At 34.6% G+C, this 144179-nt stretch overlaps 9 protein-coding genes, 2 long non-coding RNA genes and 4 pseudogenes across 20 annotated transcripts; 6 read left to right on the forward strand and 9 right to left on the reverse strand.

Moving 5' to 3' along the window:
* Positions 1 to 2134: 2134 nt before the first annotated feature.
* On the reverse strand, positions 2135 to 5592 carry LOC120128172 (annotated as a pseudogene).
* A 7127-nt stretch (positions 5593 to 12719) lies between these two features.
* LOC120128099 lies at positions 12720 to 24604 on the reverse strand (annotated as a pseudogene).
* On the reverse strand, positions 13970 to 14592 carry LOC120128101. The gene is made up of 4 exons (XR_005516605.1): positions 14506 to 14592; positions 14350 to 14427; positions 14153 to 14224; positions 13970 to 14070 (listed from the first exon to the last, which is right to left on the reverse strand). It is a non-coding gene; the product is annotated as an uncharacterized LOC120128101 (long non-coding RNA).
* Positions 24605 to 26638: 2034 nt separating the features above from the next.
* LOC120128100 lies at positions 26639 to 33415 on the reverse strand (annotated as a pseudogene).
* Positions 33416 to 38789: 5374 nt separating this feature from the next.
* On the reverse strand, positions 38790 to 45417 carry LOC120128043 (cyclin-T1-3-like). Of its 7 annotated transcripts, none has more exons than XM_039145817.1 (7): positions 45290 to 45417; positions 43894 to 44469; positions 43710 to 43791; positions 43084 to 43218; positions 42479 to 42654; positions 39430 to 39575; positions 38790 to 39141 (listed from the first exon to the last, which is right to left on the reverse strand). In XM_039145817.1, the coding sequence occupies exons 2-7, from the start codon at positions 44442 to 44444 to the stop codon at positions 39110 to 39112; spliced, it is 1122 nt and encodes a 373-aa protein (XP_039001748.1). In that variant the 5' UTR covers positions 44445 to 44469; positions 45290 to 45417; the 3' UTR covers positions 38790 to 39109. The 7 variants fall into 7 exon arrangements, 4 of the variants coding, with proteins under 4 accessions (XP_039001748.1, XP_039001752.1, XP_039001750.1 ...); XR_005516598.1 differs by lacking the exons at positions 38790 to 39141; positions 39430 to 39575 and adding exons at positions 41484 to 41896; positions 42285 to 42418 and having other exon boundaries at positions 42490 to 42654; XR_005516597.1 differs by lacking the exons at positions 38790 to 39141; positions 39430 to 39575 and adding exons at positions 41484 to 42177; positions 42285 to 42418 and having other exon boundaries at positions 42490 to 42654.
* On the forward strand, positions 41302 to 41610 carry LOC120128044. Its single transcript, XR_005516599.1, has 2 exons — positions 41302 to 41342; positions 41418 to 41610. It is a non-coding gene; the product is annotated as an uncharacterized LOC120128044 (long non-coding RNA).
* Positions 45418 to 48256: 2839 nt separating the features above from the next.
* Positions 48257 to 50022, reverse strand: LOC120128108 (annotated as a pseudogene).
* Positions 50023 to 50042: 20 nt separating this feature from the next.
* LOC120128165 (ABC transporter D family member 2, chloroplastic-like) lies at positions 50043 to 81740 on the forward strand. The gene is made up of 9 exons (XM_039145919.1): positions 50043 to 50529; positions 50629 to 50696; positions 51209 to 51535; positions 51634 to 51798; positions 51987 to 52215; positions 52701 to 52942; positions 53047 to 53368; positions 81120 to 81397; positions 81493 to 81740. Exons 1-7 carry the CDS (start codon positions 50106 to 50108, stop codon positions 53140 to 53142), a joined length of 1551 nt encoding a protein of 516 aa, XP_039001850.1. The 5' UTR covers positions 50043 to 50105; the 3' UTR covers positions 53143 to 53368; positions 81120 to 81397; positions 81493 to 81740.
* A 2719-nt stretch (positions 81741 to 84459) lies between these two features.
* LOC120128045 (ATP-dependent zinc metalloprotease FTSH 2, chloroplastic-like) lies at positions 84460 to 88266 on the forward strand. Of its 2 annotated transcripts, none has more exons than XM_039145823.1 (5): positions 84460 to 84636; positions 85453 to 86645; positions 86722 to 87035; positions 87207 to 87447; positions 87770 to 88266. In XM_039145823.1, exons 2-5 carry the CDS (start codon positions 85458 to 85460, stop codon positions 88109 to 88111), a joined length of 2085 nt encoding a protein of 694 aa, XP_039001754.1. In that variant the 5' UTR covers positions 84460 to 84636; positions 85453 to 85457; the 3' UTR covers positions 88112 to 88266. The 2 variants fall into 2 exon arrangements, with proteins under 2 accessions (XP_039001754.1, XP_039001753.1); XM_039145822.1 differs by having other exon boundaries at positions 85458 to 86645.
* Positions 88267 to 106111: 17845 nt separating this feature from the next.
* Positions 106112 to 110645, forward strand: LOC120128046. Its single transcript, XM_039145824.1, has 4 exons — positions 106112 to 107467; positions 107995 to 108566; positions 108662 to 108881; positions 109290 to 110645. The coding sequence occupies exons 1-4, from the start codon at positions 106187 to 106189 to the stop codon at positions 110637 to 110639; spliced, it is 3423 nt and encodes a 1140-aa protein (XP_039001755.1). The 5' UTR covers positions 106112 to 106186; the 3' UTR covers positions 110640 to 110645.
* An 893-nt stretch (positions 110646 to 111538) lies between these two features.
* On the forward strand, positions 111539 to 113510 carry LOC120128052. Of its 2 annotated transcripts, none has more exons than XM_039145830.1 (4): positions 111539 to 111854; positions 111988 to 112066; positions 112213 to 112296; positions 112993 to 113510. In XM_039145830.1, exons 1-4 carry the CDS (start codon positions 111729 to 111731, stop codon positions 113034 to 113036), a joined length of 333 nt encoding a protein of 110 aa, XP_039001761.1. In that variant the 5' UTR covers positions 111539 to 111728; the 3' UTR covers positions 113037 to 113510. The 2 variants fall into 2 exon arrangements, with proteins under 2 accessions (XP_039001761.1, XP_039001762.1); XM_039145831.1 differs by having other exon boundaries at positions 111541 to 111854; positions 112988 to 113510.
* Positions 113511 to 114715: 1205 nt separating this feature from the next.
* On the forward strand, positions 114716 to 116573 carry LOC120128050 (phosphatidylinositol transfer protein 3-like). The gene is made up of 6 exons (XM_039145828.1): positions 114716 to 114910; positions 115008 to 115266; positions 115406 to 115442; positions 115838 to 115943; positions 116083 to 116193; positions 116421 to 116573. The coding sequence occupies exons 1-6, from the start codon at positions 114731 to 114733 to the stop codon at positions 116535 to 116537; spliced, it is 810 nt and encodes a 269-aa protein (XP_039001759.1). The 5' UTR covers positions 114716 to 114730; the 3' UTR covers positions 116538 to 116573.
* Positions 116574 to 117449: 876 nt separating this feature from the next.
* LOC120128051 (cytochrome b-c1 complex subunit Rieske-3, mitochondrial-like) lies at positions 117450 to 119550 on the reverse strand. Its single transcript, XM_039145829.1, has 2 exons — positions 119308 to 119550; positions 117450 to 118259 (listed from the first exon to the last, which is right to left on the reverse strand). Exons 1-2 carry the CDS (start codon positions 119480 to 119482, stop codon positions 117667 to 117669), a joined length of 768 nt encoding a protein of 255 aa, XP_039001760.1. The 5' UTR covers positions 119483 to 119550; the 3' UTR covers positions 117450 to 117666.
* A 547-nt stretch (positions 119551 to 120097) lies between these two features.
* LOC120128049 lies at positions 120098 to 122946 on the reverse strand. 2 transcript variants are annotated; one of them, XM_039145827.1, is made up of 6 exons: positions 122660 to 122946; positions 121472 to 121835; positions 120937 to 121007; positions 120552 to 120650; positions 120324 to 120446; positions 120098 to 120293 (listed from the first exon to the last, which is right to left on the reverse strand). In XM_039145827.1, the coding sequence occupies exons 1-5, from the start codon at positions 122915 to 122917 to the stop codon at positions 120339 to 120341; spliced, it is 900 nt and encodes a 299-aa protein (XP_039001758.1). In that variant the 5' UTR covers positions 122918 to 122946; the 3' UTR covers positions 120098 to 120293; positions 120324 to 120338. The 2 variants fall into 2 exon arrangements, with proteins under 2 accessions (XP_039001758.1, XP_039001757.1); XM_039145826.1 differs by having other exon boundaries at positions 120098 to 120446.
* A 909-nt stretch (positions 122947 to 123855) lies between these two features.
* On the reverse strand, positions 123856 to 130471 carry LOC120128047 (protein MEI2-like 4). Its single transcript, XM_039145825.1, has 17 exons — positions 129939 to 130471; positions 129641 to 129689; positions 128726 to 128906; positions 128575 to 128620; positions 127787 to 128086; positions 127251 to 127648; positions 126963 to 127121; positions 126669 to 126767; positions 126444 to 126589; positions 126217 to 126305; positions 125746 to 126129; positions 125193 to 125510; positions 124867 to 125086; positions 124562 to 124646; positions 124392 to 124460; positions 124131 to 124310; positions 123856 to 124000 (listed from the first exon to the last, which is right to left on the reverse strand). The coding sequence occupies exons 3-17, from the start codon at positions 128801 to 128803 to the stop codon at positions 123887 to 123889; spliced, it is 2685 nt and encodes an 894-aa protein (XP_039001756.1). The 5' UTR covers positions 128804 to 128906; positions 129641 to 129689; positions 129939 to 130471; the 3' UTR covers positions 123856 to 123886.
* Positions 130472 to 144179: the final 13708 nt, after the last annotated feature.

Consider the following 144179-nt stretch of genomic DNA (forward strand, 5'->3'; position numbering starts at 1 on the left):
AGATATATGGAATGATGGATATGCCCATTGTAAATGCATTGAGAGTCATAGGTATAATTGGCATGCCATAGAGTTTGAGCATTATATGATACTTGCACGTTACCTGACGTCATGCATGTGACTGTGGTGCCACTAGTAGCTGCATTATATTTCTAACACGCTACTTGACGTCGCGCATGTGACGGTGGTGCGCTAGTACTTAGCACGTAACCTGACGTCTTTGTGATGGTGGTGCGCTGTTACTTAGCACGTAATCTGATGTCTGTGTGACGGTGGTGCTAAAGTATCGAGAATACATTTTATGGCATGAGTTTGACGTCTAAGTGACGTTGGTACCTGCACATATGTGATGATAGTGTGATGTATTCCTTATAAGTGGCACATTGATACTGTGTTCTACAATACTTGTGCATTATAAGTGTATGCTCGATTGACTCGCATACCTTGCATTCTCATTGATTTGCTTTGGGCTATGAAGTGAATAAAATGAAATGCTTATTGAAATGTTAAGGAAATGAAATAGTGTGATTGATTTGAATTGGAAGCAAAGTTTTAATTAAGATACCTGATTTGACTTGAAACGTTTCATGAATAATCATAGAATCATAAATAATCTTTTATATGATGTTCTTATATTTTATACTTATGTGACATTTGATAAATATGTATTATTTTTTGTTTTATTTTTATTTATAGTACTTAATGTCTCACTAAGTGTATACTTAGCGCGTGATGATTTTCATATGTAGGTAAAAGTAAACACATAGAGTAAGAAGCTAGACCAGCATCAACTTTTTGAAGAATCAGGTTTGCTCCATATTCAACATGACATTTTTTTAATATTGATAATGTTAGTTGTCATGTATATTATATGGATTGATACTTAGAACTCGAAATGTTTTATCTGACTTTAAATGGATGATACTGCTTAACACTATTTATGAATGATAGTTTATTATATGGTATTTTAGTGAAAGTGAAATATTTTATGGTTCTTTGATATAATTTAATGATTTTAGAAAGAAAAAAAAATTTACTGATTTTTAAAAAAAGATTAATTTGTAAACATTATATAATATCTTAGATTGGTATATAGAAATGTATACGGAAACTGTATGTTACACGAACAATCCAAAAATGGCTTCTAGCAGACTGATAAATGAAACACGATACAGACAATTATGACAAAGAAAATTTAAACCAAAGCACGGGCCGCAGAGGCAAAGAGCTGACCCCAAAATTTCTGCAGAAACATTTGATCAAGTGGAATACAAGAAGAGTTAATTTTAGGATTATGTTCGTGTGGACTGAAAATTCGACTAAAAACATGATCATCTTTGATGATTTATTAACAAATCAACAATACAACTATTAATTGTCGTCTCTAATTTTTTTTTATAAATTATTAATTGTTAAATCAATAGATTTAATTAATATAACTGATCTGATTTTAATAATAATAATTTATTAAAAATTGAAAATATATAATTTTACTTAGACAAGCAATTATCTGAAATCAGGGATGAACTTATGATTTTACATTAGGACTCAACCTCCACAATTTTAAGAGGAGTGATCTTATAATATTCTAGGGATGAAAATAATTATCAATAGAAAATACAAAGAAAAAATCTAAAATATATGATAATATTAAATTTTCAAAGGACAACTGCCTTAGCCCCTCTATCCATCTCTGATTAAAATAGGATTGGAGAACTCCCTATTTAAGGGATGCAAACTACAATTTTTTTTTAAAAAAAAATGGTAGGTAATTTTTTATTCTATTATTTAATTTAATTTAAAAAATGGTAGTTAAATTTTTTATGCTATTATTTAATTTAGTATATTGAAATGATTCTCAAATTTTTTATGCTAATTAAGACATAGTTTTGTCCAATTTGTGTATAGATGTTGACATTTTGCAGTAGCAAATCAGATTCTAACAATACGTACACGTATATATTATAAAATTATACACTGAAAAGAAGAGTGAAAATTTATTAATAAAATTAAAAATCAAATCGCGAATATAGCTAATTATTATAAGTTCTCATCCCATTATTATAAGATTCCAAATAGTTGGGATTGGACTAAGCAAAGTTCTCTTCCCATAATTTTTATTATAGAGGGAGGAGATTACATCAAAGCAAGCAGAGACAAAGACTCGCTTGTGGCACAAGCAACCTACATTTTCTCGTAATGCAACAAAGAACCTAGATTGAGATACTGTTAGGGATACCAATCCCAGTGAGTCCCTCTCCACTTTTACCCAAGGTATTAGGATCTAGAAACGTGTATGGCATCTTCACTGGTCCAGTTCGGTTCTTCAAGTTCCTGTCATTGTTTCTGATCTCAATGTTCTTTTCGATTTCGAGTAGCTTCTTCCTAAATTCTTGAAATGCAGCTAATGCTTTTTCATCCGAAGTCCACTCATCCGATTCCCTTTGCCCAAGGTATATCTCATCGGCTGAATGCCGAGACAATATCTCAATGAGCGACACACCGATCATCGTTTGGTCCTGTGGGGTGATCGTTTTAAGTAAGGCCAGGTCAGGGTTTTTCTCAAGCTCGGCGTATTCTTTGCTGCCCGCTTCTGGCATGAAGCAACGACTGACTGTCGGTCTGTTAGGGAGGAAACCAGCATAAGGGTATTGACCGAAATTGACTGCTGCATGGAAAGCTAAAGCTATCCATATATGGGTCGTGCATGTTTGAACCAGATCGTGTATTGTGCTATCTGGGGCCACCACGGTTGGTCTTTCAAGTCACCGTGGCCTTTCTTTCGAATCTCCTCCCACCATGATTGGAGTTCGATGTCCTTTTGCACTGCTTGATCTGATGCGTAGTAGCAACAGCAGTAATCCGTGACCCATGTTTCAATGGCTGACCAGATTTATAACCCATCAACTGCAAAAGGGTAATCCTTTAACAAGAGGCTAATGCCATTGGGAGACCCTGAGTCCTTAACAGCCATTCCTCTGCAATGGATGATTAAAAAATGACACGATCAAATAAATTTTCATTTCGGTAAAAGTAAAAGGGTTAATTACACCAAATAAATCAAAATTCGGGTCATGCATGGCTTACCTCTTAAGCAAACAGCAGGGAGAGCCTGCTCGGTAAAATTCCAACCCCTGTAAATGGCAGACGACATTTCGAGTGCGAAATTTCTTGGATACACAGTTAACTCAACTATCCCATTAGCATTGATGAGGAGCATACGAGCCAGGGCATTAATGTTCATCGTGTCACGGAAGTGAGGATGCAAAAGCTTATATATCGGGTGAATCACACTCAATTGTCGATTAGTAGCGATCACAAATGTTCAACAACTGCATGTGTGTTTAACCTGCAAAAGAACATGTTCAATCATTGTAAATGATAGTCAATGTTTTCAGTCAGTTTGCTATTTATGGAGACATCGGCATTTCAGCAGTCATACCAATGAGAAATGAGCTGATGGTATCCCGAATCGTTCACCCCAACATAAGCTTTGGCCAACTGCCAGATGGAACCTTCAACACCGCGCTCTGCCGGAGTGAAGACCTTGCTGACTGCACCATGTTTGTCTCCTTGCGGATGCGGCAAGCTCATCTCGATTGCCAACGGCTTCAGCGTGCCATCGTCTTGCAAAAAGAAAAGGGTTCGAGTGGCGTAAATCCTTGAGCTAGTCGAATTGACCCTCCGCAGGTATGTCATCAATGCGTCATGATGATCCAATATGAACAATCTGTTCTTATCTAGAACCTGAATCAAATAAGAACAAAGAAAACAACAAAAAAGAAAACGATTAGTAATCTGATATTTGCTACAATGTGATAACACCAGCATAAGCAAATGGTGTTGAAATACTACCTCTTTCACACTTAATCCATTCAAATTATGCTTAATGTCATCCTCTCTAATGCTACTATGCTGGTTCCCATATATTTCAGGATCAAGCTTGCTGGTTGGGGGAAATTCCTACAAACATGATGAATTATTGTGAATTATCCAACCAAGTGACCAAAAGAACATTAATGTGAGAGCTATATCTACCCGAAGCCGACTGATGATAATCGGGTTGAGACCGGCAAGAGTTTCTCGAGCAAACTCTTCATCCGTCCTCCAAGCATTCTTATCCTCTGAAACCAATAAAATAACAACATTAACATCGTGTGACACCGTCTCCTGCGGATGAAGATGGAAAAGTTTTATCATATACCTTTGATCACAGCAGGCACTGGGAACTTCATTAATTTTTCACCATCATTACGAAGAAGTTCCTTGACAAGCGTCCAGGGGATTGCATCCCTTATTCCCTTTAAAGTGTCATTGCTAGGTAGTTTTATATGACCTTCATACATATCAAATACGTCTTGAATGGAGTCGAAATGAAATATGTTGCGGTCGTCTATTACTGTGCCCATCGTCGGAGACACAGAAAATAAGCAAGGAAATCCCAGAATTTTACAGTGCTGAACCGTTCATCTCGTTGAACGTAAATGTTTAGGAGGATCAGGTCTAATCCACCCAATCTGCTCTCCGTGTTAGGATCTGTTAGTCACACATTTTCCATATTTATTAGTTTTCATTAAGTTGAGAGATTTGTTTGAAGTTAGGTAAAGTAATGAAATTCATAAGTGAGAGTTCTAACCTTTTCTGTTTGGTGCACGACCAGTTTTCCCTCTTCTCGGATACGGATACTCAGCCGATCCACCGAGCACTGGACGTGCGAATTTCTTCCCCAGTTCCGGCATTCCCAAGTCATTGTAGTAAGCATAATCATATACTCTATCCCATTCTTTGAGCTCTCCTGTTCGTCCAATTCCTCTAAGATTTTCAAGTTCTTCCTTTCTGTAGTCGCGTAAGGCTTCAGGTGTTTCAGATGGAAGGTAATTCTAAAACCAAAATATAACCATAACATCGGTTAGTGAATCCACTTGTCCCATTTCTTAGTATTAATTCGATTTGAACTCGGAACTTCAAAGTTACCTTGTTGGCGAAGAAGATACGATTATAGTTGTACCGAGTCGTAGGATACACCCATGAATTGCAATCAAAATGTACCCAGGCATGACCGGGATAATCATACAAGGTGACGTTCTTGAGATAGAACTGACTTTGATGATTGTTTCTTACGATGAAAGCACCTGGAACACCCATGATCTCAACATCCCAATCGAATGTGACCGAAAACGTCGCATCTTTTGCAGTTATTGGTGTCAATGTACCCACCCAATCCTCCAAATACGCCGGCATTCCAAGCTTCCCTCTTTTCCAATTAGCTGAGAACAAATTATAGTTTGAAATTTAAATCCTAATCCGACGACATCTAATACAATTAACCCGCGAAAACCTAAAAGGAAAAAAAAAACAAGAAAAGAAAGATACGAACCAAAGTCAACAACAGTAGCGCTGATGAGCTGCAGTGAAACACGGTGGTGAAGGAGCTCGCCGACTCGGTCAAGCAAAGAAGCTCCCGGATCATTCAAGTCCGTCAGATTCTTCTTCATCAAAACCACTTTTCCTGTGACCGTCCTCTTCATGTTTCCTTTCAGTTCCACCATGGCTCCACCGTTTGAGTTTGCCATCGCGAATCCTCTGTTATTTTCTTCACAAAGCTACACTCCCACCGCCACTGAGGAAAACAAGATCTTAAGCAATGAATGTAAAAGGGGAAAAGGCCAAGCTATTTGTAGGCAAAGAATAAAGTCAGCATTCATAGGATTTAGTTAAAATATTCTAAGCACCTGACGTAATTTATTGGGTTTAGTTGATGAACTTTATAGGACGTATGCGCCTAACTTATTTACAACCTTACAAAGAGTTGAAGGAAATTACAAATCACGTATTACACGAGTGGGATTAATAAATTGTTAGGTATTTTTAACTAATATTTTAAGATTTTAAAATAAGATATACGTCAGATTCTTAATATGTTTGAAAAGTTAAAAGTATTAAATAATAGGGTAAAATAAATAAATGGTACTAGATTATAGAGTATTATTTTGTTAAGTTCTTCGACTATTAAAAGGAAGAACTATTAAAAGTTACAAAATGATTCTTCGACTATAAAACATTGCTTTGTTAAGTTCATTGACTATTAAAAGTTACAAAATGGTCACTCGACTATTCATATGCTCCAAATTTATCATTTTTTGTTAAAAATTTAACCATCATATGAATTAGATGCTAATTTACTGATCAAAATATGATAAAATTATATTTTAATAATGTCTACCTGTACCGCCGTTGCTTTCAAGCACTGGCTCGACAACATAATATTTCAATCACTGGCTCAATGGCATAAGGTAAACAAATGCTCGATCCATAAAATACAGCTAAGACGATTATGAGATCAAATTTTATCATATCCTAATGATCATTTTGTAATTTTTAATAATTGAGGTACTCAACAAAATTGTGTCTTATGGTTAGAGAATCATTTTGTAACTTTTAATAGTTTGGGGACTCAACAAAACAACATCTTATAATTATAATATTAAAATTATTCTATACACTATCACTGGAGTTGAGTAGGGTTTAATGAAAAAATTAGTGTTTAAATTATATCTAAAATTAATTTTAGATGTATAAAGAAATTTTCATTTAAAATAGGTGTCTTAACATTTCCGACGTTGCTCTTTTAAATACATACGTAGTGACAACTGTAAAAAGAAAATTGGTATATGATATATATAATTAATTTTTAAAAAATAAAAATAATAATAATAGTAATTTAGAATTTAAGATTCACAATATTTAAACATTGTGGAATTAAAATATTTTACTTGCTAATTTATCATATTATTATGGGTAAACTACACTAGTAGTGTCTAAAATCTTAAGATACGTTCATTTTGATCATTAAATTTTTAATACTTGCATTACAATTGTCAAACTTTAAATTCATTTTTATTACCACCATTATCGTAAAGAAAAATTGACACGGCACGTCAAGGTATCTTTTCAGGAAAAAAAAACCTAAGATTTCAAATTTGTAGTTGTCGGAAACTATCAAATTTACGATGAATGAAGCGGTCATTAGTCAATCTCAAAGGTAAGAAGGATTCATTTGGTCAAAAGATTGACATAGTTCAATTTCAAGATGATTCGTCAATTAACAATGGCATATTAGAAAATTATAGTTGTTAGTTTCAATCGGGATTTGATGAGATTGAAAGATTTTTCAAACGTGTTTGAGCTGGATGAAAGAAAGAGAATAAGAAGAAGATGAGTAGTTTTGGTGATTTTTTTTTATCAAAGAAACAACTAAATGACAACAGAAATAAGGCGATTATACAATAAAATCTAAAACCTAAAACTTTTTTATTTGTCACAGTTAACCATCAAATCAACTTGAAATTAAAGTGTGTTAATTTTTTGGTCAAATGGAGCCTTCTCGTTATTAGAATTGACGGATGAACATTTAATGCATCAAGAAATTGACCTTTATAATGGATGTTAATTTGAAAATCAGGGTGTCTTTTGAGGGAAAGTCTTTAGTGTGGCAACCAGTTTTTCTTAATGACATTGACTGTAATAAAAATAAATTAAAGTTTAATAACTGTAATGTAAATGCTAAAACTGTGGTGACCGAAGTGAAAATTATCTAAGAGTTGAGAGACAAAACGAATAGTTTACCCATTTGTTGCAAAGACGCGTTCGGGTTTGTTTGGAAATTTTCACACGTGAATGCCATCCTTTTCCTAATAAATAATGTGTTTACACGAAGCAGCCTATTATAATTACTGTCTAGTAACTGCTGCCGTCTTCATGGGCACCCTTTGGGTCAAAACAAGAGTTCGGTCTGCATAGAGGTGTGTTACCCATGGAAGATTTTAAAAAATCTTGAGGTTTATTTAATTTTTTTAGATTGAATTAATTTTTTTATAAATTTAATTTAAATGAAAATTTAATTGATTTTTTTAAGAAAAAAATATTAAATTCCTAGAATTTTAAGAGTTAAATCCCGATTTTATTACGACCCGCCCTTATATCCTGAAATACTAAACTTCATAAAAATAAAATTTGGATTAAAAGTTTATCATGCAATGAGAAATTGTTTAATGAGAAATTCGGTCTGCAATGAGAATAGATTAAAAGTTTAATGATGTTTAAAAGTTTAATAACCAAAATCAAAATGCCATAAAAATCCAGTGACCATCAATATAGTTTATCCTGAAATACTAAAATTCATAAAAAAAATTTGGTTGTTTTACTTGATTCAATTGTCTTTTTAATTTTTTTCTGTTATCATTTGTTGCATTATAACAATTCTGTCTATGCTCACAATATAAGAAATTTTATGTATTTAAATTTAAAAAATAAAAGATAAGCTTTTATTTGTTTAATATTTATATTTACATAAATTTTAATATTCATTTAACTTAAATGTTAGACCACATGTAATTTATTAAGTGATTTCAATAATTTAAGAGAGTGTTGTTTTATGTTAAGGTCTTAAGTTTGAGTAGTGTGTTATCAAATGATTAAGAAATATTATGAACAAATACTTATAATCATCACAGATTATTAAAAAGAGTGTAAAGTACATAAATGATCCCCCGACTACATAATGTTGTTTTATTGAGTCCCTTAACTATTAAGAGTTACAAAAATGACCCATCGACTATAGGGTGTTGGTTTGTTAAGTCTGATGACTATTAAAAGTTATAAAATTGTCAGTCAACTATTCACATGTTCCAAACTCGTCATTTTTTTTTTCCGTGAAAAAATGACGGTCATCTGAGCTAGATGTTAACCTCTTGACTGAGATATGATAAATTATAATCTCATAACCGTTTGAGTTGTATTTTATAGATCGACTCTTCGTTTATATTATGTCGTCAAGACAGTGCTTGAAAGCAACAACGATGCCAGTAGACATCATTAAAATGTGATTTTATCATATCTTGGTCAACATATTAATGTTCAGCTTATACGATCGTCAATTTTTAACAGAAAATGATAAGTTTAGAACATTTGAATAATCGTATGACTGTTTTATAACTTTTAACAGTCAATGAACTCAACAAAAATAATGTCATATAATTAATAAATTATTTTATAAATTTTAATAGTAAGATGATTCAATAAAATAGTGTTTTATAATTTAAACCGTCAGTGTACTTTAAAAAAAATAGAGGGCATGACCCCTCGAGACTTTTGTCGTTGATAGTTGATTTAATGTCATTAATTGAGATGACCCAATTATTGATTAGAAATTTAATATATTCAACTAACTGATCCCATCCAATTTTAACAACAATAATTTATAAAAAAAATATTTTTATTGAGGGAAATGTCATCGAAGTCCTCCCTGTTTATGGGATGCAGCCTAGAAAATTCAAAACGGTAGGTGAATTATTTAAGCTAATATTTTATTTTATATTCTGAAAATGATATTTAAAACGAATTAAGACATAGTTTTGTCCAGTTTGTGTAAAAGGTTTGGCATTTTGCAGCTACAAATCAGATTCTAACAACACATCACATATACACATAAATTCCAACATTATATATGGCTATCGACAGAGAATCACGTGTTATAAGAATGATAAACAAATGTTTTTATGTATTTAAAATGTCTTATATTAATTAATTATTTTGAAATTAAAATTTTAAATTCGAGTCTTGTTTTGTATCAATTATTGCGGATTTCCATCTTGTTTGGGAATCCAAATTTATTAATATTTTGAAAAAGTCTTTGACTATCAGTGATATAATTTCCCCTATTCTTTAACTCTAAAAACTCGTTTCGAAATCTTAAAAAATAGTTTTGTAAAATCGATTCAGCTTAGGATATATTATTTGAATATTTTAATGCTCCATAAATATAATTCTCATTACTTGTACATATTATATTGTGTTGATTCTCATTGCACATGATCTGGATGTGCTTTAATTTTTTTCTTTATATTTTTGGTTCAATAGGGACGTGCCTCGGCATGCAATTTTGTTATTATATGCATATTTATTATATTACTTCGAATATTTTGATACAATATATTAACACGTGATTTATGTGCTTTGTTTCTTTCTAATTTTATTTTTGGTTCAACAATGACGTGCACCGGCGTGTGAAATTAATAGTAATAATAATAACACTATATACCATTGTACTTTTGACGATATGTCGTTTGCACCATTGAACTTTCAATTGTTCCAGTTATAGCACTAAACTTTGGTTTTAACTTCAATTATATCATTGGTGATGATATGGACAAAACAATATCCTCTTGGTGTGTTATTGATGCTCAAAACGAGGTCATTTTTGGCAATGAACTTTAGGTTATATCGTTTTTTTCACAAAACTTTAAAAAGATTCAATTTCCGACATTTTTCAATTGTCATTAGCAACCAATCGTTACTTGTCATCGGTTGTCATTTACGACAATATCAATATAAAAGTATTCACATTTCACTCCTCTGTCTTCTCATTGGATTGATTTTTCACAAACCCACTCATAATCGATGAAAATTCTTCCAGAGATTTAGTGTGCTAATACTATGATATCCTTTGATAAAGTTAATTTTGATATATGTTGTTCATCTTCTCAATACAACGCTTCTCACCATTCGAATTTTTTAACAAACACCATAAATCCCTCAAATTTGTGAAAACCCCCCAAACCCTTAAAAATGATAGATTTTTTGTTTAATTCCGATGATTTTGAATGAGTTTCATGAAAAATAAATCTTAGGAGAAGAAAAATGAATGAAATATGAACATTTTAATATCGATAATGTCGCTAATGACAACCACTTCTGGGTGGTGATTGGTTGCTAGCAACGATCGAAAAAGTTCAGTGCTCAAAACGATATCATTTTGAATATCAAGAGTCACACCAAAATAATATCATTTGACCATGTCATTACGCCGTGAAAATTTAACAATCCAATGATATAGAAGCCAAAACTAAATTCCAACATTTTAATTAAAACAATTGAAAGTTTAGTGATATAAATGTATACCCTTAAAATTTATCAGTACCTAGTGTAGTTTATCATTATTATTATTATTATTATTATGTATATTTGTTATATTAAATTTGAATTTTGGAATATATATATATATATAACCTATATCTATTAACGGTAGAGGATTAACATTTTGAAAATAAAAATAGAAAATTAAATTTAAAACTTTGAAGAATATTTTGGGGTTTTCCATTTTTAAATATTCCTCCCATTTTTATGATTTTAAAATTTTTATATTCTATGACTAACCCATGATTTCTTTTAATACACATGGATGACTAGCCCATGATGTTTTGAATACAAATTGATGAGTGGTCTTTTTGAATCTTATGCTATTATTGTAAAATATTAAAGAAAAATACAAGTTGCACATATAAATAATAGTAGAAGATTTTATCCATATTCGAATCAAAGATTTGTCCCATTCATTATTATTGTGTTTCCATTACTTCTACTATCGGCAGCGTTGACTTGCTTCTCAAGACGGTTATTATATAATTTTATTATTTATATTTTGATGCACTAAAGTTTTTAAAATTATATATTTTCAAGAAATTGGATTATGACACATTTTTAAAAAAAACTTAATGAAAAAATAGATTTTAAAGTCTACGTTTTCTTATTATACATGTTCATAGTTTTTTTTAATTAAAAAATTTGTCAAAAACAAAAAATTATAAATCCAAAAAACACCTTTATTTCAAGAACTCATTTATTCTCAATACATCAATTTTGATTTATGTCTCTTTATAAAAAAAAATTATAAATCTAAAAAGTTTATCCAATAATACTTCGATTATAAAATATATATGGGAAACTAAAATTGAATATACATTTTTGAAATATGAACTTTCAGCAAATCAAAATGAACGAGTATACTTTTTTATACTATTATTGCGAAATATTAAAGAAAATTACAAATTGCACATACTGTACATGGTTTTTATATATTATATCTCTTGATCCTCACTACACATGAGCTGGATGTGCTTTGAGTCGGTCCTCGGAATGTAATTTTTTATTATTATATATATTTATTATACTAACTTTAAATATTTAAAAATTACTTTTTTAAAGGCAAGTTGTGTGAAATTTACACAAACATGATTATTTGTATCATAAAATTTTAATTTACAGATTCATTGATCTCTGTACTAGAGATTATTGGGATTTGAACTTTTAGCAAATTAAAATTCAACCACTATTTTTTATAATAATATTTTCCAAATAGTATTAAAGAGAATTACAGGTTGCACGTATTGTACCTGGTTTTTATATATATTATACTCTCTTGATTCTCACTACACATGACCTGGATGTACTTTGATATATTTATCTATTTAATTTTATACTTTTTACATATTTAGGTTTTATATTATTTTATTTTAATCGGTCTTCTATTTTCTAATAAAATTGATATATATTTTTAGAATTTTTTAAAAGTTGAATTAATATCACCTCATCAATTAACGTTTATTTGTTTTTTTTACTGATTTGCTCCTATTTTAGTATCTCAGACTAGTTCTCTTATATTAATACACGCTCGTAAAATTAGATTCAAATTCATAAAAATAGTTTTTAATTTTAAAGTTTGGAAGTATAGGAGTTATTGAATTGAATAAATAATTTTTGTTAAATAACTTTTCTCATTTAAATTGTACAAATCAAATCAACATTTAAATAACTCGAATAATTTAAATAATAAAAAGTATATACATAATATCGGTTGAACATTCCTATATATAAGTTTTTCATTAACAAATGTGATACAAAATATTAGTTAATGAGATTCATAGATAAATTCATGTAGAAAAATTAAGAATTTGATCAAAAGGGAAACAGAATCACAGATGGTAGAACCAAAATAGAACAGAAGAATGAAGCAGGAATATGACCTTCACCTTTGATGTTGAACCAAAAGACCATTCAGAAGTGGCCGATCTAAATCCGCACCATTCTCTGCCGCCGATCTCTCATGCCTCTGACCACTGCCATACCCAAATATATATATACACATAAATACACATGTATGTACTTACCTACGTTGGTCAGTCATTGAGGTATTATGTATATGAAATTCGATACATTAGTTATTCATCTTATATAAATTACTAACGCATTCATGTATTCGTACTATATTCATGTTATTTTTTCGCTCGACTCCTATGAGACAACCACTTGAAAGAACAATCTCTTTTCTTAGAATCCGTTGTTGCTGAAATTGTATCATTATGGCATAAATTATATCAATAAACAGAAGTAAAGAAGCATAGAGACCTTACACTTGTAGACTGGAGCTCCGTAGTAGTTGAATACTCGGCTCCCTGCAATGGGAAAGATCAAAGTTCAATTATTGCGGTCCAAGTTTAGATCATAAGAAAAATGTGATGCAGCTTGATATACCTCCTCAATCAGCAGATCCTTTCTAGTGATCACACCGATCACTCGAGATGCACGAGGAACAACAAATATGTGTCTCAATCCCAGTTGTCGGAAAAGATTGTAGACCTATATCACCACAAACATTGAAACTTTATAAGATACAAGAAGCATAGACCGTAGGAAACAAACACGATTACCTGAGATAAAAAAAAAAAAAAAAACTCACCTTTGTTAATGACATATCTTCAGGTACAACATACGGTGAAGGATTCAGAAATGGTGCAAGATCTATGTACATTTCTAAATCTTCTGAACTAAGATAGATATCATTTATTGATATTCCTTTACTCGAAACAGGTTTAGCAAATTCACTGTAATTAGGCCTGTCAATAACGGGATATTTTGTCATAAGCTTAAATGAACGAAAAGAAAGAATGTCACAATAAAATCTTAAATACAGTAAATTTCAACTCACCTAATTGCTCTGGATCCACCTGTGGAATGACAGGGTAAAGGACTATGCTGGAAATCAATCCTGGATTGAAGAAGTACCAGTAGAATAACATGCCACATGAGGAACAATCTAGCAACTAAAATCGGGTATGTTACACGGGCGGTAAAGTTATAGCTGAAATCCTCACCTTTGGTATTCCATGATATATTAGGCCAGAACCTATGGCTGCCCGAGCTGTTCCAGCTTCTCCATATGTCATCCACTTGTAACTTGAATGAAAAATATCAAAGTTAAACTAATGAACTTTGACAACCATCACTGTGAAACTCATTTTGGCAATAGAAAACTTACCCTCCAACGTTACCATCGTCTCCGATTCTTGTACCGAGATATTTGTAATCTCGGAAGGTATCAACCGCACGTCTAAAGTGAAGAAACCATCCAAAGTACTTTAATATGAAATCAACAATAAAGAATAGATGCATGGCAACAAAACTACAGACTATCGAATTTGAACCTGGTTCAGCCTGGAAAATGATGATGCTTACACAAAATTATCATGCAATGTACCGATATCGGGATGATTGGGATATCTTGTCACGAGCTTGAACGGAAAGCGAGCAGATCTGTGATAAGGCACAAAAGTATTAAAAGAAAAAATCTTGACAACAGCTGAATAGAGAAGGGGCAATGAAGAGTCTTACCTTTATACATTCCATTTTCCAGACTGCAGTTTCTCTGGCAGCACAACACTATAACCCTGCTCTGCTCAAGAATCAATACCAATAGATAAATCAGATAAAAGAACTAAATGCACATCATTTATTAAAATGGATAAATTGTGTGTGTGTCTATATATATATATATATATATATATATATATATATATATATATATATATATATATATATATATATATATATATATTATGACATTTCTTCCTGTGTCCCAAAATAGATGGCCACACTCAATCGACCATCATCTACACAAAATAAATTGGAGTTGGGCGATTTTCCCGATATATCACCGTTGAACAGTATATTTCTCGATCACGTACCGTTCAGACTATATTTCTCGATCTAACACCCTTTGCAGAAAGATGTGGCCCCTGTAACGTGCTTTATGCTGACATGGTATACACGTGTGTAAAGCGCAGCCCCGGGGGGGCGCATTAGGCCACCTAGGAGTATAGCAGGACAGGGGTCGCGCCTTACCTTTAACACAATTATTAGGCGCGGAACAGGGGCCGCGCCTTATGTAACACCCCAACCCGTACCCGATTCGAATACGAGTCCGAGATGTCACATTGACATTTTAAATCCTTTATTCTTGTAAAATATCAGAACATTTAAACTTATATTAAGAAAATACGACCATATATAGTTCACTTGTGCTTGTTATAAAATTTTGAGTTCAAAAATACGTATTTGTGAACAGTAAAATACGGTATGAACAGTGAACAGTGAACAGTGATGAACAGTGGGGGTATCGATTCCCTGTAGCAGGGAATCGGTTCCCTTTTAAGATACTGGAAAATTTGCTTAAAACGCAGTTACTGTTCACTGCTACAGTAACTTTTGTAAAAATACATAAAAACTCGTAAAAATTTCACCGTTCATTATTATATATTTATATTTACATAAATACGTTAAAAACATTAGAAAACTTGATCAGAGCACCCATAATTTAAAGACTTTATTTACATGTCAAACTATTTATCACATAATAATACATACTTTTTTAAAGTTCTTCTGATCTGATAGTTGTAGAAGTATTGTTGTCCTGAATGTCTAACCTTGCTTGTCTATCTTCTCTGATCCTACGTGTGAAACACTCACACGCTAAGTCATCGACTTAGTGAGGCATAATAATAATGACAATAAAATATAATGAACATGTCATAATGAAATGCAATATCATGAAATCATATATTCAAACCATTTATCTTACCCGTGATCTTATCAAATTATCCATCATGAATTCATATCAATAAATTCAATAAATTCAATAGATTCATTAGCCCATGATATAATACTGAGAACGCGAGGTATGTGAGTACTGTGAGGTTGTGCACAAATGCTGTCACCACAGCTCGTATAAATTTGCACCGAAGTGACACGTAGAATTTGTCCCAAAGGACCGCGTAGAATTTTGCACCGTAGTGCCATATAATATTGTCCATAAGGACCACATAGAAATTCCTTAAGAATCATATACATATACGAAGGATCAAGTAGATGTCTCAAAAGACCTCATACATGTTCCAAAGAATACATATATGTCCCGAAGGACCACGTAGAATTTGTCCCGAAGGACCGCGTAGACCCTCTACTCTTGGCATACCAACTATACCTATAGTTCTCATCTACATAACATGGGCTTATACATTTCCCGTAGTTCATATCGTGTAGACATATTATTTCCATACCTTTATCACATAGGCATATCATTTACATACCTTTATCACATAGCTCATATAACTTTTTCTGCATATATTCATGTCATGTAATACATATAATATGAATTCATGTCATGTATCATAATATGGAATGTGATCATATGTCAAAATATGGAATCTAGACTTATCACAAGTCTAGAACTGAATATACTACTATATTCATGCTATGCATATGCACTCACCTAAATTTCTTTGCCTTTCCCTCGATCAATCTTACTTGTCCCTTGTTCCGGAACTCGTTTAGGCTCGATATCTACACGAACATAATTTATGAGATAATTATCAAAAGCCTAAACCTTATAATTTGATACTAATAGCTTAAATGACTTAATGAACCAAACTTTAAATTTTTATTTTAGGGGGAATCGATCCCCCCCCAAGGGGTATCGATTCCCTCTGTAGAATCTGTAAATTTTCATCCAGAAATTTACTGTTCAAATCCGAAAATCATCTATTCTTAACTAAATTTTCTCATACAAAACTCCTTTCATACCACTAATTCAACTACAACCATTTTAACTAACTTCTATAATTCACACACCTTATTATCTCCAATACTTCATTCAAATTCTTAAAGGTAAGAATCATACACAAATTTCAACATGTTCTAAATCCAATTCTAATACTCCATATTCCTTAATTAACTTCTTGACAAGTCAAAAATCTTATTCAAACTTCAAAAACTCATCCTTATCAAAATTTCATCTAAAAACCCATTTTTAAAATCTATCTCTAAAACATTTATCTTGTTGTTTTAGAACAAATTAAGCTTTCCTTAAGCTTAATTAACACCCAAAGAATCAAAACCCTCTTTAAAATTCCAGAAAATAACCATAAAAATCAAACTTACCTTATGCTTGGGGTGTCTCTCGTTGAAGGAGGAAGAAGATGAAGAAGATAAGTTTCTCAAAACTTATCTCTTCAATTCATCTATTATAATACCCACAATTTATTATTTTATTCTTTTATTTGCTCAATGACCCTTTTACCCTCTTACTTTTCCTTCACTTATTAATTCATCCTACACCAACATCTTTTAATTAATTCCTTCACTTTTTGATTTATTTAATTTGATCACTGAAATTTTAAAATCTTATACTTAAATTACTAACCCGGTATTGAGGATGTTACACCTTAGCTTTATCTGATATAATTATGTAAGGCGCGGTGCAGGTACCGCATCTTGTAGTTTTTTCCTGGCTATAAATACCCTTTCCTCGGGTAACTCCTCACATCTCCTCTTGATTAGAAAAAAATTAATACAACAATCCAACAATCTTCTCATATTTAATTCAGAAGTTCGTGCGAGTTTTCGTTATAAGGTAATTTTGTGATAAATTTTTTTATTATACTTATTGTTTATTATGATTATTTGAAAAAAATATTATACTAATTGTTGTCAATTAATTTCTGTGTTTGTAAAATTAGAAAGCGGGAATATACGTCGAAATATTTTTGTGGTACAGGTAATAATATAAAATTATATTATTTAAATTATTTACGTTTATGTATAAAAATTTTATTGTGTTATATTTTTCGTTCATATATTATTTATTTAATCAACATTGTTTTAGTTTTTTTTTGCAGATGTAATATTACAGCACTTTTAAACTCAAAGAATGGTTCGACTTTCAACTATTATTTATTATGATGGAGAAATTCGAGAAGATGAAACCGACGTTGTTTTCGTATTAAATGAGCGTGTTAAAATATCATTGAAGAGAAACATAACTCTTGAGGAGCTGATAACGAAGATTTCGAGGAAGATTCATGTTGGAAGTAGTAGAAGAATGTCGTCGTTGTAGTATAGATTTCCAACATCATTGTTGCACCCATTCAAACTCAGGTGGGATCACCGTCTCACATCATCATTAAAATATAGTACCCATTCAAACTAAAACAAATATATATAATTTTTATCAAAATAATAATCTAATTATATAACTATAATCTAAAATCGATTCTTAAACATTTAAATTCATACTTGTGTGTCAGCCTTCCGATCGATGAGCACCCTAATTTTTTTTCTAAATCATCAGGTAGCTCCTGATGATTTCTCCTATCAGTAGACCACCTATTCAAAAAAAAAAATTTATACGCTATATAAAATGATTAATACACGAAATAAGTTTTATAATTACCTCAAGAGTAGCAGAAATACGAATGGGTTCTTCACAACGGGACATAAAAATGGCAATTGATACCATGCCCAAGACTGCGATAGCATTTCTCCTGTAGTCAGTGGCTCGACACATCTCCCTGTACAATAAAGCCAAAACTGTCGAGCCCCAACTGAGTAATCCGGCCAAACGAAAGTCGACAAGATGTCACAATCACATACAGTGAACTAAGATAAAAAAACTCACCTTTGTTAATGACATATCTTCAGGTACAACATACGGTGAAGGATTCAGAAATGGTGCAAGATCTATGTACATTTCTAAATCTTCTGAACTAAGATAGATATCATTTATTGATATTCCTTTACTCGAAACAGGAACAGGTTTAGCAAATTCACTGTAATTAGGCCTGTCAATAACGGGATATTTTGTCATAAGCTTAAATGAACGAAAAGAAAGAATGTCACAATAAAATCTTAAATACAGTAAATTTCAACTCACCTAATTGCTCTGGATCCACCTGTGGAATGACAGGGTAAAGGACTATGCTGGAAATCAATCCTGGATTGAAGAAGTACCAGTAGGTGACTGCATTATAAACAAATGCAGCAGTTAGTTCTTTCGAGTGTGCATAGGCTCTACAAAATAAAGATTAAAACTTCAAGGGGCAAAAATAATTTACATTGTTGTACCTTCGAAGCATAATTCCGATGACAAGTGGTTCTCCATTTCTCGTGTGATCAACCACCTAGGTAGGGTGAAATTAAACAAGTTTCAAAATTGCTGATATTTAACTAAAAAACAAGTAATATGGAAGTTTAGCTTACGGGAAAGCCGTTATGTTTATTGCTTTGCAAAATGGAAACCACATCTGAAACCTTTACAATGCGAGGAAGTGAAAGAACTTGTGAAGGCATAAATATAGGCTGTTTAGGACTTGGGGGTCAAACCATAGGAGCCAGGTCTAAGTTGTACTGTTTTAAGAACATAATTGTTCACATATTTCTGAAATTTAGTGATTATGTTGGCTGACTTTAGGCTAACAGTAAGATTATTTCCCTAGATAGTTTTTTTCCAATTCTTCAAAGCTAATACACACAAATGAGAAGAATTCTCTTTTTAATTTTCGTCTTTCTCTCAAATTAACACAATCAACAAACCTTCTGGTTCCCACAGACTTCCTGGGCAGTCATTTTCCGCATCTCGTACTTGGGTCTTGATTCAAGCAAGGAATGCCCCTCAATCGTGCTTGTTCATCATATAAACCTTCATTGAAAACATCACCCACGGCCTGGTAGGGAAAAAGAGAGAAGTTGTTAAATTACATCAAGTGAGAATAAAAAAAAAAGCTACCGATATTCAAATAAATACCTTAGATATGAGAAGAACAAGCATAATAAGAGGTAAGAATTTCAAGTTATTTGTGATTTCAACCATAATGACACACAGAGATACTGTCATACGCATAGAACCCCCAAGAAATGAAGCAGCTCCTAGAAGTGCGTATCTGCAGATCAACCAAATTATAAAGCACTTTAGCATTGAAATAGTGAGATATGTATCAAGAAAGGTGAGAAACTTGGGAATTACTAAACAAAAGGTAGACAGGTAATTACGAAACGCCATATAATTAACATTGAAATTTGAAAATAGATCATATCATGGGCAGAGAATATTGTATAACTTAATCTCTTTTGTACACACATGCACACATAACAAGTATATTTCGGATTTATTTTTCTGCTGTTTATTAACTCAAAATATTAATTTTTTCCACTATGTTCATGAATCATTATTTGCTCTCCTTAGAAGAAAATTGAGTAAAATCGTAATAGCTAGGAAGATAGAAATGATTATTCAAATTCCAGACAAGTAAATCAAACAATTTACTTACGTTCCCTCTTCAACATTGAGCTTCTTGTAATGGTTAACAGTAAAAATACCAACAAGACGGCCATATGTTGATCCTATCATTATTCCAGGAACAAATTGACCAGCTGGAACAGCAGTACCAAATGTCACTACGGCTAAGGTATAGAACATAACCTGAAATAAATCATTCGAAAATGGGGAAAAAATCAGACCATGAATGATTTCAGGGATAAAAAGTGTTGGCTACTGAGTTTGCTGTATACTTATAAGGAATAGGGTTTTAAAATACATTATAAGTATACTTGTAAGAAAGTAAACAAGTTTACAGAGCACAACCAAAAATGTCAACAAGCTTTGGGCACTGAACTCGTGTATTGTTTTTGCACTAAACAAATTCCTGATGGCATTATCCTGTGACAGATGTAAAATCTGTTAAAATAGAAACTACAAGGGCAGTAGATTTTCAATGGCAAGGATGTATCTCAAAAGATTTCAGACCTGAGTATTGAAGAAGATAGTTGCAAGATCATTGTATTCCTTGTCCTTACTGCAGTAGAACTGTGGATAACATTAAATCAAATTAGCAGAACTGCAGATAACATTAAATCAAATTAAGGAAAAACAACCGAAATGTAAATTAGCAATCAAAACTTCAACCAAAAAAACAAAACAAAACAAAAGATTTTTTCCGCTCTTCAAAATAACTGCTCATCTGAAAAATAATATATTTATTGCATTACAAAGATAGCTCTTGAGATAAATGATCCCAGAAGAGAAAAAGTAAGAACATAGAAAATCAGCACCTAACTTGGAAAATAGAAAGTTGAGAAAATCTCATCCAAAACCGACCGCAAAGTTACTTGAAGTTGTGGTTCCTATATTCTAGCATTCAGAAAACACAATCAAATTTGAATTATTCTCCATATAGATTTAAACTGCACAGAAAAAGCATTTATCGAAGGGAAGCAACATCATGACTGGAAAGGAAAAGTTTGGCATAGCATGCACATCAAGCTGATACATACAGTAACTATATGAGCATATCTTACATTCACATAATTCCCATCCACTCCGGGAGCCCTTGGACACTCAATTTCAGAGCCAGGATCAGATTATGGGCATGGAATGCAGGTTCTTAGTAGTGGTAGTCCAAAAGATATAACTGACATTAAAACAGAGATGAGGCACGCTTCATATATCTGCAATGATTTTTTCCAGACAACCAGTAGGAGTTAGCAGTAGTTATAGACATTAGATATGCTCAATTGCTCATTAAGAACCCAAGCAGTTTCTACAGTTACAGAAATTCCTCACCTTAACTCGATTCCCTTTCTTGTGCAAATAATTACGTCTCCAGCGAGTCACATATAGAGTAAGTTGGTTAAACAAAGCTCCTGGGCTCAATAGAGGAATAAACAAATATTAATGAAAAGTTGCTTAAAAAAAATAAGAAACTAAGATTAAGATAATAACGGATGTGAAACTCAATGCAAAAGCTCTACCTAGAAAACCTCCAATAACCCCAATAAGTTCCATTGGCAATAATTCCTCAAAAGAATAGTCCTCTCGACCGCTACACAGTATGAAAGAAAAAAGAAAAATGAAATGTTTTGAAGCAGTAAGCTTAAAGCTGAGAAAAAAGTTGGGGGGGGGGGATTAATATACAAGAGCATAAGGAAGATCCTACTCTGATATATCCCATATGAAAGCCACCATCACCAAAATGTCCACAGTTTCCACTTTTACACCATCCCATAGCATCTTGTACAACAACAGCCACAATCGCAGAAGTGAAAAAGACACGCCACATTAGTTGACTCCCTCCACCTTCAAAAGCAAAGCTCAGATACTATGAAGGTTAGAGTTGAATACATATGGAAATAAAAGACAATTAATTAGAACAGTTTAGTCCTAACGTAAACATGCTTGTGCATATATATAAATAGTAGTTAAAGAACAGAACTTCTTTACCAAGATGTAGCCTCCTCCAATGCAAATAATACACCCCCAACAGGAGCTCTAAAAGCAGCAGCAACTCCAGCTGCACAGCCACAGGTCACCTTTTCTAAACATTTCGTAAATAAATAAAAAAATAGAAAATTTAGAGATATATAATCTTCATTGTTAGGAAAACTGAGAGACCATAATAAAATATATAACTTCCAATTAAAGCAAAAACCATTAGGAATCACAACAAAAGAGAGAGTGAAACATATACAGAAATATAATGATTTGGAAGTCGGGGAGTAAAACTGCATCCTACGAGGATTCATTTTGAACAGCTATACATGCACAATGAGAAAATCCTTTCCAGAAGTATCAATCAATTAGTTATTCTTATAATCACAAGATCACGGCAATCCCGGTCACTCTTGAAACCTTGAAGCCACCTGGAACTCAGATGGTATTTTGTGGATCCACCCTGAGTCAATATAAATGTTGGAAAGAAAATTTAGCATGCATTGCTAGTTCTTGAAGAGATGCCAAGCATACAACATTAAGAATATTAAAGTTTGCAGTTTGGAGGCAGAATAACATAGATACAGTTGTTAAAATACACTAATATTGCATTCTAAGACTGAAACCAACAAATGGTTGTAAGATAAACCATAAAAACAACTTGTAAGTCCAGTAATAAAGTCACTTGATTGTTATAAAATCATGAAATATTCAGACAAAATTGAATTGAGTTATACCCTAGCATTACCATACTTCTATCACTAAATGCTTACTTGTCCAAGTAAAGAAGCAATACAAGCACCAGTATGGACAAGAGGACCTTCTTTGCCCAGAGCTAGACCACCTCCAACAGAACCAATACTTCCAAATATCTGCAAGTTACAATGAGAAGAACGCAACTGAAATAGTTGTAGTGGAATATTAAAAGGCATGGTTGTGAGTTGATAAACCTTGAAAACCAAGCTGATTTCATAGGGTTTCAAAAATCTAGTCTTAAGTGTTTTTATTAGAAGCACAATGTCATGTGATCTATAAAGTGACAACTGATTTATGATTAATCTCAAGTTGCAACATCATACTGGCAAGATTATCATACCTTTCCAAACAAGGTTCTGAAAAGAAGGATACCGTGAATATCAACTCCTGATAGGTAAGATAAGAATTGGATTGTCAGCTTATACAACACTTAGGAATAGCTCATCAATGAGTATAGGAACAAAAGAGATTAAAAACTTAAAACTTACCATTCAAGTAGCCCTTGATTTCAGGAATACCAGATCCTGCTGCTGCAGGTGCAAATTGGGTGATGATATATACAGAAGAAAAGACCAAGGCTAAGTTGATTAAGATGTAAATTGGACAACCAGACAGATACGATTTCTGTATTATGTTAAAAATCAAGGCAAACTTCCATCCAGTAAAGTTCTCAACTGAAATATTGATAAACACAGCAGCTAATCCAGTACCTGAAATCAATCAAGAGAAAATATGTCATCCACACTACCAAATAACATATTGTAAAAATGGTACAAAAATGATATAAGAATTGTCGCTTAAAGCAGTACAACATACAAGTTCTTAATTTTGCAGGTCAAGTAGTATTCACCGCTCAGAGTAAAATAGTCTATTTCTCATACAATCTGAAGCAACCGATACGATTCTAAAGTTTTTACCCTTTCTAAGCAAGTAGTAGTTAAAATCAATAAAATGAAACTCAAATAACTATTACTCGTCCCCACCTCAAATCCATCACCAGGAAATACATCTTAAAAACGTTAAAATCAGCATTCAGCAAAACAACTAAAATTTTCTTTTTCCCCAATGAAGAAAGAAACAACTTACCAATTCCGATGAGCAAAGCGAAGAACCACTTAACGCCCGCTTTTTATATAACAAAAAGCTGTCCTCTTTGAGCCTAAATTGAATTTCAGATCAAACATATTAAAAACAAAGATTTTCAATAACTTAAAAAAGAAAATTGGACTGTAATTTTTATAATTTGTATGAATTGATAAAAGTACATGTTCTTCTCTATAAGCGTAATTTTCAATAACTTCATAATCAAGGCTTTCGACGCCGTTCCTATTGCTTGTAGTGATACTCAAGAGTCCGACTCCGTCGAGTTCACCGTCGTCTGAATGCGGAAGCCGAGACCAAGCAAACCTCGCCGTTTCCGTTCTGTTTTCGCAATGATTCGATAACATGATCGATCGATATCGCAAATCGATCGATCTATTGAACTTTAAAAATTCCTAAGCTAAGCTTCCGCGAGATTACTCCACAATCAAAGCTCTCAAAAACAAATTATTACGAATTGAAAAGAGAAAATTGGAAAGGAGGATCTTACTAATGAAAATATTGGAATTTGAACTACAGAGATTACAATTGAGCGTGACTGTTTTTTCCCCCCCACTTTCCTTTAGTTTTAGTTCCACAGAACGCCCTCTATCTACAATCCGAATTCTAAATTAGTCCTCACACTTCAAAAATATTCTAATTAACTACTTAAAATATCAATTAAATCATTTTATTGACCTAACTGTTAATTGAAATTTTAAATACAAGTTCAATTTTCATATGGAACATTTTTAAATCACACGCATCAAATTATAACATTCATACTTATTATATAAACAATTTAGATTTAGTAGATTAAAAATAATATTTTTAAATTTTATTAACATTATCGATTTTTTATTAAATTCATTTTTTGTGTTTAATTTACATATTTTTTAATAAATGAAGCCAAAAACATGGAATTACATATTAATCGCTCTAAGTAATAACGAGATTGAGGAAGTGATTTGATTGATATAAGATAATGATACTTTAAGAACTTAATTAAAATATTTTAAAATATAGTAATAAATTTAGACCATGAATGATAATTTGGAGAAATATGGGGAAACTATCCTTTATTCTTAAGTTTATTATACAAATTGATATATGAACTTGCATTTTTTTCAAATCGGTACATAAATTTTGTCTTATCTCAAAATTGCACCTAAACTTGAAAAACATCTTAAATTGATATTTATATTTGTTTGACATCTCAATAACCAATTAGGCTGCTAAAGCGACATAATTCGATCAGAATGATTATATTATCAAATGTAACGTGTCACAATTTAATTAGTTATTAAGATATCATATTAGTACCAAATATCAATTTGATTATTTTTTCTTCAAATTTAGATACCAATTTTAGTATGCTTTTCAGTTAAAGATATCAATTTGAGATAGTAAAAGAATAAAATATTAATTTAAGAAAATTCATAATTCAGGCGTCAATTTCTATAATAAAGCCTTATTTTCATGACATACCAGATAGGTCCTGTCGGTTTCCTGATTTCCTCTTTTACGTGTAAATGCTTCCTTCCACCAATTTTGCAGCCATTTCCTCCACTAAATTTTGAACAAAAAATATATATCATGTATTAATTTAAAATAAAGTACTCATTTAGTTTTATTTTATTTTTTTAATAATACTCATTCAATTTTAAAATATAAATGATATTTTAATTTAAAATAAAATTCATATATTAATTTTAATTAGATTATAATGAATTTTCGGATAAGTAGCAAAATTATCATTGATATGAAAATCATCCATTAATTGAAATAAGCGTAAAGTAAATAAATGATACATCGATTATATTGTATTGTTTTGTTGAGTTCATCAACTATTAAAAGTTATAAAATAGTCTATTGATTATAGAACGTTGTTTTGTTGAGTCTCTCAACTATTAAAAATATACATATGTTTCAAACTCTTATTTTTCAATTAATAAATTGGTCGTCGTCTGAGCTAGATGTTAATCTACCAAATGAGATATGATACAATCTGATCCCATAATCATTTGAATTGTATTTTATGAATCAATTTTCCATTTACATTATGTCGTCGAACCAATACTTGAAACATTATATCGTAGAGTTAGAGTTTGAAAGCAACAACGGTACAAATAGACATCATTAAAATATGATTTTATTATATAGATCATTTTAGTACTTCTCCATCCATATAATTACTTTTTTTTGAATTAATCACTAGTATCCGATCTATTAACCGACTAATTTAGATAGGGTACTTTAGAGGCAAGGACAACCCTCCCAACCTAGTTTGCTCCATTTGCAAACGCTAGGATTCAAACCCCTGACATTGCTTAAGAGACCTAGTGCCTCATCCACTAGACCAACTGATTGTTGGTTTATATAATTACTTTATTGTTTATAAAAGTACCAATTACTAAAATATTTAACATTGTTAAAAAGGTTTAACATTTAATAGCCGAAAAAATACTAAAGTCTATATACATTGCGTTTGAACATCAGTGTAATACAAATAACAGACACAGTAGCTGTGTAGATGTTCAGTATGAAAGGGAAAAATAACTGGAACAGAAATCAACCATTTTTATTTTTCAGGTATGGGATTGAAACATACTTGACACTTATGTTGGGAACCTATTGCAAATGTGCACATCCTTTAGGAGATTACTTCCGAGGAGACGGATCCGACGTAGCAAGCTCGGCGTACATGTTCAATATCGCTTTCGCGAAATATTCCCTTGATTGAGGTCTCTTAATCTATCCGCAAATAAGAAAACCGATAAGAGTATATTGTGCCGGTTTCAGTTTGTTCATTACAATGAGGTTGATAGAAAATGTAGTCACTTGCCTTAAAGGTCGGAGTAAGTAGACCATTCTCCATCGTGAATGGTTCGAGTACTAATGTCACTGCTTTTGCGAATTCGAAGCCTCTCAGCTGTTCCGAAGTCGATTAATCAAAAACAAAGTATTAAGGCCGGTGAAGAAGGAAACGAAAAGATAAATAACGAAAACAAGGAAAACACGGTGAGTTCATCGAGAAGTATTGCCTGAGCTTGTGTTCCGACAGCATCCATATTGGCCAGGACGGCAGCCCTTGCTCTCGGGTCATTGCACAGTTGTACTAAATCGTTGTACTGCACGCATCATTGCCAGATAACATTAGCAAGCGATTTCTGGTAACGTAAAACAGCAGTTGATGGATTACCTTAATGCCTTCAGACTCAGCCCATGCTTTCAGAGCATCGTGGTCCACTGAGACAATGGCAACCAATGTAGAATTCAGGCTGTCACCTACCAAGCAAAACGATCGAAGTCAACAGAGGAGAGCAATAAGAGAAGGCAATGATCGAGCATCGTCTTACTCTTACCGTAGATAAAACACTGGGCAATAAATCTGCATTTAGCATACACATTTTCGATTTTTTCTGGAGCTATCTCCCTGAGCCAGCTTAAAAATATTCTTCTTCCTGTACCAATATACAATTTCAAGTAAAGGTCTATATATAAGCATGTCCGGGGAACAGACACACATTGACTGATATTCGACCTTACCTATCAATGATCTTTAGACGGCCGCCGGGTAACCATAGCCCAGAAGGGTCATGTCTGAGGAGCATACGTTTGCACTTCGTCTTTGAAATATCCTTGGAAAACAATTGGACCCCTAACACAGATTTCTCCACGAGGATACGGCTTGTCATCGGATGTGTATTTCATTTCCGGGACATCCACGAGCTTTATTTCTGAAATCGTTGCAAAAAGAATAAGAAGAGAACATGGCCAGATTAGGAGAGCCAACATGGCCAGAAAGGTTGTCACCCTCATCCATACTGGTTATAACACACGAAGTCTCGGTCATTCCATAACCTTCCACAACTCGACCACCGAAGCAGCTGCAGATTCATAACAGAAACATTGACAAGAACGATAGGTGAGACTTACGACGTCTTGATTCAACATGTTTACAGTAAATTAACTTACATCTTCAAGAAGTATAGGACGTCAGGAGACAAGGGTGAAGCGCCTGAACTCAATAAGCAAACTCGTCCTCCGAGTCTGGCTTTTATTTTGTCGAACACTAATTTGTCCCACAGGGGCGAAGGACTCTTTCCTTTAAGAAAAAAACTATACACAATCAATACATTATCAATGTAGTAACGAGGCGAAAACATCGATCTACAGATGTAAACCCTTACCATTCATTATAGCATGCTTCTTGGAGTTATAGGAAGCATTAAAAAGCCTCTCCTTTAGAGGACCGGATGACTTTACAGCATTAATAATACTGCAAAAAGGAAGAGTTGATAAAATGATTCAATCAATATACCAGGCACAATCAACTGAACATCGGCATAGTACCCTGCATAAATTCTGTTATACAGTCTAGGGCCGCTGCAAAATATCGTCGGTCGTAGCGCAATCAGGTCACCCATTAATTTCATGTTGTCCTGCACAAAAAGATCAAGATCATCAGAGATTTTTCACATATATAGCATATGCAGCACCAAAAGGTAAGGATTTCTCATACCCCCCTGGTAGAATCCAACTGCAACCCCGTAATACAGTAATGTAACCTGATAAGCTCGTTCGTAAATGTGTGCCAGTGAAAGATATGATATGTATCTGAACATAGGACAGATATTTCAGCAGGGAAGCTAAGGAAAACAGTAAATTCATTCATAAATCCTAACAAAAATGTATCATCATTTTATATTCATTTAAAACCTATAGATCTTACACGTCTGAGGGGTAAAATTTTATACCGGCAGAGTTCGCAATCAAGTTTTCGTGTGTCAACACGACTCCCTAGCCAAAATTTATGAAGAATAAGTAGGTGAAAGAAAGAACCTATGTTTACTTAATATGATTATTCAAACCTGTTAATATTCACAAGATTAACATATACCTTTGGTGTTCCAGTTGTACCACTAGTGTAGCAGATGGTTGCGATATCGTCCGGTTTTGGCGGGATAAAAGGCTGAAGGTTACTGCAGCCCTGAAGTACCGATTAAACGAGAAACAATTATACAACACAGCAGTTGAGCAAAATTGTGAATCGGTCCTAGCAATACTGAGATCGTGTCGCTGAAAACGACTATGATGTAGACAAGAAAGGGTTTCATATTACCAGACTTAATAGTTTTGCATATGTCATGATCTGAATGCCAGTTGATTTTGGCAATGAAGGCACTTCACTCTCCGTTCCTCCAACCACCTACAGCGAGAGAAGAAATAATTATTTTCCTGAGAAAATGGCAGATCAGTATATGTACACTTCTCGGATTTGGCAAGAAAGAATACCACAACCAATCGTATGGATGGAATCTCGGATAAAAAGCTTAGCAACTGCAATTCGAAGCGGAAAGATGAATAAATCTTGTGAAACAAATCCAATTTCTAATCCAGGTTGCACCATTTACAAATTAAACTTACAGAATTCAATGTTTGCGGCACGCAGAATACAGCTTTCACATCTGCATGATTAGAAATGTACTTGACAGCATATGGACCTGCAAAGAAACAAAACTTTCTACTCAGCATCTTAATAATAGGTGAAGACGGACAAATAGAAAATAGAGCATTTGGCCAGTTGCAAACCTAGAGTGTCGTATAAAGGAACTGATACAAGAGAATACGCAGAGCAAGCATGATCAACAATGAGCCACTCTGGTCTGTTGATGAAATATATTCCGGCACAAGCGCCCTGTCAATATAAAAGCAGTAGAATCACATGCCACATGAGGAACAATCTAGCAACTAAAATCGGGTTTATAGCTGAAATCCTCACCTTTGGTATTCCATGATATATTAGGCCAGAACCTATGGCTGCCCGAGCTGTTCCAGCTTCTCCATATGTCATCCACTTGTAACTTGAATGACAAATATCAAAGTTAAACTAATGAACTTTGACAACCATCACTGTGAAACTCATTTTGGCAATAGAAAACTTACCCTCCAACGTTACCATCGTCTCCGATTCTTGTACCGAGATATTTGTAATCTCGGAAGGTATCAACCGCACGTCTAAAGTGAAGAAACCATCCAAAGTACTTTAATATGAAATCAACAATAAAGCATAGATGCATGGCAACAAAACTACAGACTATCGAATTTGAACCTGGTTCAGCCTGGAAAATGATGATGCTTACACAAAATTATCATGCAATGTACCGATATCGGGATGATCGGGATATCTTGTCACGAGCTTGAACGGAGAGCGAGCAGATCTGTGATAAGGCACAAAAGTATTAAAAGAAAAAATCTTGACAACAGCTGAATAGAGAAGGGGCAATGCAGAGTCTTACCTGTATACATTCCATTTTCCAGACTGCAGTTTCTCTGGCAGCACAACACTATAACCCTGCTCTGCTCAAGAATCAATACCAATAGATAAATCAGATAAAAGAACTAAATGCACATCATTTATTAAAATGGATAAATTGTGTGATAAATTGTGTGTGTGTCTATATATATATATATGCTGCTGACATTTCTTCCTGTGTCCCAAAATAGATGGCCACACTCAATCGACCGTCATTTACACAAAATAAATTGGAGTCGGGCGATTTTCCCAATATATCACCGTTGAATAGTATATTTCTCGATCAGACACCGTTCAGACTATATTTCTCGATCTAACACCCTTTGCAGAAAGGTGCAGCCACTGTAACGTGTTTTATGCTGACATGGTATACACGTGTGTAAAGCGCGGCCCCGGGGGCGCGCCTTAGGCCACCTAGGAGTATAGCAGGACAGGGGTCGCGCCTTACCTTTAACTCAAAGAATGGCGTGACTTTCAACTATTATTTATTATGATGGAGAAATTCGAGAATATGAAATCGGTGTTGTTTTCGTATCAAATGAGCGTGTTAAAATATCATTGAAGAGAAACATAACTCTTGAGGAGCTGATAACGAAGATTTCGAGGAAGATTCATGTTGGAAGTAATAGAAGAATGTCGTCGTTGCAGTATAGATTTCCAACATCATTGTTGCACCCATTCAAACTCAGGTGGGATCACCGTCTCACATCATCATTAAAATATGGCACTCACTCAAACTAAAACAAATATATATAATTTTTATCAAAATAATAATATAATTATATAACAATAATCTAAAATCGATTCTTAAACATTTAAATTCATACTTGTGTGTTAGCCTTCCGAACGATGAACGCCCTAATTTTTTTCTAAATCATCAGGTAGCTCCTGATGATTTTTCCTATCAGTAAACCACCTATTCAAGAAAAAAAAAATTATTATACGCTATATAAAATGATTAATATACGAAATCAGTTTTATAATTACCTCAAGAGTAGCGAAATACGAATGAGCTCTTCACAACGGGACATAAAAAGGGCAATTAATACCATGCCCAAGACTGCCAATAGCATTTCTCCTGTAGTCAGTGGCTCGACACATCTCCCTGTACAATAAAGCCAAAACTGCCGAGCCCCAACTGAGTGATCCGGCCAAACGAAAGTCGACAAGATGTCACAATTACATACAGTGAACTTGGTAGCACAATTTGTCCGGCATCAACAACCCTCCTATCAGCTGCAGTATGCATGCTCGTGCATACATTTTAAATTCATCATCTGACGCGTCCTCGCTCAACTCCCGAAATTTGACATCTAACCAATTTAACGGTATTCAACCACCGTTAAAACTTTCCGGGACACGTCCTAGATTATCCCGACACAAAGCAGTCCAGAAACCCTGCGCGATCCCCGATATCGCATCTCCATCCACCGGAATCCCCAGATGCATAGCAACATCCTCAAGTGTAATCGTACACTCTCCGCACGGAAGATGGAATGTGTGGGTCTCTGGCCTCCACCGCTCTACTAAGGCAGAAATAAGATCTTGTTATATCTTACAGTGACCCTGATATCTACCTATGCAACCGAATCCAGCCTCTACTAAATACGGCAAAACACGGCTAGGTATCACTAACTTAAGATTCCTAATAAATGGATCTAATACAAGGTCATTCTCCTAAAATTAAATAATTACAAAAATTAATTCTTAATTTAATAATCATGCATTAAATAAATCAACAAATAATTACTAATAATTTAAATTAAATTAAAACATTAAAATGTTACCGTATCAGCAAAGTGTCGAGATATATAATTTCCATCCAAGCGAAGTAGACCGTCTTTCATTTTATATATGCAAAAAAATAAATTAAATAAAATATTAAATAAATTAAATACTTAAATAAATTAAATACAAAATATTAAAAATATAATAAATATACCTTAGACAGAGATTATAAGAGTATTTGAGATAAATTGAGAAAAGTTGAGAGAATTTGGTATGATGAAAGTGATTGAGAATGAGGGTATTTATAGGGAGGAATTGGGGTGTGAAACGTCGGGGTAGGTGGATAATTATACCAAAGGCGCGCTGCAAGGGACGCGTCTTACTTTTGCGTGGCAAATCTTGGGGTAAGGCGATGTCCCTGTACTGCGCTATACCCCAGTACACAAATGTATACCATGTCAACATAAGACGCGCTTCAGGGGACGCCTTACTCCACGTGGCACCAAATCAACGTAAATCGCGTTATAAGGGTCGTGTTTTTCTGCCAAATGTGTTAAATCAAAAAATAATCTGAACGGTGCTTGATCAAAAAATATAATATTCAACGGTGATATATCGAGAAAATCGTCTTGGAGTTGCCCATCATTTTTTTTTTTGTGATAATGAGTTGACCATCACTTCAAATATCATCAAACTGACCCATTGACCATTAACCATGTTGATGGAAAACGACATTAGAAACCCCTCAAACTACAAATCTCAAAATGTCTCCCTAAAAGCAGCTCCTCGTTTTCAACAATCACACGATCAATAAATCTTAGTTAACAATAAACTTTATGCTTCCCACGAATAATTCCCAGATCAAAGAAAAGTAGGAATCTTTTTTCCCCTTTATCACATGAAAATTTAAGAACAAGCCATCAACCCAAAAGCATATACTATTTTTTTTCGGTCAATGACCATTTACACCGACTAAAAGAATCATAACTTTTTAAAAAAAATATAAATCTGGTCAACGGAGCTTATATTTATTGTTCTTCTCTCAGCCGTACACATTCATGATACACGTACCGTAGAGGAATTCACCGGCGGTTGGAATGGCACGGAGGTCGGAATGAGAACCTGCGGCGGCGGAGACAAGGTGGCCGTGAATGGCGCTAAGCCGACGTTCAGCTATGCTTGAATCCATTACAAAGCTTGACGTGGATCCTTTCCTTTTTCTCTCCAAAAAAGCTGGTTAAGATAAAGATGCAAGGATTCTTAGACTTTTTCAGACATGGCTTAGTTGTTGATGGCGACTTGCTTTAAAGATCTTTCTGCCTTGATTATATTTTTTCAATTAAAAAAATGTGAACGTGATTGGTTTACTAATTATAATATGACAATAACTAATTGTTGTCTGTATTTTACTTTGATGTTTTTGGTAACTTAAGCTTCAGTGCCTCCACTTTTATTGTCGCCGGTCCGAATTTACAGTCAGAGTCCACTATCGTTGGTATTATAATATATAATTAAATACAAAATCAAACATGTTTAGATGTATAAATTTAACTACATTAGATAAAAATTTGTAAAAAGAAAAACTATATCGGATAAATTTATAATTTTATCGTTCAATTACTTAAGTTATAATACTAATATTTTTTAAAACTGATAATAATAATTAATTTTATTGGATAATAAAGAAATACAAAAGAAATACAATAACATTACAATTTTATAAGGAAGTACTATAAAAAATCAAAATCAAATTAGACTAATCAAATTAACTAATTATTTTTTAAAACTATCAAACTATATAAACTAACTACTAAAAATAAAATATAATATATAAGAAAAGAGTTAAAATCTCAATTAAACAACCAAAAAAATGATAGATACAAATAAATACAATTGTCGACATTAAATGATAAACACCATCAATATTAATATGAAAATACATATAATAATGATAATACGTCGATAAACTGACTTTATCACAACTTAATCGTGGCATATACTTAGTGATTGCAAGCGACTTTTAATATAAAAGAATTAACCTACTGGTCTAAAATAAGGATAGATTAACATGATAAGTAAATAAACATTAATTAGAAAGATCATGTGAAATCTTACCCTGAACAAAGATTAAAAAAGTTATGCTACAAGAGCATTGAGAAAATCCACTATTTTTGTTAGTAGAGGGAAAGTTTTATTAAAGTAAAAATAACGAAAATTTTATATATAAAAAATTAAAAAAATCATAATGAAAATTTTTAAAATATAAAAAGATAATTAAAAATAGAAAATGAAAAACTTAATTTTATATTTATTAGTGCAATTAAATATATACATCTATAAATTTAATTATCACTTTATAATTTTTAAATGTTTAATAATTAAAAAGATTATTTAAGTATAATTTAATCATTTTTTATTATTTTTTTAATTTTCTAAATCACTTATTTAGTTCATATTAAGGGATTCAAGTTATTTTAAATAACTCATTTTATTGTTTTAAAATTAGAAAATATAAAAATATATAATTTTTAAAAAAAATTATAATTAAATTTTGATAAACATTTGACTAGTCTTTCTCAACATAAATATTCTCTTTTAAGTTCGACTTTTCAAAGGTTTGGTTGCATGAAATAGGAAGTATATATTCAGATTCGATGTCTTTGTCAACGTTTTCAATTTTTCTTTTCTTTTTTTTCTTAAAAAACACCATAGTTGAGCTGATCAAAGATGAAGAAGCCACCTTTCTTCATCCTTCGTCATTAATAATTGTAGGGTTTTTCTACATTTTAGTTATCTAATTCCGTGAACTTTGAGTACTATATATCATCACTCAAAAAGTACTTTCTTTTATCAAATGATGATATAATCTTAGAGTTCCACGTTATCAGAAGTCAAATTCGTTGATCATATTAAAAAAAAAAACTTGTTGAATTCAAATAACAACTAAATCAAAAGGTACTGATTAGGTACAACTTGCTAAGTTCAGGGGCTGAAGTACACATTAACCCACACTCGAAAGATTAAAGCAAAGTGGAGATTTCGAAAGAGTTAGTAGGACCGTTTTTAACAAATGTAGTACTTGTGTTTATAGATGAACATTTGTCGGATTTCAAACCGATCCGGATCGGTTTTTATCCGATCCGGTTTATTCTCATAGAAAAAAAAACGGTTTATAAAATAACCGGTTCAGTTTTTAACCGGTTTGGAGGGTCGGATATCCTAACCGGTGTAACCGGTTTCGGTTTTAAAAAAACCGGTTTTTTTAAAAAACCGGTTATAAAAAAACCGATTTTAATATTCCAGATTACTCATAGGGAACCGATTCCCCCCCAAGGGGGTACCGATTCCTCACTGAATGGTTTGGCTCCGAGATTTCCAGAATGCTCGGAGGGAACCGATTCCCCCATAGGGGTATCGATTCCCCCCTATTCAACGGTCGAAATATTTGAATTTTACACTTAGGGAACCGATTCCCTATGAGGGTACCGATTCCCCCACGCTCCAAGCATTTTTATTAAATGTTTTCACACTTAAACGACTATATTATCTTCATTAATTATCACTAAAGTTCAGAAGTGATTCAAAGTGTATTTAAGCAAGCTTAGAAGCCATTGATCAAAGACAAGAAACATCAAGCAACTAGAATCAAGAGAGAATCAAAGAGAAAGCATCAAACCTCAAGTTCGATAAATTTAAATACTTAATTGAAATACTTAATTAACTCAACATAATTGAAATACTTAAATACTTCCAAGTTTGATAAATTCAAATACTTAAAAACTTCCAAGTTCGATAAATTCAAATACTTAAAAACTTCCAAGTTCGATAAATTCAAATACTTAAAAACTTCAAGTTCGATAATTGAAACAAAGTTTACGATAATTGAAATAAAGTTATAAAATAAACTACATTGCCATCTCTTCTTCATCATCTTCGCCTTCTTCGTTTGGAGGGGATATTCCAAGTTCGACTTCTTCAATGTGTAAGTTTGCTTCCAAATCGGCATCAATTGCATCTTCTAGGGTGGTGATATGTTGCTTACGAGCCGCTCCATCCAAATAATCCTTTAAACAAATGCATACTTCCACCGACTCGGGACTTAGTCTTGATCTCCGTTGCGATATAACCCTGCCACTAACAGAAAAAGCGGATTCCGAAGCTACCGTAGAAGCTTGGACGGTTAGTAAATCACGGGCCATGGCGGCTAGAATCGGAAATTGTGCTTCCTTTTCTTTCCACCAAGCCAAAATATCCAAACTTTCAAACTCTTCAAATGTCATTTTTGATAGAAAATCGCATGACATATAATTTCCCAACTCGCTACTTGGGGTGGTAGTACGTGATCGTTTGGATTGGGAATTTACAAGAGTGTTAAAAAGATTCAAATTTATGTTACTTGGACGTCTACTAGATGATTCCGCATTCATTCTCATTTGATCGTGTATTACACTACTTGATCCGTATTTATTTAAATAAATTGAAAACATGTCTCGAAAACATTTGTTAAAATAATTTATTTGGTTTTGGACAAAGTTGGGTTCATCATCGGTTAGATTAAAAGCAAACGCAATTTGTTCAATTAGTGTTTCAACCCCACCAACATTTAACGTTGGGTTTAAAGCGGCGGCACAAGTAAAAATGGGGGGAATCTCCTTAAAATATTTTAAAAGTTTTTCCTTCATTGCAAAGCCAATTTTTTGAAAAACTTCGGTTTCAAATTCAAAGTCATTTAGTCGGGTAGCCAACAAAAATATTTGATTAAGAACCAACGGGCTAGTAGGGTAATAAACACTGGATAAAAAAGTTGTTGCATTTTTAAAAACCTCAAGCAAATCGGTTATTTTGGCTATAGTTTCCCAACTCGAATCCGGATAAATGTTTGGGACATGACCCCTCTCGAAAAGCCGATCGTGAAATGTTTGCAATGTTTCCCTTTGCCTTAAGGCAGTATGCATCATCATCCAAGTTGAGTTCCAACGAGTTGGACAATCCAAATTAGGACCCAAAGCTTTTTTATTAACGGACTTACAAAATCGTTTATAATCATTTAGTCTTTTGTTGTTGTTACAAAGAACCGATTTTATCATTGTTTTGAATTCTAATCTAATCGGCTCAATAACCTCCAAACCGGCTTGCACGGATAAATTAATTATGTGTGCAACGCAACGGGTATGAAAAAACGCACCGTCTAAAATCGGTGAAAGTAATATTTTCAATCTTGGAACCGCGTTTGTATTATTCGATGCATTATCAAATGATATAGAAAAAACTTTATTTTCTAATTTATAAAGACAAATTACCCTTTTTAAAAGTGTAAATAAATTAACACCGGTATGCGGCTCACCGAATAATTCAAACGCGATTGTCCTTTTCATCATTTGCCAATTATCTTGATCTAACCAATGTGACGTAACGGCTAAAAAAGAATTTTCGGTATTATGAGGGGAACTCCAAACGTCACATGTAAGCGACACACCATAACGGTGTTCTTGGAATCCTAAAATCATTTTTTCCCTCGCCGTACGCCACATTTTTATAGCATCTCTTCTAAGGGTAGTACGACTTACTTGAGTATAACGTGGTTGCATTAGTTGTTGAATTGTTGTCGTGAAATCTTCATCATCAAAGTGGTCGAACGGCAATGCTTTTGTAATCACGAACTTTGTAAACGCTTCTCGTAATTTTTCGTTGTCGTAAACAAAAACACCACCTTGCGGTGTAAGATTCGATTGACTAGGATCCGATCTTGAGCGAAGTGCCTTGCATGATTTTGTCAAATGGTTCTTCAACGTTGTGTTTCCTTCCGATGCAAGAAACTTTAGACAAAGTTTACAACGCGCCCTCCTCGAGCCATTTGACATCTCACATAAATCGTAGTGATCCCAAATGTCTTTGTTTCGAGTGTGTTCGATCACTCTCACGACTTCAAGGTTTCCCCCGACGGAAGATTCAGCCGTGTTACTCATGATGAACAAAAAATTACAAAAGTAAGATTTGAGAGATGTTTAAGTGTTGTGTAATAAGATTTGAGGAATTTGTAATCAACCAAATACATCCCCAACCTATTTATACATGTTTAGGGTGGTAAAATGGTAATTTTTTAAAGGAAAAAACTGTCAAAAACTGTCACAAAACCCCCTCCAACGGCTATATTAACGGCTAGTTTTTTAAACCCGGACCGGTTTTTTTTTCCGGATAAAAACCGGTTTTTTAACCGGTTTTTTTCAAACCGGTTTTTTATCCGGTAAAAAAACCGGTCTAGGTTTTTTTCTCCAAACCGGTTAAAATAACCGGTTTAAAAAAATCCGATCTGGTTAAAAAAAAACCGGTTTTTTCCAAAACCGGTTTCGAATATTTTTTTCGGATATTCATATTTTTTGTACACCCCTACTTGTGTTCTTATAACCAAATTGGTACTCATATTACTCATTTGAAACCCATATTTATTGTTCTTACAATAATAGTATCTGAATTTTCTTTCAAACTAATTCGACACCTATATTTATTAAATCAATGTGACACATCATAGTTATAATTTTTTTTCAAAAAAAAAGAAACTCCGCTTATGAAACGCTTGTGTAATATTGAACAAATACAAGTGTCAAATGTGCAATTTTCGACAAAATTAGACACGTGGATCCTTTGACCAAAAGAATAAAAATCATAACCCAAATTCGTCGACACTACTCTTAAAAGTTGAAGCTCACACTAAACATTGAAATTTCAACGAGTAGTTGGATAGATCATCACATAGATACAACTACAAGAGTCAAGTGGCCATAGATATATCTATCTTTTAAGCTTTACCTCTCATTCTAATAACAATTCTCGTAATTCTCCATCTTACATAAACTTTCTTCATCACTACATTCTCTGCACATACCTTGACCAAAGATTAAAACAAGGAATCATATATATATATATATATATATTATAGTATATGAACGATAAATCTGAACCCTGAAAAACCTAAGTGGAGATAAATCTGAAACATAGATGTACACACAATTCTCCTTTCAGAACAGCTCCATCAACTGCTGCGAAACATCTGCAAGCATCAATCAGAGACTAGTTAAGTTGGTTTAGTTTCAAGTAATTTTAACTTTCATGCATGACAGCCTCAAGTTATCTCTGATTCAGCTCTTTGAATTTTTTCGGTCAATTCGGGTCTGAATGGGGTTTTGGACGGATGGATTTTAGTTCGGGATTTCTCGAGTGGGTTTCTCTGTTGACATTGGTTTTTGCCACCTTCCATGTAGGTGACTTCGTGTATTACCACATAAAAAACATTACAGATTAGATTCTTACATATTTGCAAATATAATGTAAGGATTACCTTGGAGAATAGCCGGAGTTGTTTGGAATTCTCGCCAGATATTTTGGTAAGAAGTGAGGTCGAGATTTAGAAACTTGGCCGCAAGATAAGCAGCTCCGGCGGCAATATGATGGGGCTTAAATTGAAGCCACAGCGAGCTCCTGAGCCTACAAAAAGGAAATCACACATCAAATATATAATTAAAAATAAACAGCTGAGCGATGATCATTTTATTAGTAACAGAAACAATTACAAACCAACCACGGAGCAAGAAACGAACAGGCAACATCTTCAAGAACTTATAGAACGTATCACCATAACCACAACACGTCAATAGCAAATAACTACTACAAGAGTTTATCAAAACAGCGATTTGAAGTGAAAAAAGGGCAAGTCATTTTTCCTTACCAACTAATGGCACCAACACCAGGAAGAATATATTCCAAGAATCTCTGCACCATGGCTCACAGAGTATGAAAACTATAGCAAATATGTTACATCCATCTAGAGAACAAATCAGTTCCATTCCAATCCGCAGTGCTTCTAAGTCCAGTAGTATACACAAATCAAATACGGGACAAGTAGAGCGCAATGTAGACATCAAAAGCAAGGCTCTTTAGCCCATCAGTCATCAAGCATGCATCACTGCTCATGGTTAACGAGCATGCATACCACAACACCAATTACACAAACTAAGGCAGGCAAGAGATGATACTATGAGCAATATATCTGTATTATTATCTACACCATTGTAAAATAGAACATACAGATGTCCTTGGTTAGTAAACCACGACTCAAGGGAACCCCCCCAAAAGAAGAGACTGAAAAACGAAAAAATGTTAAAATCTGAACCGAGGAAAGGCAAGACTTGACGCTATAGGCTATAATTGTCACCTACTCTGGTTCTGGTCAAATATAATAAATCTGTATTATTATATAAAATCAGTGTAAAGTAGTATATAAAGATACCCCTTAATCAACCACAACTTAAAACAGAAATAAGGATAACAATGAAAATTGGGTTTAGAAGAATAAACGTCTTGAAAATACTTAAAATATGGAGATTGGGGCACCACCTATAGACATACTAATAAATAGTTGGTGATTGGATAAAAATATAAAGCTACATGTATCCACGTGCACACACATATCATATATGTATATATATAAATTCATAATTTTATTTTTCTTCAAATTTAACCTGTTAGAAAGTGGAAGAACCAACAGGGACTACAATTAATAACTTTAGAGAACATCTGACGCACTCCTTGATTATGGGGAAAGTATTTCTCCATAAAATTAACACGCAGTAAAATACGGGGCCATGTGAACCAAAATGCTTATATGATCACAGGAACAGGGCCCAACAAGGACCATACTCTAACAATATTCCCGCAGTCCAATCGTCTATTTAATTGACTAATTCCCAAGTGTGTTTATGGCTGAGCTTATTCTAGTTCAGCCTACTACACGGTAACATTTATTGTAACTGACTGGTTCACAAATGTCAATTACTTAAGTTCAAATGTTGTCATACACACATGCTAATGACATGCTTCTTAAAATAAAACTAAGGGGTTGTTTGTTTGGCTCTGAATGGAACCATTCAACGCTGAATGCTGAACGTGTTTGTTTCTCACCTCTGAATGATTCAGTGCTGACTGATTCAGCAAAACAGTGTTGAATGATTCAACATCAAAGTACATTCTGAATGATTCAAAGCCATTATCAAACAGCATGCCACATTCAAAGCTAATTCATACAGAGCCTCTGAATCATTCAACATTTGAATCATTCAGCGCTTAATCATTCTGAAATAAACAAACAACCCCTAAGATACTAAAGGTTCAAAGCTCATTAATTAATTGCAGATAAGATTTTTATTGCATATAAAAGAATGATCTTTTACCGACACAATCCAGTTTTTTTTTCTTGTCTTTTTTTTGAAAGAAACAGAGCCTTGTTAAAACCCCCCTCATAATCAACATGAAATAAAAACCCGAGGAAAGAACACACTTCCTATATACCTGCCAAAGTGGTCCAGATTTTTATTTGATGCCAAAAACTCCATTTTAAAGGGGGAGAAGGTAGGGTGATTATAACAAACCATGATTTCACAACTAGGAAATCATCAGCGGATAAGCATTTTAAAAGGAGGAAAGAACCCACTACTGACTCATCCAAGTCAATTTTTCTGCAGGTGATAATGGACACGGGGAGGCAGCCAGATTTCACAACATCAAAGTTTGTATAGACTCCAGACGAGTGGTTTCTAATCAACTGAAACTATAAAAACAAAGTTGGGTTAAAAAGTAAAATAATAAGACTTGTTTCCGTAGGTCATGTGGCTTTCACAGCCATGACCATGTTGACAGGGTGAAAATCAGCAATTCAACTTCAGATGTAAAAACAAAACTTTCCAAGAACAGCACATCAACCCGCCAGCTAACAATATCATACAGTTGTGCATGCTAATCTTGTAATGACCCTGCAATTATATGACATGCCAAAAGAATCAATATGCCATACTGGAATAACTTTGTAGAGTAGCTGAGGGAAAGAAGAGAATTATGGACAGAACACATTTTTGGACAATATGGAAGAAGATAACCTGCATAACCTTCTTTACACCCCAACTCAATTTTTTGGAACCAGTTCATATGGACTCCATTGGACACACCCCACCCAAAATCCCTTTAAATCCAAAACCCCATAAAACCAGCTGATTGAAGGGATTGGAACACCCATTACTTCAAGTGCATAAATCAGCTACTCAATCATAGCCACAAGAACACATCCCATAATATGAGCATTATTATTAGATTACTCTGGAATAGTTCAAACATCACAACAAAATAACTAAACCAAATTGGTACCTGAAAAGGCAGAAGGATCATAATCATTGCACATGTAACAAAACCATTGTGTATCACATCAAGGTGAAGTTCAAATGCAGCAGTCAGTTTTACTTCTAAAACAAACTGAACTTATCATTACAAACATATTGCACCTGTAAAATTAACTTCAAATAAAAACATCAGTAACATTGAAGCATTAAAGATAATCTTACCCTTCACTGACCAAGTTCAATGCCAGGTTCACCAAGACAGTTTGTGAAAGGCCTAGTTTGTTAAGAATCGATGTAAGAGGATCATACGGATGATGCACGCTAAGTTCAAAATTTAAGGTAGTCAGAATCATTTGCTCTGCCTCAATCACCCGTTCCCGATACTGCTCAAACCAATCCTATTCAACAAACAACTCATTTAATGTCAGCATATGAAAAATAACATGGATATCTTTTCCCTTTTCAACACAAGGGACAACGGTACTCTCTTTATGTAAGCCAAATATTTGACATATTTATGAAGCATGCTAATACAGGATTAATTACATGCTGTCCCTCAATTGTTTTGAACTGCAAGTGCAAAAATTAATGCTTAAACCCAAGAAGCAGACGAGTTTAAACTAACATTTAGTTGCTACACATGAATTCCATCCAAATTTGCTCCACTCGGTAAGATGCAGCCTAATCATGGTTGGAATATGCTTTTCAAGGAAGATCATTATAAAAAGGAAAATATATTTTAAAGCATTTCACTTTTACCCTGCTAAAGAGCTTAATCCCTTTTAAATTTTTGAGCAAGGAAAAATCAGAACTTCCAATGTACTTACAACTGGGAGCAGGTAGGATAAGAATGTAATATCCTGTTTATGGAATATTTCACAAGAAGTTCTCAACACATTGTTCAAAGGGCGAGGCGTCTCCTCAGACTTTGCAGCAAGGAAAAGAGCAGCAGTAGCAATCAACTGCAACAAACTCAATATGTTAGTCAACAAGCATATAGCCTGCTTATCCTCGGGGACATTTTCATTTTCTAGCACATATAAATCACTTATGATTTCTTTTTTAAAATTTTAAAAATAAAAACTTCCCTTGAGGTTTTAAAAATGGTGAAAGACAACTTGACCTAAACCTAAATATCTTCATAAATTAATATTTAAGAATATATAAGAAACACCAATCGGATTGAAAATATAACAAGGTTAAGCAAGCAAGAGAATACCAAACTTACAAAAGGTTAAAGAATACATTCAGGAACAAAAGGGTATCTAAAGATCAGAACATAACTTAAGTTACAAAAGCAACAAATTTTTTTTCTTATGCTTAACAAAATTTTAAAGCATTGTTAACCTTTATCGCCTGCTGCTTTTGAAGTAACTAAACTTGTCGTGTAAAGGGTATTTTTTCATAAATAAGGGAGCAATAAATTCCTTAAGCATAAGTATTTGAAACTCACATATCTATCATGGCAAGCATGTGATCTTCGAACAAAAAACCGATGGCACAGTACCATGGCAGTGCCAATGGTAGTTTGTGGCCTGCAAAATAAAGTGTAAGATTTGATTATGACACAAGAAAAATTGCATAAATGATTTTAAGAACAAGGTGAAGGAAAGAGCATCCAAGATTGATAAGCTCACAACTCTAGCTGCAAACCAAGGTTCTGAAGGAAGGCACAATAAGAATAGCGCAGATGTGTTTCACTATGTGCATCAATACCATCTCTTCTTGAAGGTGAACATCTCTCTATCTCATCCTTAGACATGAAGACAGATTCATCATCCTCCAACTGTGACCTATCACGTTTATTGTTGACAGATGTAGAGGCTTCAGCATTTGATCTTAGAGGAGGAGGAGGAATGAAATTGCTGGATTCCAATGGAGCAGCAGGCCAATGCATGCTATATGACAGGTGGTTTCTACCACTATCTCCCCAAGTAGCACCAGAAAACTTTCTTCTTTTCAAAGAAGAAGCATAATGTGGTTGTGCATGCTGATAACCTTTATTATGTTCCCCAAACTGCCCAAATAACTCTTGGGTATGGTTAAAAATCCTGTCGCTACTCCATTTCCCATTTCTGTTTCTGTAGTTATCGGAACTGTAACTACTGTAATTATTTCTATTGAATGCATTCCGGTAATCATCCTGAAAAACGCCCCCTTGCATGCGACAATTCCATGTGAAAGACATTCCTTATTTCTTTTTTGAAGTAAACCTGATAAAGGTCAGAAATTCAGCATGAATAATAATGAAATTGCTACATAAATAATAGCTGACATACGAAACAATTAAAACTCACTCTTCAAACAAAATTCTAGGGGGAAAAGAAGTTAACATTTATTACTCTTATTCACATTTTCCCCCTTAATTTTAAGCCAGAATAATAGAAGTTTGAAGCTTTAGGATCAAAACAATATTTAAAAACCAACAGGTTAGATTTTCATCAATCAATTTGCCTTATCCAAGCTAATCCATTCCTCAGATGCTTGATGTTACTAGCTTTCCCTTCAAATGATAGATATTTATAAAGTACATCAGCTCTAACCATACCTACCACTACTAAAAAGAGCGTCCTAAAATGGAAACAATTCAAAGGGCGAAAAAGATCAAAGTTAACGAACACTTCGAATCTATTAATCTCCTCATACAAAATCCGAATCGAACACAAGCAAAAACAAAACAAAAAAAATCTAATACGATCAGGAAAACTATTAAAATTTTGACATAAATATTGGATAACGTTTAAAATTCAAAAAATTAAAACAAATCAAAATAAACCTTCTTCAAACCGAATCCAAAGAAACGGCCGATTAATCGTCAAAGGAATACAAGATTTAAGATAAAATCAAAACGCATGCAAAAAAAAATCAAATACGATCAGGGAAAAATAATATTTTGACATATATATTGGATCAATATTCAAAATTCGGAAAATCAAAGCAAAGTAAAATCAAACTTCTTCGCACCAATTCCAAAAAGGCCTATTAATCGTAAAACGAAAGCAATATTTTAGATAAAATTAAAACAAATTTTACCTGAATTTAAATAGAAGAGATGTATTATCCGTGATTGAGATCCCAAAATCAGATGGGATAGGGTTTTGAAGAGGAGGAAGGGAATTGATGAGAAAGGAGGTGGTCATATATTCAAAAAGAAGGGGAAAAGGAGATAATTTCAAGCAAGCATATATTTTTACCATTTTATCCCTTTATCCCGGAAGCGTATAAATCTTTTTGGTATAATTTAAGTTTAGTCCTTTAGTATTCTGAAATTTCAAATTTTAATTTTAGTTTAATAAAGTTATAGTCACTCCTAGGGATGTAAATGAGACGAGACAGATCGCAAGCTATTTGAGATTGACTTAGTCAAAGCTTTATATATATTCAACTCGAATGGAATTGACCGAGTTATTAATGAGCCAAAACGAGCTATTTGATACACGAATCGAAAAGATCGCAAGCAACTAAAAAATAATATATTAAATTTTATTTTTAAAATAGTAAACTATTAATAATATTAACATCTATGTGTTAATTTTTTAAAACAATTGTAATATAAGATTTTCATGTATTTAAAGTTCATGTTCGAATTTGAGTTTGAACTTTAATTAAGTTAAGTTTAAGATTTTTTTTCCGAACTTCAATTCATAAATTTGAGTTCCAGTCAAACTTAAAATATTTAGACTCGACAATTTTTAAGGCGAATCAAATTTATTTTAAAATTTTCAAGTGAAGTGAAGCTCAAAAATACTTACTAGTTTACAGCCGTAGCTCAATTTCGAAACCATCTAGAGACGAAGACAGTGGCTTTTGGGCCCGTATTAACATGGATAAATTATCCTTCAGTCCCTTTCAAATATTAATAATATAATTTAAACTCTTTTATTAAATGGAAAAAATTATTCCAGTCCCCTCTTAAATGTTAATTATCTGTACCTGTTCAAAATAAAATCTTTAACTTTAACCCCTCTAAAATTTTATCTCGACCCCTATATAAAGTTTAGGGTTTAATTTAACATCATATTTATTGTTATTAAAGTAGTGATGTAAATTTTTCTATTGTTATTTGGTCACAAACCTATGAAAATCATATCAATTATTCACTAAAAAAAGTATATCGATCGAATATTTAAGGTTGATTTTTGAAAGAAAAAAAAATCTAAGTCATCACTTTAATGATACTAATTAATTAACTTTATTTTTACAGGTTCAAATAGATGCATCTACATCAAGATGTTAGTGTATTGTAGTAATTAATAAAGATTTTGAATATACGTTATTCTATAATCACCCAGACTATCAAATATATATATATATATATCTTATGTGTGGAAAAGAGAACAATAAAGGAGAAATGAAAAACTTTGCCCCTATTTAGGGGTCCAACCTGATTCAATTTCGAATATAATAAAAAAACTGTGTAATTATCAGACATGAAGAGTTCCTAGATCCGAAAAATAACGACATTATCAATTCATACATTGATAATATTATAAACATGGATAGATCAAATATACCAAATTATTATAGGATTAAATCCTAAATTTTATATAGTAGAGGAACTAAAGCCATAATTAAACATAAATTTCTAATGTTTTTTAATCGGAATAGTATTAAGGTATATTCAATAATTAATTAAAAATGAATTAGAAATATAATTTATTCTAAGATAAATAACCTAAAAATAAAACTAATAAAGATAGAAGTAGGTCAGGTGGCGGGTAAGGTGCACCAACTAAATTCTGGTAGACTAATTTTAATTTGAGTTGGAAACTACGCATTTGCCAAATCAGAATGGGTAAAGTGTAACTAAAGTCATTTGTATTTTTAGTTTATCCTATTTTGGTCAAATAAATTTAAAAAAATATATATCATTTATGTTATCGATTTGTTATAATTTGATCAATAAATCGTTAATTCAGTACAACTATGACATGACACATAAATAAAAATGATTAATTTTCATATTTCAATCATATATAATTAAAGACGAGTTGATAATTTTTCTAACAATTGTGGACATGCTTTGATAGAAAGCCGAGGAGGGTCGATGAACTTTGAAATTTGCTCATAACCTTCTTGAGTGTCGCATTCCTCCTAATTTGACAGACTCTCAATGACGTAGTCATTTTGTAATGAGCGTGCATTTGAAACATCAATTAGAAGGCAATCTTTCTATCGGGACAGTGATTTGTAGTTTCTACCATTGTGTTACTCTAAATACGACAAATTCTCGAATAAAAATAATATGTTATTCAAGTCATAATATTAAATTATGGCTGTAAGATAACATAATGACTTTACTATAACAAATTTTAGTAAAGTCATTGATAGACATGTTCAAGAAACATAGTTAATTATTTAATTTTTAATAGATCTTATTAAAGTTTAAAATATTTATCATAATGTATTATATTTTAGTGAATATTATTAGTGGGCATGTTCAAATAATACATATTCGAAGATTATAAATTTAGACAATTTTTATTTAAACTTTAAGTTGTCTCAATTTGATTTAAATTAATATATTTGTGTTATAATACAAAAAACTCTCTCTAAATTTTAAGTAAAAAACTCCATTCATAACATAATTTTAGAACTCATAAAATGTCGCACATTTAAGTAAATAGTTTCAAATTTTATGTATTCTAATAAATTTAAATAAGGGTAAACTACGCCAATGGTCATTGATGTTTGGGTAAGTTTTTGTTTTCATCACTAATGTTTCAAAAGTTACAAATAGGTCACTAGCGTTATCGTTTGTGACAAAATGGTCACTGGCCTTTAATGACCGTTAAGAGGCGTGACGAAAAATACAGCTGGACCGTTATCTGCTGAGGTGGATCGTTGACTGCCATTTTAACCGGCTCTTCTTCTTCTTCAACCCATTCCCCATCTTTTTCTTCACTTTTCTTCTTCTTTCGTTCTCTTCACTTTTCTTCATTGTTCATTTAATACCAAAATTTTCGTTCAACATGTTAAAGGTTACTCATGTGATCAGAACTAGCTAAAATATATTATGGATTCACCAATGAATGAAATGAGCATTTGGGATACTTTCCCTATAATTGTATTCTCTGGCCTCCTTGATTGAAAACTCCAAGATTCGAAGTAAAGCATATATATTTGCTTTTGGACGAGATTTATCAGCAACAAGAAACTCGTGTACATGTCCATTTAGTTGTATCCAACTACAACCGAGGACTTTCTTTAGTCCTTTCTCTTTAAGAAGTCTCCTCATTTTAGCAAATTTGTCCCACTTCCTTACGGCTGCATACATGTTCGATAGTAAAACATAATTTCCAGCATTTTCAGGTTCCATTGCTAATAGTTTCTCGGCTGCAGATTCTGCTAACTTGGTTTCTGAGTGCAGTTTACATGCACTCAAAAAGGGCCCACACACTCGAGTATCAGGTTTGAATGGCATTTCGTCGATAAATTCTCTCGCTACATCAATACGTCCGGCGCGCCCTAGTAAATCCACCATACAGGCATAGTGTTCTTGGTTGGGTTAACAACCATAGATTTCCCTCATCTCCTTAAAAGAATAATCGACCTTCTTTAACAAGCCCTGAATTGACACAAGCAGTCAGTAGGCCAAGAAAAGTAACTTGATCCAGTTTCAGATTCAACTGTTTCATCTGGTTATACAACTTGAAACATTGTAACCAGTCTCCATGCTTAGCATTAGCACCGATTATCGAATTCCATGTTATGATATCATTGACATCAATTCCCTCTTCACCAAAAAGTTTTATGGTCAAAACTATGCATCCACATTTCGCATAACCGATAAGAATTGCATAATTAACCGATGACAGCAAATTCAGACTGAGCTTCAATGAGCATCCATGAAGGGCTTTAACTTGTTCTAGGGCCCCTATATTCACACATGCAGGCAAGAAGTTGATAACTAAAATGAAATCGGCTTTAACTACATATGTTTTCATCCTGGAGAAAAGGGAAAGAGCATCATGATTCTGGTCATGGTTTACCCATCCTTTGACCATTAAGCTCCATGAAGCCACAGTTTTCTCTGTTAAATTTTCAAAAACCTTTCGAGCATAGGTTAAACAATCGCATTCATAATACATATCAATAAAAGAATTATGAACAAACACTTGATAGCCTAAATCATTTCTCATCACATAAGCACGCATTTGCTTGCCCCGCCTAATAGATTTCAACTGCCTGATATAGAAAATAGCATGAATAACAGTAAACATATCAGCACTAATCCCAAAATTTAACATGCACCTCAAATTATGAACATAGCTCCATTGTTCATTTAATAGCAAAATTAAAGTCGTTTCAATTTTCAGCTTTTTGATTCGATGAGAAAGAAGAAAAGTGAAGAGAAAGAAAGTGAAGAAAAGTGAAGAGAAAGAAGAAGAAAAATGAAGAAAAAGATAGGGAATGGGTTGAAGAAGAAGAAGAGCCGGTCAAAATGGCGATCAACGATCCATCTCAGCAGATAACGGTCCAGCTGTATTTTTCGTCACGCCTCTTAACGGTTGTTAACGGTCAGTGACCATTTTGTCACAAACGATAATATTAGTGACCTATTTGTAACTTTTGAAATATTAGTGGTGAAAATAAAAACTTATCCAAACATTAGTGACCATTGGCGTAGTTTACCCTTTAAATAATTACGATAATTCATATGAAAGAAACATAATATTTTAATAAAAAATCATGGCACATATTTTGACCTATAACCGGTGCTACCAGTTAGAAGCTTACCTAAACCATTCTAAAGCGAAGCGCATGCCACAACTTCTCTGATGATAACATTTATATTACCAACAAACCCACAAGAAAATTTGATTCCAAATCAAGGAAAAAATAAGCAATGATTGTAGCGAAAATGGCTCTGTGCTCGTTCCCGTACTTACGGTTACACAGCATAAATTCCCGTTTCGACCCCTCCAATGGCCACAATCACCACCAAAATCATCCCTTCTCATCCACGATGCGCAGGCGCCTCAAAACGAGAAATTCAAATTTATTGGATATCAAGTGCTGCGCATCGACTTCCCAGTCCAAGTCCCAACCGCCGCCTCCGCCTTTTGACGATGAAGGAGATCAGAGGAAGTTCTCCGACTTGAACATTCTGTATCGTAGGTTCTGGAAGGTGGCAGCTCCCTATTGGAACTCTGACGATAAGGTTCAAGCTAGGCTCCAGCTGGCCGGTGTTTTCGCTCTCACTCTCGCCACCACCGGCATCAGCGTCGGCTTCAATTTCCTTGGCCGCGACTTCTTCAATGCGCTTGCGAGTATGTTTTCTTTTCCTTTGTTCAGTTTTCGTTAATTAGACGTTTAATTTCAATTGTCTGATATCGGTTTGGATTTTCAATTTGTTATGTATGATAAAGACAAAGACCAGGAACAGTTCACCACGCAACTTGTGTACTATCTTTGTGGCTTTGCTGTCGGAATTCCGGTGAGCACTAATGTTCTGCTATGCTAGCCATTACTTTAATTGTTGTTTTCCTCTGGAACTTGTAATGTCAGAATTGTGGGTTCGGATATTTGCATATATAGGCCCTTGTTTTTTTGGTTTCGAATGGTATTGGATGCAAATAATTTTCTCTTGAATATTCATTATCTGAATCGGTTCAAATTTGGATGTCGGAATCTACTATCCACTTTGCTTTTTAAATTTTTCATTTTAATTTTTAAGAGTTGCTAAATGCTGACTTTTAGAGAATTTAAATGTTTGGTAGATAATTTAATTAATTCGGATTTGAGGATTATGGATTCAGATTTTAAAGCAGATTTACGCTTTTGAATTTTACAAAATATGCAGATATCTTTTTTATCAAAATATGCAGATATCTGACCAGTTGCCATCCATTTCATTATTCTTTTGCTTCTTCTTGGTCTGCCGTCAGTAGTATTATATTTGTTGGTTCTTCTTCTTAAGTTAGTTCATGATTTTTTGCTAGATTTCAGTTTTTTGTTTTGAGAGATTATGCAAGGGAAACTCTTTCTTTACGATGGAGATGTTGGATGACAAGCTATTTCATGCAACGGTATCTCACTGATCGGACCTTTTACAAAATTCAATCTCAGTCCATTATTGATAACCCTGACCAGCGCATAGTGGATGATCTTAGTTCCTTCACCTCTACTGCTCTTTCTTTCTCTTTGACACTCTTCAATGCCGCTGCCGATTTGATATCCTTCAGCAATATCTTGTACACTATATATCCACCCTTATTTGTTGTACTTATTCTCTATTCCATTGGTGGAACAGCTATTAGCATCTTTCTTGGCAAGGTATTGTATCCCCCTATCCCACTTGCACTACCTCTTGTTTTGTTTCGACACTTTGACCTTAATTTTTCTTTCTGCTTTTGTGTCATTTTTCGTTTCAGGGATTGGTTACTCTTAATTTCCTTCAAGAGAAGAAAGAAGCTGACTTTCGTTATGGGCTTGTTCGTGTCCGAGAAAATGCTGAATCCATTGCTTTCTATGGTGGTGAAGATAATGAACTGCAACTTCTGTTGCAACGCTTCACAAGTGCTTTTGAAAATTTAACTGTATGCATATTCTCAATATTCTCTTACTTAGCCTAAACTTCTTCCATTGCCTTAAGTTTATTTATTTGACAAAATGGTTGTCTTCTTTGTGCTTTGCTGTGATCTCTTGCAATCTTGTTCCTGTCTCAGGTTGTAATATTATGTAACCATCTTATGGCATTAGCCCTTCTGGTCCTTTCCTTGTGCAGCAATTGTTGATAGCTTCCAGAAATCTTGAGTTTTTCACCAATGGCTACCGTTACCTCATTCAAATTGTTCCTGCTGCTGTTGTTGCTCCAATGTATTTCTCTGGAAAAATTGAGTTTGGTGTCATTAATCAGTCTGTATCAGCTTTTAGTCATATCCTTGGGGACGTCTCCTTGGTTGTATATCAATTTCAAGCAATTAGTGCCTTTTCAGCTGTCATTGATAGACTCGGTATGGTGTTTTCACCCTATTCAGTCCTCTATATCTTTTCATAATTTTATTAGGCTCCATAGCTTTTCTTCCAAGAATACAATTGTTGAAGAAATGATTGATTCTGCACTTTATTGTGATAAATCATTTCATTTGTTTGTCTGAAACTTAAATATCTTTTTAACATTTACGACACAAATAAAAATACCTCATTGGAGTATAATTCAATTCTGGATGGCAGGATTTTGTTTTGTAAGTACCTTCTCTTTGAGTAGAGATTCTGGAAAGGCATTTCAAAGACCAACTAACCGTCATCTAGATCATTCAATCTGTTCCTTAGTGACACTAAGTGTTGATTGGCTACCTCATCCTTCATATGTGAAAATTTTCAGATTGCTGGTGTTTTTCGTTGTTCGCCTGTTATGCTTTACATTATCTGTTTTCTTGTTTAACTAAGTTAATTATCTACCCAATGCTAACAATTTTGACTCCAAACACATTTTCAGGTGAATTCGATGATATTCTAGATACCAGCGGATCGAAATCTCGCTCTGAACCCGGGGAATATATTAATCTTACATATTGTCATGTCCAAGGCTCACAAGTTTTGGATTCTAATGGATCCTTACCACCAACCACGCCGCCAAGATTGCTGGATGTAGAAAATTTGACTCTAAAAACACCAAAAACTAACTCTACACTTGTTATAGACTTATCATTCGGGATCAATGAGAAAGATAATTTGTTGGTTAGTATCATAGTTTGTATAATCATTTTTTTTAACTTATATATACGTATATATATACTGAATTGACAAGTACGGGGTTAAAGTTGTTTTTAATGTCTTAATAGGTTGTAGGACCTAGTGGTAGTGGCAAAACTTCTCTGCTTAGAGCACTGGCTGGTCTTTGGAGTACTGGAAAAGGGAAAATCACATTCTATGTGTAGAATGGGGGTGATGCTCAACCACTCACCTCTTCAGATGCTGCTCCTGTTGAAGAAAATTCTGAGAAAAATGTGAATTTGGAGTTTGGAAGACCCATAAATAGTAACTCTAGAAGTGTGTTCTTCCTTCCTCAGAGGCCATATATGGTTTTGGGATCTCTTCGTCAGCAATTGCTTTATCCAACATGGGCTGAGGAGGCAAGTGTGTTAGATACCACCAAACCTGGAGGTATGACCAGCTTAAATAACAAATACACATACCATAGCCAATTTAAAAAGCATTTGCAAGTTTTAGGATCAGCAAAACAATTTTTTCCAGTTTGTAGTTAGTGATGTGTATTTTTTTTTTGATAGGAAAAGTAGGTCTCATAAAAACCTCCTTCTTAGTAGTCCTTACCATGAGGTCAGAACCTACTAGGGGAAGGAGGAATAGAGAACCTTAATATATTGATAATGTAAAAATTACATAAAACTAAAACCACTCCTTTAAGATACATAAAACTTAAGCACACTCTTATAACGCCTTGATGAAAAACCTCCGAACCCAGTACTAAAAAAGTGACCCACTACCCAATCCCCTCATTTGCAAGCAAATCTGCCTCGTAATTACAGCTTCTCGGAATCCACGTCACAATGACCTCATACTCAGAAACCGCATCCGCAATATCCTTGACAAAATTTAAAAGAAAAGGTGGAACTGACTCCTGATATTTCAACCACTCCACAGCTAACTTGCAATCAGATTCAATAATAAGCCTTCCCTTCAATACCCATTCTGATGACACAAAGATGTCTATTCCTCTTTTGATAGCTTTTAACTCTGCTAAAATGATAGGAGTAGGCCCTATTTTTTCTGAAAACGACATCAATTTAATCCGATTCCAATCTCTAAGAATGCCCCCAATTCTTGCTAACAACCCAACCCTACTAACTGCTCCATCCACGTTAAACTTAAAAAAATTGACTGGAGGAGGACTCCAGTAAACCACAGGCCTGTTCGAATCAAGAGAAGCTGAAATATTATCAGCCAATGAAGGATCACCAATTAGAGAGTCCACTTGAATAGAGGATAAAGGTTACTTAGCTAGGAACCATTTCGCAAGCCTTAACCTGACTGTGAAAAAAAATGAGGATGTGTCCAGCTTGCCTCTTTAAAAAACAATTTCGTTTCTCATCTTCCAAATCGACCATAAAACAGCCCCCGGAATAAACTTCCACATATTAGAAAATGGCCTAAGAACAGACCATGAAATTAGAATTGAAGAAGGATCAGTAGGTAAGGCTAACTTGATACCCCAGTAGGCTATGATTCTGTTCCATAGTACCCAGGAAAACTGGCAGGAAATAAACAGATGCTGAACTAATTCCTCTGCTTGATTGCAAAAGGGGCATTGAGAGTCCTCCCCTAAGGGAACCCCCCTTTTCTTCAATTCCCCTCTAACCGCTACTTTATTAAGTGATACTTGCCAAAGGAAAACCTCTACTCTAGGAGGAACCAGACCTTGCCAAACACATTTGTTCCACCTAAAGTTATCCTCATCCACTGAGTAGAAAGATTTCGTGCAAGCTTTAACGGACCGCACCAACCCAAAGCATACAATCCTCCAAAGATTCATTTAATTTGATAACATTGAGCTTGTCCAATAGATCAACCAGCTGAGCCACTTCCCAATCGCATAGATTCCTCCTAGTCTTAATATTCCACTCCCAACCATTCAAATCAAAACTACCAAATTCAGCAACCTTACCCCCTTGATTTGTTGACAGAGCAAAAATCTTAGGGAAAAGAACTTTCAATGGAAAATCCCCCAACCATGTATCATTCCAAAAGAAAATCGAATTGCCATTCCCAACTTGTAACCTCGCATGAGATCTAATGCATCCTCCAAAGAAATCATCCTTCATGTAGCTATTCACAATACCTCTCCAAATCCAAGAGTCCTTGTGGGAGGAGACTTTATTGACATCCATAGAAAGACAACTAACACTATGTTTAGAACATAAGAACTTTTTCCACAAAGATTCTTTTTCGTTGGCAAACTTCCACACCCACTTTCCCAATAGTGCTCTATTAATAAGCTTCAAATCAACAACTCCTAGACCACCTCCATACTTCGGTTTACAAATCTTAATCCAACTCACCCAATGCATTTTCTTCTTTTCTTCTCCTCCACCCCATAAAAAATTCGCCATCAAAGAGTTTAATTTTTGACAGATTTTAGCTGGAATCTTGAAAATAGAGAGATAAAAGATAGGTAAAGAGGATAAAACCGACTTAATAAGCACCAATCTACCAGCCATAGACAAAGAATAAGCTTTCCATCCCGCCAATTTCTTATCAAAGTTAGCTAGGACTGGCTCCCACAGTTTCTCACAGTTTCTTTTAGCCCCTAACGGAAGGCCTAAATAAACTGTCGGAAAGGAACCAATAGAGCAGCCAATGTCCATAGCCCAATTTCTCAGTGTGTCCTCCTCCACATTAATACCATACAATTTACTCTTAACTAAATTAAGATGAAGCCCCGTCATAAAACTAAAAATCATCAACACTCGTCTAATGTCTTTAATTTGAGTGATGGAGGCTCGACAAAAAATAATTAAGTCATCCGCAAACTGAAGATGGGTCAAATTGAAACTGTTTTGCATATTTCCAAAAGAAAACCCTTGAAATAATCCTAATTCCACAGCTTTATTTAACATCATATGAAGGAGTTCACCAACCACATTAAACAAAAGAGGAGAAAGACTACATCCTTGTCGTAAACCTTTAGCAATATGAAACTCTTTTGTAGGAGACCCATTCAGTAGAATAGATATAGAAGCTGTAGAAATACACTGATTTATCCAAGAACACCACCTTTCTCTGAAGCCCATCTCCTTCATAAGCCTTAACAGAATCTGCCAATCCACGGTGTCATAAGCTCTGCTAAAATCCACTTTGAAAACAACCCCCTGCAGCCCTTGTTTCCTCCAATAATCGATGCCTTCATTTGCTAAACAGGTACAATCCAACAATTGCCTCCCCGGAATAAACGCGAACTGTGTAGGGCTAACAATATCTTTAACACAAGATGAAAGTCTTTTCGAAAGAACCTTAGAGAGAATCTTATACAACCTGCCCACTAGACTAATAGGTCTATAATCTTTAATACTCTCAGGATTACCTTTCTTTGGAATCAAGGTAATAAAAGCATGATTCACCCCATGAACCCACTGCTTTCCATTGTAAAAATCTGAAAAAAACTCCATAATCTTCACCTTTAACAAATTCCAATACTTCTTGTAAAAACCCATTGTGAAACCATCCGGCCCTGGAGCTTTTGCACTATCAGAAGATGAAATTGCTTGCCACACTTCTTGCTCTGTAAACACCTCTTCTAGAGAATCACTTTGAACTTGAGACAACTGTTTAAAATCAAAATTCAAGCCCTCAACTTCCAGTGTAGTTTTTTCATTATATGCATTCTTGAAAAACTTAAACACACTATTTTTTATCTTTTCTGGATCCGAAATAACTTTGCCTTTAAAATTGATAGAATGAATAGTGTTGAATCTATTCCTTTTCAATGCACTAAGATGAAAAAACCTTGTATTCCTGTCGCCATCTTTAATCCATCTGTTTCTAGATTTTTGAAACCAAATTCTCTCCTCGATCCTTAACAGTCTCCATAATTCCTTTTTAGACTCAATCAATTGTGCCCAATCCCCTGCAGACTGCTTTCCACCTTGACACTTTAAATCCAGACTGTTAATTTTAATTTCCAGCAACGAAATTGACTCTGACAGCCCTAAATGTCCACTTCCAGACCAGTTTCTGATTTCATTTTTTGCACCCTGCAGGATTCTGAAAATTCCACCACTATTGTTCTTCTTCTCTTCTACTTCCAGTGAGTCTGCAACTAAATCATCAAAACCTTGTTCTTCTAAAAGAAAATTAAAGAACCTAAAAGGTTTTGGACCCCAATTTGTAGATTTATCCTCCAACAAGACTGGATTATGGTCTGAAATAGATTTCGGTTAAATCGACTGCACAATGTTCGGGAAAATCTTAAGGAATCTTGCGCAAATAAGGAACCTGTCCAATCTCAGCCATGTTGAAGATTCTCTATTACTGCACCAAGTGAAAGAACCTCCTGACATAGGCAAGTTAATGAGATTGGCATTTTGCACGAATGACCTGAAAATATCAATAATATGCCAATTTTGTGATTTGCCTATCTTTTCTTCTGAATCAAGATACGCGTTGAAGTCTCCCCCTAAACACACTGGTAAATTTAGAGCTCTAACATACTTCAGCAACTCCCCATAAAAAACCTCCTTCTCAGCTTCGACTGTAGGCCCATAAACATTAATAGCTACAAACTCTATAGAACCATGCTTAGATTTTCCTACTAACGCCAAAAACCTACTATGCACAAACTGATCAATGACTTGAACCACGTTCTCATTCCACAATGTAATCAAGCCCCCCGATGACCCCTGTGCTGGAGAAACCAACACCCCCTTTAACAAGTTACCTCCAATCCTTCTAAAAATCGCCCCATGGCATCTTTCCAACTTAGATTCTTGAATGAAAAGAAAATCTGGTTTCGTCTTCTTGACTAACCTTGCTGCAGCTACACACTTCTCCCTCCTCCCAAGACCCCTAATGTTCCACGAAACAATACTAAAATTATTCATAAAAAAGAATTACTCCCCCTACACTCAGCTAAAACTGAGCAACCTTCATCCACCCCTAACTGCATCTGTCTCTTGACCAAGACATAATAATTTATCAATAAAAGCCTCCTTCCCTTCCTTAAATGAAATACCTAACATCTCACATACTTCCCAAGTATCCACTGCTTCCTTCAGTAATTCCACAAAAGAGGAAGAAGAAGCAGTCGAAATATTAACCAAGTCAATAGCTTCAGAAATTAAGGCTCTCCTCTTCCTTCTCTTCCTTCTCTTTTCATTTCCTTTCCCTGAAGCATTCACAGAAATTGCTTCTACCCTTTCAACAACATCATTACAAATGGTAGGGATCGTAGATGTATTCTGAAAATCGGCAGAACCATTGAAGTCCTTATCTTGTCCCTCTCCAATACTATTCGTAGGAAACTGCTTTATACTTCTAGGAACAGAATTGTTCTGCTTAAGCTTCGGAGAAGCCATGGGACAGAAGACATCATCTTCAATAGCTGGACACAACCATATTCTTCTATCTCTTGACCTTTTATAAACTCGAGCATAGCGTCCTCTTCCCCTTCTGCCAACAGGAGCACTCCTAATTGACAAACCTAGCATAATATCTTCATCTTCTAGATCCCCATTTTTTCCTTCTTCTATTGATACACTTCTTTCTTCTGCAAAAAATTCAGACAGATTCTGCTCCTTATTCTTGTTTGCTAGCCTAGCCCAATTCAACTTCACAGCAGGGCCAGCTGGAATAATTTTAGTAACAGGAGAATAAGACTCCCAATTAGACTCCGAATGGGCTGAACTCTGGACCGCAACCTCTCTCAGCCCAAGGCCTGCAAACTCCCCCCTGGGATTTAATTCAAATTCAAACTTGTCTGACACCCCATTACTATTGGGTAGAGTGTCTGACTTATTTTCCAAATCCTGTTCCCCACCTTCTTCTAACGTCCTCATTTCTTGACTGTTCTGAAGCCACGTGTTAACTTTTGACCAGAAACCTTCTGCAGAGTTCTCCCTGTTGTCTCCTACCTTATCTTTGTTTCTACCATCTTCCTCCTTTGACACTTCGTCACTACAGTTGCCAAATGACAAAATCTTCCTCACGTCTCCATAAGCTTCAGAGAAAGCATTAGAGCTGGATCCCACATTAATTTTAACTTTAAACGATCTGCCATAAGATCCTACAATAACAGATTCTTGTACATCAAACGGACTTGCCACCCTTAGCAGCATTCTAGCCGAAGAGAGGTCATCCCTGTTTCTTGTTTCCTCCGGGATACAAACAACCTTTCCCCACTTTCCTCCAAGCTTCTCTAGAAAATGAATACTCCAGCTAAGAAGCGGTAACCCAACCAACTCAACCAAGCAATAAGCCAAAGGGACTCCATCTTCACTCAACAATGGATCTACCCAATCAAACCAGCAGTAAAGTTTCTCTCTAAGACTCGACCACGCCTTCAAGAACTCTTCATTTGTATTGAAGATAATAATGCATGCGTTCCTAACGTATCCCCACTTTACTATCTTGACCTGGAACCCCTCTTTTGCCAAAGCTCGCACCACCATAACAGGCTGAAATGTATCTTTAAAAATCCCTGTTAAGGAATTTTTCACCCAGCAAAAATCTTCTGATGGGATGTGCATATCCCAGACATTTCTTACTCCTTTTGCTTTCTTCTGACCTTCCCTGTTCACCCTTCTTTGTTGATCCACACTCCTACTGTTATCCACATTCACAACCTCCTTATACGTTCTGCCATCTCTCAAACTTCTCGGTGACTCCAAGTCAACCTGCTGTCTACCATTAGCTTCTCTAAATGGCTTAATTCCTTCCAGCTGAGATCTTTTAACCTCTGCATCTCTCTTCCTGCCCCTCTTATACTTAGCCACCCCCACAGTGACTCTCTTCCCATCAATCAACGTTCCATTTACATTCATAACTGCTCTTCTGCAACCTTCCTCCACCGCATATTGCACAAAAGCAAATGTGGATGACTTATAATTCGTTTTTGTCGTAACCGTTTTCCGGGAGGAACAATCATTTAATTGTTTTGAAAAATAATAGTTACGACTTTTAATTTTGGAAAATGGGTGATTTTGGAGTAATTTGAAATAAATTAAAAAGAATTAAAAAGAGTCGCCATCAACCTTTGGGTTAGGTAGGTCGAATACCTAAAAACGTCTTTTAAAAACAATTTTAAGAAAAATCATTTTTTTAAGACAAAAGATGGCCTGCGTTTACCAAAGATTCGTTTAAAACGAGTTCAGGAGTCGGTTACGCGTGGGGAAGGATTAGCACCCCCACAACGCCCAAAATTGGTACTGTTTCGCTTACACGTTGTCGTAAATGGTGAAAATCATGAATTAAATATAAAATTAAATTATGATCCATTTATTGAAATTTAATTAATTTGCTTCAAATTAATAACTTAAATAAGAAATTCAAAGAACTGAAATAAAACAAATAAATATTACAAATCAAAATAAAAATAGCAAACAATAAATATTTAAATTTATAAAGACTAAAATAATAAAAAAACCTTAAGAATCAAAATAACAAAATTAAAAAATTAAAGGACTAAAATGACACAAACAGAAATTTAAAAGACTAAAATTGTAAAAATATAAAATTTGAAGACCAAATATCACAAGATGAAATTTAAAAGACTAAAATGGCAAAAACAAAAACTTTTAAATTTTAAATTTTAAACAGTAATTTCAAAAACTTAAAGGACAAAAATAACAAAAACAGAAACTCAAAGGACCTAAATAAAATAAATAAAAAACTCAAATGACTAAAATATTATTTACAAGAGTTTAAAGATCCAAAATAACAAAGATAGAACTTAAAGAATTAAAAAAAGAAAAAAAAATTAAAGGACTTAATAAATAAAACAGGACCCTTTATTTAATCAGTTTATATACTGTGTGCTTTGTACTTCACGTGAAAATATAGCGTTCCTCCTATTCATGTTTTGTTACTAACGAAAAAAAGTTGGAATAATTATGGTGTGCATTTGATTTGTTCTTAAAATATTTATTTACCTAAAGCATTACACATTCAAATATGTTATGTCGGTGCTATTACAGCTAGAAACCATAATCCCATATATGTTTGGTCAAGTTTCATTATTATTAACAGAATAAATAAATACTAAAATAAAAAAACAAGAAACATGAATTATAATTAAACATAAATACTAACTAGTGGCTAAAATAACATATTTACAAATTGCATAGCTAATTTTCGAAATTTAAGGAAAAAACATGAAATCAGTGATTAAAATAGGATGAATTCAAAAATAAAAGGATTAAATAGTAATTAAGTCAAACATCCAGTAAAGACTAAAATAAACAATTATAAATATTATAACCAAAATCAAAATATTAAAAATTACTATAACTAAATTATAGGGACTGAAATAAAATATAAATAAAGATACAAAATTAGAAACATAAAAATGTTGGATTTAGGGACCAAAAATTATTAGCTGCTTGATTTAATGAGAAATCTTGGGAATATATATATATATATATATATATATATATATATATATATATATATATTTACGTAAGGTTAAAAATCTTGGGAACTGGAAATTTTCATTCCCAAGAGTTTCTACTTTCTAAGGAAATAACTGGAAGTAGGCCTGTAAATGAACTGAACGTTCAGCGAACCGTTCATGAACCGTGCGGCGGGAAGTTCGTTTATGTGCGTTTATTTATTAAATGAACGAACATGAACAAGATTTTTTTGTTCGTTTAATTAAATGAACGAACATGAACATAGGTATTGTTCGTTCATTTACGTTCGTGAACGTTCGGTTATGTTCGTTCGGTTATGTTCGTTTATGTTCGTTCGATTATGTTCGTTTATGTTCATTCATTTATGTTTAACCCAATCTTCTTAAATTAATTTTGGTGACCAATTTGTAAGTATCTTAAAAATATTAATTAATATGATATTCTGATAACCAACTCCATAATTAATCCAATTTTATTTGGAGATTATATCCAATATGTTAACCTGTGAGGCACCTCGCACCTATATTCATTTCTCCCTTTTTTCCCCAAACCCTAGTGTTCACTAGAGAGTGGAGACGATCGCTGAAAGCTTCAAAACAAGTTATATTATAGTGCAATATGAAGTTTTACATGTTTGTTTTCATCTCTTTCTCTGTTTTATTTTGGCTTAATAGTTCATATGTAAAGTTATTGCAGGTATCTTCACATCTAAAACTCAAGAAAACATCATACTTCTTTCTAGAAATAGATGGGAATATAAAGGTAACAATCGGAAGTATACGAGCACCAGTAAAGAGAAAAATATATAGAATTTACCAGAAAACAAAACAAAGGTATCTATACCATTTCTGAAAAAGAGTGTAATAGGAGAAAATGATTGTTCATATGTAATCATGGACCACTAAGATAAATGTTATAGCGTTAAATTAAAGTTGTGTGAATCATTTAATATCTTTAAAAGATCGATCGAAATATTTGATATCTTCAAACATTTCATCACTGCTAATCAACTCTTACGCTATTTATCACTGTAGATTTGGTTGATTTGCATTGTCGACTATTTTTCATGAAAGAACAATGGAAGGTAGGGTCTCCAACGTTTATGTTCGTTTATGTTCGTGTTCATTTATGTTCGTGTTCGTTTATGTTCGTGTTCGTTTATGTTCGTTTATTTATTAAATGAACGAACATGAACAAATTATATTCCTTAATAAACGAACATGAACAAAAAAAATTTTGTTCGTTTATGTTCGTGTTCGTTTATGTTCGTCTATTTATTAAATGAACGAACATGAACATACCTCCGTTCGTGTGCGTTCGGTTCGTTTACAGGCCTAACTGGAAGGTACTTAAGTACCTTGGTGCAACCTAGCTATTATGCATCTTGTTTTATCCTTTATGTATTTTCATTTTTGTTTGTGAGAATAAAATTATCGAATCATTACAAAAAAATTCAAAATATATTTTTACAAACATAATAAATTAAAATACTAATAAAATATTTATTCAGGACTAAATCGTAAATGTCAAATAATAACACCAAAAGTATAGATAACCCATAAATAATATATAAGACTAAAATAAAATGAACATAAATATAAAGGATCAAACAGTAATTTAACCAACTGCAAAACAATGATTAAAATAAAACATTTATTAATATCGGGACCAAATTTCGAAAATCAACAAAAATACATAACACCTAAAATCAATGACTAAATTGAAATTAATAAAATTACAGTGCTAAAAATGAAATAAACGAACATAGGGATTCGAGCACTAAGAATGTAAATAAAAAATTTAAAGTACTTAAATTAAGGAAACAAAAGAATGGAAATGTAAGAAGGTAAAATGTTAGGGTTAAAAGCCAAATATGTCTATGGGTTAGAATAATTATTAGTATAGTAAAAGAGTTAATAATGCAAATAAACCAAAATAAATAAAGGATGGTGACAGTAATACAAATTCATGCTTAAAGTAAGGTATCTTAAGTGTAATTAACCCAAAACTTGATATTTAGGCTAATATTAGCCATTTACGTTTGGTAGCCAGAACCCAAAATGGGTTTTCACTTTTGTTTTTCTCTCTTTCATGTTATCCTTCTCTCTTTTTTCTTAATCAGGAGGCTTCACGAGAGCCATGAGAAGACTGACCACCGTATATGGTGGTCCTTCTTCACTCCAGCTCTGTCCCCCTAAATGACCATATTTTCCTTCTAAATCGAAACATAAGGCCAAAAGCCTAAAAAAACTTTAAATTTTGTTACTTTTTTTTTCTTTTCGACTGAATCCCAGAACTAAACCTAACACACCAAAAGCCTCATCTTTTCCTCTATTCTTAGCTTTAAACCAACCAAGAAGAGCCTCTCCGATCTTCTCTGACTGACGGCGCTCACCAAAACCGAAGGTAAAAGAAAGTTTCTTTTTCGTTTCTTATACTATATTTTGAATGAAATTAAAATGCAAAGGGAGATGATACCTTTAGAAAAAATATAGTTCTTGAATCTGAAAATTTTCTTCTCTGTATATTGATAATTTTCAGATGATTACAAACTTTTTCGATTTTTTTTCTCTCTATTTTTTTGTTTTCGTTTCTTTTTTTTTTGTTGAAAACCGAGAGCCCACGCTCTTGTGTTTGAGATCCTTTTTTTTCCTCCTTCTCCTCTAATCCTTTGCCTATTTTATGGTTGATATCTCCACCTAATCTTAATGGATGCATCTGCATTTTCTTCGTTTTTGGTAGGATATTGACAGGTTAGGTATCATTTAGGTGATATGCTTTTGACTTTGCTGATATTGTTTGTTTGTTTTTGCTGTTCAGTGACCGACATGGTGAAGATGATGTTTCAACTTGCTCAGAGGTGACTAGCCTTAGTGACTCGTCGGTGGAGAGGCTTGGTATTGTGGGTCTGTTGGGTTCCTTATAATTGGACCACATTTGGCCTGCACAAAAATATAAACACACTTAATAATAATAATAATAATAATAATAATAATAATAATAATAATTTAATAATATTTTTTAACTTTGACAAAAAAATGGGTGTCTACAGCTGCCCCTCTTTGCACATTCTTGTGTTAACAAGAATAGGGCAAAGACGAAAAAGACAACCATTTTTTTATTCTTCCTTCGTCGTTAGATTGAACAAATTTTTCTCATTATGAACTTTTTTCTCGTGGATGAGTTCTTCTCATTATGAACTCTTTTGGAAATGTTGATCTAAATCCTTTTGCGGTGGACTTAGAAAGAAAATGTTTTTCCCATTATGAACTTTCTCCTTTAGGACGGGTTCTTCTCATTATAAACTCTTATGGAAATGTTGGTTCACCTCCATCTGTGGTGAATTTGAAAGGAACAAGTTCTTCTCATTATGATGAGTTCTTCTCATTATGAACTCTTCATTGGAAATGTCGATCCCTCAAGCGAGGCGTCACTGATTCGAAATGTCGTGAATCAAGTGATAGGTTAAAAAAGCTCTTCTCATTATGAACTTCTTCTCCCTCTATCGGATGAGTTCTTCTCATTATGAACTCTCCATTGAAAATGTTGATGCGAAGTTGAACAAGTTCTTCTCATTATGAACTTCTTCTTCCTCGTTGGATGAGTTCTTCTCATTATGAACTCTCCTGAAAATGTCAATCCCTCAAGCGAGGTGTCACTGATTCAAAATGTCATAAATCGAGTGATAGGTCGAACAAGCTCTTCTCATTATGAACTTCTTCTCCCTCTGTCGAATGAGTTCTTCTCATTATGAACTCTCCATTGGAAATGTTGGTTCACCTCCTTCTGCGGTGAATCTTAATTGTTAATGACTCTCTCTGAATTTATGTCAAAACATTCAAAGCATTTCAATGAATATGAATGAATGAGCATGTTCCTATTTATAGATGCTTACTGATGTATGCATGATGGCATTTTATTATTATGAACTTTGTGATCCTGCAAATTTTCATTTTAAATGCGTCATTTGTCCTTTCGTTTGCACTCCACATTTTGCTTGGGCTATTTTACGCAAATTCTCATTTCTCTTGTTCCCATGCAAATCCTTTTATGTTTCCTTTTGAACTGCTCATCTTTGTCAGCGTATCAAAATATCAGTGTTTTCAATGTGCTTCATTTTCTCAACTCACATGCATTTTCTTTGGCCATATCATACCCTAATCTTTTCAATCATTAGGGTTAGAATCTCTAATATGGAAGTATTAATTCAGAGTAATACCAAAAATCTTTTATTTTTTAATGTCATATCAATCTACTTATAAGAAGAATGAATAAAATTGGAACTTGAAATAACAAACTTCGAATTTACTGACAAGAAATTGAATTTACAAAGTTATGGCAATCACATGAATAATGGAAATTTAAAACCATAAGTCAAATGTCCTTATGGATCATTAGCACGAATGTTCCTGAATCAATCCACTTGATATAACTATTGAGTTGAGCTTCTGTCTGGAGGACTTCGAGAATTGCCAAAATGTCTATAGATGTGAAGCTTCTCTCAAAATATCAGACCCTCAAGAAGATTTAGTTGTCTGATGCCTAATCTCAAAATGATTTTTGAGCTGCCTTTTTAGGTTTTCAACTCAAAGTCTTCCTTTGGTTTCAAGATGTCCTTTGCGGATTTTCATCTCAAACCCTCCTTTTTCTCTTTTCATTTTTTCATTTCTTTTTTTCATTTTTCATTTTTCATTTTTCATTTTTTTTTCTTTTTCATTTTTTCATTTTTTTCATCTTTTTATTTGTTCCTTTTTTTTTCTTCAAGCATAGTACTTCTTGACAGAGTCTGAGTTTACTGGATTTCTCAATTTTTCTCCATCCATCTCTGCCAAGATCAACGCTCCCCCAGAGAAGGCCTTATTGACAACATATGGACCTTCCCAATTAGGCATCCATTTCCCTCGGAAATCTTTATGAATTGGCAGGATCTTTTTTAGCACTAGATCACCCTCTCGAAATTCTCTTGGATGAACTTTCTTATCATGAGCTCTCATCATCCGTTTCTGATACATCTGACCATGGCAAATAGCTTTTAATCTCTTTTCTTCAATGAGATTCAATTGGTCAAACCGAGCCTGAACCCATTCAGCTTCATCCAATTTCACCTCTTTCAAAATTCGAAGTGATGGGATTTCTACTTCCACTAGCAAGACTGCTTCCATCCCATATACTAAAGAGAAAGGTGTTGCCCCTGTCGAAGTCCGCACTGTAGTTCGATATGCATACAAGGCAAAAGGTAATTTATCATGCCAATCTTTGTAAGTATCAGTGGTTTTTATGATGATCCTTTTAATATTTTTAATTGCTGCTTCCACTGCTCCATTCATCATTAGACGGTAGGTCACTGAATTAGAATGTTTTATCTTGAACTGAGTACAAAGTTCTACCATCATCTTGTTATTCAAATTAGTGGCATTATCTGTTACAATTCTTTCTGGCAATCCATACCGACAAATTATCTCTTTCTTTATGAATTTACACACTGTAGATCTCGTGATATTTGCATACGAGGCAGCCTCAACCCACTTAGTAAAGTAATCAATTGCCACAAATATGAAACGATGTCCATTCGAAGCCTTTGGTGTAATTGTCCCAATGACATCCATGCCCCACATAGAAAACGGCCATGGTGTGGTCATCACTTGCAAAGGTGACGGAGATGTATGGATCTTATCCCCATAGATTTGACATTTGTGACATTTTCTTGCATAATCAACACAGTCTGAATGCATAGTGGCCCAATAGTATCCATATCTCATGATCTTCCTGGCCATAGAAAGCCCATTTGCATGTGTTCCACATATCCCTTCATGCATTTCTTCAAGTATACCTTTTGCTTCTCGGGCATCCACACATCTCATCAAAACTTGATCACTCCCTTTTTTGTACAGAACTTCCCCATCTAATACATATCCGGCAGCCATTCTCCTTATTGTCTTTTTATCGATCTCAGACGCACATTGTGGGTAAGTTTGATGCTTGATGTATTGCAAAATATCATAATACCATGGACGACCATCTACCTCTTCTTCGATATCATAACAGTATGCCGGGGTATTATACATTTGCATATTAATTGGCATCATGTCAACTCTTCTATTTGCTTGGAACATTGCAACAAGTGTGGCCAAAGCATCAGCCATTTGATTATCTTCTCGAGGGAGATAATTGAAAGTGACATCTTCAAATTCTTTTACCAATTCAAGGATCAATCTTCGGTATTCCACTAACTTTAGATCCTTCGTCTCCCATTCTCATCGCAATTGATACACCACTAGTGAGGAGTCTCCATATACTTGGAGCACTTTGATTTTTCTTTCTATAGCTGCTCTTAACCCCATGACACAAGCCTCATACTCTGCCATATTATTGGTGCAAAAGAACTCCAATCTGCTTGTAAAAGGATAATAGACATTTTCTGGGGAAATTAGTACTGCTCCAATTCCTTGTCCTAAAGCATTAGATGCTCCATCAAAATACAACCTCCAAGATTTATCATCTGAATTTGTTTCCTCCTTGGTTGTGATGCACATCAGATCCTCGTCTGGAAAATTAAAATTTAAGGACTCATAATTATTTGAGGCACGACTTGCAAGGAAATCTGCTATGTCACTCCCTTTGATTGCTTTTTGGTTCACATATACAATGTCAAATTCTGATAACAACATCTGCCATCTAGCCAATCTACCAGCTAAAGCTGGTGATTCCATTAAAAATTTCAAAGGGTCAAGCTTAGATATCAACCAAGTAGTATGGTATAACATGTATTGCCTGAGCCTTCGAGTAGTCCATACCAAAGCACAACATAGCTTTTGAATTGGCGGGTATCGAATCTCACAATCAGTGAACTTTTTGCTTAGATAATAGATAGCTCTCTCTTTCTTTCCAGATTCGTCATGTTGCCCCAATACACATCCCATTGAATTTTCAAAGACCGTTAGATAAAGGATCAATGGTTTACCAGGGACTGGTGATACCAGAATTGGAGTTTTAGACAAATATCCCTTGATTATCTCCAAAGCCTTTTGGCACTCGTTGTTCTAAACTTCGGGGTTGTTCTTTCGAAGCAATTTGAAAACTGGGTCACATTTTTTAGTTAATTGTGAAATGAATCGAGATATATAATTTAACCTTCCTAAGAATCCTCGGGACTTCTTTCTGTGTACGAGGCGGTGGAAGATCTTGAATGGCCTTTACTTTATCTGGATCAATCTCAATTCCTTTTTGACTAACCACGAAACCCAAGAGTTTCCCTGACGTTACCCCGAATGTGCATTTAGTTGGATTGAGTTTCAATTGATATTTCCTCAACCTTTGGAAAAGCTTCCTCAAGTTTTGAATGTGTTCACCTTCAGTCCTGGACTTGGCAATCATGTCATCCACATACACTTCAATTTCTGTGCATCATGTCATGGAAAAGAGTCACCATAGCTCTTTGGTAAGTTGCCCTAGCATTTTTCAAACCAAATGGCATCACTTTATAGCAAAATATGTCCCACATAGTCACAAATGTAGTTTTTTCCATGTCTTCAATGTTCATTTTTATTTGGTTATACCCCGAGAAGCCATCCATAAAAGAAAACCACGAATGACCAGCAGTGTTATCCACTAAAGTATCTATATGAGGCAATGGAAAATTATCCTTCGGGCTTGCTTTATTAAGATCTCTGTAATCCACACACATGCGAACTTTACCATTTTTCTTTGGCACAGGGACTATGTTGGCAACCCATTCTGGATACTTTGCCGCTTGAAGAAACCCTGCATCAATCTGTTTCATCACTTCCTCTTTAATTTTTTAACAACATTTCTGGCTTCATTCTTCTGAGCTTTTGCTGAATTGGCTTACACTCAGGCTTTATCGGAAGCTTGTGCACTACTATATCTGTACTCAGCCCTGGCATATCTTGGTAAGACCATGCAAAGATGTCCTTGAATTCTCGAAGAAGATCTATCAAGTCTTGCCTTATCTCAGCAGAAAGTGTGCTGCCGATTTTTACTTCTCTCTTATCATCATTAGTTCCCAAGTTTATAACCTCAGTTTCTTCCTGGTGAGGTAAAATCTGTTTGTCCTCATTTTCTACCAGTCTTAATAGTTCGTTAGGAACATCACATTCTACCTCATCTTGACACTCATTGATTTCTTCCAGACATATGGGTTGCTCAATGTTTATCTCAGTATTAAATTCATAAACATTCATGCTATTGATATGGTGACACCTGCAAAGGGAAAAATTGAATCGAATATATATTTGGAAGGAGACCAAAATTTATGAAATGAATGTAAAGAATAAAGAATAAAGAATGAAAATATGAAATAATGATGGTCATTTAAGAAACAAAAGATTGTCTTTTATTGAAAGCAAGTAGAATTAACATAGCTGCCCTTATGAAAATTCCTTAATACTTGCGGGCACAAGTATAAGGATTAGTACTGGGTATTACTCTGAATTAATCTTAAAAACTATAGGGAGATCCTCTGCAATCCAATTTTTCAGTGTTTCCCCTGGGAAGCAAGGACGGATTCCAGCCAAATATCTTCCTGCTTTATCATCCCCAGTTATCATGTTAATGACCAAACCCTCCATAGCTTCATTAAACAAGTTGCTGTCTTTCATCTGCTTTTCTTCGTCAAGCTCTCTGGTTAACTGTTGCTCTATATCAAACACTCCTCCAAACTTGAAAGAGCTCATCAGAGGAGGAAAAGACATATGCTCCCATGGAATGTCCTCTCCTTTTAGTCTAGCTCTTCTTATTTCACCCCTCTTTTTCATTTCTTTCTTTCTTTGCTGAAAATCAGGTTTAAATCCTAGCCCAAAGCGATCGCTCTTCATCATGACAAATTTGGGATATAAAGTCCCTTGCAGGTATCTACCAAGACCCTTTCCTATCTTGGCTCCTTTTCCTAGAGTCTCTCGCACAATCATCTTAGTACAATCAGATAAACGTGGGCGAGGAATCTTGTTTCCTTCAGCAACAAAAGTAGCATTGACAAATTCTAAGGCTCTGAAGGAACACTCTAGAGCATTCTCATCCATCTCAATATATGGGGCGTCAGTCGTCACAGAAGCAATAATTTCTTCCTCTGCCCCAATACTAATCAACTGACCATCTGACACTAATTTCAATTTTTGGTGTAAGGACGAAGGGACTGCCCCTGCAGAATGAATCCATGGCCTCCCAAGCAAGCAATTATATGAAGGGTTGATGTCCATCACCACAAAATCAATATTGTAGACAGTTGGTCCAATCAACAGTGGTACCTCTATCTTTCCAAGCACATCCCGCTGAGTTCCATCAAAGGCTCTGACAATGTTTTGGTAGGCCCTCATATGTGAGTTGTCCATCGGTAACCTTCGTAATGTGGCCATAGGCATAACATTAAGTGCAGACCCATTGTCAATCAAAACACCTGGTAAGACATGACCATGACAGTGAGTTGTGATATTGAGGGCTTTTACCGATCCCATTCCTCCATCAGGAATTTCATCATCAGTGAAAGTTATGTAATTGTCAGCAGCTATGTGCCCTACAATTCGATCCAACTTGTTCACTGGTATATCCTCAGGCACAAACGTTTGATTGAGCACTCTCAGTAAAGCATTCCGATGTACCTCTGAATTTATTAACAAATCCAGAATCGAAATCCGTGCTTGTTGCTTGTGCAGCTGCTCAACTACACTATATTCATTATGTTTTAGAAACTTCAAGAATTCTTGAGCTTGTGTTTCTGTTACCGGCTTATTGATCGTTGGTGGGGGTTCATCGTTGAATATCTTCTGCGGTACCAATACAACTTTTCCTTTTGCTTTCACTTTGTCTTCTTCTTTCGATATCTCGGGAGAATAACACCTCCCACTTCTTGTGAAGTGACCAACTTCATTCACTATTTCAGTTATCAAGTTGCCTCCTGGTGCTTCACCTTCAACTACCTTTATTTTCTCTAGCGAACCAGATTCCCTTATTAATGAAACATTGGCAGTGTAGTTCCAAGGCACCTTGCGGGTGTCTTTAAATGGGAATGGTGAAGGAGCTGTGATTATAACTTTTGGTGTTGACGACCCAGAATTCATTGCTGATGGTTTCACAGTAATGACCACTGGCTTACTTGTTCTGTGAACGGGCTCAGAATTTTCTATCATGAAGACATCTTCTTCTCTTTTTTCCTTATCTTCCTCAAAGAACTCTACCTCCTTATGATCCACCAATCTTTGTAATAACCCCCTGAATTCAGGGCAAAGCTGAATTTCATGTCCTTCTTCTTGGTGATATTTGCAATAGTGTCCACACTCATTGGTCTTTGGCTTAGGATCTTGTCGAATCATGCCAGCCTGACAGAGTTGTTGGAATACCCAACTGAAGGGAGATTTAATTTCATGAACGTCTTTCTTTGCCTTCCTCCTATTCTCCTTCTGGATTGCATTTATCCCTTTGCCTCCATGATTCGGTAGTGGGTGTTTTTTTTACATCTGTTGAGTCAAACTGTAATCCTCCTGTGTTAATGAGATTTTGCACTATCTTTTTGAAGGCAAAACAATTCTCAATAGAATGGCCAGCAATTCCATCGTGGAAATCACAATGTGCATTTGCGTCATACCAATGAGGGTACGGTGGTTGAAGATGAGTCAAACGGTAGGGGCGTACCACATCTGCTTTTAATAATGAAACGTATATCTCTGAATAGGGTACGGGTAGTGGTGTGAATGATACTTTTTCTCTCTCCTTGCGAGGTCCCTTGAAATCATTTCTGACGGTGTTCATGTCATTCTTCTCCGCCCTTGATTGGGTTATTGTGACACTATTTGCAGTATTCTTGTGGTATACACTTGCAACTTCATTCTCCTTTTTCCGGTATACGGGTTTTTTGGAGCTAGACCCTTCAGCTACTTCAATCTTGCCACTTTTTATAGCATTTTCGATGAGCTCACCAGAGATGATCAAATCAGCAAAATTTTTGGTGGCATTTCCAAGCAAGTGCCCCAAGTATGGAGCTTTCAAAGTGTTGACAAAAATTATAGTAGCTTCCTTTTCGAGTAAATGGGGTTGGACCTAGGCAGCAATATCACGCCACCTTTGGGCATATTGTCGGAAAGTCTCATTACTTCTTTTTTCCATATTCTGAAGAGTCCACCGATCAGGAGCTATATCTGTAACATGGTGATACTGTTCTAGGAATGCTTTTGCCAAGTCCTTTCATGATTTGATGTGAGCTCTAGTTAATTGGTTATACCACTTGGCGGCAGAACCTGTTAAACTGTCTTGAAAATAGTGAATCAATAATTTTTCATCATTCACATGGCCAGCCATCCTCCGGCAAAACATAGTAATATGAGAGGAAGGGCAAGTGGATCCATTGTATTTTTTGAATTCAGGAACCTTGAAATTTATAGGGATGATCAAGTCTGGGACCAAACTCAGCTCTCTGGCGTCAGACCCATAGAACGGTTCAATCATTTCTACTGATTTTACCATTTCTTCCAATTTCTTCAACTGTTGAGTTATTTGTTCATTGGCTTTTTCCTTTTCAGCTAACTCATTTAGATCTGGAGTTAAGTGTTCAGTAACAGGCTGATAATTGTTTGGGAATGTAGATCCCATGTGGTGTTGCTGATTCTCATTGTTGACATATACATGAGGTCGTGCTTCTTGAGGTACCGAAGGGTGAGCAGAGATGTGTACAGGTGTGAAACCAGGAGGAGGACCAGATTCTGGTGTAAACCCTAGTGGGTGCTGGGGATCAGAAGTAAACCCCGCAGGATGTGATGACCCTGGTTCAAACCCTGGAGGATATGATAAATCTTGCTCGGGTGACGTTATTTGGCCGTCCGTGATCCTTCTACCTATAGCATGTTTCTTCTTGAGCTTGTTTTTGTTCTTGCTCAAGTTGAATCATTCTAGCTTCCATTTTCTTAGTTGTATTCCGAGTACCGTACGGGTGTGAGTTGAGTGCCAGAATAACTACAATGATTGAAAATTATATTTTACATTATTTTGGGTGTTTTAATGAATGAATGCATGTATTAATGCAAAATATTTAAAATAAATGCAATGCAGAATGAATGTATGTAAAAGGTATTGATCTCAAAAAGTTAATTATCATAGAGCAACTTCTATTGGAACACAAAGTTTTTATTACACAATAGTTCACTTCTACAGATACGGCCTAGCCATCCGATTAAGTTCGACAACTTCTTTAATCAACCAAGACATCTTCTTCCCAAACTCAGAAACCGGATTGATGTGATGCTCGATGACCTTTGCTTCGACAGCTAATTCCCCAATGTATCTGGCAACTTCACTCATCTGTATTATAGCCTCGACTACCATGTTGCTTCTATCTGCACTCTGTTCTTCATAGAAATCATTCGATGTTTGCCACTGTTCAATAGTTCCTTGGAGATTTCCTTCTAGCTCAGTGATTCGTACTTGACAACACTGCAGTGTGCTTTCCAGGCTTCGAATTCGATTTCGCAGTAAGGCATTCTCTTCATAACTTTCATGAATGTTACTTGGTCCCATGATAATCCTTCCTCGGAACAAGGATTCTTCGAGTTGCAGGATATAATCACTGAATTCTGTGATTTTAGCCCGACATTGAGCCAGATCCTCTTCAAGTCTCGTTTTTGTTTCCTGCATCCTTCGATTAAGACTCTGTATTTGTACATTTTTATCTCCATACCTTTTTATCCAGCTGTTGATTGTCTCTTGTCTTGCTTCGAGCCTAGTATTGAAGTGTTTCTTTTCTAATTCCCACCTATTTCTTTTAATATCAAATTCTTCGATTTTTTGTCCTCTAATATCAAGTTTGACAAGCATATTATTTATTTCAGTTTCAAATCCCCTGATCGTGATGGTCTTCTCAGCTTCTAGCTCTTTGACTCGATCTTTCTCCCTTTTTAGTTCTTCCATAGCTTTGCGACTCTCGGCCTTGTATCTTATGATCCGCTCCCTCTTATCAAGCTCAAGATCTTCTATTTTTTCTTTTCCTTTCTCCAAGCTCTTGAGTAGACGATCGTTTTTTTCCTTCAGATCTCTATTTCGATGTTTCTCTGTGTTTAACTTTTTGGTTAACTGGGCTGATGCTCTACTTGACCCAATTGTTATCCTAGATTTTTGCAGCTTGTAGTAACCCTTCTTCAGATTTTTCAACTCCGAATCTACTTTTTCTTTTCTCTTTCTTAGCATTGCAAATTGTGCGGCATGAAAGTCAACATCAATACTCAACATGAATTTGTATTGTCGAATCTCTTCTAGTTCTTTCGACCAACCTTCTTTCTCAGCTTCGAATTCTGCTCTTAAGATCTCTATCTCCGATGGACTATCTGAATTCGTTCCTCCATAGTTATCCTTACTTTGGTCAGGTAGAGGAATATTTTCATTCTTTCTTATAGACCTCCATTCCTCATAATTTGGCGTCAACATTACCTTGGCTGCATCGGCTCTAGTACAGAAAGTCTTCTTCCATCCTCTAACTGCATTCGAGATGTTTTTCTTGTAATTTTTCCCGTAGAATACAAACTCAGATGAGTGCAATCCAGCAGTGACTGGGATAAATTGATGGCCACCATATTGCCTCATAACCAAAAGTGGTGCGTACCCAATTGCTCCCCATAAACCGAGCAACATCACCCAATTATAGTCACCGCACTTATAGAGGAACTCACTTTGTATTTGCCAAGGGGCACGCCAAACGATATCCTTGTCTTGTATATTCTTAAGGGCATCTATCCACATGTCTTTAGTGACTCCTTTTGGCCAATCTTTCTCTAGAAAATCTCTCAAAGACGAGTAACTTGTACTAAACCGATGATATGAAATTTTTTCAATTTTCCAGAAGTGGCTACGAATCCAGACATATAGTAATTGCGCGCATCCTGAAAATCGACCACCTCCAAGCCTTCGACAAGCATTCAAGGATCGAAAAGTCTCTGCTAAAACTACAGGAGCAGGGTTGACCCTTTTTTGTAATTGCTCGAATAAATCCACAACTGCAGCCTCAATAAATCCCAAAGCCTTCGGGAAAATGACTAAGCCATAAATACCCAGTGCAAAGAGGTCAAATCGCACCTTCTCGTCAGGATGACTTTGAATGATTCCTTTAATAGCAATCCAAGAAATGCCTTCACTTTCACCTTTTTGTTTGGTACGAGCAATTACCCATTCCTCACGCACTCCTGCGATTTTGGCTAATTTGATTCTGAAGGGTTGAGTTTTGATGGACTTGGAATAAATCCGATTCTCTTGAGCATCCTCTATGCGCAACAAGGCAATATATTCTTCGATGGTAGGAACCATGTCTTCTTTATTGAAAGTGAAACAGTTGTACCCTGGATTCCAAAATTGAATCAAGGCTCGGATCAACTCATCATCTATATCAACATATAACAGATAGGAAATATCCCCATAACACTGGTAAAACTGCCGCTTCTTACTCGACTCCCATTTTTCCCAAATGTCTCGTAAGTCCTGGATGTCATTTCTTTTAAGAGAAACGGAAGCATAACCCGCTAAATCTGACATGTGATCAGCTAGCAAACTGTCCCCTTCCAATCTTTGCAATGCTTCAGCCCACTATCGTACCTCAGAGTTTTGAACTACTTGATTTAAATACTTTTCGTCCATTATTGAAAGCTTTCCAATTTGACGATTAACTAAAGATCAACACCCTTAATCTTGAATGATGCAATGCAGATAACAAAAAAAACACAAAAAAATGAAAATGAATTAGTACAAGTAAGAAAATTGAATACAAATAAAAAATGTCATTTAAAGATGAATATAACACCTACCCCGTCATGATATCTACCCAAGCATGTTATATACCCACAATGATTTTTCAATAAATTAATCCTAACCACATGGTATCTAGTTCGCATGCTGTTATTAAACAATATTTAAAGTAAAAAAGAAAAGGTTCAGAAACGCTCCTCCTTTGTGTACACCTATTTTGGGTACCTACTGACAGACATAGGTTCGATATATCTATACCTCAGGTGATCGTTCTACGGTTCACTATATGCGTAGTTGTGTTTCTAACAGAAAAAGGTACTCGAATTGTCCTTGATGTTAGTGCCCCCTTGGGCTGCCAAACCCTCAAATCCTCACCCATTATAGGCTTAAACGGATCGAGTTCAATTCGAGATGATACATTCCCTTATGTCTATGCGGAGAATAAATTCTCACGAAAACATAAGGTATATGAATCCCGAATGTTACTTGCTAGGCCTGCACGGAGAATAAATTCTCACGAAGGCGTCGCTTTCGCCCCCACTTAGAAAGGTTCGGAGCTCGGGTATAGAGCTTATGTTATGCAAATGCTCGTGACGTGTGTGAGGAGGAACATTCAACCCTTTGACTCAAAAGGAAAATGACACCATTCGACAAAACTTTGGACAAATCTGAAAACAAAGATAAAAATGTTAGTAAGACAATAATAAAATGAAGCAATTAAAAACTTCAATAAAAGGATCAAAAGTTAACTAAAGACTCGAACTCATAATTTCTACCAAACGACAATGTGTAAGCGACTTACAGACTGACTCTCTAAAAAATTCTGGTCCCCAGCAGAGTCGCCAAGCTGTCGTAACCGTTTTCCGGGAGGAACAATTGTTTAATTGTTTTGAAAATAATAGTTACGACTTTTAATTTTGGAAAATGGGTGATTTTGGAGTAATTTGAAATAAATTAAAAAGAATTAAAAAGAGTCGTCATCAACCTTTGGGTTAAGTAGGTCGAATACCTAAAAACGTCTTTTAAAAACAATTTTAAGAAAAATCATTTTTTTAAGACAAAAGATGGCCTGCGTTTACCAAAGATTCGTTTAAAACGAGTTCGGGAGTCGGTTACGCGTGGGGAAGGATTAGCACCCCCACAGCGCCCAAAATTGGTACTGTTTCGCTTACACGTTGTCGTAAATGGTGAAAATCATGAATTAAATATAAAATTAAATTATGATCCATTTATTGAAATTTAATTAATTTGCTTCAAATTAATAACTTAAATAAGAAATTCAAAGAACTGAAATAAAACAAATAAATATTACAAATCAAAATAAAAATAGCAAACAATAAATATTTAAATTTATAAAGACTAAAATAATAAAAAAACCTTAAGAATCAAAATAACAAAATTAAAAAATTAAAGGACTAAAATGACACAAACAGAAATTTAAAAGACTAAAATAGTAAAAAATATAAATTTTGAAGACCAAATATCACAAGATGAAATTTAAAAGACTAAAATGGCAAAAACAAAAACTTTTAAATTTTAAACAGTAATTTCAAAAACTTAAAGGACAAAAATAACAAAAACAGAAACTCAAAGGACCTAAATAAAATAAATAAAAACTCAAATGACTAAAATATTATTTACAAGAGTTTAAAGATCCAAAATAACAAAGATAGAACTTAAAGAATTAAAAAAAGAAAAAAAATAAATTAAAGGACTTAATAAATAAAACAGGACCCTTTATTTAATCAGTTTATATACTGTGTGCTTTGTACTTCACGTGAAAATATAGCGTTCCTCCTATTCATGTTTTGTTACTAACGAAAAAAAGTTGGAATAATTATGGTGTGCATTTGATTTGTTCTTAAAATATTTATTTACCTAAAGCATTACACATTCAAATATGTTATGTCGGTGCTATTACAGCTAGAAACCATAATCCCATATATGTTTGGTCAAGTTTCATTATTATTAACAGAATAAATAAATACTAAAATAAAAAAACAAGAAACATGAATTATAATTAAACATAAATACTAACTAGTGGCTAAAATAACATATTTACAAATTGCATAGCTAATTTTCGAAATTTAAGGAAAAAACATGAAATCAGTGATTAAAATAGGATGAATTCAAAAATAAAAGGATTAAATAGTAATTAAGTCAAACATCCAGTAAAGACTAAAATAAACAATTATAAATATTATAACCAAAATCAAAATATTAAAAAATACTATAACTAAATTATAGGGACTGAAATAAAATATAAATAAAGATACAAAATTAGAAACATAAAAATGTTGGATTTAGGGACCAAAAATTATTAGCTGCTTGATTTAATGAGAAATCTTGGGAATATATATATATATTTACGTAAGGTTAAAAATCTTGGGAACTGGAAATTTTCATTCCCAAGAGTTTCTACTTTCTAAGGAAATAACTGGAAGGTACTTAAGTACCTTGGTGCAACCTAGCTATTATGCATCTTGTTTTATCCTTTATGTATTTTCATTTTTGTTTGTGAGAATAAAATTACCGAATCATTACAAAAAAAATTCAAAATATATTTTTACAAACATAATAAATTAAAATACTAATAAAATATTTATTCATGACTAAATCGTAAATGTCAAATAATAACACCAAAAGTATAGATAACCCATAAATAATATATAAGACTAAAATAAAATGAACATAAATATAAAGGATCAAACAGTAATTTAACCAACTGCAAAACAATGATTAAAATAAAACATTTATTAATATCGGGACCAAATTTCGAAAATCAACAAAAATACATAACACCTAAAATCAATGACTAAATTGAAATTAATAAAATTACAGTGCTAAAAATGAAATAAATGAACATAGGGATTCGGGCACTAAGAATGTAAATAAAAAATTTAAAGTACTTAAATTAAGGAAACAAAAGAATGGAAATGTAAGAAGGTAAAATGTTAGGGTTAAAAGCCAAATATGTCTATGGGTTAGAATAATTATTAGTATAGTAAGAGAGTTAATAATGCAAATAAACCAAAATATATAAAGGATGGTGACAGTAATACAAATTCATGCTTAAAGTAAGGTATCTTAAGTGTAATTAACCCAAAACTTGATATTTAGGCTAATATTAGCCATTTACGTTTGGTAGCCAGAACCCAAAATGGGTTTTCACTTTTGTTTTTCTCTCTTTCCTGTTATCATTCTCTCTTTTTTCTTAATCAGGAGGCTTCACGAGAGCCATGAGAGGACTGACCACCGTATATGGTGGTCCTTCTTCACTCTAGCTCTGTCCCCCTAAATGACCATATTTTCCTTCTAAATCGAAACATAAGGCCAAAAGCCTAAAAAAACTTTAAATTTTGTTACTTTTTTTTTCTTTTCGACTGAATCCCAGAACTAAACCTAACACACCAAAAGCCTCATCTTTTCCTCTATTCTTAGCTTTAAACCAACCAAGAAGAGCCTCTCCGATCTTCTCTGACTGACGGCGCTCACCAAAACCGAAGGTAAAAGAAAGTTTCTTTTTCGTTTCTTATACTATATTTTGAATGAAATTAAAATGCAAAGGGAGATGATACCTTTAGAAAAAATATAGTTCTTGAATCTGAAAATTTTCTTCTCTGTATATTGATAATTTTCAGATGATTACAAACTTTTTCGATTTTTTTTCTCTCTATTTTTTTTTGTTTTCGTTTCTTTTTTTTTGTTTGTTGAAAACCGAGAGCCCACGCTCTTGTGTTTGAGATCCTTTTTTTTTCCTCCTTCTCCTCTAATCCTTTGCCTATTTTATGGTTGATATCTCCACCTAATCTTAATGGATGCATCTACATTTTCTTCGTTTTTGGTAGGATATTGACAGGTTAGGTATCATTTAGGTGATATGCTTTTGACTTTGCTGATATTGTTTGTTTGTTTTTGCTGTTCAGTGGCCGACATGGTGAAGATGATGTTTCAACTTGCTCAGAGGTGACTAGCCTTAGTGACTCGTCGGTGGAGAGGCTTGGTATTGTGGGTCTGTTGGGTTCCTTATAATTAAACCACATTTGGCCTGCACAAAAATATAAACACACTTAATAATACTAATAATAATAATAATAATAATTTAATAATATTTTTTAACTTTGACAAAAAAATTGGTGTCTAAAGTTTTAACCATAAAACTTGGGATAAAGACCCTCACTATTCTACCATAATGGTTGAAAATCTCTCTTAACTCACTTCTGGTAACTCTCTTACTAAGATTTCCAAGAAAAACAGTTCATTCCTCACCGGAGAATGAACGACCAAACGCACCCGCTCTCTTTCTCTCTCTACTTTTCTCACTCATGGTTAAATGTACAGCACCCTGGATTCTCAGTGATGTGTAATTTAAAACGAAAAGAATGGGATGCATGGAAGGAAATTAATTTTCCTTGTAAGAAATATATACAAAAACCGATTTTAATCTTGTGCAACATATCTGCTATCTGATCAGTGAATATCCACTGTAAATATATTCTGAGCAGTCTTATTATACAAAATAAGATTCCTTCTTTACTTTATGCATGTTTCGACGAATATCTGATACAAATCAATGTGTGAGTTTGAGGCTTTAATAGCACTATTCAAACAATTTATTTTTGGCTTTCAAGCAATATTTTGTCTAATTCTCGCCATAGATTTGATATTCTCAGCATTCAAGACATTCCTTTGTTTAGGTTTCAAAAAAAATCTGTACCCAGTTGCATCTTGTTTAGATGAATTATCATGGAGCTAAGCAGATGCTTCTAATGGTTCACCAGAAATGTGAAAAATTCTTGGCTGACTTTAACTTATTATGCTTTGGTCGATAACTTTAACCATCTATTACTTCTGTTAACTTCTAACATTTTTCGATTTGCTGTATGGCTCTTTTTAACCTTATTAGTATTTATTGGTGTCTTGGGTGTATTTGCATCCGTGTTCATTGATACGGTACTTTTATCCCGCTAAAGAGAACATGAGGAAAAATACCAAGACCATTCACTGGTTTTTACCATTAAAGCTTTATTAACCTGAAAGTGCAGGTTCATTGCCTTTCTTGACACGAGTACGAGACTCCAAAAATGCGGGTGAAAAGCATAGTGTCCGTGTTCCTACAACAGATGATTTAACCCAGGTTTTAGAAGATGTTCGCCTTGGTTATATCCTGTCTCGCTTCAAAGGTCTTGACACGGTATATGAGTGGTCCAGTGTTCTTTCCCTTGGCGAGCAACAACGCCTCGCTTTTGCACGCTTATTGCTTTCTAAACCAAAGTTGGCCTTGTTGGATGAATCCACCAGCGCTTTAGATGAAGCCAACGAGGTATGACTCCGTTCATTCAATTTAAACCACCTAGAGTGTTAAAAACCATTATCCCATCCGAGATTAAGATTTATATCAATCATGTTCACATACAGGCCCATTTGTATGAGAAGATGAAGGCAGCGGGCATTACATATATCAGTATCGGCCATCGTCGTACGTTGTACGCTTATCATCATAGGGTGTTAGATATATCATCGGCAGATGCGGATAACAGACAACGCAATTGGAACATTGGATCCATTGACCATGACAATTTACATGAATTCTTGAAGTTATAGTTGTAGCTGCCCTAATGGTAGGTCGAAATGCTGTAAACCGGTTTCTTCCTTAGTCAAATTGCAGGGGAAAAAAGTACACAGGAAAAAGAAATCCTGTGGATCATATTTCAAACAGGTAAATGTTATCACTTGACTATAACTACAGTATGTGTTATCCTATCATGAATTGTCTTTACTAATAGAAATATTAAGAAATTATTTGTTATTATTTTATATCATTATAAGTTTATAGGCTAGTTTTTGGTGAAACATATATTAAATTTAGGATCGAAAGATCAAAATTGATTAATTGAAAATTTTGGAATCCAATTGCTATTGTTGATGGCCGACGACGGTAAAAAAGCAGTGGTCGGGGTGGGGATTTTAATCGAGTTTTAGAATTTTTTGAGAAAATAAAAAATAATAAAACAAAAGTTTAAGAATGGAATTGATATTTCATTTAAAATTGATAATTAAATTAAAAATTAAAATTTTCACTCACGTGTCAAATAATATGAGTTAAAATTAAATCGTAATAAATTGAAACATTTTTTTTTAATTTTAGTGATCAAAACAAAATAAAAATAATATCTGACATAATTTATCCAATTAAAAGTTATTTAATTGTTTAAGAAAAAATTGAAACCACCAATTATATAGAACCAATACAAATTGGTTCAAGAAATCAAAGCAAAAACGATAAAGAAAACACTGATATCATAGTCCATAGAAGATTAATACGTAACAACATTACCAACCATAAACGATAGAATCTGGGTTGTAGTCGTTATACGAACTGATAAAATCAGTGCAAATGTGAAAATTAATAAACGAAAGTGTAGACACTAATTTCCGTCCACATTTTTTATTTTATACATATATACACATATATATTTATATAGTTTGCAAATTGTTTTTGAAAACACATATATAATATATAGTTTAAAACATTTTTTGAAAATATGTATATTATATAGTTTTTAAAATATTTTTGAAAATTATATAATATATAGTTTTTGAAAACGTTTTTAAAATATATATAATATATACTTTTGAAAACGTTATGAAAACATTTATATAATATATAATTTTTAAAAAACCATTTTGAAAATATATATAATATATAGTTTTTTTAAAAAACATTTTAAAAATTTATATATTATATGTTTTTGAAAACGTTTATATATATATATTATTATTATTTATTTTTACTTTTAATTTATTTATTTCTCATTTATTTTTGTGCAGGGTCCAGGTTCAAGAATCCAGTCCAAGTTTGGGCCTGAACTAGCCCAGCAAGAGATTAGGGTTCCCAGTTTTCAGTCACCAAGCAGTCAGGGAGCCAAACGGTCAACAGTGCCAACGGCCGGCCGAGATCCCCGGGACTGATCCATCCCGGGATGACCGGCCACAACAACCACGATCCCGAGATCGTCGGGACTCACAACGGCCAGTGGGGGTTATAAAAACCCACGGGCGACGGGGAACAGAGGGGGGAGAAACACAGTTCACCGAACCTCAACAAGATCGGGGTAAACCCAGAACGGATCGGCCGAGAACAGCAATCGGCCAACAAAAGCCAAGCCACAGAACCGAGAGCCAAGAGTAAACACAGAAAACCCATACCATCAAACCCACACAAAAACATAATCATCATAACCAAACACTAAAAAACACAAACTCATATCAAATAACCAAAAACCATCAAGCCAACATCACAAACAACAAAAAACAACAGTGAACCACAAACCATTCGAAGCCAAACACATCGGGAGCCGAAAAGTCATCACCGGTGAGGTAATAACCGAAACTAAAAACGTAGATCTACGTTTTTGGGGGCCGTTCTGGGGGATTTTGTCTACGGATTAGTGTTCAGGAGGTAGAGGAGGTTATTTGGAGAGGTTTGGTTTTTTTTTTCGGCTGCCGGCTTGGCGGTCGACGCGGTGGGTGGCCACCGGAGTGGTGGCCGGATTTTGGCCGTCTTCTGGGAGAGTTGAGAGCTTTCTCTCGGCTGAGGGAGAAAGAATTTGAGAGTAAATGTGGAAATGAAATGAAATAATGTGTTTTAGCTTATTTATATACCAAGGACTATTCCGCAAATACAAGATTCTTAAATTCCTTCCGCGGTCCCTGATACTTTGAGTCGTAGTTCATTTTGGTCACCATCTGTAAATTTGCCTCCATATTCCCAATTTAATCAATTTCGTCCATGTTTATATTTTTTTATATTTTGTGAATTGGTCCCCTAACTTTTTATTTGCTCTTTTGCAGCTCATTTTCTAATCCATTAAACTCAATTTGTTTCAATTTGGTCCTAATTTTTTTTTTAAATATTTTTCTTTCATCTCTATTATCTTTTTATTTATCTTTTATTATCATATTAACATTTTGTTTTCTTGTTTCTTTTTTTTTCTTATCTAACATATTTTGTTTCAGTCGTAATTTCAATCGATCAAAGGGTAAGTGATTTGGATCGAATAATTTTAATTTTAATTTAAATTCCAATTTTCGCAATTAAAGACAACCGACGAATTAATTGGTACCGCAAGGGCGGTTCAAGGGTGCTAATCCTTCCTTGACCGTAACCGACTCCCGAATCCGACATATTTCTGGTAAGACGCAGATCAGGTAAGAAATAAGGTATCCGGTCAACCCATTTTTTTTTTAAAAAAAATAAATAAATAAATGATCGGTGACGACTCCCAATCTACATTTTTCAAGTCGAAGCCCAATTCCGGGACAAAACTGAAAGACGGTTGCGACAGAAAGCAACCAATTTGACAAATAGCCAGTCATTCTAAAAGAGCCACGTATTGTCTTCCCAACCACATCCAATATCGGATTCTCACCCCTTTATTTCCCAATTTCAATTGCTTCCCTTAGCCCATTTCTCTACTCCACACCGACCCAGAGCATTAACCAATCTCATTTTGGTTCCTTTTTTCCTCTGTTGTTCATCCTAGCCTCCCACTTTCAAAGGTAACTTCCTTTGTGCTTAAACTGTGCTAAGTTTTCCGAGGGCTCGGAAAAAGGATGCAGTATTTGCTTGAGAACTTGGATGTATAGTATGGTTCAGTGTTTTGAATGAAGTTTTCTAGTGATTGAATTTGTGGGTCTATCTTATTATTCTTTTATGCTCTTGATATGCCTCTAAATTTACATCTGCTTTGTGAAAAAAGCTGGCTGAATCATCAATCCCCCAAATGGGTTTTCTATCACTTGAAGTTTTGGGAAAGAAAGTTTGAATTTTCTTTTGTCTGATTATGGATTTTATCTATCTACTTTATGAAAGCTGAGAAGTTTGTCTTCTACTTTAATTTGTCAGAATTTGTTCAATTTATTTGACGAAAACTGAAATGTAAGTTCAGTTGTTGAAACACGTGCACTTGAGCTGTTGATTTTTGCAGATTTGTTGTATATAAATTGTTGATTTTTATTAATTTCGTGCATTTAAATGTTAAATTGCTGATTTTCAGCTCAACAATTAAATTGGACTATCTTCTCAGTCTTCGTGAAGTAGAGGGATGAAATTCACAATTAGACTATTTTCTTTTTCTATTGCTTCCTGTGGTGGTTGATAATTAACTGAAGTAAACTTGTCCGGTGTGATAGTATTACATTCTTGACACGCTTGACCGTTATTCTCATCGTCTTATTGTGTGGATAGTTGAACTTAGTCTGTTTATTTGCTCCTTTATTTTCCGAACTAAAATTCAAGTCATACTCAGTTGCGCTTATGGACTTAAATAGTTGAATAATTAGAGTGCTTTTGTAATCTCGAGCGTTCGTTTATAGTGCAGATGGCAGCATCATCAGCTTGCCTGCTAGGGAATGGTCTGTCTACTCACAGAACAAAATCAAAGTTGTGCAGAGACTTCTATGGAAAGCATTTTGTATTTACCCCCAGCATCTCAACGTTGGGTAGGAGATCAAATTGTGTCCTTGTAAAGGCATCGTTAAAACCTAAACAGCATGAAGGAAGAAGGGAATTCTTACTGTCGTTACTTGGAAGTGCTGGAATTGGAGTTCCAGCTTTACTAGGAAATGGGAAAGCATATGCCGGTGAACAAGGGGTTTCTTCCTCAAGAATGTCCTACTCTAGGTTTTTGGAGTATTTGGACAAGGACAGGGTTAAAAAGGTGGATTTGTATGAAAATGGCACGATAGCTATCGTGGAGGCCGTCTCCCCCGAGTTGGGAAACCGTGTTCAACGAGTTCGTGTGCAGCTTCCAGGATTCAGCCAAGAGCTTCTTCAGAAGTTTAGGGAAAAGAACATTGACTTCGCTGCCCATAATGCTCAAGAAGAATCTGGTTCACTGTTATTTAACTTAATTGGCAATCTCGCATTCCCACTAATCTTGATTGGAGGGTTGTTCCTTCTTTCGAGGAGATCATCTGGAGGAATGGGTGGCCCGGGTGGTCCTGGCTTCCCTCTTGCCTTTGGTCAATCAAAAGCAAAGTTTCAGATGGAGCCTAACACTGGAGTGACATTTGATGATGTTGCTGGAGTTGATGAAGCGAAGCAGGACTTCATGGAGGTTGTCGAGTTCTTGAAGAAGCCAGAGAGGTTTACTGCAGTCGGGGCTCGCATCCCTAAAGGTGTTCTTCTCATTGGCCCTCCTGGAACTGGAAAGACTCTTCTTGCCAAGGCAATTGCCGGTGAAGCTGGCGTGCCATTCTTCTCCATTTCAGGTTCTGAGTTCGTTGAAATGTTTGTTGGTGTCGGTGCCTCTCGAGTTCGTGATCTTTTTAAGAAGGCCAAGGAGAATGCCCCATGTATTGTCTTTGTGGATGAAATTGATGCTGTTGGACGACAAAGAGGAACTGGTATTGGTGGAGGGAATGATGAGAGGGAGCAAACTCTTAATCAGCTTTTGACTGAAATGGATGGTTTTGAGGGTAACACGGGTATTATCGTAATTGCCGCAACTAACAGGGCTGACATTCTTGATTCTGCCTTGTTGAGGCCAGGACGGTTTGATAGACAGGTAAGAATATATACTTATTGTTTGTATCATTCTTATGATCTAGACAACAAAGTTCCAACATGATGCTTTAATGCAGGTCACTGTTGATGTTCCGGATATCAGAGGCAGAACAGAGATATTAAAGGTTCATGGTAGCAATAAGAAGTTTGATGCTGATGTATCATTTGATGTTATAGCCATGAGAACACCTGGTTTTAGTGGAGCAGATCTTGCAAATCTGTTAAACGAAGCTGCTATATTGGCTGGCCGACGTGGCAAGACTGCTATTTCATCTAAAGAAATTGATGATTCAATTGATAGGATTGTGGCCGGAATGGAGGGAACAGTTATGACAGATGGAAAGAGCAAAAGCTTAGTTGCATACCATGAGGTTGGCCATGCTATATGTGGGTGAGTGAAACAAGAGCATCTTACTTCACTCTTTGTCGATCATGTACTCGTCAAATGGCCTTTTCATCTCTCATTATGCATGCTTGTTCATATTATCTGTTAATACTTTAAGTTTTATATTGAAGTGACATTTTTGGAAACTTATGATCGTTCGTTTCCTTTGTGTCTCAGAACTTTGACACCAGGTCATGATGCTGTTCAAAAGGTCACCTTAGTTCCTCGTGGCCAGGCACGTGGTCTTACCTGGTTCATTCCTTCAGATGACCCCACCCTGATCTCGAAGCAGCAACTCTTTGCAAGAATTGTTGGTGGACTCGGTGGCAGGGCAGCAGAAGAAGTCATCTTTGGTGAGCCCGAGGTGACAACCGGTGCAGCTGGTGACTTGCAGCAGATTACTGGTTTGGCTAAACAGGTAATTGTGCATTTATAATCTTCCACTTCAAGCTCAATTTTGAACATCTGTAAATTTTACGTGTCATTCCTTGCTTCTTGATGGGTTTCTATTTGAAATCGTGCATGAAGAAATTATATGCATAGATTTTCATAGCATACTGCATTCTTATTTCTACAAATACAATGCTCAATCACCAGTGAGTTGGTGGTGCTTGTGTTAAGCTTATAAGCCGAGTCCCTTTTGTCTGATTACCTGCATATCTACGGTTTAGCCCTATGCCATGAGTTCCCTAGGAACCATTTGATCCAGTTAACGACACTGTGAATCGATCACTTTGCAGATGGTGGTGACATTTGGAATGTCTGAAATTGGTCCATGGTCTCTTATGGACTCATCAGCCCAGAGTGCAGATGTCATCATGAGAATGATGGCAAGAAACTCAATGTCTGAAAAACTTGCAGAAGATATCGACGCTGCTGTGAAGAGGTTATCAGACAGCGCTTATGAGATTGCATTGAATCACATAAGGAACAACCGTGAAGCCATTGACAAGATCGTCGAAGTCCTCCTCGAGAAGGAAACAATGAGCGGGGACGAATTCAGGGCAATCCTTTCAGAATTTGTTGAAATCCCAGCCGAAAATCGGGTCCCTCCATCGGTACCCTCTCCGGTCTCTGTTTAAGCAGAATCTTGACAAGTTGTACAAGTAATTCGCTCTGTATGCAACACAGTATCGTTTGAATTTTATACTGTGTAATCTTCCATTATACGTAAGTAACTAGAAATTGTACACTGATTTGAATTTCTGAATGAGAAAATGGAATAGTTCTTGAGAGCCAGATCCCCGTCATATAGACCTAAGGATCGGGCTATTCATTCAAGTTCGGGTTTTGATCCTAGACAATGCCTACTTATATATATATATATATAGACCTTAAATTTCTAATAATAATAATTATTCCTTACAACACAGGTAATTGAGTTTCCCTCCACCTTTGTTTATTAACCCTAGCAATGAAATCTTCAACTCTTTTATTAAGTTCCTCGGAAGGCAATTCAACCACTTGTTCATCTTCAACAATCTCCCTTTCATTAATCTCTTTTGCAACTTCAAAAGTTTCTTCTTCAACAATCTCCCTTTCATTTTCTTCTGCAATATCTTCACATGTTGCTTCCTCCAGAGATTCGAACTCGCATGTAGTCACTTCCTTCACTTCCAAAAACCCTTTTTCTTCTTTACAATCCATCCTTTTAGCTTCATCCAACACCGAGACTGCCCTAACCCGGCCCCAACTCCGTTCAATGTATTCATCGATGCATTCCTCCAAAGATTCGGACTCGCATGTAATCACTTCCTCCACTTCCAACAACCCTTTTTCTTCTTCACAATCCATCCTTTTAGCTTCATTCAACACCGAGACTGCCCTAATCTGGCCACGACTCCGTTTGATGTATTCTTTGTAGAGATTGGGAGCCACAAGACGTTTCTTTGAACCAACAACCCCGGATTCACTAACAAGGAAGATGACAATAACATTAACAACTACAAACAAGCACTTAGGGTTGGAGAATGAAGACCAGATACAGGGGAGAGAGATTAAAAGAGACTGCTTCATTGATGAACATAGAGAAGGAATTTCGGAGAAAAACAAAATGCAAGCGAATGATATTCCAGCAAGCAAATGAAGGGTGTTATGAATAGAAAACTGGGTTTTCATTTGCTTCTTCATTGCCATCTTTAGGGGTTTAAATTAGAAAAACTCAACTTATGACTGAACATTTCAACAAGGTGACAACATTGAGTTAATATATGGTGGAGGGGAAGAAGGATACTCTGGTTATATTCAAGAGATTCTCTATTTCCTTTTTAAATTGCTTTTTTCCTTCTTCTTTTTTTGCATAAGGTTACTTTTTGTGTTATTGTTTTCCATTGGTTAATTCGTCCAAATAAGGGGGGGGGGGGGAAGAAGAAAAGGGTTAGCACTAAGAATTGACATTGATGCATTTTCATGGAAAGGAAGGCAAAGTAATTGTTAGTTTGCATGCTTTAAATTTCTATACTTTTTCTCCTACTATAGTTGAAGCCATGAGTAGCACGTGTGTTAAATGAATGAAGTAATATTAATATATATTACATTACTAATTGTGTCATAGTAAAAATGAGTCGAGAAAATACTGAAATGATCACTCTCTTTAAAAATTTTAAATTTTTATATAATTTAAATATTTATAAATGAAATATAGTGCACACAAATATTTCTCAAGACGCAGTCCCATTTTAAGTTTATTTGATTTTTTTTTAATTTGGAGTAATAAAAAATAGATTCAGTTAACCGGTGACATTATATCATAAATTACATTAGACACTGTTAAAGAAAGTACACTGTCTTAGCATAATCAAGGAAGTTTTAAAGAAGGTTTTCTGCCAGTGTGACGTAAAACTAATGATAATATATAACCTCTTTGGTAAGCTTTAGATGTCAAACATTTAAATCATAATCAGACTTACCGATTAAAATTAAATAAATTTAAATTATTATTGAATAGATCAGATTAAGAAGCATTAGTTTAATAAATCCAATAATGTAATGGATAATAATAAAGTTTTGATATAAACAAAATATAATTCAATACAATATATACCGAAATAACTCTTTATATAAAAAAATATTAAAAAATTTAAACTATATGTAAATATAAATATAGTTTATACAGATCTACAACTTTAACATTCAAAATCGGAACTATACTAACGTTGTCAGAATCCAATTAATAATTAATTTTATATTGATTTATTTGCTTATTTATTATAAAAACTGAATAGGTAAACTTCATTCCTTTGGCGTTGAAATGGAAGAGGGAATATGATTGCTTCACAATGCAAAAGTTTTTACTTGCTTAGTTACTTTTTGAGACGAAATTTAAAAGGTTAGTTATTTATAATATTTTTTTTGTTACAACTTAAAATATTATATATATTTTTAAAACATTTTTATTTATAAATTCTTAATCTTTTTTAAAGTAATTATTTGATTGCAACTAAAATATTATAAATTGATATAATATTTTAGGTTGAAAATCGTCTTAAATTAACTTTAAATTTTTTGTTATACCACTACCGGTCATTGACGATTGGATGGTTGAAATTCCTTCCTTGGCTACTAAGAGAATGCAATTGGCCGGCAAAGGAACTGTCCAAATGGACCCAACTTTAAGTAGGCATAGGCAAACAAGTAATTCAAACATGATTTAAGTATGTTTCACTTGTATAAATATATATAAAGTGAAGCGATAAAAAAATGGATATTATTTTTGTAGAAAAATCATTAATTTATAAGTCTTATAAACAGAATATATGCATTAAGAGCATACGTTAATTAACAGTGATACAGGCAATAACAATCCACAATCAACAAACTTTTGCAGCGTTGTTTAGCGGGGGACGGCCACTGATGCATATGAAGTTCCAAAGTAGGCTATTTTTGCAGGCAATAATGATCCACAAACTTTTTTCAATCTGGGCAATACCTGGCCACAATGAATATTAAAATGTGGAAAACGAAAGTGCACATCCTGGCAGCTCTCAATCATAAATGGATAATACTTAAAAGAGAGGTCAGTACCTGTAATATCAATACGCTACTCCATATATCCATTACGTACCCTGTCATAAACATTCATCTTGTTCACGTCACTTTTAAGTTCAAAAGGAAGGACACTGCAACTTCGTATAAAGAGTGATAGAAAGCTTACACTGAGGCCTATACTTTCTTCTGGAAACGACACTACCTTTGAGCATTCTTCACCACTGATCTCGAGTCTCTGAAGAGAGGTAAGTATATGGAATCCCCATTCCACAAGTGAGCTATAAATTTTAGGTGCGACTGAGATTTCAAGCGATGTTAAGTTGACAGGGAAACCCTCTTCTGGAAAGGATATGTCAGCCCCACAGTTGGACACCCTGAACTCCTGAAGGAAGGTGAAGTTGTTGATGCACTTTGGAAGGGATGCAATATGTTCACACCTTGTCATTGAGAAAACTCTGAGATTTGTGGTGGGCAACCTAGTTTCTTCGAAACAAGCCACTAGATTTGAACAATCAAATAGAGAAATCTCTTGGAGATGGTTGAGCCTGTCTAATCCTCGCGGAAAAAATTTAATATTTGGAGCATCCACAATATGAAAATGTTGAGATCAGTGGTTTCATGGAAGTCTGGGGCTATGCATTCCAACGCTGGACGGCTCCTAATGTATAGCTCTTTAAACATTACGAGTAACTTGGTATTTAAAAATAGAGAAAATCGCCTCAGTGACCAAAAATGCCTTATAATATACGATTTTAACCAATTTTTTCCGGATTTGCCAAAATGACCAACAAAATCGCAATGCGATCGCTAATTCGTAACGCGATCTCCATTATCGCAATTTCGCGTTGCGATAGTTGGAAATCGCGTTGCGATGGTCTACAGTGTCGTTGCGATTTTCCCAATTCGCAACGCGAATTGGGAAAATCGCAATGCGATACTGACTATCGCAATGCGATAATACAAAATCGCAACGAGATACTGACTTTCGCAACGCGATTCTGACTTTCGCAACGCGATTTACATAGCGCCATTCGTATTAACGCGTATTTTTTTTTTCAAATTTCAAACACGAATTTTTTCTTAATAAATCAGAAATTGAACCGTCCACAGTAATCGCAACTCATAACCTCAAACCCAAAATCACAACACTCAGTCCCATCTCCATCTCTCACTCTCTACGGCGAAATACATCCCCATCTCCGAAGATTTCCGTCCCCATCGCCGGCGAAATACCTCACAACCATTCACAGTCAAAAATCCCTCACAATCATTCAGAAATGGAAAATCAACCTCCGAGTGTTAGTTTTTTTTAATTTTATTTTGAAATTTTTGCATTAGTTTAGGTTTTTCATATTGAGATTGATGATAAGTTTACTGGTAATTTCAATAATAGATTAACCATTTCACTTAGATTTCTTATTAAATTCATTCGATTGCTGCCAATACTGCTAAACTGTTTAGCCTGTGAAGTTAGTATTTGTCTTTGTTTTGTCTTTTGGTTGAAGTAATGCAGAAGAAGAATAGTTTCGAGAATGAAAATCGCAACGCGGAAATAACTATCGCAACGCGAAACCAAAATCGCATTGCGATTTTCATTTCGCGTTGCGATTTTCATTTCGCGTTGCGATTCTCTCGTCGCGATAGTCATTTCGCGTTGCGATAGTCATTTCCGCGTTGCGATTCTCATTATCTCGTTGCGATTTTCATTTCAACCAAAAGACAAAACAGTGTTGCAAATTTTAGTTTCAAGAATAAACTACTATTTATGTTTATTGTTTTTGGTATATCTTGACAGTGTAGTTTTTGGTATATCTAACTTGGTATGTTTATTGTTTTTGTAGAAATTTTTTTCGGCTTCATTGACATTAAGGAATAAAGTTAGCCTAGCCACTACAATTGCTTCGAAGCTTTCACCTGCACAAAGAAAATTGTTTGAAGAAACCTGCTTCGGGCCATGGCTGAGAGTACAGCATCCGGGTGGAGATGCTAATTTGACCCATTTGTGGCTTCAGATCATGACTAGCGATCTACCCGACAGTATACAACGTGGTGAGGAAGAGATATGGTTTCATTTTCCACCGGCGTATACTTGTTTTGGGCGGAAGGAGTTCTGCTTAATCACTAGTCTACGATTCGGACACGATGATGTAGGCCGGTAAACTCGTCATATCACCCGCCCATCATGGTTATCCAGGGTTTTTCCTGATGAGTCAATAGAGAAGCCGAACTTACACGTCGACGACATGAAGAAATTGTTTAATAAGAAAGATGGTTTTACTCGGATGAATGACGTCGATGTTGTCCGAGTATGCCTTCTACTACTTTTGTATGCCGGCTTTTTAGGCAGAGAGGCCAGACAACCTATTCCTCAGGAGCTAATATTATTGGTAGAGGACATAAATGCATGGAATCTATTTCCGTGGGGTTCGTATATATGGAAAGCTACCTGGATTAAGTTGTCGTCTGCCTTTGATGACCGCAAAAGTTTGCGGGGCGATGGGTCAAAATACACTTTGTCAGGCTTTGTTTGGGCCTTTAAGGTAAGAATTTCTATATAATGTTTTCAAAATTATAATTAATTATTTAACAATTACTAATGTTTGTTATTATATTGTTTGTAGATTTGGATATTCGAGGCCTTTCCCGCCATGAAGACATATGCAATAAAAACTTCAAATGATATTCTCAGGGCTATTTCCTGGAAGAGGAAACGTCTGTTGGATTGGGAAGACTTAATACCATATACGACAATAAATAATGTAAGTTAACACAAATACTATCATATATAAACAAGTTATTAATAGTAGACGTTTAACTTTGTTTGAGTTTTTATATTTTTAGGAGGCCAACATTCCATTAATTAGACTGACACCCACGGAGGCTGAGCTTGCCACTGATTGGTGGCAAGCTAGTCAGCGTTTTCTTGATGGCACGAATGATGAGCAGCCTCCACTTCCTCCACTTCGAGAGCCATCACCTCACCCAGAGCCATCACCTGATCGACCCGACTATACACCTCTACAACGAGAGCCATCACCTATCCCGTCACATCATCGAGCCTCTTCTCCACCATCACCTCATGATAGGCGACCGGCAAAGATGCCACGACTTCTATCTCCCTGTTCTCCACCTCCACGGGATGAGTCAAGGGAGTTACGTGATGAGGTCAATGTCTTGCGTGAGGAGATCGGTACTCTACTCGATAACGATGGTGCATGGCGTGTGGAGGTGTCTACTTTACGTGGTGAGGTTGCCGCTCTACGTGAGATGGTAGTATCGTTGCAGAATGAGGTTCATACTCTACGCAACGAGGTAAGTTTAAGATTTTCCATATTTAACTTGATGATAAATTTACTCGTAATTTCACTTAAATTAACCATTTCACTTAGATTGCTTAGTAAATTTATTCGGTTGCTGCCAATACTGCTAAACTATTTATTAACACTGTGAAGTTAGTATTTGTCTTTTTGTTTTGTCTTTTGGTTGAAGTAAATTTATTCGGTTGCTGCCAATTCTGCTAAACTGTGTATTCTTTAACACTGTGAAGTTAGTATTTGTCTTTGTTTTGTCTTTTGGTTGAAAGTTTGAAATATATTTGTCTTTGTTTTCACTTTTTAAATATCATGTCTGTTTATTTACTGATATTTGTATTTAATTATTTAGCGGACCGATAAGGTGGATGCTTTACGTCGGGTTTTTCTTACACGACAGAGTTCACGCATCAGACGGCGTGCACGTGCTATTAAGTCTCCGTATACCCCAATAGTGCAAAGACACCGCAAGAAGAAGCCCGACTCGCTTGTCATCCCTCAATAGTCCACTCCTATTGTTGAAGAGGCCCCTATCATTCCTCGAGAGTCCCCTCCCACCGTTCAAGAGGCCACTGTCATCCCTCAAGAGTCCACTCCTATCGTTGAAGAGGCCCCTATCATTCCTCGAGAGTCCCTTCCCACCGTTCAAGAGGCCACTGTCATCGTTGAAGAGGTCCCTCCCACCATTCAAGAGCCCGATTCACATGGCGTCATATGTAGGATTCTTGAGAAACCCTCTGACGTGCCGGACATGATGGATTCAAGTTGGCTCTCGTAGGAGTTACCGGCCAGTACCATACCGGTATCTGAAGTGGAGAGGAAACAACTACCGGACACAATTCTGGATAACACCCTTTGGGCTAAGACCGCAGTTGATTTTTATCTACATGAGCGAAGCCAGGGGTGTTTCACTGACATATACAAGCTCAATGATGATATCTATTTGTTGCTTGATCGGTCTTTGTGGGGCGTATTATTAGGGGTCGAAGACAATGGCTATTTCGATGGAGGGGTAAGTCTTATATTTTTCTTATATTTTAATTTGATTATTTTTTTTTGTAAATTTATGTAAGTTACTAATATATGTCTTTTTTTGTAAAACAGCATATCGATGCGTGGGTGTCACGTCTTCTAATAATTAGGAAACTTAAGCAAAATAAAAGAAATACACGATATACAATTATGCCGACGTCTTTTAACGCCGTTCACTTGAAGAATCAACGAGATGAATCATTTGCGTTGGGCAATGGACAAGCTAAACTTTATCCTGCATGGTGGGAGGTCGATAAGGTTAGTGTTTATTTTAGATTGAGTTTAAAGGTATTCATAAATAAGTGCGCAAATGAATGAATTATTACTTATGATTGCAGGTGTTTATCCCTGTTTTAGAACGTAACCATTGGCTTCTCGTCGAGCTTCAGATCCCATCCCTTAAGGCAATAGTATATGACAGCATGATAAATTACATATCATTGGCTGATTTAAGAGATATTATTAAGGGATGGAGCTCTTATTTGGCTAAATTCTTGGATGCGATAAATTATTGGACTCGTTCTGGAAACAAGAAGCTCAATATTACAGTTAGCAGAGACGAGACCGCACCACAACAAACGAAAGGACCCAGAGGGGATTGTGGTCCTCTCGTATGCTTGGCGTTGGACTGTTTGATCACAGGAAGTATAAAGTATCTACCTCCTACCGATATAGATAGAGCTGCAGTAGGCTTGTGGTTTCGACATTATATGGCTAGATCGATATATACGAGACGCTGCCTACCTGCATCCGCGTTATAAAAATGTCCATAAACAATTGGTATGTTTATAGGCTTGTGGTTTGAAAATGTTTGGTTAAGTACCTAGAATTCAATAATTTGCTGTTTGTAGGTTTTAGATGTGTAGAAAGTGTTGTTTGAGCAAATGTTTGGTTTATGCAGGTTAATCTCAGAAGTGAGCTGCGTGAAAATGATGTATGGCTGCAAAAGTTGATTTAATAGTAGAAGTGTTATTTTCTCTAATAATTATTGCTTATTTTTTGATTGTTTAATTGATTTGTAAAAGGTGATTTGTAAAAGTTGATTTGTTTAATTGATGTTAACATAATTCTTATTTGTGCTTGTTTAATTGATTGAAATGTAATGGTTGATTTTGTTGATTTCAATCTGCATTATGTTGAAGGCAAAAAGTACTATCGCAATGCGAAATGAAAATTGCAACGAGAGAATCGCAACGCGAAATGAAAATCGCAACGAGAGAATTGCAACGCGAAATTAAATTCGCGTTGCGATTTTCATTTCGCATTGCGATTCCCTCGTTGCGATTTTCATTTCGCATTGCGAAATTAGCGTTGCGATTTTCATTTCGCATTGCGATTCTCTCGTTGCGATTTTCATTTCGCATTGCGATAGTAATTTCCGCGTTGCGATAGACATTAAGATGATTGCCTATTAAGTGATAACAACTGAACAGATCATAGCAATTTTCAAACTCAAGTTACTAATACATGCCTAACTGAAAATGTTAAAAGTTCACACATAAAATCTATATAATACAACGTTTGCATTTAAAAATCACCTAAGTTAACAGTCCCAAAAGGTGAAGCCAGTTGTGATTGGGATTTTAAAGATGATTGCGATTTTGATTGCCTTTTCTTGACACCATATGAGCTTTGGATTTTGATGATGATCCATATTTTGGTAGAGGAAAAGATGATTGTGATGGCACTGGTGATCCACATATCAACCTTGTATGACCACTTTCCTTACACCGACTACATGTCGATCTCTTATTCTCTTCACCCTTAGACGGTATACGATCATGACTTTTTGGTCGGCCATGTAGCCTTCTGTCCATGGCCGGTGGCAAAACTGTTTGTAAGTCATCTGGTATGTCCCACTCAGAAGGATGTGGAATAGGGTAGACAATCTCGGCATAAGTCTGTCGATATACTTCTGTAGTGTAGCAATCCATAGCGTATGTGCTTGAATCATCTTGGTTTAGATGAAGAGCAACTTTTATAACATGGCCACACGGATAACCAGATGTTTGCCATTTCATACAACTACACGTCCTTGCATTTAGATCGACAAGCCCATTTAAGTTATTATCCAGTACTTCAAACAAAGTGTTTGAACATGGTTCAACTCTCCATGACGTTGACTTCACAACACGTTTCGTTATCTTTTTTTCAGTCCATGGTGTAACACGATGTTCCAATGTTCTTGTAAATTTAAATAAATAATACTTAGTAAAATATATGATAAGTTACGAATTCAAAGAAATAATACCTGCATGGTTTCTTTTCTTGTAGTACCACTGTTGAATAGAGGCTCGAAAAAACTCCATTAACATAGTAATGGGTAATTTCCGGGAATGACGACTTAGAGCGTTGATTGATTCTGCACTATTAGACGTCATGAAACCATATCTTGCTCCAAGTTGATGTACTCTTGACCATCTTTCAAACCCGACATCTTCTAGTGTTTGAACACACTGAGGCAAAACACGTCTTAAACAGTTTATATGCTTATTGAAATCCACTTCCCGATAAGCCTTTACAGCATTCCAGTATGTCCATTTGTGCTTTTTTATACCAACAGACCTTGATTTTAGATTTCTATACAAATGAACACCACAAAGTCCATGAAAAGCATCTGGGAAACACCTTCTAACAGCGTTGTCAATTGAGTTTTCCCTATCAGATATGATTGTCAGATTGCTAATAGGACCTATGCAATCCCTAAGATGCCCCATAAACCATATCCATGAATCAGAGGTTTCAGATTTGCCAACCCCGTAAGCTATTGACAATATCCCATTGTTAGCATCCATGGCTACTGCTAATAAGTTTACTCCAAGGTATCGACCTTTCAAATGTGCTCCGTCAACTATAATAACTGGGCGCATGCAAGTAATAAACGAACGAATCTACAAAATAATATACACAAGAAATATAATCATTTAAATGTGAAATGCATGTAACTAACAGAAATGAGTCAACAGAATTATATTGATTTACTAACCGCAGCACCAATGGCGATAAACAGCAACTCAAAGCGTCCATCTCTATCTGTTTTGATATGAGTTACCGACCCAGGATTTTTCAGCTTTAAATTGTGACAATAAGCCGGCAGTTGGGCAAACGATGCTTCTGGCGACCCCCTCAACAATTCCAAGGCATAACATTTGGCTCTCCAAGCTTGAGAATATGATATACTAATCTTGAACCGAGCATTCATGTCAGTCATAATTTCATGTCCCCGATATACCCTGCCATTCAAAAACATTAACTTAGCCAGAAAACCACCCAACACCTTTTTGTTTGCCTGTCTATGGTTAGGAAAAACTTGGGTTCTTGAACATGTATGTTTATCAATAAAAGTCCTAACTTGAAACATTTCGCAATCTTTTATCCTCTTTGCAATCATACGCCACGTACATTTTTTGTCAATCATACACCTTGTTTCGAAACGATCTTTGCTTGATTTGTTAACTTTTAGTTGATAACCATCTTCCACACATTTCGTATACAAAGCTATCTTCAAGTCTTCCTTTGTATCAAAACAATCATCTTTCTTGATACGAATAACTTTTGTGTAACAATCAACTGCTCTCTTTGCCAACTCTTCTTCCGGTAGTTGAAGTAATTATGGCATATTCCAGTTATACTCCCGTGGCATTTTCTTTTCTTCGGGGACTTTTTCTTCTTCTTTTTCTTCTTCAGGATTATATGAATTACAGAATGGATGTTCAACATGTTCATTCACAGTCGTAACTTCCTCCTCATTATCATCAACAACATCTTCCTCGGTAACGGGTGTTTCATCATCAAAATTTGGGTATTGACCAATATCAAAATCATTACACGCAGGGTCTGTTTCTTCTTCTGAAACATCATCAAAATTCGAGTATTGACCAATATCAAAGTCCGGGTATTGACCAAGATCAAATTTTGAATACTGACTAGTACTCACAATTTTTTCTCTTGGCTCATCATCGTCTAATTGGTCAATACGAAAACCAGAATTTGGTGCTGAAAGTTGATTTGGATTTGGATTAGAGAAAGGTTGTGGGTTTTGAGACCCACTTAGTTGATTACTACCCGCTACTGACCCAACAATACTACTTCTAGGTTCAACAACATACAATGTAACATCATCACTTGAAACATTAATGTAAGCAATGAATCGTTCAACATCTTCATTATCGGTTAACAAATAAACTTTACCATTTCTCTGATAAGATAACCTAAATCCACTTAGGGGCTCTAAATTCAATTTCGTTGAAACACGTAACATTAGAGTTTCATAAGTTAACTTCTTTAATGACAGTTTTAGTTGAAGATTCATGGGTAAAGGCATATATTGTAAAACACCATGAACATTCTCCCATGACCCTCCAAAACACAAATCTATCCAAACATGATCAACATTAGATGATTTCATGGTTGTAAATTAATTTACTAAACAAACGAGATGCGAAACTAAGACATGTTCCCGGATGGGGAAGGATGTCGTTGGATATAGGAACGGATGTCGTCGGAGAGAGTGATAGATGGAGATGGAATGAGTTGCGATTTAGGGATTTAGGTTATGAGTTGTTGCTGCTGCGTAGATATATACACAAAAAATTTGGCTTGCGAAACTAAAACCTGTTGCGAACTTTGAAACTCGCATTACGATTCTGTATTATCTCGTTGCGAAAGGCAATCATTTGACCATCGCAATGCGAAATGCAAATTGCAATGACAGAATCGCAATGCGAAATGAAAAAGGAGTATATATATTAACAAAACTTGCATTATGTGTATTTTATGTGTGCACTTTTAACATTTTCAATTAGGCATGTATTAGTAACTTGAGTTTGAGCATTGCTATGATCTGTTCAGTTGTTATCACTTATTAGACATTCATTTGACTATCGCAGCGCGAAAATGGCTATCGCAACGCGAAAATGGCTTCGCAACGCGAAATGGCTATCGCAACGACAAAATCGCAATGCGAAATGAAAATCGCATTGCGATTTTCTCGTTGCGATTTTCATTTCGCATTGCGATTCTCTCGTTGCGATAGTCTGTTTTGTGTTGCGATAGTCTGTTTTGCCTTCAACATAATACAGATTGAAAATCAACAAATCAACTATTACATTTCAACACAAATAAGAATTATGTACACATCAATTAAACAAATCAACATTTACAAATCATCTTTTACAAATCAATTAAACAATCAAAAAATAATAATAATTCTTATTTCTTCATCAATTATTGAATCAATGAATCAACAACTTTGTGACCCCGTACATCCATTTCACGCAGCTCACTTAAGGATTAACCTGCAGAAACCAAACATTTGCTCAAACAAGACTTCCTACACATCTAAAACCTACAAACAGCAAATTATTGAATTCTAGGTACTTAACCAAACATTTTCAAACCAAAAGGAGTATATATGTTAACAAAACTTGCATTTGACTTACCAATTAACAATGGACACTTTCATAACACGGATGCAGGTAGGCAGCGTCTCGAATATATTGCTCTAGCCATATAATGCCGAAACCACAAGCCTACTACAGCTCTATCTCTATCGGTGGGAGGTAAAAACTCTGTGCTTCCCGTCGTCAAACGCGCCAAGCAAAGGCATACGAGAGGACCACAATCCCCTCTGGCTCCCGGCGATTGCTGTGGCGCGGTCTTGTCTCTGACAATTGTGACATTGAACTTCTTTGGCTTCTTGTGTCCAGAATGAGTCCAATAATTAATCCCATCCAAGAATTTAACCAAATGAGAGCTCCATCCCTTGAAAATATCTCTCATATCAGACAGTGATATGTAATTGATCATGCTGTCATACACTATTATCTTCAGGGATGGGAGCTGAAGTTGGACGAGAAGCCAGTGACGACATTCCAAAACAGGGATAAACACCTGCAATCATAAGTAATAATTCATTTATTTGCGCACTTATTTATGAACACCTTTAAAAAATTTAAAAAATAAACACTAACCTTATCGACCTCCCACCATGCAGGATAAAGTTTAGCTTGTCCATTGCCCAACGAAAATGATTCATCTCGTTGATTCTTCAAGTGAACTGCGTGAAAAGCCGTCGGCATTATTGTATATAGCGATTTTTTTTTATTTTTCCTAAGCTTCCTTATTATTAGTAGACGTGACAACCACGCATCGATATGCTGTTTTACAAAAAAATACATATATTAGTGAATTACATTAATTTTTAAAAAAATTAATCAAAATCATATATAAGACAAATATAAGACTTACCTCCCCATCCAAATAGCCACTGTCTTCAACCCCTAATAGCACACCCCACCAAGACCGATCAAGCAACAAAAACATTTCATCGTTGAGTTTGCTGATGTCAGTGTAACACCCTTGGCTCTGCTCATGTAGATAAAAATCAACTGCGGTCTTAGCCCAAAGGGTATTATCCACAATTGTTTTCGGTAGTTGTCTCCTCTCCACTTCAGATACCAGAAGGGTACTAGCCGGTAACTCATACGAGAGCCAACTCTCATCCATCATGTCCGGAACCGGTGGGGGTTTCTCAATACTTCGATATATTACCCCATGTGAATCGGGCTCTGGAATGGTGGGAGGAACCTCTTCAACGATGACAGTGGCCTCTTGAACGGTGGGAGGAATCTTGAGGGAGGATAGGGGCCTCTTGAACGATTGGAGGGGACTCTTGAGGGATGACCGGTGAGTCGGGCTTCTTCTTGCGGAGTCTTCGCACCATTGGGGTGAACGGAGACGTAATAGCACGTCCACGCCGTCTGATGCGTGAACTCCGTCGTGCAAGGAAAACCCGACGTAAAGCATCCACCTTATCGGGCCGCTAAAAAAAATTAATACATAAATCAGTAAATAAACAGACATGATATTAAACAAAGACAAATATGTTTCAAACTAGCATTGCATTCACCCAAGTCATTATTCTATCATAGTTCACAAAATGCTCAGATAACATTCCAGAAGTAAGCACTTATATAAACATTTAAAAGGACAACATATATAAACATTCCAGAAGAAGAATAGTTTACTTTCGCAACACGAAACTTAAAATCGCAACGCGAAAATGACTATCGCAACGCAGAAATGGCTATCGCAATGCGAAATTAAAATCGCAACGACAAAATCGCAATGCGAAATGAAATCGCAACGACAAAATCGCAACGCGAAACACAAATCGCATTACGATTTTCATTTCGCGTTGCGATTTTGTCGTTGCGATTTCATTTCACATTGCGATTTTGTCGTTGCGATTTTCATTTCGCATTGCGATAGCCATTTCCGCGTTGCGATAGTCATTTTCGTGTTGCGAAAGTAAACTATTCTTCTTATGCAAATTGAAACTTGAATGGATTGCATTACTTCAACCAAAAGACAAAAACAAAACCAAAAACAAATACTAACAAAAATAGTTTAGCAGTATTAGCAGCAACCGAATGAATTACGAGTATGAAAAATCTTAAACTTACCTCGTTGCGTAGAGTATGAACCTCATTCTACAACGATATTACCATCTCACGTAGAGCGGCTACCTCACCGCGTAATGTAGACACCTCAACACGCCATGCACCATCGTCTTTGCGTAAAGTACCGACCTCCTCACGCAAGGCATTGACCTCATCACATAACTCCCCTAACTCATCCCGTTGAGGTGGAGGTGGAGAACAGGGAGATAAACGTCGTGGCATCTTTGCCGGTCTCCTATCTTGCGGTGATGGTGGAGAAGAGGCTCGATGATGTGACAGAATAGGTGATGGCTGTCGTTGTGGAGGTGTATAGCCGGGTCGATCAGATGATAGCTCTGGGTGAGGTGATAGCTCTGGGCGAGGTGATGGCTCCCGAAGTGGAGGCTGCTCATCAACCGTTCCATCAAAAAAACGCTTACTAGCTTGCCACCAATCAGTGGCAAGCTCAGCTTCCGTGGGTGTCAGCCTCTGTAGAGGAGTGTTGGCCTCCTAACAATATAAAAGCTCAAACAAAGTTAAACGTTTACTAGTAATAACTTGTTTATAAACATATGGTAGTATTTATATTAACTTACATTATTTATTGTCGTATACCGTAGTAAATCTTCCCATTGCAAGGTCCGTTTCCTCTTCCAGGAAATAGCCCTAGGAATATTATTTGAAGTTTTTATTGCATATGTCTTCATGGCGGGAAATGCCTCAAATATCCAAATCTACAAACAATATAATAACAAACATTAGTAATTGTTAAATAATTACTTATAATTTTGGAAACATTATATAAAAATTCTTACCTTAAAGGCCCAAATAAAGCCTGTCAAAGTGTATTTGGAACCATCGCCATGCAAACTTTTTCGATCATCCAAGGCAGATGATAACTTATTCCATGTAGCTTTCCATAAATACGAGCCCCACGGAAACAGATTCCACGCATTTAGGTCTTCTACCAATTTGATTAGATCATTTGGAATAGGTTGTCTGGCCTCTCTGCCTAAAAAGTTGGCATGCAAAAGAATTAGAAGGCATACTCGGACAACGTCGACGTCATCCATCCGAGTAAAACCATCTTTCTTATTCAATAATATCGTCAGATCTTCCACGTGTAGATTCGGCCTCTCCAGCTCAGGAAAAACCCGGGATAACCGTGATGGGCGGGTAATGTGTCTAGTGTACCGACCTACATCATCGTGTCTGAAGCATAGACCGGTGATTAAGCAAAACTCCTCCCGCCCAAAACACGTATACGCCGGTGGAAAATCAAACCATATCTCTTCATCACGACGTTGTATAGTATCTGGTAGATCCCTAGTCATGGTTTGAAGAAATAGGTGTGTCAACATCGCATCTCCACCGGGATGTTGTACTTTCAGCCATGGCCCGAAGCAAGTATCCTCAAACATTTTTCTTTGTGCAGGTGAAAGCTTCGACGCAATTGTTTTGGCCAGGCTGACTTTATTTCTTAAGGTTAATTGAGCCGAATAAAAGTTCTACAAAAACAATAAACATACTAAGTTAGATATACCAAAAACTACACTGTGAAGATATACCAAAAACAATAATAAACATAAAGAGTAGTAGTTTATTCTTCAAACTTAAATTTGCAACACTGTGAATTTCTTATTTGTCTTTGTTTTTTGGTTGAAGTAATGCAATTCATTCAAGTTTCAATTTGCAGAAGAAGAATAGTTTCTGAAAATGAAAATCGCAACACGAAAATGACTATCGCAACGCGAATTTGACTATCGCAACGAGAGAATCGCAACGCGAAACTAAAATCGCGTTGCAATTTTCATTTCGCGTTGCGATTCTCGGTTGATTTAATAAGCAATCTAAGTGAAATGGTTAATCTATTATTGAAATTACCAGTAAACTTATCATCAATTTCAATATGAAAAACCTAATAATAATGCAAAAATTTCAAAAAGAAAATAATTAAAAAAACTAACCCTCGTTGGTTGATTTGGTTGATTTTCCATTTCTGATTGTGAGGGTGACTCTGAGAGATGGAGATAGACGGATTTCGCCGGAGATGGGGACGGATTTCGTCGGAGATGGGTGAGAGAGTGAGAGATGGAGATGGGACTGAGTTGTGATTTTAGGTTTTAGGTTATGAGTTGCAATTACGGGATATACTGTGGACGGTTCAGTGTTCCAATATATTAATATTCGTGTTTGGAATTTAAAAATAAAATACTTGGCCAGGATACTAATGGCGCTTTGAAAATCGCATTGCGATTATGTATTATCGCGTTGCGAAATTCAGAATCGCGTTGCGAAAGTCAGTATCTCGTTGCGATTTTGTATTATCGCATTGCGATAGTAAGTATCGCATTGCGATAGTCAGTATCGCATTGCGATTTTCCCAATTCGCGTTGCGATTTACTTATTCGCATTGCGAATTGGGAAAATCGCAACGACACTGTAGACCATCGCAACGCGATTTCCAACTATCGCAATGCGAAATGCAACGAGAATTTGCGATAATGGAGATCGCGTTGCGAATTAGCGATCGCATTGCGATTTTGTTGGTCATTTTGGCAAATCCGGAAAAAGTTGGTTAAAATCGTATATTATAAGGCATTTTTTGTCACTGAGGCGATTTTCTCTTAAAAATAAGTTACTCAAATTCGGTGTGTTCTTAATTTGGAGATGTTGGTATTACCCCTTGATGATAACCATATTAGAGACTGGCAGACACTAATGTCCAAGTTCTCAAGAAGACAAGTGTTACTATTCATACTCTCGTCAAACAAATATTGCAAATTATCACAAAACCAAATCATCAGTTCTTTTAGAGCAGGGGAAGTTGCTCTCTGCAAGAGAAACCAAATCTTCACAGTTTACAAGTACCATTCTTGTAAGGAATGTGAATTTTGGTAGTATATAGACATCACGAGTGTTAAAATCTAAGGATTTCATAAACCTCTACGTTCTCCTCTCTCATGAAATACGAAGTTTTGAAATGTTTGAAAGAGTAACACTTCAACAAAAAGGTTAAAATAAAATAGTTTTAATATTGATATAAAACACTTTAAAGTTTATAAATTAATTTAAAATATAACCATAATTTAAAGATAAATACAGATATTTTAAAATTTAAAAACTAATTTATAATGGGTCATAATTTCTCTTAGAATTTTGACAGTAATTTGGTAAAAGAAAAAAGAATCGGATAAATTTAGGTCCAAATATACTTGGGTAAAAATTTTGACCCGACCCGGACATGAAATCCTCTCTGGTCTGATCTGATCACCTCTTTCATTTCCAATTTTCCATCCCTTACCTCTCTCCTCCATTTCCTACAGCCTGCCCCTAAACCCACACGGCCCACTCTTATTTCCGTCACCTGCTTGATCCGGCGAAAATGATGCCGCATGAGCTTCAATCCCGCTCCTTCCGCCCCTACATCTCGTCTTCGATCAGCACCCCTTCTTTCTCTTCCTTCACCGACAACCCTTCCTCCTCCGTTTACTCCTCCGACGATCTCGACCCAAACCCTGACCCTGACCCTGACCCTAATCCCAATTCCAAATCCAGCTTCCCTTCCTTCCCCTCCTCTTCCTCTTCTCGATCCCTCAAGCACTCCCGCTTCTCTCCTTCCTCTTTCGCCCACAACTCCCGCCTCGCCATCGCCCTCGTCCCATGCGCCGCCTTCCTTCTCGACCTCGGCGGAACCCCTGTCGTCGCAACGCTGACTTTGGGGTTCATGATCGCTTACATAGTCGATTCACTCAATTTCAAATCCGGCGCTTTCTTCGGCGTTTGGTTCTCTCTCATCGCAGCTCAGATTGCTTTCTTCTTCAGCGCTTCGCTTTACTATACCTTGAACTCGGTTCCCCTTTCTATCCTCGCGGCTTGTCTTTGCGCCGAGACGAATTTCCTCATCGGCGCCTGGGCCTCGCTTCAGTTCAAGTGGATTCAGATTGAAAACCCTTCGATTGTTCTGGCTTTGGAGCGGCTCCTCTTTTCTTGCGTTCCTTTTGCTGCTTCTACGATCTTTACTTGGGCTACCGTCTCTGCTGTTGGTATGAACAATGCTTCTTACTATTTGATGACTTTCAACTGCGTTTTCTATTGGGTTTTCGCAATTCCTAGAGTTTCTTCTTTTAAAACCAAACAAGAAGTGAAGTACCACGGTGGTGAAGTTCCTGATGATAATTTGATTCTTGGTCCACTCGAGAGTTGTCTCCATACTTTGAATTTATTGTTTTTTCCTCTCCTTTTCCATATCGCTTCGCATTACTCTGTGATGTTCTCGTCTGCTGCTTCCATCATTGATTTGCTTCTTCTCTTCTTTATTCCTTTCCTGTTCCAATTGTATGCTTCGACAAGAGGAGCATTGTGGTGGGTCACGAAGAATCCCTTACAGCTGCGTAGCATACAGTTGGTCAACGGTGCAATTGCATTGATTGTTGTTGTGATTTGCCTTGAGATTAGAGTTGTGTTTCGTTCGTTTGGGAGGTACATTCAGGTGCCACCACCCCTAAATTATCTTCTTGTTACCACTACTATGCTTGGAGGAGCTGCTGGAGCAGGTTTTTATGCACTGGGAATGGTATCTGATGCATTTAGCTCATTGGCCTTCACTTCTTTGGCTGTTGTTGTCAGTGCTGCTGGGGCAATTGTGGTTGGATTTCCAATACTGGTATGTTTGTTTCTTTTGTTGCCTTATTTGAAATGAATCAACCTAGTAACTGTTCTATGCACAATTTTGATATATGGTTATTATTTTGCTTTTATTCTTGAAATGTTTTGTCCGCTGGTCATGTTTCACTCTGTATGTTGTCTCCTAAAATGTACTTAGACGAGCATAACAAGTTGAAAAATAGCATAAGAAGTTGGCTTCTTTTTTGGTTATAGTTGAGTTGCAAAGAGCATGACCAAATTTTAAATAGTTGTATATGCTTCAAGGATGATTGACAAATGCCTGGGGTGAGCTATCTTCTTGTTACCTGATTGTTTTATCCTTATTAGACTTGAACTATTCATTTGCAAGGTAGTAGATACCAGAATTGGCTATGCTTTGGGATCTTCTTCGAATCTCTTTTTGATAATTGTTGTTCTTATCTTGTGCTGTTATATAATGAATTTTATCAAAAGATAGTACAGAATAAGAAATGAACTCTTATTTTAATCTTTAAAATTTTTAGTGGTATTTACTTTATTTTGCAGTTTATTCCATTACCTTCAGTTGCTGGCTTTTACTTAGCTCGTTTCTTTACAAGGAAGAGCCTACCGTCGTATTTTGCTTTCTTTGTGCTTGGGAGCTTGATGGTCACGTGGTTTGTGATGCATAATTTTTGGGACTTAAATATATGGTTGGCAGGCATGTCCCTGAAATCCTTTTGTAAGCTTATTGTTGCGGATGTTGTTCTAGCCATTGCTATTCCGGGTTTAGCACTTCTTCCATCAAAGCTTCATTTTCTGACTGAAGCCAGTTTGATAAGCCACGCATTGCTACTATGCTATATTGAGAATCGGTTTTTTAGTTACTCAAGCATATACTATTATGGATTGGATGATGATGTAATGTATCCAAGCTACATGGTTATCCTGACAACAATGATTGGATTTGCACTTGTGCGACGACTCTCTGTGGATCATCGTATTGGACCCAAGGCAGTTTGGATTTTGACTTGCCTTTATTCCTCAAAGCTGTCTATGTTGTTTCTTACATCAAAATCTGTTGTGTGGGTGTCAGCTATCCTTTTATTGGCTGTTTCTCCTCCATTGCTTCTTTACAGGTAAGCACTTTATCTCTCAATCTCTCTAATTCTTAAATTGAATTGGTGTGTTTTCCCTCCTCCTTTTCTTTTTGTTCACTTTATAAACTTTGAAGGGATAAGTCGAGAACAGCATCAAAGATGAAAGCCTGGCAAGGCTATGCACATGCTGCTGTGGTTGCATTATCAGTATGGTTTTGCCGCGAAACAATTTTTGAAGCTTTACAATGGTGGCATGGTAGACCTCCATCTGACGGTTTACTTCTAGGTTTTTGTATCCTTTTGACAGGGGTGGCTTGTGTACCCATAGTTGCTCTGCATTTCTCTCATGTAATGGTATGGATACATACTGTTGTTTTGCCATGTATCTTTTTATGTTATTATTTGTTATGAAATATCCCTATTATGTTGTTATCCGGTTTAAAAAATATATTGTTTTGTTTGATTAGGAAAGGAATTGTTTAATGTTCAATCACGCTTCTAGCACCATCTCTCCTCCTAAAGCTTTAATAGAACAAGATTCTAACTAATAACTGAACAGAGAAAGAAATTGAAGTATCTGATATATGGCTTCATCTTGTTGAGTTGAATATCATAGTTAATTTAGTGCTTGATGATTCTTGAACATGAATAAGAAATTATGGCTGTTTTTTGTGTCAATTGTATTAAATAATGTTTGACAGAATATTTGTCTCTTCACAGAAAACGTAGTACATTGATTATATTATACTCTTGTTTATGCAGTCTGCAAAGAGATGCATTCTACTGGTGGTGGCAACAGGTCTCCTGTTTATCCTCATGCAGCCACCAATTCCATTATCATGGACTAACCGGTCTGAGATAATCAGAGCTGCACGCCAATCTGCTGATGATATTTCCATATATGGCTTTATGGCGTCAAAACCAACTTGGCCTTCATGGCTACTTATATTGGCAATTCTTCTCACCTTAGCTGCTGCAACATCCGTCATACCCATTAAATACATTGTGGAGTTGAGAGCATTTTATGCCATTGTGATGGGTGTTGCCCTCGGTGTTTACATATCTGCTGAGTTTTTCCTGCAGGCTGCTGTCCTTCATGCCCTCATCATTGTGACAATGGTTTGTGCATCTGTTTTTGTGGTCTTCACCCATTTTCCCTCTGCTTACAGCACGAAGCTCCTACCATGGGTGTTTGCCCTCCTTGTTGCTCTATTTCCCGTGACTTACCTATTGGAAGGGCAAGTGAGAATTAAAATCTTCCTTGCAGAAAACGAATTTGATGGTTCCGGAGAGGAAGAGAGGAATATTACAACTCTACTGGCTGTTGAGGGGGCCAGGACATCTCTTCTTGGTCTGTATGCAACAATATTTATGCTTATAGCTTTGGAAATAAAATACGAACTAGCCTCACTTATACGGGAAAAGAGTCTCGATAGGGGCCCAGTTAGACATAATCAGTCTGGCCAAGGCAACTCTGTGGGTTCTGCTCCACGAATGAGGTTCATGCAACAACGCCGTGCCTCTTCTGTGTCAAGCTTCACAATTAAACGGATGGCTGCGGAAGGAGCATGGATGCCTGCGGTTGGTAATGTTGCTACCGTGATGTGCTTTGCTATATGCCTGATTCTAAACGTTAATCTCACCGGTGGCTCAAACCAGGCAATATTCTTCCTGGCTCCCATATTACTGCTTCTCAACCAGGACTCTGATTTTGTTGCCGGATTCGGGGACAAACAGAGGTATTTCCCCGTTACAGTTGCCATATCGGTCTATTTGGTTATAACATCATTATACATCATATGGGAAGATGTCTGGCACGGAAATGCCGGATGGGGCATGGAAGTCGGGGGTCCCAGTTGGTTTTTCACGGTCAAGAATCTAGCCCTCCTCATCATTACATTCCCAAGCCACATCCTATTCAACCGATTTGTTTGGACTTACTCGAAGACAACAGATTCGACGCCACTGCTAACATTGCCTCTCAATCTGCCGTCCATCATAATATCGGATTTGGTTAAGATTAGGGTGTTGGGATTGTTAGGCATTATTTATTCCGTGGCCCAGTATATAATATCTAGACAGCAATATATCTCTGGATTGAAATATATTTAGAAAAAAAAGAAAGATAGATGGGTCTGTTTTTGTATAATATATTTTGGCAATTTATTGTTGGTCTAAATCGAGGGTGGCTTCAAGTTCACTCTCGTTGTGCTTTATTTCTATGCTCGTCAATGCCAGAATCTTTTGACATTTTGAATGTTTTACGGCAAATAATTATATGGAGAGACTCACTAGCTAGCTACACATTCATTAGGTGTTCTTCATTTAACCAACATGTTACATACTTTTTCTTCTCTTCTTGTCTGTATCGTAGCGGTGAATGTACAGTTTTTATTCTCGGTATATATGTTATGATATTTTTATATCAATAGTTTCGATATATTTATATATATATGAAGTTATTGTCTGCTTTCAAGTTTTCTAATCGACACATCAATTGAATTAAGATTAAATGACATCAATCGACAACTACTCTTATAAAATAAAATTTAATAATATATAACACAATGACAAATTGACTGATTTTATCACAATTATGACTTGCTTTTAAGGTTATGAGCGTTAATTAATAAAAAAAAATCATGTTGAAAATTCAATACAGTAATAAATCAACAAGATAATTATATGATATTTTTTAGAGAAACGATGTCAAATTTAACTCTGATAATAGAGAAAATGTTTTTATAAAGAACAAAAACCTGTTAACTATTTAAATCAATATCTGATAAGTTAGTATAGTCTATACGAATACGGCGTTAATCAGTACAATCGAGATCGTCAAAATTTCCATCAAAAGTAGTTAAAGCACACCCATTTGATGCCTCAATGGATTTTATTAGGTGTAATATGATCAACTAGTCAATAGTAACTAAGGGAGAGCACAGCCGAAGTAATTAAACAAAATTATTATCACGGTTAATTAATTTCAACCGTCAGATGATAAGAGAAATTACGAGCTGTCAGATTATTGTTATTCTCCCTGTCCAACTTCCCTAAAACTCCCTCCCTTCATCCAGCAAACCCTAATCCCTATTCCTCCCTTTTGTTGTAATTTACGATTTATTTTCTCCCTTTCCTCTTATTTTAAATCCAAAGCGTTGATCGTTTGAGATATTTTGTGAATTCGGCTTTGTTGAAAGCATGGATTCTGGAGTAAACGCTTATACACCTCCACCAGAATTCGAAGAAGATTCTTCTCAGCAATTAGTTGATCTTACGCTATCGGACTCTAAGGAGCTTTTCCTTATTCAATGGCCTCTTCACCAAAAATATTTCTTTTTAAAAAAAAAAAATCATTTATACTTTGCTTACGCTCTTTAATAATTTTTTGTTATTATTAATTTGAACCCAGTTAGGAATTGTTAATGTTTTTATTCTATTATGTTTATGGTTGTTGCAGAATCCTGAAATTAAAGGCGAAGTAGTTACTCTTCAGCTCGATTCTGATGGAAAATTAGGCAGTATTACAGATTCTACTGGTATTATATTGATCTTAGTTTAGTTTTGTTATGGCTGAGTCTGAACTATATATAGTTTTATATATTTTCCAGTTGAATTGCTACATTGATGTTTTGATATAAAAAAGCTAGTTCTGATTTACTTACTATTTGCTTAAATATGGCAGGAAAAGATTATGATCTTGTTAGCAGTGCATCCAAAGTGAGTGATGCAACGGTTATCTTATCCTCTGAATCGGAGTCTAAAATCGGTATTAAGTTTTGCATTTTTCAGTGCCTGCATCGTTTATTTTTCTCTTTTTCAAGTTTGAAAATCAATACTTAAAACCGACATATACTTAAAATCAAAGAATGAAAGGTTGTATGGACCTCCCGGTGCAAAGGTGATTGTTTACATTTCTTGATCATAATTCGGTTCTTAGTTGTTTTTTTATGTTTCTGTATCATCTAGACACTTAATTCGATGTGTTTGTCCTTGGAATTGGACACTTGGATTCGATTGCCAAACTTTGATGAAACCTCTTTGGCGTTCATGTATGGCTGTCAGGATAGATTGGATTTTCATTCTATTATTAGCTATCAAACTGGTTCTTTAACGCGATAAGAGATTGTTACACATATAAGAGGTCATATTTACTCTATTTTACGATGCTGTTAATATATTGAAATGGTTTGATATAACTAGAGGCGTCAACTTGAGAATGGTTGACATTGTAGATTCCATTTATAGATCTTGCACATGTTTTTATCACATTTATTCTTCGGTTTTCGTCACCGATCCTTTGCTCAGTTTGATAATCATCACTTGTGTTGTTAATGTTTCGGTAACTGTATGGTTTCTTGGTTGTGATTGTAGCGATTAATGACTAAAACTGTTTGAATTTTGTTTTGTATTGCAAATGAATTGGTGCATTTCCCTGATTTTGATTTCTTTCTTGATAGTTTAGAAGATTTCGCGACGAGTTTCTCATGTACATTATACGACTCCTGAAGAATACGAACAGCTCAGTTCTAACAAGAAGCTGCTACATCAAAGATCCTCTGGAATGACTGATTCTTTTGCAACTCCGATGCAAAGCAAAGGGTGGAGAAGTTCAATGTCTTTGGGGCGTACAAAAAGAAAACATGATAACGAATCGATAAAAGAGTAGTCGACAAAAGAAAACATGGTAGTCGACAAAAGAGTACAGTCTCTGGAATCAATGAACTATCTAAGCCTTCAAAAAGAAGACATGGTAACGAATCGATAGGATCCATGAACCAACCAACGTGGAGTCATGAGACAACTCCAATTTCAGGGTCTTCAAAGCAAAGTGCCCACAAATCAAAGAAAGTAAAGAATGAGGAATGATGTTTCATCTTTTTCGGGTATCGATTCCCTTATTTTTACCTTGACATGAAGTTTGTCAGAGCTGCACTCTTCTTCTTTCCGCTTTCAATTGCAATTATTATTGCTGTTTTTGCATAGTCCTGGAAGCTTGATTCCTTATTCCGAATGTCGTATACATAATTCGACCAACGTCGTTGACTGTAGATGACTTTACCGATCACTATAGCAAATTCCGTAGGTTTTTTTTTTTATAATAATTTCTTACTTGTTTCTCTAAGCCTCTTGGTTTGATGTCAACTGAAGATTTGATACAAGTCCTTTTTTGTGGTTCGGGTTTGGTGTGCAATGTTGAATTAATAGAGAGATAAGATAAAGTTATGTATGTGCAAGGAAAATAGAAGAAGCAATTTCAAGTACCCACCCAGAAGCCATTCTTGAAACTGCATGTTTCCTTAAAACATGTTTGAAAATATCATCAATGTTTCCATTTTTATATTATGATTAGCTGGGGGTTGTCACATACCTAAATTTATATATCACACTTCTTTAAAAATATGATATTTTACTTTAATTATGTATATTTATTTTTTTTCAAAATTTTGTACGCGGATAATATAATATATACAATTAAAAAAAAAATAGATCAAACCGAATTTAAACATTGAAAGTTAAAGTCCAAACCTAACTTAGTTTTAAGTTACCCTAATTTTTACTTTAAATTCATTATTCTACTCCAATATATATTTGGGAAATTATATGAATACCAATAGGTTAAATTAAGGGTAAAGTACACAAATGGTCTCTCGATTATAGGGTATTACTTTGTTGAGTCCCCCGATTATTAAAAGTTATAAAATAGTCCTTTGACTATATAGTGTTGCTTTGTTAAGTCCTTCGACTAGTAAAAGTTACAAATGGTCACTCGACTCTCGATTAAAAATTGGCAGTGTTAGTAAAACGTTAACATGTTAACTAAGATATGATAATCGTTTGGGATTCTAAGATCATATTTTAACATATCTCAGTCAACAAGTTAACGTCTAGTTTAAACTATCATTACTTTTTTAACAGTAAATGATGAGTTTGAAACATATAAATACTTAGATGATCATTTATAACTTTTAATGATCAAATGATTCGATAAAATAATATCATATAGTGAAATGACTCCCCCATTAATTTTCGGGTCGAAAAATCCAGTACAAATCATATATTTAAAATTTAGGTGAGCAGAGAACTAACTTCCTTCTGACTTCTGTATCATTTAATACCCCTTTTTCAACTGCTACTCTCCTCTGTCTCTTGCTCTACCACACAGTGTTCTGTTTTGAGAGACGGAGAGAATTCCAGCTTCAATGGAGAAGGAGAAGAAAGCGGAAACTGAAGAAAATCACGACAAAGAAGAAATGGAATTCAAAGACCGTGAAAATGGAGGCCAAGAGGAAGAACAAAAGGAAGCCATTGGCGATGAGGTAGAACGAAGCAAAATCGGTATCATGAGAGCTCTTGCCGAAAGAGAAGACCCATCTGCTAAGGTACCCTTTGTTGTTTTATACAGCAATTTTGACTGTGGGTTTCTTTTTTAAGTACCCAGATCTTGATTTCACTTTAACTTTTTTTGTTTTTAAAAAGGATGCTGATGATTTTATGATCCGGAGATTCCTTCGAGCTCGTGATTTGGATATCGAGAAAGCAACCACCATGTTCTTGAAGTACTTAAGCTGGAGAAGAACGTTTTTGCCCAAAGGATTCATATCCGAATCGGAGATTTCAACTCAATTAGCTGATAACAAGCTTTGTATGCAAGGGGTTGATAAACAGGGTCGACCTATTGTTGTTGCCTTTGGGGGTCGACATAAGCCCACCAAAGGAAACCTGGAAGAAGTCAAACGTTTGTTTTCTTCTATGCATTTGTTGTTCAACAGATTCTCCAGAATTTTGCTGCTTTTATTTAATTCTGTTTCTTGTCATTTTATCTTGAATGTGCAGATTTTTGGACTCACCTTGTGCTATGGTCTACCTTTTTGCAGGCTTTGTTGTGTATGGCTTAGAGAAAATTTGTGCCAAGTAAATAGCTTTAACCTTCTTTAGTTATGAGTGTCCGACACGAGTATGTTCAATTGGGATCGTATTCTGGTATCCATGTTTGGATATGCATAAGACACGATTTTCTGGTACAGGAGTTTTGAATAACATGAGCTTAAGTGAACTCGTTAGTTGTGAGTACCGGATAAGAGTATGTTTCGACTTTTGTTTGAGTGAACCAGACCCGAATTATTAGAACTTGTGGTGTGAAACTGCTTGTTTACCCTCATATATATCTCCATGGATCACCATGGGAAATGAGAAAGGTCCAGGGTCATGAATGCATATGAATTGCTTCGAACCGAGATGTATAGTCGAGTTTTGTTATATGCCAACATGGCCAAACATGCTTAGATTCTATCCTTTTTGTGTTTTAGAATGCCAAAAGGACAAGAAAAGTTTGTGGCAATTGGTGATCTTGAAGGATGGGGATTCTCAAACAGTGATATTCGTGCATATTTGGCATCTCTATCAATTCTTCAGGTTTGATCTTCAATCATCTAGCAGTCATTGAAGATCAAATGCATTGCATGTTACATCATGACGTGTACAGATATCTTCAATCTCGGTCTATATTGCTCCGACTCTTCATTTTTGTTGAAGTTCGTGTTTGTGATTATAGGATTGCTATCCAGAGAGGCTTGGGAAATTGATTATTGTTCATGTGCCCTACATATTCATGACTGCCTGGAAGGTTGTTTACCCATTCATTGACAGCCGAACCAAGAAGAAGGTAAGACGCTTGCTATGTCACTTTGATTTATTTTACTCCAACTTTTCATTTTTCTTGAAATACTCATGCATGACTCTTATAGCGTATAGAATCCTTCAATGACCCTCAAAATACTTGGAAATTTTGAATAAATCCATATCAAACACATACTTGTGTCCAATGAGGGTGCCGGCTCGGATGTTCATGAAAACCTCTTTGATTACCCCGATTTCCTTCATTTTTTGCAGATAGTTTTTGTTGAGAATAAAAAGCTGAAATCTGCCTTGCTCGAGGACATTGATGAAAGCCAACTTCCAGATATATATGGAGGTAAATTGCCATTAGTTCCTATTGAGGAATGCTAATTTGACTCCCCAAGTTTCCTTTTATACTTGCACTACAGGCTGCAGCGTGTATATTGAGATTATATTGACAATATGCATACTCTTTGGATATTTCTATGCGGCTTAAATTAATATTAAAATTATATCCTATTTATTTAACTATGCTTTCACGAATAATCAATTCGTGTAGTCGATGTTGTATCGGTATCAGTTAATATTTGATCTATTTTAACTAATTTATTGTTTTTTTTCCTGTGTTGATCATCTTTATTTTATTTTCATTTAAAAGTAAAATATTTTATTAAATTATGCTATTGGTAATGGATTTCATTAACATTAATCTGATGTTTAAAATATTCGGAACATTATTCAAATGGAACTCATTAAATCCGCAACTCTAATTTTATTATTAGTCATTGCAATAATTCTTTGATCAAATTGTCATTGAAACTATTGGGTTAATATCAAAATTTTATAATTCTATATGAACTAAATTTGATCTAATTATAAAGATTAGATCTACAAACAATACATATTACAGAGACTAGTGATAAAATTTAGAGTAAACTATCTATTTAGTCACTCATATTCTATATATATATATTAAAAAAATGTCAAAAAAAAATCTAAAATAATACGTCGAAAACACATTACTATCAATATCAAAACCTACACGTTAAATAAAATTCCGTGGCGCTGGTGGTCACGTGGATGTACATGGCGTGTAACAATGGCAACCTTGTTAAATGAAAGCCATTCGTAAAATTTTCAGTTACACGCCAATATTCCAAGTGTTGTCCCCTTTCATCACAACAATTTCACTAGTCCTAACTTATGTACTAGAAAAACCAGTCTACTTATTTAAATTTAGCTGTAAATATCAAATACCGATATATATTCGATATAAATATTATTAAAAAAACGAAATCTTGATTTCATTATTCAGAACATTGACTCATCTTAAATCAAACAGCATATACAAAATCCATAATAACTGAATAAATCGAATGCAATCCTCTTGTGCAGAGAAAAAATCTATTATGACAATTTGCAGCAGCAAGACTATTGTTCCACACAAAAGATAAAAGGTCGCATAATTCTCACCCGATTAGCAACTTGTTCTCTTCCAAGAAGCTGTATGTGGGTACCTCTAGATTGTATGGTGCTGGCCCTTTGCGGATCCTACCAGACACATCAAATGTGAGCCATGGCACGGACAGAACCAGCCACCATAGTCACCCGCGTTTGGCAGGGGAATGCACCCTAAATGGGTGCAAACACCTACAACGACAAGCCATTCTGGATCCTTAACCCTGACTGCATCCTCCTGTGGATCACGAAGGGATGCAATGTCAACGTTGTTAGCCGTCTTGATGTCCTCTTCTGTTCGACGTCTGATAAAAACAGGCTTTCCTCTCCACTTGACGGTTACAGTACTCCCTGGCTCTATGCTAGAAAGGTCAACCTCAAGGGAAGCAAGGGCAAGGACATCTTTGCTGGCAGACATGCTCAGAACAAACTTGAGGACCAGAAGACGGATCAAAGAGGCATAAACAAACCTGCCACCGGTCAAGACAAAATAAGCAAAAGCACGCTTGCTGGGATCACCAGGTGGAAACCGCTCATGATTATACTCGTCGTAAACAATCTTTGAATTAGGGTTCTTAACAGCTGCCACAGTAGCAGGGAGATCTGAGATCATTCCCATATCATGTCCTCGGCTGAGGGCATCCGAAGAAAAACCTGGAAGAAGGGGAAACAACAGTCGTATGCCGTTACAAAAACACATGTACTTATTACAACAAAGCAGCCAACCGAACTAAACTGTACATGTCAACACTCAAGGTAAAGTAGCATAGGCTCAAACATCATGTAATCTACAAGGGGGGGGGGTAGAGTCCAGCCATACAATCACAACTTTGCAAGCCTATACCAAGATTAGCCACATTTAGATATCCATAAATTGCACCATGATAACAGGATTACCACACAAAATTGAGTTTTTTTTCAAAAGAACTATCTTCCAAATTGCATTTGAGAAATTGGACTCGTGATTGTTAGAATATATTAACATGAAATGTAACAGTGGATTGAAATGTGAAAATTCTCTGCGCAGGAGTATAAACGGGTGGGGCACTTCACTCACTTGCATAAGGCAAAGGATCAAAAATCTCAAACATAGTTTTTCTCCAAAGCACCATCATCCTAAATGGCACATGAACTAATTGAACTCGTGATCATTTACTGAATATCTGAAAATTTAACCTGAAATATAACAGTGGCTTGAAATGTGCAAATTTTCCGTCTGTGTGCATATATGGGTGGGTGACTGGGTGCTCCACTGCTTCTCGCTTATGCAGGCAAAGGATCACACATCTCTTTACATTTTTATTCATATTTCCATTGAATAAAAAAGAACAAGTAGCTGCTTAATTTAATAAAAGCATAAATGAATGGTATAACCTTCACATAGGAATAAAGTAATCAAAATGAACATCTAATTTCTTCAACATCAAAAGCTACCAAATGCAATCATCGGTGCATATCATAAACAGTCTGAAATCATTTTGTATATATAATAAGGAATTTAATAATAAATTTAAAAAAATCCAAAAAAAGGGGTTATAGATTCTATATTCTTTAACTTCGACGCAATTAGAAAAATCACAAAATCTAGAATATTGTCATAAACAATACCATCTCATCGATAAGATGAGATAAATAATACAGAGGAAATCAAACGGAAACCTATAGATAACCAAACGAATAAATTAAATGGAAAAAATATTACCTCTCATTAGATTCGAAAGCTTCGAGTTGAAGCAGAAAGGAGAAAGAGAGGAAACCGATCTGGAAATGGCAGGCGATTCAGAAGAGGTGGCGGAGGCAGCGGGATTGTTTGGATAGAGAGCGGCGGACGATCGCCGTGGAAGAGAGGAGAATTTTCTCCCTGCAACTCTTAGCATCCTTGAATCTTGTTTATTGCTTAGGGTTTCAATGGGAAAATTTTCTCTGCCCTGAAACTTTAATGCTTTTTCAAGAGGCAGTGAAACGACATGTCGTTTTTTCCTCTTGCTTTTTCATAGAGGTGCCCGGGCCGGTCCGGGCTGCTGAATAAACGGAACTATTAAGACTACACTGGCTTGAAGTTAAGGTAAATAAATAATGTTAAAATAATTTTTTAATCATCAAAACTTAAAAAGAATATAAAATAATTATTAAATTTATTAAGTTATTGTAAAATATAGTATATATTATAAAATAATGATAAACTTTAATTAATTTATAAACATTTTATAAAAAAGTAATAATTTTAATGATTATTGTATAATTATTTAAAAAATTTAATGATTAATTAGTAACTTTTAAAATTTTAATAATTAAAAAAAATCTTAACATAATTTAATAATTATTTATGTAATTCACTCTTTACCCGTGACTTATCATATGCGACAGGTTACTACTTCTACTTCATTAGAAACTAACAATTGAATAAAAAAACATTTAATGACTAAGGCGCAAATTTTTATAGCTGTGAGGATTAAAACAACAATTGAATAAAATTGGGTTATTTCTGCTGGACTTTACTCTTGCACTATTTACACCAAAGTTTTCATGCTATGCATAACGGATATTGACTCCCAAGAAATAAGGTCTTGAAAGCCTAAAATTTAACTGATAACAAACCCGAAGAAACAAGATCCCAAAACCTTGAAACCGGATTCGATCGAAACAGGCATCGGTCGGAGAACACTAACAAAATTAACTAGCTGAAAAATATTCCCACATTTTTCAGTACCGTGCACCCTATTGATGTTGTTCTTAGCTATCTGACTGTAATTTCTGCTTCTCAAGTTTCTCGATCAATGCCTGCTTTTCATCTTCCTGTAGAGAGTTGAACATGAACACGGATTTGTCGCCGATATCATCCTTGGAAACCAAACACAAGAGCATTAGAGCAATGATATTTTTTTAGTTTCATGGCCTAAACATGTTTGAACATTATTGTACTGATGCTAGTGATTTATAGGGTACCTTAATCGGTTGAGTAAACTTCCTTCCAGCAAAGATAACAAAGAGTGCCATCCATGAACCGAGTAGAGTAAGTTTCACTCCGTCGTCCATCAAACCAGTCTGCATTTCGAGTAAACAGCTTAAAAGCTCATCAAAATATACATGCTTAAAGAAGCTAGTTTGATGATCATATGTGTGAAATCCAAACCCAGAAAAAGAAGCAAAAGTGATAGGGTCTGGTTCAAGGGTGGGTGCTTATAGGCACTAGTTAAGGATCATTTAAGCATTTTTCGCATTTAATACATTATTTTTCCCTAATTCAAAAAAACAACGCATTGATTACACATTTACTTCTATAAACGATTTTCCGAAGTAAAAAGTATCAAGTTGCCGGATCAAAAAATACCAGGTGGCCAAGAAGAAGTGTAGGTATAATGAATGTAAGAATACCAGCTTCCAACTTTCCATAGCAGAGACCTGTTTGCAGATTAAAGCTAATCATAAGAGAATGATTGGATAAAATGCTATGAATTCAAAAGGCTAAATTATGATCTTGATCCCTCATCTATTCTCAAATTTGATATAATTTGATCTTCTACTATCATTAGTTAGTCCAAATAGTTAACTATACCAGTTAAAATGGTAACGTGGATTTTTCTAATAAATAAATAAATCAATGTCAGCACAATGAGCTGGAAGAATGTTTTAAGAAAAAACAATGTCATCATTTTATCTGGAATAGCCAACAATGTTAATTATTTGGACTGACTAATGACATTATTAAAGTATAGTGCCGACTAAATCTCAAATTCGGACATAATAGAGGGGCCAAACCATAATTGACCAATTAAAAGCAGTATGCCATTTGAGAATCAAAGGTACATATGAAGTTAAAACATACACTTCCTAATTCTATGCCAAAGGTCAAAGGTTAACACTACCTTCTTTGAAAACAAGGCCTGTCAACGCAGCAAAGAGAGGACCAACAAACCAGACAGCAGTCGGGTTCTCGATAACATACCGGACCAAGTTCTCTCCGGCTGGTTGAGCAAGGGCTAAGTAGGTTGCCAACGAGCCAACAACACCAAGTGCCCAAAATGCTTGAAGGGTGCGTTTAAGCTCGGTTATATAGATGTGAATCAAATACAAGGACAGCCCCAATCCACCAGCACCGATAACGTAAAACAGATTAAGGTTTTGGTCGAGGATGTCTTTAAAGGCAAAGTTTTCAGGTAAAAATGCAGTTGATGAAGCAATTACAAAGGATGAAGTAGCAGTCACTAATCCGAACCTGTATAAGAGAACCTGCCAATAAAAAAATGTCTGAGCTCAAAGGGTTCATCAAATATAGTTTTCCTCTGGAAAATTCCCGGAAAATTTTTACAAGTTACTCAAGGAAATATTAAGAGAAAAAAGGTACCAAAATTGGTTTCCTCTTGCAAATTCCCAGAAATTTCATAAATTTCTCAAAGGAGATACAAGAAAAGAAAAAGGGCATCAAAAATTGGTTTCCTGCTACAAATTCCCAGAAAATTTTCATAAAGCACTTAATGAAATACAGCAAGAGCAGAAGGGTATCGAATTTCGCTCTCACTCTTACAAATTCCCAGGGGGAAATCACAAATTACTCAAGGAAATACAGCATCAAAATTAGTTTCCTCTTGCTAATTCCCAGATAAAAAAAATCACAAATTACTTAAAGGAAACACAGGAAGAGCAAAAGGGTATCAAAATTGTTTCCTCTCATGCAAATTCCCAGAAATTTTTTCACAAATTACTCAACAAAACACAGCTAGAGCTAAAGGGTGCCAAAATTTGTTTTCCTCTTGCAAATTCCCAGATATATAGCAAGAGCAAAAGAGTATCAAAATTTGTTTTCCCTCATGCAAATTCCCAAAAAAAACACAAATTACTGAAGGAAATACAGCAAGACCAAAAGGGTTCATCACAACCGTTTTCCTACAGCAAAATCCCAGAAAGAACTTCACAAATTACTGAAAGAAATACAGCAAGAGCAAAAGGGTATCAAAATTCGTTTCCCCACATGCAAATTCCCAGAAAACAAAATTACACAAATTGCCCAACGAAACACTGCAAGAGCAAAAGCGTATTAAACTAAAACTAATTACCTCTCGGACATCTTCAGGCTCAATGGTCCAGGGGCCAAAGGCGCCCTGATAAACGGTTCGATCAATCGATCCTTGAGAGCTTTCACTCACGGCGTTGCACTTTAGCTTCCCATTTCTAGCACCAAACTCCAACAACGACGACGATGATGAGAAGAGAAAGGGCTTTGCTGGGTTTGTCGTGGGCTTAAGTTTGGATTTGTTAAGTGTAGTGGGACGAAGGGGAGTGAATGAAGTGATCGATAATACTCGCGACGCCATAACTATGTGGATTTACTCGATTTTTGTTGGAGGTATTAGTGTTTGAGTGGCTTATATAACGTGGATAAAATCTACACAATCTTTGTTTCTTTTGTCTTGTTTAATTGGATCATGTAAGATTTTTTTTGGTGATAACGTGACCGAGTTAAGCTCCTGGTCCGAATGAACATTTTCAGCTAGCTAGCTAGTTTTTCTTTTTGGGTAAAGTAATTTTTTGTCTTTGAATTTAACAAACTTTTTACTTTAGTCCCTAATATTTTTATTCATATTATCCTTTAACTTGATTTTTTCTTCTTATTTTAGTCCTTTTTTATGATATGAGACTTAGAGATTATGTCATGTGACATATTCTGATAATGTCACGTCATCAAAAGATAAAATATTCAAGTTTAAGGACCAAAAAATCAAAGGTTAAATAGAAAAAAATACTAAATTTAAGGATTGAAAGTTATTTTAAATTTATCCTGATCTCATTTTAAATTAATTTCATCATGTTCAAAGTAGATTTACTCAAGAGTTGAGAGTCACTTATCTGATCGAAATTTTTTAATTTAATTAAAGTTAATTCATTTAAATTAAATGCTGAAAAATGAAACACGTTCATAAAAACATAATCAAATATGCTCATGAATGATTAAAAAATTGTTCATATAAATAACGATATACTGTTCATATGAAATTAGAATTCATTTCCATGTCAGAAACAGAACATAAATCAATAGAAACTGAAAAGAATTTGGAACATAAAGAGTATCAACAATATTCAAGGCCCTGTTTCTCTGCATTTGCAGATGGGACCTAAAAGCTTGGCAATGTAATAGAGAATGTCAATTCAGAGATTTTCATTTTATATTACTCTTTGTTAAAGCCAAAATGTTGGAGCTCTCCTGAAGTTTCATCTGTAGAAAGATTTCGGACGGATGTTATTTTAAGAAAAGGTTAGTTCCGGCCGAAAGAAACCAGCCTTTGCTAGTCCGACCCCTTCGGAGAACAAGTTTCTTCGTTTTCTGAACTCGAAGGGCTTTCATCTGAACGAGCTCGTCCGAGCCTTGTTCGAACATTAGCCGCCACCGGAAATGGCACCTGCAATTCAAAAGTTTTGCATTCTTTATAATAGCAAACATACATGCAAGTTTCTAAGCTTAAGAACAACTTGTGATGCAAGAAATACGAAGAGTCGAATTGCTGTGGTGTTTCTATGTTATCTCGGTACCTGATCGCCTGCATTAGGACCATCGGTGTTGAAGAGTATAGGCCGGCATCTCTTATCCTCATTCATCAAGCTCGAGTTCTGAAAATGCGCAATAAGGGCTGCTTTTCCTTGTATACGAGCATAAGCAAGTGATGCCACCTTTTCACTGTTGAACTTCTCCCATTTCTTCCCGTTGAATGCCTGCAACGATTTATTTCTTTTGGCTTAGCATTTTGTGTTCTTGAATATACCCCGTCGACTCAAAAATTTAGGAAAACAAACCTGATAAAATGCAATGACTTGACTAGGTTCAATCATGTTGACAAATGCATATCCAACATTGCATTTATTCTGCAACAATACGAGGGTAAAATCAATATATATGTTCTGAACACAATCTGGTATTCTCCAAGGCTTTGATAAAAGAAAATTCCGGACAAGAGGAAACTTGCCTTGAAATCAATTGGCAAATAAACAAAATCATATGTTCCTCCGCCACGTTCGTTGATTGCAGCCAAAAGCATATTTGAGGTGTACCTGAAGTTATAATCAATGGTCAGGATCATTTAATAACAAGCAAAAAAAATCATCAGCACCACAGATTAATAGCAGGATTCTTCCATTCGCAAAAAGGAATCGGGATACAGATGACACTGATGATGGACCAAGTTCATTTTTTATTAATCAATATCAAAGAAATGGTGAAACCTATGATAATGAGCGCTGTATCCGTGAACCAAAGTCGGAAGCCACTTACTTGTTAGGAATGTTCTTCAACATGAGTGTTGTTCGCTTGTCTTCCCCTTGTATTATACGTTCAATGTCAAGTTCGTATTGCTTCTTGTCAGCCTGATTCATACTTCCTTCATTCCTCCGGCTTCTAACATGATCATGAGAAGAATCAACTGCTCTCATAATCGGAATGCTTTGCCCTCTCCTGTTGTACACCGAGGACCTTGAGTGAAACATTTGCAGTCCTACATTTTTTTAAGATAATGAAAGTTCGTTAGAGTTTTCACCGACATACATAAGGAATGATGTAATGAGAAATGAACTCGATAGAAGATGGTAAGTTGTTAGAACCTCTCATACTGCCAAGAGAACCTGGATGAAAACAGGTATTAGCAGATTCATCTCCATAAGCATGTCGCCAGTCCCAGAGAGATGGGTTAACAGTTGGTGCGGATCCAACATGGTAATTAATTATAGGTACACCAGTGTTCAGCGAATGAGTCGTAGGAAGTCCGTCAAGCTGTGCCTTGGGATGTGCAGCATAAATTCCATTAACTAAGGGAGGTGAGTTAGGCCATGTCATACTTGGAGGCTCAGGCTGATAAGAGTTACTCCATGAATACGAATGTCCGGGAAGAAGATGGCTCCCATTTCCAGCAGATCGAAAGCCTGAGAAACTCAGCACAACCCAACTAACATAAATAAACAGAAAAACAGAAACCAGAATTCTGAATTTCACAAGTATCAATGAAAACTACGAGTGCAAGGGAGGGAGGTTGAGCGTTTATGAAAAATACACCAAAAAGAGCTTCCTCGAGACAGGTCCGAAAACTCGATTTATATGCAAGATGTTACAAGAGTAAAAGAAACACTAAACTGCAGTTTTTAATTGGTCATCCCTTACCAGCATTACTGAATTCAAATAAGTTCTCAGTTGAGCCAATTCTAGACAATGGCTTATTATCAATTATTTCCAGTGGTTTGGAATTAATGTTTCCAGCCCAGGGACCTGAAGAATTGGAGTGAACAGCTCTACTTAAACCATTTTGATACTCCGGTAGCGGACGAGGATTAAAAGCCGGTGCATCTTGGACATCAAGTTTCATTTGCAAGTGACCTGACTCAGCCATGACTGATTGATGGCCTGTTGATCCCATGGAGGTTAAACCGTTAGAAACAATGGGAGAGATACCATAAGGAATTGTTGATTCCGAAAACGGGGCTTTTATAGCAGAGTTCAACCCCGAACTAGTTCCAACATCCATGTTATTTGATGAGTTTGGCCCGACTGCAGTCAGAAATTCCAAGGATCAGCACATAGATACAAAGTTTGCTGTTGAATTGAGATTACAATTGTTAGGAACAACAATTATACCAGCCAAATTTGCATCAGTAGGGGGACTATGTGGATGCTCGTAACGGTACCATTCATCTTGCTGCGCTGAAGGAAGTGGTTGTGCAGAACTGCAAGCAGAAAATGAGAGGGAACTATGAAATACATAAATAAGTAAACTGTTTTTCCGGCACCAGAGTAGGTAACAACAAAGTATTCTCTGGTCTTATGCAAAATGAAAAAGAAGAGTCGAGGAGCGTAGGCAATACCATCTTCTTGAACTCTCGGGATGGCTAAGCTCAACCTCAACTTGATTCCCAGCAATTTCACTCTTGTTCAATACATGAAGAGCAGCCTCAGCAGCTCTGACATTGTAAAACTCGATGAATTTGTGATTTTTTGGTGTTTGGTTGATCTGTGGTTCAAGAAAAAGAACAAATCAATGGCCTATCAACAGAAAAAGATAGAAATAAAAAAATAAAACACCGATTCACCTCCTCGATTTCTCCATGAGCACCAAATATGCGACGATTTTTGTCATTTGAAACAGTTGAATTAAGGTTAAATACAACGATACTGCCTTGGTTTTCATCCTGATGTAATGCAGTCAGAAAATGAAAAGAATCAGACTATAGCATTTAAACTTCAATACTACAGCAACATGATACTACCCAAATTTTCTATAAAAATTATACACAAATACAATTTGAACCTGAACATGATAGCAATATGTTTAACTGCAAACTAAAGAACCAGGAAATAGGAAATATGGCAACAAATGAGCTAACCTTTGGGATCGAGTAACAAATGTCAAGTTTCCTGCACCTCAATGGTCTATCTTGGAGTGCGTCCATTGCCTTTTGTGCTGCTCTAATATCATAATACGAGATCATAACGAAACCAAGATGCTTGCAAGCTGTGTCAAGAGAGTGAATTTCACCATATTGCTGCACATTCAACACATCGGAAGTTGAAACAAGGTCAAGCATTCAACTAAAGACAAACAAGCCAAGTAAAGCGCACACATGAACTTGAATCAAAAAGGAAATGACAATCATTATCAAACAATTGCTAACCTCAAAAATGGCCTTCAATTCAGATTCTTCAACATCAATGTTTATGTTTCTCACAAGAAGTGTTCTGGAAGGGTGTTCTCCTGCTGAACCATTAAATAATCCCAGGTGACTTTTCTCGTTTTTTCGCACAACAGTGGGACCATCATCTCCTAAATCCATCCCTCCAACACTGCTGAAAACATCTGACTCTTCTGTATACTCTGCACCATATGGTTGGAAAACAAAATCGAGTCCATTGGTCACTCCCGAAAACAAGTCATCATCGTCGGGAAGAAGGTTTCCAATGGTTTGGGCCTCAAGTTCTTCAAGGGATTCGAATGGTTCCTCTTCCTCATAGTGTGAAGAGGAAATAGTATCAATTGAATTTCCATATATAGCATTTTCTGAAGATAAATTCACTGCAACAAGGATGAACACAAGGAGCCAGTTATCTAAAGAACGAATCACCAATTAACAAATGCAACCATAAGCATGCTATGAGAAAAGCTTAATAGACCATTCAATACATAAAAACAGTAAGACAGAGAAAGACTTACACTTCCTAGTGAAGAACTCCGAAAATGAGTTCGAGAAAAGACTGTTCTCGAACAGGGAAGTCATAGTATTGACTTTGTTTCCTTTTGCAGAATGAAACCCATTATCTCTGCAAATAGGTTTCGACGACTTCAGTGATTGATTCAGAACTCTATCTGCTCCCACTGTAAGGCTATTGACGCATGGATTCACTTTCGGGTGCTGCTTGGTGAAAGGCTCAGCATTGTCCATGTATCTTGTTATGTGACTTTCCACTGGAATAATTTTCTCCACGGTTGATGGAGTAACCGGCTTCATACACTCTGCCGGTGGAAAAAAAAGGTAAGATTCCAAGTAGACTCAGAGACATAGAATAAAAATTCCAAGGCGCAACCGAATTAACAAGCATTCTGAGTAGGAGCAAAACAAATCATAGTTTCATCACTGATTTTTCATTTACTTTGCTTGAAGCTCCATGGTTCCATGCTTGGCTCAAGTTTTTGTTGATTTATCGCTGATAAATCTTTGAGAATCCAATAAAAAAAACTCATAAAGCCTGTTTTTCATTGATTGAAGATACTTCGAAAATTTCCAGGTCTGTTCTTCAATGCACTTCATATGCTTAGGGAACAATAATTTGACTTGTTACAGTTTCATGGAATATGAAACTTTTTAAAACAAACCAATTTCCCTTGAAAAAGTAAAGATCAAAACGTAGTCCAATTCCCAATTGAAACTACTTTCCTGTAAGAATATACATATACACATATATGTATATAATATTAACTTAACATTCACTTTTGATACTAACCTCGCTGATCAAGCACGGGGTCCAGTTTCCAAAATCCAACCTGCCGCTGCCACAATCCAGGAAATTCAAACTTAGAATAGTGAGTGAGGGGGGGATTCAAAATTATTTAGAGGGAAAATAAAAATTGATTGGATAAGTAGAAAATTTGTACCTCGGTGGGAAAATTCATATCATCAGAGAAAATAGATGGTGAAGACAAACTCTGCAGGTCCATTGTTTCAGATGGCATGATGATTAAAACCAAGAATTATTTTCTTCAAACGAATCCAACTTTCACAAAATTATTTCCAACAATCTAAAGGTTTTCCCTCCAAGAGAAGATAAAAAAAACTCTGCACGGCAAACAATAACTTTATTCAACAAGGAAAATGATTGAAAGTATTTAAAAGAAAAAAAGCAAAGAGATAAAATGATAAAGATACAGATGATATGGCATGGCGTGGCCTGCAATTATAATGAAACATTCAACTCCGAGAAAAAATCGAGAGTTAAGATCATGGCAATTATGAAGAAACAAAGGGAAATTAAAAGTTTAAAAGTAAGCATTTAATGTTAAGATTACAGCGGAGGGAGAAATGTTTCATTCACAGATTCACTTACCCAAAAAAATTAAAAAAAAAATCACGACGATAACAGCTCAGATTACTCAATAAAAGATCTAATGCTCAAACGAACAATGGAAATTAAGATTTTAGGCAGTTTCGAGCTTGGAAAATTAAAAAGTGAACCAATTAAAGCTAAGGGTATTGAAAAGAAATTGAAAAAAAAAAACACATTCCCCAAGAGCCAAGAAAATCATGAAAGATTCAATGCTCAAGCGAAAAACGAAAAACAAAGAGTTTCAGCAAATTCGAGCTCGGAATTTTGAAACAGAATGAACCAATTAGAGCTAAGGGTATTGAAAAGAAATTAAAAACATATATACCCAGAGCCAAGTAGATCATGAAAGATAAAACGCTAACACGAACAACGAAAAACAAAATTTTCAGCATAGTGGAGCTAGGAATTCAATAACAAGGCGATTAGAGTTAAGGGTATTGGAATTAAATTGAAAGAGCACACTCACCCAGAGCCAAGAAGATCACGAGAAATCAAATGCTCAAGAGAACAACAACCTAAAAAGAAGAAGAAAATCAGCAAATTCGAGCTAGGAAGACAAGAACGACGCGATTAGAGCTAAGGGTACTAAATGATAATTGAAAAAAAAAACAAAGATACCCAGAGCTAAGAAGATCGGGAAAAATCAAATGCTCAAACGAACACCATGAAAAAAAAATCAGCAAAGTGGAGCTAGGAATTCAATAGCAAGGCGATTATAGTAACGGGCACTGAAATTAAATTGAAAAACAAAAAAAAACACTCACCCAGAGCCAAGTGGAAGAAGGAAAAAACATCAGCAAAGTGGAGCTTGGAAGTCGAAAACAGAGACACCCAGAGCCAATAAGATAAAAAAAAAAGACTCAATGCACAACAAAAACAGCAAGGAAACACAACTATTTTAACCAAACTGGAGCAAGGAAACAGCAAAGTGAAGGAGGGAAAAGCAAGGAAGAGAATAATTTAAAAGCAACAAAGGTGGTGAAACGAGGGAAGAGAAAGACTTTGAAGAGGAGAGAAAACATCGAATAAATTATGGCATAAGGCAAGGGACGGGGAGGAAACTGAAAGAAGAAAGGATCATATTGGCATCTGTGCCTTGCAAGTACTGTTTTCGTTACTTGCCTTTTTCCCTTCTTTGCACGTTAACCACACCACCATCTCTTCCCTCTTTTCTTCCAATTTTATTTATTTATTTATATTATCTCCATTGAATTGATCCTTTTTGTTGTTTTTGGAGAATCGATCTCTTCTCAAGTCAAGCTTGTTCAGACCTTTGCCTGCGTTTCTCTCGATGTATGAATTTTTTATTTTTTATTATATGTGAAATGACAAATATACCCTTGAGATGTGAGGGAAACGGTTAGGTAAGTTAGGTAAATAAGACCATAAATTTTGGACTGTTTAGGCATAATATTGCGGTTCGAATTAGTAAAAATAGAGCTAATTACATTGGACATCCATAAACTATGAACTTTATTTTTAAATGGTCCTTTAACTTTTTAATTTCATCCTCAAGCTTTAACTCTCATTTTAAATTGATTTCTAAACTTTTAAATATTTTAAATTTATCCCCAAACTATAACTCTCATTCTATATTAGATTTGGCATTCTCTACATGCCCATTTAAAAAATATTTATGAAATTTTATGAAAATTACAATGCTTTCTTTTATGTTGATCGTCATTTTCAATGAAATATTTATTTTTTATATATTTAAGTTTAATATTTTATTTTTATATGAGTTTTTTGTGCGGTTATTGTCTTTATTTATTTTTTACGTTGGATGTGTTATAACTTTAATTCTTTACATTATTTTTATTAATAAAATCTAGTTGACATTGTATATATATATATATATATATATATATATATATATATATATATATATATATAATACTTGATTATAGATAAAGCGGTAAATATTAGTATAAATTATCATCAATCACGTGTTTGATTCTTAATTTTGTTAAGTAGTATTTTTGTTTTTTTAATTGAGATGATATTTAATCAATACGTGGTATCAATATAGTTATGGATTTAATATTAACAGAGATAGAGATACTAATACAATTCAAATTATAAGGCGTGTATCAAAATCGAATAAATCAAAAATTATATCAAATAATAGTTTATAAACAATTAATGGTTTAAAGTTTTTAATGAAAAATGTTTATATAAATCAAATTTTTATTTAATTTATAATTATTTTTATTTTTATAACATAAATATAAGTACTTTGCATCTCAAATAATAGGAACAACATGAAAACATTATATTAAAATTATTTGTTATTTTGTTTAGCTATTTTAAAGTATTTTTTAACTTATGAGAGTAACATTGTTGGTATTTTGATCAAGCAACTCTCACCCATACTTTGTCCTAACCTTGATTGTTTTATCTTTTATTTTTTAATAAAAATGGTGGAAGTTGTTTTTTTTTCTTTTCTCAATATTTTTTATTATTGTAACATGGTTTTTTACTTTTTTTAAAATTGAATTTGATGTAATCTCTCCGGTTATTGTTTATTTATTTGTCTTATTTTAATTTATTTTAGACCATCAAGTTGGTTATTATACATTTATAAGCATTCACAATCATCAAAGATGAATCATATTTGAATTTTGATAAAGTTAATTTATCAATGTAACATCGTTTCATTTTATGACAGTTTGATGACGTTTATCTTTTGCCATCGTAAATGATTTTTTTCTGTATTTAATTGAATTTTTAATTATTTCCTTCTATGAAGCTATTTTATTTTTTAGTGATTAATCTATTATTATGATAAATTTTTAAAAATATATATAAAATTTTATAATTAATCTACTTTGATCTTATAATTTTTTATTATAATTTTATTAATTAAATTTTTTTGTAGCTATAATACACGAGTGACATTAGAGAAGAAGAAAAAATCACATCATATGATATGGGTTTGTATGAGTAGGCTTTAGGCCCATAACTGAGCGGTCCAATATGCAAATTACGGCTGACAATGAATAGTTATTTGCAAACCCTATAACGAATCGATTGCTTGTTTTATAGCTTTGTAGCAGATTTTCCGTTCATCTATTTAAATTTAAAACTAGGTCCCTGATTATAGGATACAATTTTTTAATCATACAACTATTAAAAGTTACAAAACGGTCATCTGACTATAGCGAGTTACTTTGTTGAGTACCTCGACTATTAAAAGTTACAAAATGGCCACCTGACTGTTCATTATGTTCCAAACTCGTCCTTTTCCATTAAAAATTTGAAGACAGTTTGAGTTTGACGTTAACATGCTGACTGAGACATGATGAAATTTGATATCATAATCTCAAAAGACTGTCATATCTCAGTCAGTATGTTAACTTCCAACTCAAATGATTGTTAATTTTTTTAACGAAAAATGATGAGTTTGAAACATAATAAATAGTCAGGTGACCATTTTGGGACTTTTAATAGTCGAAGGACTAAAAACAACAACTTCCTATAGTTGGAGGACTGTTTTATAACTTTTAATAGTTATGAGACTTAATAAAATAATATCATATTATCGGGAGACCATTTATGTACTTTACCCTAAAATTTAAACGTTGGTGATAGATCCAGAGTGGGCTCAAATAATGTTGAAGAATTTTACAATCTAACTTGATAAAAACGTTTTCAATCGCTTAATCACTATGTGATCAGTTTATTTGTCTGCCACTAATGAGTAGATATGTTACAGCAGGGTTAATGCTTGATCAATAAGAAGTTCCAAATCCTACTCAAATTAGGACGGCTTATTTATTTATTTATTATTATTCATATATAAAAACATAATACACAAACTAATGAAATGATAATCAATAAGAAGTTACAAAATGATCACTCGACTATTTATATGTTTCAAATTCCTCATTTTCCATTAAAAAATTGACGGTCGTCTGAATTGAACATTAATATGTTAACTATAAATGATAAAATTATATTTTAATGATGTCTACTAGCATTGTCGTTGATTTCAAGCATTGACTCGACGATATAATGTTCTAAGAATTGGCTCGGTGACATGATATAAACGGAGAGACGATCTATAAAATACAGCTCAAACGGTTCTTAGATCATATTTGATCATACTTCAGTCAATAGGTTAATTTTTAACTCAAATGACCGCTATTTTTTTAATGAATAATGACGAGTTTGGAACATATGAATAGTCGAGTGATCATTTTGTAACTTTTAATAGTCGATGGACTCAATAAAACAATGACTTATAATCAGAGGATCATTTTATAACTTTTAATAGTATATGAACTAATAAAATAACACCCTATAATTGGGGGACCATTCGTATACTTTACCCAAAATCATAATATTTTAGTGTTGAAAACGTGGTGTGATATTTAAGTGGAGTGGCTGTTCCATCAGTTGATTGAAGAGTATCTGCAAATTTTTTGTGGTAAATGATTGGTTCTTCAATAAACCGCTCAAACGTCAATCATTTTTTAATAATTTATCCTTGTAAATATATATTATTTTACAAATGAAATTAAAAATTTATTTATATATCTCATTTTTAGTTATATTGAATATTTATATTTTCTTATTTAGATCGATGTCACATAATGACTTCAATGAATATTTTCAGAAAAGATTCCACTTGAGCACATAGATCAAAATAGTTTAAAATATTAATTATTTAGATCGATTATTGACATTAAATTAAAATATAGATATTAAATCTTGAATTTGAGTATAGTAGATGGACCAAAATTATAATTTAACCATTATAAAATGTAAAAGATTATATAATCATTTAGATTGTAAAATGATTATTCACATCGGTCTTAATGAATTTAGATAAAAAAGATTAATAAAAAATAAAATCGTAATCCATCACAATCTAACTCATAAATACATCTAAAGACTATAGATCGATGATCGAATAATTTTACAATAACTTGTGTTAATTTTAGACGAAACTTGAATCTTCTACCTTATAATATGGATACTTGCCAAAATGAGCAAATGATACGATAAATGGTAAATTTAAAACCTAACCATCTTGAATTGCAATTAGGATGATCTTTTTCTAACACGTATCTTAAATACTTAATTGCACAACACGTCTTTAAATTATGATTTTGTTTTAAATTGATCCTTGAACTTTTTTAACATTCTCATTGCATCCCTAAACTCTAACTCTTATTTAAATTAGTCTCTAAACTTTTGAACATTTCAAAATTATCTCCAAACTATAACCCTCATTCTACACAGCGGCGGATCCACATGTACCCAAGGGTGAGCACGTGACCATCTTGAAATCTGAATCTTCTTCGGTTAGTTACCTATTTTATTGATGATGTTCACCCTTAAATATTATTTGTGCCTGTCCCATTCAAAACTTTTGTTGGGATTTGCGGAAGCTCGAATCGACAATCGAAATAGTTCGCCAAAAGGGGTTGGGACGGTTCTTATGTTTAGGGAGTAAGGAGATTGAAAGATAAAAAATTGCACAACAATTTATAATGGTTCGACTTCTCAACCAAGTCTACATCAACTACCTTAGCTCCTCACAAAGAATTTTCCAACAAATTCACTAATTTGTTCTTTCTTTTTACAGGACAAAGAGATAACATTTACAACTCCCTAGTTTTTCACGGGATAAACTAGAGCCTTTCCCTAGCTTTTACACGGGCTAAGCTATAAGCAAAACCCCTTTACAATGAAAGAAAATGTAAACAAGAAAACCTCTCTAAGGTAGGTGTTTACAAGAATTAAGCTCACAAGAACAAAAATATTTACAAGAGATATGAAATAAGAATGAAAAACTCTTCTCTTGTGTATGATTGCTTTGATAGTTGTTCTCTTTTTTCTTCAAGTGTCCTCAGCTTGTATTTATAACTTGGAATGAGTTTGAAGTCGTATATAGCCGTTGGGGTTGTTTTGGAGCCATTTGGGGATGATTTTTCTACAAAAATAGGATGCTCATAACAGGGTGTATCGGTACACTATCAAGATGTATCGGTACCCCTTCATAGTATTTGAATTTTTTTACCGTTGGGCTGATTTTACTGTAGCATTGTATAGATATACTATAGATGTATCGATACCCATTTTGCATTCGATATTTTCTAACATCGGTACTGTTCACACAATATCGATACTATTCATACATTATCGATACTATTCATACAGTGTAGTACTATTCATAAAAACATTTTGTGCTTAATTCCAAATTAAATGGACTTTGAATTATTTTTGAAAACTTTGAAAAAATTCAATTCAAGTTCAAAAATATTTTGCCATAAATTGTTATATCAAAATATAATTCAACAATCTCTCCCTTTTTGATATAACAAAACATTTGAAAAATTGTTTTTGGCAAAACTCCCCTTAATAAAATATTTAATGAAAAAAATATCAATTGTTGGAAAATATATGAAAATGTTAAGCTCTCCCTTTTTCATTAAGAAATTGAATTTTTCAAACCAAACTTCTCCCCTTTTTGTTATACCAAAAATAATTAAATCTTTGAAGTTCAAAATAACTTTGGAGAGTAAGTGATAAATTTGACATTTAAAAATCATTTGAAAAATCAAAGCTCCCCCTTAATAAATGCATTCCAAACAAAATTAAGCTTTAAAGAACTTGACACATAAACAAAAATTGAATTTCAACAAATAATAACAAACATGTTAGTAGTACATGAAATTCAATGTATCCAAGTCTAAAATACTTTATGCAATATCAATTGTTGAAATAAAGTGCATATGCATAAAGCTTTTCAAAAATATTATGCATTTGAAAAAATTTGACATCAATTGTTAGAGAGATATCATTTTCATTTAAATACATGCATAAACATTCTAATTTAGGTCAAAAATTTTAAAATATATAGAATCAAAGCATTTGAAAAATTGATATCAATTGTTAGAGAGATATCATTTGCATTAAAACCAATTTTGACCAAAATTTTATTATGATGAACAAAAAAAATTCTGAAAAATCATTAAAACTTTAAAATGTTCATCATAAACATCTTTCCAACATACATGAGATTAAAACAATAATGCATAATCATTTAAAACCAAAACTCATGCATGCTTAAAATCAAATGAGCAACCAAATAACCAAAATTAAAAACATTAAGCTTAGAGGTTACCCATGCCTTTTTCATGTGTGGCTAGAGCATCTTGAATATCATCACTTTCATCACCATTGCTCCCACACACCTACAAGAGACATTTAAGTAGATTTTGGTATCCAAATTACTTTGGATCCTTGAATGTTAGTTTCAATGCCCCTTGTTCATTTCAGAACTCATACTTGTCTAATTTTAAAACGTTTTCCTTTCTTCAAAGGAAAAATATGTTCCTTATGACCATGATAATGACAATTGAGCATTTTGTCATTTTTAAACATAATAGGTTATTTTTAGAAATTAATTATTTTTCTTTTATTAAGCTTTCAAGCTTAACTTTTAAATCAAAATTTTATTTTTCTAAATCATTTATTTTTATTTTTGAAAGCTCTAAATCATTTTTCAAAATCGACTTTTACTTTCAAAATCAATTCATCTTTAATTTTGAGTTTTGAAATTAATTTTGTATATTTGGAATTCATGGTCTCAAATCCCAAATACAACCTATTATAATCATCTTGTAACTCATCAAAAGTAAATGGATTAAATTCATTTGAGTTAGAAGATACCTCGAATTCTTCATGAGTGGCCATTAGGCATAGGTTGACTACTTCATCATCATTGGAGTCATCTTCATCACTCCAAGCTGCCACATATGCTTTCTTTTCTGAAGATCCCTTCTTTCTTAGAAGGGGACAATCATACTTGACATGCCCCATTCTTTGACAATTGAAGCACACCGGGGGACTATTCTTCTTGGTTGATTCATGCTTTACTTTCTTGGAAGTCATGAATCTCTTAACTCTTTTAAGAGCTTGATCATCTCATCTTATTGTGCATCGTCTTGTTCATCCACCTCATCATTTGAATCTTTTTAGCTTTCATTGGTGGATTTGAAGGAAATGTCTACCTCCTTCTTATTCTTATTGTTTTTCTTCTCTTCATTTTCTTCATCTTCCTTCAGCATCATCTCATGAGTGAGAAGAGAATCAATCAATTCATCGAGAGTGAGAGACTTTAGGTCTCTAGCTTCGATAATGGCAGTCTTCTTCGATTATCGCAAACTTGGAAGAGAGTAGATCATCTTCCTTACAAGCTTTTCATTAGGTATTACTTCTCCAAATCCCTTGAGACCGTTGACAATCACTGAAAATCTATCCGTCATAGCTTTGATGTCTTCATCGGGTTTCATCTTGAAGTTCTCGTAGCTATGGTTGAGAAGACTTTTCTTTGATTCCCTCACTTCGTAGGTTCCTTCATGAGTGACTTAGAGCTTATCCCAAATCTCTTTGGCACTGGAACAAGATGAAATTCTTCCATATTCATTTAGGCCTAAAGCACAAAGGAGAATATGGATTGCCTTAGAATTAAGCTGGAACTTTTTCTTGTCTTCATTACTCCAATCGTCGTATTCACCGGGTAGAGTGGAGTAACCCATCATGATTGAGTTTCAAGCTCCTAGATCGTATGCTCGAATAAAGTACATCATCTTATTATTTTAATGTGCATAATTTGCTCAAATGAAGAAGTGTGGCTTGTTGACCGGTTGTGAATCCATAATAGGATAATCTTCAATGTAATACGCATCGGAGGTTGAAGCCATCTTTTTATCGATTGAGTCGGGAATCGGTAAAGCTTCTTCGAGGATCGTCTCAATGATGTTAAGCCTTCTAACGAGTTAGGCTATGATGTAAATTATTGGAATTTGTGGAAGCTCGAATCGACAACCGAAAGAGTTCGTCAAGAGGGGTCAGGATAGTTCTTGTGTTTAGGGAGTAAGGAGATTGAAGATAGAAAATTGTACAATAATTTATAGTGGTTTGACTTCTCAACCAAGTCTACATCCACTACCTTAGCTTCTCACCAAGGATTTTCCAAAAAATTAACTAATTTGTTATTTCTTTTTACAAGACAAAGAGATAACCTTTACAACTCTCTAGTTTTTCACGGGATAAACTAGAACATTTCCCTAGATTTTACACAGGCTAAGCTATAACCAAAACCTTTTTAGAATAAAAGGAAATGTAAACAAGAAAACCTCTCTAAGGTAGGTGTTTACAAGAATTAAGCTCACAATAACAAAAATATTTACAAGAGAAAGATGAAATAAGAATGGAAAACTCTTCTCTTGTGTTTAATTGCTTGGATAGTTGTTCTCTTTTTTCTTCAAGTGTCCTCAACTTGTATTTATAGCTTGGAATGAGTTTGAAGTCGTATATAGCCGTTGGGAATGTTTTGGAGCCGTTTGGGGATGATTTTTCTACAAAAATAGGTTGCCCATAACAGGGTGTATCGGTACACTATCAAGATGTATATGTACCTCTTCATAGTATTTGAATTTCTTGACCATTGGGCTGATTTTACTGTAGCAGTGTATCGATACATTGTAGATGTATCGAAACCCATTTTACATTCGGTGTTTTTGAGCATCGGTATTGTTCATTACTGCTCACACAGTATCGATACTATTCATACAATACAATACTATTCATAAAAACATTTTGTTCTTAATTCCAAATTAAATGGACTTTGAATTATTTTTGAAAACTTTGAATAAATTCAATTCAAGTCCAAAAACATTTTACCGTAAATTGTTATATCAAAATATAGTTCAACAACTTTTGTGTTATTAATATGTTGTGTCCGTCCCTCAAAAATACTTATAGATATGCCATTGATTCTGTATTGGTCCTCAAACGTTTGAATGTTTCAAATTTACCCTCAAACTTCAGGATATTTTGGGGATGTTGTTGGAATGTTTAAAAGTTTGGAGACCAATTTACAATGAGGTTCGTAGTTTAAATATGAATTTAAAATATTCAAAAGTTTAAAGATAAATTTAGAACAAGAATCCTAATTTAGTAACGTTTAAAAATTTTCAACTAAAATCAATCTTTACAAGTATTTAACTAAATAGTTAACGCATCAAAATAATTGATGGTGTATAATTCACTGTAACGTTAATGAATAATATGAGTGTAACTAAATTTTAAAATTAATTTATTTAAATAATTTTTATAATATATTTTCTCATAATTAATAGATAATTCATAGATTATATATATATATATATTATTTAACGGTATGAGATAATTATAAAGTAGTATCTATTCAGAATTTTCTTAACTTATTGACACGCACTGTAACATCCTCAATACCGGGTTAGTGACCAAAGTGTGAAATTTTAAAATTCAATGATAGATAAATTGAAAAGTGAATGAATTAATTAAAAGATATTGGTGTAGGATTAATTAATAAGTGAATGAGAAGTAAAAGGGTAAAAGAGTCTTTGAGCAAATAAAAGAATAAAATAATAATTAGAGGGTATTATAATACCCATGTGATTCATAAGTGAAGAGATAAGTTTCCAGATACTCATCTTCTTCATATTCTTCTCTTCTTCAACGTGAAACTAAAGCCTAAGGTAAGTTTGATTTCTTTTGGTTAATACCTCAAATTAAAGCATGAGTTTGATTCATGAAGCTTTAGGAAAGATGATGGAGATGAAAAATAGCATAAAAACTCAAAGATTTGTAAGTTATGAATGATTAAAGATAGGAAGTGAATTAGTGAAATTTTGAATAAGGATGTATAAATGGATTTAGAAAAATGAATTTGACTTGTCATGGGTGTGAATAATAAGTTATAAGTGTTAGAAATAAGTTTGGATTACATGGAAATTTTGGTATGATTCTTAGTTTTAAGAATTTGAAGGAGATATGGGGAATTCTAAAGTGTTGGAATGATAAGAGTTAGTTAAAATGGTTGTAGTTGAGTTTAGTAGTATAAAAGGAGTTTTATATGAGGAATTTAATGAAAAATTGTGGATTTTTTTGGGTGAAACCAGTTTATTATTGACATGTGCATCGATGCACTATGAATGGGATTCGATGCACTAAGATAACATTTGAAGGTGCATCGATGCATAGGAATTTTGAAACCTAATTTTAGTATCGATGCACCCATAGTGCATCGGTACACTCCTAAAGGAAATTAGGAATATGAGTTTATTAAATTTGTTTAAGTTATTAGTATCAAATTATAAGGTTTAGGCTTCTTATAATTGTCTTGAAAATTATAATTATATATCGAGCCAAAATAAGTTCCGGAACAAGTGACAAGTAAGATCGATCGAGGAAAAGGCAAAAGAGATATAGGTGAGTGCATATGCATAGCTTGAATATAATATTATATTCAGTTCTAGACTTGTGATAAGTCTAGATTCAATATTTTGATACATGATGACATTTCATATTATGATACATGACCAGAATTCATATCATATGAATTATGTGACATGAATATGCAGGAAAAGTTATATGAGCTACGTGATAAAGATATGGAAAATGACATGTCTATGTGATAAAGGTATGGAAATGATATGTCTACGCGATATAAACTATATGAATTACGAAAGCCCATGTTATGTAGATGAGAACTATAGGTATAGTTGGCATGCCAAGAGTAGAGGGTCTACGCGGTCATTTGGGACAAAATTCTACATGGTCCTTCGGGACATATATGTATTCTTTGGAACATTTATGAGGTCTTTTGAGAAACATATTTGATCCTTGGTATATGTATATGATTCTTAAGGAATTTCTATGTGGTCCTTAGGGACATATTATATTGCACTACGATGCAATTCTACGTGGCACTTCGATACAATTCTACGCGGTCCTTCGGGACAAATTCTACGTGGCACTTCGGTGCAAATTTATACGAGTTGTGGTGACAGCATAGTGCACAACCTCACAGTACTCACATACCTCGGGTTCTCAGTATTGTATCATGGGCTATTGAACCTATTGAATATATTGAACTTGTTATATGAATTCATAATGGTTAATTTGATCAGATAATGGGTAAGATACATGATTATGCAAATTGCATGGATCAAATATTGCATTTCATTATGACATTTTTATTATATTTTATTTTCATTATTATTATGCCTCACTAAGTCTATGGCTTAGCGTGTAAGTGTTTTACACGTAGGTATCGAAAAGCAGAGAGATCTATTATAAGCTCAGCAGAACAACATAACTCCACTTGAAGGTCAGATCATAAGTAGATTAAATAGTATGTCTTATTATGTGAAAATAAGTTGGCATGTAAACAAAGTAGATAAATTAAGTATTTATGCTCTGATCGAGTTTTGTAATGTTTTAAACATATTTATGTAAATGTATAGTAATGAACGGTTAAATTTTTATGAGTTTTATGTATATTTTTACGAAAATCATTGTAGAAGTACTATAGCGGTATTGTAGCAGTGCATCGATGCACAATTTTGCTTCGAAATTTTAGTGTATCGATGCACTGTAGCAATGCATCGATGCACTGTAGCACTATTCACGGCACTGTAACAATGTTCACATTACTGTTCATTAATGTTCATACCGTATTTTACTGTTCATAAAATGTATATATTTTTAAATTGGTTATAACGAGCATAATTCAATAATATATTATCATATTTTCTTAATATGAGTTAAAATGTTTTGTTATTTTGTAAGAAAAATATTTTAAAAAGTCAATGTGACATCTCGGACTTGTATCCGGGTTGGGTACGGGTTGGGGTGATACACTCACATACACCATGTAGACGTAACTGTTTGTATTAGAATATCTAAAGAGAACAACAATCCATTTAACCACTTAAATCACTAAATGAATTCTAGAATTATACATAATTAATACATCAAAATTAATAATTACTTAATAAAATTTTAATTAATTATCAAAAGAAAAATAAACATGTTTTCGGTTCCTTATATTTGTCAATCTTCCATAAAATCTGGATTTTATTTGATTTTGTTGTTAAGATGGCTATTAATTGCAGCAACCAAATCAGCTTCGAAATTCGTAACTGATTATATTAATCGGTCAAATCATAAAAAGCATGTTTTTCTATGTTTTAACATAATTATTTGATATGCAATCTGATTAATTATTAGGATACGTAGAAGATTAAGGTTGTTTGTAAAAAAAAAAAATCTACAATCAATTTATGAAATGATTAAAAAGGACAAATGATGATTTGGAACTATTGACAAATGATGATTTGGAACTATTGTCAAATAATAATAAGAGTTAATTGTACAAGAGGTCCTAAGCTATGATCTCTATGTTAAATTAGTATTTGAACTATTTCTCTTATTTTAAATTAGTTTATAAATTTTAAGATATTCTATATCAATCCTCAGACTATCATTATTATTTCATTTTGTTCCTTTCGTTAATGTATCATTAACTCTATTAGCTTTTTTTGAATGTCTTAGAAATTGAACTCGTGATCTTCTAAAAATTTTAATTTTTAAGGTCATGTGAATTGAACTTTTGACCTTGTAAAAAATCTATCTTTGAAAAATCTGATAATTTTTTAGGTCACAAATTTAATTCCATGAGCTTCAAAAAAAATATTAGTTTACTAATAGAGTTAAAGGTACGCTAGATAAAGGATTAAAATGGATTGATATTGATAGTTCAAGGATCGATACATAATGCTTTAAATTTTAGGGGTCAATTTATAATAAAATCATAATTTAAGGATTGGTATAAGCTATTTTAAAATTTAAAGACCAATTTAAAATAATAGTCATACTTTAAAAATATAATGTGCAATTATCTCTAAAGATAATAATAGTACTAAGGTTTATTAGTAAGATTGCACATATCCTAAAAATAAATGGAAAACATATTTAGAAGATAATCCCATTGTTTTAAAGGAAGATTTGGATGGTTATTAATGTCTCAATATCCGACAATGAAAATCAAATACATGAAATTAACCTAATTGATTTCGTAAAATCAGATATTGAATAAGTTTATTATGAGGATGATCCTTTTAATTTATTTTGTCCCATCCATTAAAACGATATTTAAATCTTTGATATTAATTAAAGAATTTAACACCCTTTCTATTGAATTAACTGATAAGCCAAAATAATCTACATTTTTCGATATTAAATTAACCATGATTTTCGAATTCGATTACAATAAGTTATTATATCTACAAATCTCACCAACCCTTCTTATCGTTGAGTACAACTTGCTAACCTTTTTAAAATTTAAACGTAAACAAAATGTAATAACCCTTAATTACACAAGGGAACATGGATGGATGTTAATTACACTTTTTCCACAAGTAGAAAAATAAACAACCAAATCGGCAAGTGTTTAAATTTGTCACGTTTAATTTACTTCCTAAATTTATGTAATACCTTACAACGTGACCAACCCAATCTCTTTTGTAAATATTTAAAAAATTGTGATTTTTATGCTGATTTTTTTAATTTCATCATTCTAAATTAATTAAAACTTATTAAGTCGTATATTAATATATATATCTTTAAAGTATGAGATATTGATAGAGTTAATAAGATTGAAGTTTTCATATTTTTTTTAATAATCTAGGGTGATTAAAATGTAGTATCTGCTAGTTACTCGAACTCAAGAATTCAGTGGAGAACAATACTCCTTTTGATCACTGTGACCACTCAATGGATTCTAAACTTTTCATACTTTAAGTACTTAAATCTAAATCCCACGTTATTAAATCATAGTTAGAGATGATAATGGGTCAGAACATATTAATATTTATTCTAATTCGACCTAGAAATTTAATTCCTTCACACATATTCAATCTGACCAGGTTTAGAAGGATTCCATTCCGTTTTTTAGTTATAGATCCACACCCAACCTAACTAAATCTAAATATATTTATATAAAAATCATTTTATTCGATAACATAAGATATGATTGAAAAAAAACAATATAAAAAGAGATATTATTATAATTATCTTTAAATATATAAAAGATAATTATAAATTTATAACGAATCAAGTCGAATTTTTCATCATAAACTCAAATTCAAATTTAATCGTAT

This window comes from Hibiscus syriacus, unplaced genomic scaffold, assembly GCF_006381635.1.
Source record: "Hibiscus syriacus cultivar Baekdansim isolate YM2019G1 unplaced genomic scaffold, ASM638163v2 tig00110474_pilon, whole genome shotgun sequence".
Taxonomy (NCBI): Eukaryota; Viridiplantae; Streptophyta; class Magnoliopsida; order Malvales; family Malvaceae; genus Hibiscus; species Hibiscus syriacus.

Coding starts and splice junctions, on each gene's coding strand:
- LOC120128050 (XM_039145828.1), top strand. CDS start 114,731: ATGGAGAAGGAGAAGAAAGCGGAAACTGAAGAAAATCACGACAAAGAA. Junction 115,267..115,405: donor AAACCTGGAAGAAGTCAAAC/GTTTGTTTTCTT, acceptor ACCTTTTTGCAG/GCTTTGTTGTGTATGGCTTA. Junction 115,944..116,082: donor CATCTCTATCAATTCTTCAG/GTTTGATCTTCA, acceptor TTGTGATTATAG/GATTGCTATCCAGAGAGGCT.
- LOC120128051 (XM_039145829.1), bottom strand. CDS start 119,482: ATGCTAAGAGTTGCAGGGAGAAAATTCTCCTCTCTTCCACGGCGATCG. Junction 118,260..119,307: donor GCTTTCGAATCTAATGAGAG/GTAATATTTTTT, acceptor CCCTTCTTCCAG/GTTTTTCTTCGGATGCCCTC.
- LOC120128046 (XM_039145824.1), top strand. CDS start 106,187: ATGATGCCGCATGAGCTTCAATCCCGCTCCTTCCGCCCCTACATCTCG. Junction 107,468..107,994: donor TGGTTGGATTTCCAATACTG/GTATGTTTGTTT, acceptor TTTATTTTGCAG/TTTATTCCATTACCTTCAGT. Junction 108,882..109,289: donor TGCATTTCTCTCATGTAATG/GTATGGATACAT, acceptor TTGTTTATGCAG/TCTGCAAAGAGATGCATTCT.
- LOC120128043 (XM_039145817.1), bottom strand. CDS start 44,444: ATGTCTTTCACATGGAATTGTCGCATGCAAGGGGGCGTTTTTCAGGAT. Junction 42,655..43,083: donor TATCCTACCTGCTCCCAGTT/GTAAGTACATTG, acceptor TTTGTTGAATAG/GATTGGTTTGAGCAGTATCG. Junction 39,576..42,478: donor TTGAACTTGGTCAGTGAAGG/GTAAGATTATCT, acceptor TCCTTTTTGTAG/GCTCAGGAGCTCGCTGTGGC.
- LOC120128047 (XM_039145825.1), bottom strand. CDS start 128,803: ATGCCATCTGAAACAATGGACCTGCAGAGTTTGTCTTCACCATCTATT. Junction 126,768..126,962: donor TTTGTTACTCGATCCCAAAG/GTTAGCTCATTT, acceptor GCATTACATCAG/GATGAAAACCAAGGCAGTAT. Junction 126,306..126,443: donor CCCGAGAGTTCAAGAAGATG/GTATTGCCTACG, acceptor TTCTGCTTGCAG/TTCTGCACAACCACTTCCTT.
- LOC120128052 (XM_039145830.1), top strand. CDS start 111,729: ATGGATTCTGGAGTAAACGCTTATACACCTCCACCAGAATTCGAAGAA. Junction 111,855..111,987: donor TTCAATGGCCTCTTCACCAA/AAATATTTCTTT, acceptor TGGTTGTTGCAG/AATCCTGAAATTAAAGGCGA. Junction 112,297..112,992: donor TGAATCGGAGTCTAAAATCG/GTATTAAGTTTT, acceptor TTGATAGTTTAG/AAGATTTCGCGACGAGTTTC.
- LOC120128049 (XM_039145827.1), bottom strand. CDS start 122,917: ATGGCGTCGCGAGTATTATCGATCACTTCATTCACTCCCCTTCGTCCC. Junction 121,008..121,471: donor AGGCCTTGTTTTCAAAGAAG/GTAGTGTTAACC, acceptor ATCTGCAAACAG/GTCTCTGCTATGGAAAGTTG. Junction 120,651..120,936: donor CACTTCTTCTTGGCCACCTG/GTATTTTTTGAT, acceptor CTCGAAATGCAG/ACTGGTTTGATGGACGACGG.
- LOC120128045 (XM_039145823.1), top strand. CDS start 85,458: ATGGCAGCATCATCAGCTTGCCTGCTAGGGAATGGTCTGTCTACTCAC. Junction 87,036..87,206: donor GTTGGCCATGCTATATGTGG/GTGAGTGAAACA, acceptor TTTGTGTCTCAG/AACTTTGACACCAGGTCATG. Junction 87,448..87,769: donor TTACTGGTTTGGCTAAACAG/GTAATTGTGCAT, acceptor ATCACTTTGCAG/ATGGTGGTGACATTTGGAAT.
- LOC120128165 (XM_039145919.1), top strand. CDS start 50,106: ATGATTGTAGCGAAAATGGCTCTGTGCTCGTTCCCGTACTTACGGTTA. Junction 50,530..50,628: donor CTTCTTCAATGCGCTTGCGA/GTATGTTTTCTT, acceptor TGTATGATAAAG/ACAAAGACCAGGAACAGTTC. Junction 52,216..52,700: donor AGCTGTCATTGATAGACTCG/GTATGGTGTTTT, acceptor ACACATTTTCAG/GTGAATTCGATGATATTCTA.